The 121,896-nt window shown below is 50.4% G+C and overlaps 2 protein-coding genes across 5 annotated transcripts; both read left to right on the forward strand.

Moving 5' to 3' along the window:
- Positions 1–13,624: 13,624 nt before the first annotated feature.
- OAF (out at first homolog) lies at positions 13,625–31,054 on the forward strand. 4 transcript variants are annotated; one of them, XM_079929390.1, is made up of 4 exons: positions 13,625–14,339; positions 28,127–28,261; positions 29,149–29,329; positions 30,037–31,054. In XM_079929390.1, exons 1-4 carry the CDS (start codon positions 14,067–14,069, stop codon positions 30,300–30,302), a joined length of 855 nt encoding a protein of 284 aa, XP_079785516.1. In that variant the 5' UTR covers positions 13,625–14,066; the 3' UTR covers positions 30,303–31,054. The 4 variants fall into 4 exon arrangements, 3 of the variants coding, with proteins under 3 accessions (XP_079785516.1, XP_079785517.1, XP_079785515.1); XM_079929391.1 differs by lacking the exon at positions 13,625–14,339 and adding an exon at positions 20,723–21,593; XR_013829454.1 differs by lacking the exon at positions 13,625–14,339 and having other exon boundaries at positions 27,293–28,261; positions 29,149–29,501; positions 30,037–30,172.
- A 10,882-nt stretch (positions 31,055–41,936) lies between these two features.
- Positions 41,937–120,809, forward strand: POU2F3 (POU class 2 homeobox 3; the record flags this gene model as incomplete). The annotated part of the gene is made up of 13 exons (XM_079929392.1): positions 41,937–41,964; positions 48,568–48,636; positions 71,963–71,997; positions 102,439–102,543; positions 103,787–103,889; positions 106,132–106,214; positions 108,531–108,713; positions 109,118–109,259; positions 111,202–111,338; positions 112,904–113,065; positions 118,514–118,580; positions 119,651–119,786; positions 120,770–120,809. The coding sequence occupies 13 exons, from the start codon at positions 41,937–41,939 to the stop codon at positions 120,807–120,809; spliced, it is 1,290 nt and encodes a 429-aa protein (XP_079785518.1).
- Positions 120,810–121,896: the final 1,087 nt, after the last annotated feature.

Below are 121,896 nucleotides of genomic sequence, written 5' to 3' on the forward strand. Positions count from 1 at the left end.
ACAGGCCAACCATTAGCGCCACTGCCACCGGCACTGGAGAGCAAAGGGGGGTGGGGCCTCCCAGCAGAGTGTCTGAGGTTCCTGGTGTAGTGGTGAGGAGGGAGTCGAGGGGAAGGTTCTGGAATGCAGCCCAACATTCCTAGGGACCTGGAGACCTGGGCCATTCCACAGATCCCCAAGGCAGCACCATCCCCTCCCCGCCAGAGTCAACATCTTAAAACCCCTTCATTTCCCAGGAAACACCCGAAGTCTTGGAAAGTTAGGTCGCTTGCCCAAAGTCTTTCAGAAAGTTAGTGGCTGAACCCAAACTCAGGCAGAAGGAAAATTGATCTGAATGCTAATCCCAGCTTCTGAGGCTACAGGGATTTGTCAGTTCATTCAGTCATTCAACAAACAGCACCTACAGCCTGCCTGACTCGGTACAAGCTCATCTACACCCAAGCCTGTGTGGTAGAGGTGACCGTTTCCATTTTTCTGATGGAGGGAAATCGAGGCTTCCAAGGGCGAAGTTACTCTCCCAAGTTCCACAGCTTGGAAGCAAGCAGCAGAGTCAGATTAGAACCCCACGGCCAGCTACAAGCCCAGAGCTTGACCCATGACTGATCTTTCCCATGAAAAAAGTCCTAATGGCCAATGCCAACAGCTCCTCTTGTCCCTGAGAAAGCCCATGTCCCCAGCAGTTCTCCCGGGGACACAAGCCAGCTCTGTTCCCAGCGCCAGCCCGAGAATGGACAGAAAGGGCAGCGGAGAATCATTATGGGGAGGGGCTTTGGCTGCGCCCTTTAACTTCACTGAGACTGAGCCCCCGCCTCAGGACCCTCAGCCCTCCTCGGCCGGGGAGCCCCTCCCCACCCCCAGTTCAGCATGGCCTTGGGCAGGGCTCCACCATTAATTCCAGACACCATGTCTCCTCTATTTATGGGTTTTTTCTTTGCTCCTGCGGTTCTCCCTGGATGAGTGCCCCCTTTCCCTGGATTTACAGCATCCTCCTGCGGTGGGGTTGATGTCACTTTAATGAGAGTTACAGCCGCCTTCAACTGTGACTGCGGCATTCCAATTTATGGCCTGGCCTCCAGGAGTACAGCAGGACTTCTCCCTGGCAGGAGGGGTGGCCTGGGATGGGGGTGAAGGGTGGAGGACTGCAATCTCCTCCTCGTGCCTGGGGACAGCCGGCCCCAGCTTGGAACTAGGGCTCCAGGCTGGAACTGGGACGACAGGGAACATTAAGAATGGGGCCCGGGGAGGGCGTGCACTATAGGTTTGGGAAACAAGATCCCTCAGATTTTCTGGCCACTTCTCCCCCTTCCACGCCTGTGAGAACCATAGTTCTGAACTGGAGGACCCAGGGCAGAGGAAGGTAGAGGCATTCACAGAAAGCCTATTGTTCTCTAGTTGAATCCAGATGTGGATGGTGGGAGGGGGGAGGGAGAGGGGGGAGGGAGGAGGGGAAAGGCGGAGGGGAACTGGGAAAGCAGAACGCCAGGCAGGAGTGCCCGAGATGCCCTGGAATTATTTCTGGATTTCAGTGCCTTCTGATTGGGGTCTAAAAGTGTCACCCCAAATTGGCCTCCATTGTCTCCAGTTAATAGATAGGAGGCGACATTGCCAATGGCTAAGCACCTATGGAAAACCTGCTGCCGTGTGTAGAGGACTATCAGGTACCTCTTGCTACGCAGCCCAGACCTCCAGCTGTGTGGACTTGCCCTCTGCCCAGCACCTCTGCTACAGGCCCAAATGCAGAGGTGAATGCCTGGACATAGAATACAACACTTCCTTACATTATCACAACAACCCGGGACTTCCCTGGTGGTCCAGTGGTTAAGACTCTGCGCTCCCAATGCAGGGGGTCCGGGTTCGGTCCCTGGTCAGGGAGCTAGATCCCACGTGCCACAACTAAAGATCCTGCGTGCCGCAGCTAAAAGATCCCACACGTGGCAACGAACATCCCTCATGCTGCAACTAAGACTTGGCGCAGCCAAATAAATAAATAAATATTTTTAAAAATTATCACAACAACCCGATGAGATAGGAATGATTACTTTTGAGGCTCTCTGTCTCAGAGGCTTAGCTACACATCCAAGGCCGTACAGCTGGAAAGTGGCAGAACCACAGTTCAGACTTGCGGCTGTCTGATTCCACTGCCCATGCTCTACCACCCACTTTGGAACCACGGCATTTGCCCAAGACCCAACGTTTCTTAGAAATCTGAAGTTGGCTCAAAGTTGCCCCAAAGTCATGCTGAAGACAGGCTCCCTGGGGCAAGACCTTGGCCATGTGTTTATAATGCTCCAGCCCACTTCGCCCTCCCCCGTGCCCTCCTGGGAGGTGGAGTCTGCTCTCCAGTGGCCTTAGAGAGGGAAGTTGCACGGTCCAGGAAGGCCCAGGGTGTAGATTCCCCTAGAGGCCCTTGACCCTGGAGAGGGGAAGGACCTGTCCCCGCCCTCCCCCACTCCCTGTTGCCTCATCCTCCCCAGGAACAGGAAGTCCATGATCAGGTCCAAAGGCTCAGCTGGGAGTGGGAGCCAAGGGCTGCAGCAGCGGGGACATCACCCCTGCCCTCCCCATCTGGGGCCGAGCACACAGGGCACATCTGGCCCTGGGCAAGAGGCTACGGCTTGGGTGGGACCCAGGGCTGTGTAGCACAGAAGCCCCTGGAGAATCTAAGTGGGAGCCCAGACTTCGGAGTCAGATGGCCTGGGTGTGGCCCTAGTTCTGCTGCACTAACTGCGTGACCTTGGACAGAACACCGTGTCTCACTGTGACCCCCTACAAAGTGGGGGGCGTCGTAGTTTCTGCCACCTGGAGTGCAAGTGGGTATTGATGGGATGCTGTATTTAAAGCTTTTGTAGTGAGCTCCAGAAGTGTTACCTGGTACGTTTCTAGATTCCACTTCCCATGCCACTGCTGATTCCAGCTTCAGTTTCCTTACACTTATTATAGGTAGAAAGATCCTTTTAGATGAACCATTCAGTTTCCCCAGGTCTTCCCAAACCTTTCATCCCAGGGACCCAAGGGACCGTAGAGGTATTAATTAGCAAAGCCTCGGGACAGGCCCAGGCCGTGAGGGAGCCTTGCTGGCATTAACTGAGGCTATCAGGTCTTTGCCTAGTCAGGATGGAGTGGTGCAGGCTGCAACAGCCTCTCTGCCCTTGAGATTCACCATCTGCCCAAGACTCTACCCCCAGAGTGGCTGTGGTGGGTGGATGGGCGGGCAGCTTCTCCCCTCCCTCCTCTTCACAGGGCCCAGCATGGAGAAGGGCAGGGACGAGCCAGGGGAGAGGCAGGGATGGGACTACCTCTCCTATGAAAGGGTCGGGACCATGTTCTCAGGCCAGCTAACACACTTCGTGCTATGAACGCCAAGGGCTGTGAGAGACGCCAGTCTCTGGCGATGGCTCTCAACTAATTTAATGAGCCCGGGGAGCCTGTTTGAAATGCAGAGTCCCAGGCAATGCCCTCAGTAGTTGAGGTCCGGGGACCTGTTTTGTTGTTTGTTTGTTTTTTTTGCTATTGAGGGATATTCATTTTAATGACAATTATTTATGAAAAATAACATATTTATTTATTTTTAATCATTAGAAAAGATAAATTTTTAAAATCCGGAGATACTATGTAACATTATTATAGTAACAAAATTACGAGAACATAGCATCCAAAGCTGATAGTATTATAAGGCATCTGTATATACGAATAACACTTTTGGAAAGCATTTATGAGTAGTGCCACAAAAAGTTATTTCCTTTAATTTGTTAATCTCACTCCTGGAAGTTCACTCTTTTTTTTTTTTTTTTTTTTTCACACACGCACACTGTATTTTATTTTTACAAGAGATAAATCAACTGACACCAAGCATGGGACCTGTGTTTTTAACAAGCACCCAGGGGATTCTGATGAGGTTGGTCTGCAGCGCCACACTTTAGAGAACGCCGGTCTGATGTTTGTATGTCCAATATTACTTAGTGCAAAGCCAGGCACACAGTAGGCAACAATAATAAATGCTGATTGAAGAATAAAATGAATGAGTGAGTGAGTGAGTGGGCAGAATAGAAGGAGACTGAGTATCTGTAGGGTCTATAACCGAAGATCTGCCTTCCTCTAGGAATGCCCTCCCTCGCGGAAAAGTGGGCCCCTCCTCTCTGGCTCACTCCCTTTTGTGGGTGGGACCAGATTTCTTCCGCTGAAGTTGCAAGTGGCTGTCTAAGTTCTAAGGAAAGTTCTAGTCCATGCAGAAGAAACACACAGAGTCCTTTTCCCCACCTCCAATCTAACCAGAGAGGTCAGGGATCCCTGAAGATTCTATTTCCAGAAAAATGCAAATACATGCAAAGATTTGCCTGTAATATCCAGAGCTCTGGACCCTGAAGCTCTCGGTGGTTAAGGATCCCTGCTGGGGCATCCTTTGATCTGTGAGTCATTGTTAACTGCTGGGAGGTGGGCAAGCGGAGGGGAGGGCCCAGAGGAGTGTCTGGACAGAGGGAGAGGCATTCGGGGCTCTGCCCCCACCTGGGGAGAGGGGTGGGCAGGAAGCCAAGGTTTGGCCTGGGTTTCTTTGTTTCCTTCTCCATCTCTCCAGGAGAGCTGAGGGGCAGCTAGGGCAGCAGGGGCAGGGCTGGGGTTCTGACAGACATGGGGCAGGAAGCAGCTGAGATGACCCAAGAGTGTCCCAGGGAAGGCAGTAAAGGAAGGAGAGGAAAAGAGGTTTTTCTAAACTGCAGCTGGTGCAGGCGCCAGGCTAATTGTGCATCTCATCACATTTAGTCCTCCATATAACCACTAGCAGGAATTCCTATCCCCTTTTCACATGTGACAGAGGGCGCGGAGACTCACTGGGCGGGGGAGGGGTATCACTGGCTCAACCTCACACAGCCCGGAAAAGGCAGAGCCAAGATTTCAAAACCAGGCCTAACAAACACCAAAGCCGCGATCGTCCTTGAACGATGGGACTGGGACAGTCTCAAACTGCATACTCAAGGGACAGTTTTGCTCTGTCCTCCTCTGGTGCCACTGCCAGCCCTTTCTGAGCTTCCCTTCGGTTATTTGCAGGAAGTGAGAAGGAGGTTCCAAATAGACAGTGAGAAGGAGATTCCTTCCCCTCTGCCTTCACCCTGAGGGCCCTGACCAGGTCCCCCACCCCCACCCACGCAAGGTCTTGGGTTTGAAGGCTTGCTTGGTCTCCTCTGACTTGTTCAGGGGCAGCAGGGCAACCACATACACACAGAGGGACTTTCAGATCCCCTATTTCCAGGAAGAGGCAAAAAGTTACAAATAAAATGAAGAGCTAGACTCTGTGTAGATGAGAGAGATGCCGGGACATTTAGGAAGACAGTAGGCAGAGCCGGAAGCCCAAGACCTTGGAGCTGGACTTTGGTTCCAGGTCGAGTCCCATTCCTTTCTGGTGTGACCTTGGGCAAGTACATTCACTTCTCTGAGCTTCAATTTCCTCACCTATTAAATGAGTAATAATACCTGCCTCCCAGAGATATCATAAGAATTAAGTAAGAAAATGAATCCAAAGTTCCCAGGCTCACAGTAAGCAATCCATGAGTAGTCACAGGGCCTCTCACCACTTCGTTTTTAACAAGTTGGGTATTTGGGAGAAGTACATTGAAATTCCAAATGGGAGACATGTAAAATGAGAAATAATTTTTATTGATTTATTTTATTTTTTGCGGTACACGGGCCTCTCACTGTTGTGGCCTCTCCCGTTGCGGAGCACAGGCTGCGGACGTGCAGGCTCAGCGGCCATGGCTCACGGGCCCAGCCGCTCCGCGGCACGTGGGATCTTCCCGGACCGGGGCACGAACCCGCGTCCCCTGCATCCGCAGGTGGACTCTCAACCACTGTGCCACCAGGGAAGCCCCGAGACATAATTTTTTAAAGCTGGGAGTTGATTGAATCGTCTTTTTTCTCATCTGTAAAATGGAAATCATAATAGTACCTACCTCAAAGCATTGTTCAGGATTTGATGAAAATTCATGAAAAGCCTCTGCCATCCCCCAGCAGAATATTAGTCCATATAAGTGATTCCATAACTCATCAGACTCTTCCGATTTGCACAGGGATGCTATACGCAGGTCAGAGAAACTGTCCACACTGAGGAAGAGTAGAAAGCTTAAATCACGTCAAAGAGATTCGTGTTGTACATTAGAAAGAACATTCTAGTTGAAAGCTGGCTAAGATCCTGTATTTACACAGCAGTAAATGAGTCCCCTCAGGACATAATGGGATCTTTCCCTTCACAGACATTAAAACAGAGATGGAACACTCTGTTTCAGAGGCTGCTGTATATGCCCTGGCTGGAGGCATGATTTAATGCTTATGTCCAGGGGGTCAACCTTTGCAAAGAGCGCTGTTATTATTCATATTCTAGTGATGCATCTTACAATCATATTCACATCTCCTTTTAAATCTTTTCTGCAATATCACATAGGAGAAAAATGATAACAAATGATTAGTGAGAGCTACCAACTGTTTAGACACGGCATGCCCCATAACTATTAAGAATGACATGTGAACGGTGTCAATATATGGAAATACAGGTATGAAATTATGTTGAGAAAAGCAGAACAGGAAACACAAAGCTTGCCCTGATAGCTTCATAAAAGCCCTAAAGCTCAGAAGATACTTTGAAATAAATATTGATCAGGACCATTGTATGCATTTAAAAATATATAGACAAATATATATATATATATATATATAGGTGAATATATATATACATATATTCCCCTGGGTGATGAATCGGTGGAGCACAGAGGATTTTTAGGGCAGTGAAATACTCTGTATGATACATGATGATATCACCATTATGATACGTAATGGTGGATATATGTCATTACATATTTGTGCAAGCCCATAGGATGTACAACACCAAGAATGAACCCCAGTGTAAACTACAAACTTGAGGTGATAAAGATGTGTCAATGGAGGTTCATGGATTGTAAAAAAGGTACCACTCTGGAACAGAAGGCTGACAGTAAAGGAGACTGTGTGTATGGGGCGGGGAGAATACAGGAGCTCCATACTTTCTACTCGGTTTTGCTATGAACCTAAAATCGCTGGAAAAATAGTCTACTGGAAAGATGTTTTAAAGTCCTATTGAGATCATTGAAAGTGCACTAAATGTATGTATCGTTACCATATTGTTTGCCCTTGGTGTATTTTTCCATTTGTTCAGAAAAATAAAATAAACCTCTTTTAAAAAGTCATGACACAGGGCTCCCCTGGTGGCGCAGTGGTTGAGAGTCTGCCTGCTGATGCAGGAGACACGGGTTCGTGCCCCGGTCCGGGAAGATTCCACATGCCTCGGAGCGGTTGGACCCATGAGCCATGGCCGCTGGGCCTGCGCGTCCGGAGCCTGTGCTCCACAACAGGAGAGGCCACAACAGTAAGAGGCCCGCGTAGCACAAAAAAAAAAAAAAGTCATGACACTGATGGTGGTTCTGAGATCCCCAGTTTGGGGAAGGAGGATGTTCTTTTTTCCATTATGTAAGGAAGAGATGTGATCCTCCCCACCCTTCTGGCCCCAGCTAGGACCTGACCTTCCCTCTTTCAATCTAATCGGAGCCAGAGAAACAGATGCTAAAGACCCTTAGCAGCACCTGTGATGGGAAAGCTGATGACTCTGGTCAGATACGGCCCCTGTCCAGGCCCAACTCACTCATACTCAGCTCCCTGATGAGAAGCAGGATCTCACCCAAAGCCATAACAGGTACATTCATTTTGTAAAAGCAGTAAAAACCTGGCTAAAAATCTGATTTTTCTAATTTTTAAAAAATAAATGTATTTATTTTTGGCTGCGTTGGGTCTTTGTTGCTGTGCACGGGCTTTTTCTAGCTGCAGCAAGCGGGGGCTACTCTTCGTTGCGGTGCGCGGGCTTCTCATTGCGGCGGCTTCTCTTGTTGCGGAGCACGGGCTCTAGGCGCGCGGGCTTCAGTAGTTGTGGCACGCGGGCTCAGTAGTTGTGGCTCGCGGCTCTAGAGCTCAGGCTCAGTAGTTGTGCATGGGCTTAGTTGCTCCGCGGCATGTGGGGTCTTCCCAGACCAGAGATCGAACCCGTGTCCCCTGCATTGGCAGGCAGATTCTTAAACACCGCGCCACCAGGGAAGTCCCTCCAGTTTTTAGTAATAAACTTCCTCAGGGCTTTGCATAAAGAAAAGGATATGTACCCATGAAAAATGTAATAAACGCAAGGCATACACCCTGCCAGGTCCCCTCATTTTGCTGCAGGTTCATTGCTTAAGGTCTCTGCTGGAGCTGAAGGTGTGGCTCCGCAGAGCAGAAGCAAGGCCCCTCTTCTGCAAGGTCTCCAAGGGTGCCCCATGGTGATGGAGTTACTGGTGCGTGAGGGGCCAGGATGCCCTCAGGGACACACATCTGTATCTCCCTCCATCTGTGCTTTCCAGCAGTAGGGAGCAGTGCTGGCCTCTGCAGATGGCCTGAGGGCTTCCGTTTTGATGACGTGGCCCAGCCTGCTACCCGAGGGGGCCCTGTTCTCACATGACCAGTGAGATTCTTGAGAGCAAGGACTATGCCTCAGGTCCTCACTGCACGGCACAGTGCCAGGTACACAGGGCTGTAGGAAACCTCATTATTGAAACCCTCTGTGCACAGGGTGTTGTGCTGGGCTCAAGGGGAATACGAAGATGAGCCAGTACACCCTGCCCCAGCCATGAAAGGGAAACCCTGTGAGGCATCACAGAGGAGGCTAAAGCTGGCTTCTAATCTGAGCAGAGCCACTAATAGCGGGCCTCAGTTCTTTTATTTATTTAATTTATTTTGTTGGGGGGTGGGGCGCACTGCAGGGCATGCAGGATCTTAGTTCCCCAACCAGGGATCGAACCCGTGGCCCTGCAGTGGAAGCTCGGAGCCCTAACCACCAGGGAATTCCCCCTCAGTTCTTTTATACCTTCTGGTTCAAGAACAAATGCTGTGGAATCATTAAAACAAAAGGCAAAGGGTGAAAAGTACCAGAAAAGCTACCAAAAAAGTAATGTAAGGGCTTCTTCCCCAGGCTTCCCAATCCCCATGCGTGGTGCTGCCCAATGGCCCAAGCCAAATGTCCTTGACCCTCCCTCTCCACCCCAAGTCCAAAGACACATCAAATCCTATTTCCAAATCCTAGTTCCAAAATGCAGCTGAAGTCCAACACCTCTCTCACCTGCTGCCGCCACCGTGGTCCAAGCCACCATGACCTCTCCTCTGGACTGCTGCAATCCACTTCCACAGTGACCTTTTCAAAATACAAGTCTGCTCATGTCACTCCCTTATATAATACCTTTCAGTGACTGCCCCCCTGTTCTTAGGAAAACAAAACAAAACTATACTCACATCCTAACATTGCCTGCAAGGCCCCGCATTATTTCCAGCAGCTCTCCTCCCCTCATCTCACCTCAGGCACTTGGTGAAGTTTCTGGGAAGCCCACCAGGCTCAGGCCCATACCTAAGCCATTCCCTTTGCCTGGAATATCATCTTTGCGTATCAATCCTGATTCATCTTTTAAGTCAACCTAGACATTGTGGGTCTAAGCTAGAGTCTCCTCTAGTTCTCCACAGTACCAGTTACAATTATAATTTAAATATTTGTTTCTGCACTTCTTTTTTTAATGTCTAGTTGCCTTGCAGCTGGAGGTTCCATCTCAGGATAAGGAAATGCTGCATCTGCTTTGTTCCACCGCTGTGACCACAGCATCTAGCAGAGTATGTGACTAGATGACTGACGGGATGGATGGATGGATGGAGGGATGGATGGATGGATAAGTATCCAGGTAGGAGAGTAAGAAAGGCCCCCGGAAAGAACTAGCATGGAGAAGAAGATGGTTATGTTTGAGAACTTCAAGAGTCCCTGGTCTAGAATCGATGAGCTGAGATGTACCTTCTCTGGCAGTTCCGATCATTCAGGCTTCCTTTTCCTTCCTAAAGGTCACTGACTCAGCCCAACTTCATCTAAACTTCCCCTCAGCCCGATTTTCTGCCTGGGGAGAATGGCTGCTCACCCAGCAGTCCTGGCCCCTCTGCCCTTCCCGCTCTCTATCCTGGCCGCTGCCTCTCCAGTTCACTTTCCCACCACGCCCTTGGATTTATGTAACCAAGTAGCTGTGTGATGCTGTAAAACTAATTTGCACTTCTGCTTGGGCAGAGCAGTGACTGGAGCTTTGCAGTGACCTGGAGAGGTAGAGGCGAGCACCTCACCCCATCCCCAGGTCCCTCTCAGACTCAAAGCACGAATGACCAGTCCCATCGGCAAGTGCCCAGCACCGAGCAACTGTACCGTAACCCAACCCAGACGCCAGCCACAGAAAGAAATTAAAAGAAAAATCCTACCACTGTTGCAAAGTCAAGCTCCCTATCGCATTCTCCCCACCTCCAGATAGAGGTCACTGGTTCAGTTTCCCTTTCAGCCTTCCGCAGGGCTCCGTCAGCACCTGTTTTCTTGGACAGGGATCGGGAGATGGCATGGCATTTCTCTTCCTGCCAAATTGAGGCACCCTAAGATTGAAAAGCAAAGGGGAGGTGCTTGCCCAGGTGTTGCTGCCCACTTCCCAGTTTCAGTGGTCTCGGTAGCATAAACTGGAAGACCTAAAGAGAATAAATAGAAAAAGTGTTCCGGAGGGAGTTGTGTGTGTGCATGGAGTGTGGGCCGGGGAGGGGGGACCCCGTGTAGGTCAAACAGGGACTTAATAGTTGATATTAAAAGGAGTGGGTAAACAGTTTAAAGTAATAATAGCCACCATTTCTTGGGCCTCTACTATATGCCAAACACGTTGTGAAGTGTTTTGTACATAATGTTTCATTTAATTTTTAAAACAACCCAGTGAGGTAAGCATTTATGCACCCATTTTACAGATGAAGAAACAGGCTCCCTGAATCACACAGCTCCTGAGTGGCCAAGCTCCAGGATTGAGATGCTGATGCCCTTGTTTTGAACCACGACTCACAACTGCTTTCCTAGGACTAGGGATCAGAAAGGAAGGAAATTGGTTTATGGTGTGGCAGAGGGCTTGAGATTAGACATTAAGAATGTTCTGACAATGAGGGCTGTTTGGTTGTAGTCAGAGTAACTGGGCTTGTTAGAGCTCTTCTTCTGAGGGCCTTTACGTGTAAGATGAATAGATGCTTCTGTGCCTGGCTGGTTTAAGGGAAGCAGTCTCTGTTCCCAGCACAGAGCTGTCCTGTTTGAACTGACAGCCTCACTGGGGTACAAGATTGCCACACTTGGAACCATTAGATTACAGAAGAAGACAGCACAGGATGCATGTCCAAATGGGGTGGAAGAAAGCAAGGGCCACGGGCAGGCAGATGTTATTGTGGTTAAAAGCAAGGGGGTTGTGGTCAGGCGGCCTCGTGTTTGAATTCCTGCTGGCTCCCCTACTTGTGTGACTTCTGGAAGCCTCGGTTTCCTAGTCAGTAAAAGGCGGCTAAGAATAGAACATATTTTGGAGGGTTGCCACGAAAATTAAATAAGATGATACATGTAAAGTGCTTGCCACAGAACGTGGACATAATAAGAACACGGTGAATGGTAGCTGCTATGATAATTGTTATTGTTGGAGTTCAGAGCCAGGAGAGAATAGTGCAGAGCTGTAGGTCAGTAGCTGAGAAAGTCTTCCTGGGAAACTCAAGTTTTGTCCTGGATCTTGAAGAGTTGGTCAGGTAAAATCAAAAGGAAGGAGAGGGACAGAGGGAGGGCTTGCATAGTGGAGTGAGACTACAAATTCTCTATCCTAAAAGAAAAATTTAGTTTGATCTGTGGTTGAACTCAACAAGGACATTGATTATGGGTAAGAGGTGGTAGGAAGAGATGAGGTCTTCTACCCTTGTTTCCAAACCCAGAATTTGAATAGAGACAAAGACAGCCTACACCTAGAAAAGAAACCAAACACAGGGATTCTTTGTTTACTTCTTCTGGGATCTCATTGGGGCGAAGAGGAAGGGGCCTAGGAATATGGCTGGGGGCAGAGTTGATGATGGATGGGGGACAGGATCTGAAACAGAGGAAGTTAGGAAATGTGGGTGAGGCCCTAATGACTCACGTGAGAAGACCTATCTCTAAGGCTGGATTGCGATGAGTGTCCTGTCAGGCAGGAGGCCAGTTTTGAGACCCTGGGCACCTCTCCAGCCCTGCCAGCCCAGAGTGGGAAGCCCTAGGGGAGCAGTCTTTATGCTAATCCACTGTTCTCTGCCTGCCTGCCTTATCTCCATAATGGAGAGATAAACTCCTTTGGGACCAGGATGTTTCCCCAGGAAAGATGCTGTTTGTTTTAGATCCTCTAAGCTTAACCCTCTGTCAAGTACCAGCTATCCATCCCTGATATCAAGCATCGCTGAGCGTTTGTTTAAAATGCAAATTTTCAGTTCTTTTTCCTAAGGAGTCTGATGGACTAGATTTAGGAATCCAGCTATCTGTGTTTTTAACAAGCACCTAGGTGATTCTTTTGATAAGGCAAATTTGAAAAACATCAAGTTAGATAACCTCTTGAATCACTTTCAGTCTTAAATTTAGGCAGCAAAGTGTAGTAAGAAGAGCCCTGGGTTAGCAGTAAGGAGGTGGGTTCTGGGCCCCACCCTGCAGTTCAGGGGCATCTGGTCTGCTGGTGTCTTCAAGGTCCCTGGGTGCCGGAGTACCTGTTGTCATCTTCGGTACTAATAAGAACCCTGTGCTGGGGAAAACCTAGAAGGGAAGGCGGCTGCAGAGCAGAGGAGGGTGTTCACCATCTGTGATCAAGATCTTGGAAAGAATAGGGGGCCCTAGAATAAACAGAAGTGAAATGGACATCAAGGAACCCCAGGTTCAGAGCATCCCCCTGGGGTTGTCTCTTCCGGGATTGGCAGGACTTTGTATGTCTCAGCAACTCCCACTATACCCAGCGGGACACCTAGGCCCGAAGAATTTTTAAAATGTGTCGGAAGCACACAGTTAATGAGAGAAAGCAGGAATCCAGATCCCTCCTGCCTTCGCCCAGTTCATTGTTGGGGTGCATGGCAGGGCAGTCTTACTTTCTTGGGGCTTGTGGGACAGCCTCTGATGGTCAAGAGCATCTTGAATCCCCAGACATTCTCCAGAGTGGCCTGGAATGTAACATTTCCCTGAATCTGCTTGGCCTATTACTGGGAGAGAGAATGGGGGTCTGGGGAGGTGGGCAGGACTGGGGAAAGGTCGTGAATGGGGGAAGTGAGGGCAACGAGACAGAAAAGAAACTGCACAGGGGTTCACAGAATGCGGGCGCTTTCAGGGCCACCACGTCAGAGAGGTGCCCCGACTGATCAAGATTTCACACCTGACGGATGTCAACGCCAGCAGAACCCCAGCCCCTCTCTCCCGACCCAGGGCAGTCAAAAGGCTGAATGCGAGGCGAGGTCTGATTTTGCAGAAGCTTTGTAGAAATTCGCTGCGTCAGAGAAACTGAAAGACCAAACAAAACCCCTAAAACACCAAGCCCGATTCTCTCATCCACGTGGCACAAGAACAAGCCAAAAAAAGGGAGGCGGGGGAAGAGTCACCCGTCCCGCCCCTGCTGGGAGAGTCAACTCCTGGGCCAGCCCGGTCGCTGCCGGGCGCGGCGGGGAGGGAGGGCGATTGAGAAAGCCCTGTTCCCACAAGGCCGCCTTGCACCGGTCCCCTCGGCCCGCGCCGCCCCCGTCCGTGGCCGCCGCCGAGCGCGGGGAGCCTCCGCGGGCCCTTTAAGGGCCGAGAGGTGCGCGGTCTCTTTAAGGCAGGTCCTGGTGGTTTCTGTTTTCTGAAGGAAGTGACGGGTGGGATTGAATGAAAAGTGCAAAACAGAGTCTCGGAGCGCCGGAGTCGGGGGCCGTGGGAGCCAAGGCACTGGGCCGAGGGGGCAGACGGGCCCTGGGAGCGCGGTGTCCGCCTCGGAGCCGCCGGGGGACGCGCGACGGAGCGCAGCCCACGTGCGTCGGCGCCGCGTCGCGGGCGCCCCACGGCTGAGCCCCTAGGGGAGCCGCGCCCCGGCGCCGCGAACTAGCCTCCAAGTTAGGGCGAAGTTTGGCCGAGCCGTTCCCCGCCCGCCCGCGGCGCGCCGGGACCGCGAGGGCGGCGGCGGTCCCCGGGGATGCGCCCACCCGGCCGCGGCGGGGTCCCCCCGGCGTCCCCTGCGCTGCTGTTCCTGCTGCTGCCGGTGCTTATGCAGCTGCTGGGGGCGCCGCGCGGCGAGGGCGCAGGGACCGGGGCTGGCGCGCCGTCTGAGCTGCGGGTCCGCGTGCGGCTGCCCGACGGCCAGGTGACCGAGGAGAGCCTGCAGGCGGACAGCGACGCCGACAGCATCAGCCTGGAGCTGCGCAAGCCCGACGGCACCCTCATCTCCTTCACCGCCGACTTCAAGAAGGTGAGGCACCCTCGCTCGCCCCGGGGGGACCTGCGTGCCTGAGCGCTCCGGGGTCCCAGTTGCACCGAGGCCAGCAGACGGAAGACTGGGCCAGGAGAAGGACGCGACTTAGCCAAGGTCACGCCGGGCTCTTATCCACACCTCTTTGCCCTGTTCCCCAGCGCCTAGACCCGGCCCTTCATTCTCCCCCACGAACTGCTCTGCTGCCTTTCCGATTCTCCCCTCCAGCCTTTCACTTCTCTCTGGCTGCCCAGGCCACCAGACCAACTCCCCACTTCGTCTTTCAACTCTCCACTCTCCGAGAGCCCTCTAGGTGCAGACCTTACTTCAAGGGAGTCAATGTTAATAACCCCGTCTCCCTTTTTGGAGTCATTTTCTCAGGCTCTATCAGGGAAGAATCCTGGGCCAGGCATCAGAGGTCCTGGGTTCTCGCTGTGTGACCTAGGGCAAGTTCCTTTCCTTCTCCGGGCCTCCTTTCTCACCTCTGTACAGAGCAAGCCGGTGGCGCCAGGCCTCCCAGCCCTGACATCTTGGAGGCTGTGTACCACTTCTCCTTGTTTCACTTTCCTGGGCTGGGGGAGGGGGTTCCTGGGAAGAGCTGCTTGTCCCATGTCCCTCCCAAGCCACTTCTCCTCTTTGGTCCAAAAGTCTGGGAAACTTGTAGCGGAAGACCTGGGGAGAGGCCCCAGATGAGGTCCCCAGGCTATGGGAGAGGTGCCGCCTCTCACCCTGCTTGGCAGGAGGGCTGGCCAACCCCCAGTTTTGGCCTAGATTGTGGGGAAGTGGGTAGAGACAGCCTCTCCTGAGTGTGTGTGTGTGTGTGTGTGTGTGTGTGTGTGTGTGTGTGTGGTGGAGGGAACCAGTAGGTGGGCCTGGACCCCCAGGATTGGGGCTGGGGTAGAGAGTGGAGGTGCTGGGCTTATCAGGAAGTGGGCCTGGAAGGGCGGTGAGTGACTAACGGTGACCCAGCAGCAGGAATCCTGGAGGGGAGGAAAGTGGGTAAGGTGTAGGTACACAAAGGGAGTCTCCTGATCACCTAAAGTCCCCTCCCCAAGTCCCTCTCCTGGTAAAGAAGCCCTGTGAGGCTCTGTCTCTGGGGGAGTGGAGAGGTGAGGCCCATGACATAGGCAGCAGCTGGGGAAGCCCGGGGCGGTGGGACTGTTGCCTGAGCTATCTCTCTCTCCTTCCTCTTAGAGACTGGGAGCTGGGGTGGCGGGGAAAGGGTAGAGTTTGGAGTGTCAGCTAGGGACCCAGCAGAATCACCCGAAGATAGTACCAGGTGGGTGGGTGGGTGGTGATTCTGTGGACGGTGGAGGTGGGGCTTGACGGAGATCTGTCCCTGGACTACTGAGTTTTCACTGACAAGGGATGTAGGGAGACCAGTGGCGGGTGGCAGGTTGTGGGGGGAGGGGCGGTTGAGTGTCACAATGGGGAGGACTTTGCGACCCTTCCTCACTCAGCAGGCCCAAGCTAGGTTCTCAGTTCAGGTAGGGGCAGGTGAGTTTGTGTGCGGAGAGAGGAAGCTGACAGGGCCAGAACACCCCCAGAGTCCCCACTTAAACTCCAGGGGAATTTTGTCAAGTCTCTTCTTTTCCTTGAAAACCCAAATAGTGGCTGGACCCTCCCCAGGAGACAGGGATCTGATCTTCCCTTCTGACCTTCCACTGAAGCCCTTTGTCCTTGTGAGTGAGCGTCAGGCCAGCCTATGAGTCTCCCACCTTCCTGCCCACTGCACATTGTTCTACGGCTGTGCTGAAGCCCTAGAGAGACTTCCCCGACCCTGCCACCTCTCTGGCAGCCAAGGCTGTGGCTAGGACACTGGTTGAAAGAGTCAAGGGGTAGCGCTCAGCTTTTATAGCCTCTAGCTGCAGCATGAAAGATTTTATTGCTCTACCCTGAGGGTGAGGGGAGGGGAGAGGCGGGGTGGCAGTGGGGTGAAGGCCTGGGGATTGGGGCTGAGGGTGGAGTAGGGGGCTGACTGCCCAGTTAGAGAATCGATTCAGAGCTGATTGTAAGAGCCTCATTTTTGCTATTTTTTTATTATTTTATTTTTTCCTTGTTAGTTATTTTAAATATAGCAGTGTGTACATGTCAATCCCAAACTCCCTAACTATCCCTCCCCCCAAACCTTACCCCCTGGTAACCGTAAGTTCCTTCTCTAAGTCTGTGAGTCTGTTTCTGTTTTCTAAATAAGTTCACTTACAGCATTTTTTTTTTTTAGATTCCGCATACAAGCATTATTTCTCTTTCTCTGACTTACTTCACTCAGTCTGACAATCTGTAGGTCCATCCATGCCGCAAATGGCATTAAGAGCCACATTTTAATCCCCACAGCGGTCCAAACCACCACCCAGGTTTCCAGAGTGTGCTTTTCAGGTTAGCCTCTGACCCAGAAGCTGGCATTTCACACCCACCCCTGGCATCTCCAGTTTCATCAGCAAGGGAGGGAACTGGGAGTGGAAAGTATGGAAAGGGAACCAGCTTTCCAAGGTCCCCTCTAACTCTGGGTGTCTCAGATGGCCTGGAGCAGGGTGGAGTTGGGGAAGGCTGGGAGTGGGGTTTATCTCCACCCCAGTCCACTGTCTGCATTGGCCAGAGCAGCTTTTATACGGGATCCTTCTGGGGTGGGTCACCTCTCTTGTTGCCCGCCCAGTCCTCAAGATCTCTGGCAGCTTTCCACGAGAAGCTTCTATCTAGAAGTAATGATTTTCCTGTAGGAAAAAGTCCTGGATGTGGTGTTTCTTTTGTTTCATGTACCAAATCCATTTGGGGTGGTTTGGAAACAGTCCCTAGTCCACTTGGCAATAGTGACGTTGGCCATTTTGCACATTTGGGAGACAGTCCAGACTGAAATGAGACAGACCTGGTTTAACCCTGGGCAAGCTACCTGATCTGTCCAAGCCTTCATTTCTTCATCTGTAAAATGGGGATAATAATGGTACCGATCCCATGGCCATTGTGAGAACTAAACAGGGCAATGCATATGAAATACTCACTGTGTGTCAGCGGCTGTACTCAGTGCTCCAGAAGTAGAAGCCAGTAACTTTCATAATCATAGTTCACGTTGCATCTCAACATGGACCTTCCCTGCTAAGCCTGGGTGCAAAGGGGTTGAATGACCGACCCAAAGTCACACAGAAGGTCAGCACTGAGCCTGGGAGAGCCTTAATCCTTCATCGTAAGCTTCTCTTTGAAGCTCCATTTATTAGTCAGAGTTCTCCCGAAAAACAGAAATAATAGGGTAGAAATACAGATCTACAGAAAGAGATTTTATTATGAGGGGTTGGCTCATACGGTTACGGAGGCTGAGTCCCATGGTCTGCTGTCTGTAAGCTGGAGGTCCAGGAAAGCCCGTGTAGTCCCAGTCTAAGTCCACAGGCCTGGGAACCAAGCGCACTGATGTCTGAGGGAAGGAGAAGATGGATGTCCAGCTCACACAGAGAGAGCAAATTTGCCCTTCCTCCACCTTTGTTGTTCTATTCACACCCTCAACAGATTGAATGATGCCCACCCACCCTGGTGAGGGCCACCTTCTACTCAGCCTGCTACTTCAAATGCTCATATCTTTCCGAGACAGCCTCACAGACACACCCAGAAATAATATTTTGCCACCTATGTGGGCATCTCTTAGCCCAGTGAAGTGGAAACATAAAGTTAACCATCACACTCCAAAATTGCTGGCCAGCCCCCCAGCAGGGAGCAGCCATCCCTGTCCTGTCAGTCTACTCAGGGCAGCAGCGAGGCCCCTTGTGCTGGATGCCATGCAGCCCTCTGTCTGGATGATCTCACCACACACCCACACCCACACCCACACCCACACCCACACCCACACACCCCACCCCCCACCCCTTCCACCCTCCCTGTTTACGTCTGCCGGGATGGGTCTCTAACATGGCCTGGCCCTCCCCACACAGCCACACGACCTGAAGCCAGTAAAGCTGTAACAGTAGTCAACCTGCTCTAGGACACGTATGTAGCCTGGAGCCCGGGCAAGGATGAGGAACTCCACAAGCAGCCTGGAGCTACCGAATCACCATCGTGAGTTACTGTAAGCCCTGCCCACAGGCTGCTGCCCGTCAAGCAGATCAGGCTGCCGCTCTCAAAGAAGTGCTAGAGCTCAGCGACTCCCAGGCTTCGCTGCACATTTGAATCGCCTGGGGAGGGAGCTTTGGAAAACCCCGAAGCCAGACTAATTAAGTCCGACTATCTGAGGCTAGGAGCCAGGCAGCCAGAATTTTAAAGAGCCCCTGGTGATTCCAATGAGCAGCAAAGTTTGGGAAGCATTGGCATAGCTGCTCCAGGGAAGAAGGGGCTTGCAGGAGGTTTCAGGTTAGACTGGTAAATGAAGGTAGATCCCAAACTCGGTCACTTCGTTGAAACCTGTCATTCTACCCGCAATAGTCCCTAATGTGTTTCAACAGCATATCGAGGCTTAATTCTCCGTGTCCTCAGTGCAGGAACTAAAATTCATCACACACTGTCAACAGGCAGTGCTCTTCTTGAGAATCCAAAGCCCAGGTATGTAATTATACCCGGATGTACAGACTTACTGGGCATATTAATAGCGGGCGTGGCACCATCCCGGCTTTTGGTCTGACAGCCCTGTTGGTCCCCGTCCCCCAGGCTGCTGTGCCCGTCCAAGTATCTCTTTCCCCTCTGTCTCCCAGTGTGACTGTCTAAAAGCTGTGGGAGGGGATGAGTCATGCTCAAGCGGTTTGGTGCTGACTGGACGGGGAGGGTGGGGCTGAAAGATAAGAGAAAGTCATGAGCAGCTGCGTGGGGGTTGGGGGGGTCAAGGCTGCAATGGGAGGAAGGAGCCATATCCAATGTGTAGAGGGAGGGGGTCAAGAGGGGCCTCGGGCTGGCGCCAAGATAGGGGAAGCCGTATAACAGGGTGGGTGAGCTCGAGGTCACTCTGAGGGACCCAGAGAGATGGGAAACTTGCGCCCTGCTCTGGGCCCCGATGGTCCAGAGAGCACCAGCGTCCCTGCCCTGGGGCTCCCCGCCTTGGTGCGGGGAGCAGCTTCAGCCTGTGAGAGGTAGTCAGCAAAGATGTGGAATGTGCAAATGGCCATGTTGCTGCCGGAGGCTGTTTATTCTAACGGGATATCACATCACGGGACTGTCAGGCAGGACAAACTCTTAGAGTCCAGTCTCCCCCTACCCTGCAGTTTGGTGATTCGTAGTAGGGGTATTTGTTGGAGAGGATGTCTTTTGGGGGAACAGAGGGCAGTCGAGGTGCTTACAGGAGAGGCCCAGAGTTTTTTGGTATCCAGGGTATTTCCCCACCCTGGCGGTTCATGAGAAGTCACCAGAAAGAATGATCTGGCTTGTGTCCATGGAACCCTCTGGTCTAACAGCAGTCCCTCTGCCATGTCTGAGGAAGTCCTCCCCGCATCAGGGATCAGCAGCCCTGCCCCGAGGTTCAGCCCAGCTCCTGGCGTCTGGCAGGCATCTCCCATCCCCCGAATGCCTATGTCCAGATGGAGTCCTGGCAGAAGATCCCGGGTCAGGCAGTGAGGACTGCCACCTGGGACAAGTAAGTGGCCTGTTGGGATGACGGGGAGAGGCAGAAGTGAGGTTCTTCCTACGAGGCTTCCCAGGGTACACAGAGGTGGTGATGGTGGAGCAGCAGAGGCCAGCTTTGAGGTAAGAATCACATATGTCTGAGCTGTCAGGTCACACACTGACAGTTGCTTTCACACGCCTGGCCTCATTCGATCCTCACCACGACACCGTGCAGCAGGTATGGCTTCCATCTTGCAGACGTGCAGACTGAGGCTCAGAGCTATGAAGTGACTTGCACGAGATCAGTAGCTAATGACCCAAGGTTGGGACCCAGGGAGCCTTCCACTACATTCTGACCGCCTGTGCTACTGCGGCATATAAGCGGGCTCCTTCTAGAAGGCTGAAGAAACCTGAATAGGGGAGGGGGGAGGGAAGAAGGAGGCTGGAAAGAGCCTCGGTGCAGAGGAACAGATCTACAGAGAAAACCTCCTCTGTACAGATTTGGGCTGCACCCCTCCCCCAGGCTCATCGCAATTCCCCCACCCCACCCCTCCCACGAATTTTAAGTTTTGACCCCTTCACTGTGCCTGAGACACTCCCCGTTCCCCTCCCGCCATGGCCTCTGGAGAGATGGCGGGTGGGGGTGAGGGGACCATTTTTAAAACATCTCACAGATACTACTGAGCACTCACTAGACATTTTTCTGCCCTTTCCCAGCTGTGTGACTTGACAAATCACGTAACCTCTCTGAGCCCCAGGTTCAGACATGACACAAACACAGTGTGATGCTGGCAGGCGTGTTGTGAGAAGTGAGTAAGAGGCCTCAGCGAAGCAGAGGCCAGCGAGGGCACGTGAGAAGAGAAGTAGCAGTTCTAGCCGGGGCCCCAGCCCTGCTTCCTCAGGCCGTTAAGCAGATGGTTCCTGCTCTGGGGACCAGAGCATTATTAGGATTCCCGTCCTTTCAGCTGGCAAGCGCTGAAGTGGCTGCCACCGAGGTTCCCACGAAGGGCTGGGGGCGGGGCTGGGGCTGGGAATGCAGGTGAGAGGGAAGCGTGGCACCCGCCTCGGGAGCCCTGAGTCAGCAGGACATTGGGGCGCAGTTGATCCACATACAGCCACACGTTGTTCCAGGGGCAGTCGGGACACTGGCGGCCTCTGGGATTTGGCTGACAGAGCACTGGGGGCACTGGGAGGGGGCAGGCGGCACTGCCCCCAGCTGGTCGTGGCACCCGTAACAAGAAGCCTCTGTCCGGGCCTAGCCTTGAGGGTCTGCAGGCATCTCGTAATAGGGGCGGCCTACGTCCCGGGCACCAGCCAGGGAACGTGCTCGGCCTGGCTTTGGGTTGAGTCCATTCGCCTCTGTACCTGCTTGGAGAGACAGGGCAGAGGGGCCAAGGTGCCCCTGAGTGTGCCCCGGGGCAGCCAGCATGGGGAGAAGAGGGTGTTGGTTCCTGGCTGCCCCTCCAGGGCGACCCCTCACCTCCCCAGTGCAGTGAAGTTCGCTCCTCTCTAGCCATAAAGCAGCCCCAGCCAGGAGCAGCGCCATAAATACTTGGGTTGGCTCAGCCCGGGCCTCAGAATCACACAGTCCGGTGTGACGACGGGAAGGAGACCAAGATGGTAGAGGAAACTCCCAGGAGACAGCATCAGCCGTCCAAGGGCAAAGAGGAAAGGGGAGTTGGTGCTTTGTGGAGACCCTGGAGAGGTGGCCTTCAGCCTGGGCTGTGCAGCCGCCGTGGCACAGAGGTGGGCTGGGAGAGGGGCTTTGAGGGAAGGGCAGCTCCGCCGTCAGGCCCTCTTAGTTTTCAGGTCCCCTGTGGTGCAAGGCTGGGCTGACAGCAAGGTCTGAGATAGGACAGCCCCCCCCCCCCACTGCTCCCCACTGGGGGGCTGAGGAAGGCCCCTGGGAGGGTGACAGGAAGGCAGAGGAGGAGGGGAGGTCGGCCAGGCTGAGGCTGGGGCAGCGAACGAACGTAGGAGAGGATGCCCATGAGGGGGTATGCAAGGCAGGGGAGTGTAACAGCATGTGTGCAGAGGCTCGTGTGTGAGATGGGGTGTGAGACATGACGTGTGAGACTTTGGGGGAATTCAAGGAGGGAGGGAGGGTGTGGGAGAGACTGTCGGAAGGAGGTGGGCCTGTGAGACAATCTGTGAGGGCTGCCACGTGTGACTGAGAGAAAGGGGGAGGTGGGGAGTCTCCCGGGAGAGGCTGTGAGGGAGGAAACGTGCTCCCAGGAGCAACGGTGTGAGGGAGAAGGGGCCGTACAGCCGAGCCACGGCGTGGGCCCTGGCGGGAGGGGCCTGGGGGGCCTGGGTGCCGCTGGGTGAGGGGTGGGAGGTGGTGGGAGGATCAGCACGTCTGGGTGAAAGATTATGGCCGTGGGACCCATGAATGGGGGAAAGCAAGTGTCTGTGCGTCCAGTTACGATTCAACTTGGCTGTGAGTAACATAAAACCCCCCAGCAGCCGGAGCAAGAGAGAGGTTTGTTTCCCCCTTTCAGTCTCATCTAAGGCTGGAAGCCGGCAGCTGGGCTGATGTGACCGCATCACAGCCGTCAGCGCTCCGGTGGGCTCCGTCTGTGGGGTTGCCACCCATCCTCAACACTGAGGTTTCCCTGGAGCTTCTCCCCAGGAAGGCAGCAGCAGAGGCCTGGCATGGACTGTCTGCTCTGGGAAGTGCAGAGAGCTGCCCCCTGCTCTTCCCAGAACAGCCTTCTCTCTGTGAGATACAGCGTGGCAGGGAGTGGACGCAAAGAAGAATAGAATATTTGGGAAGGGGCTCGGGGCAGGGGGAGCTCGGAAGAGCAGAAGGATCACTGGATTGAGTCAGGAGATCTGGGCTCCTGGGCCTGGCTCTGCAGCTGTGTGACCTTGAAGGTCACGTCCCCTGCTGGAACCTCACTGGAGCATGAACTAAATGATCCCCTAAATCTTCTAGAGGCCCAAATTACAGCTGTAGGACGACCAGCCTGCAGAAGCCCAGTTACGAGGAAGCCCAAGAAGAGAGAGCCGTCTTCTTTTTGGAGGCGAGGGGGTTGATGGAGGCCCCGGAGCACCGGTCCATTCTCTCAGCTCCGTGCCAGACCCTGAGGACGCTGCATAAATAAGTGGAGCCCCGTCTGGGGCTGGGGCGCAACACGAAGGGCCCGGGGCACGTGTTACCCAGGCAGAAGACGCTACATGAGGACGGGGCCCTCTGCCAAGGCGTTTAGGTCAGATGCACACTGGCCCAGCACAGCTCGAGTTTCTGATTCAGCTCTAAGCCAGAGATCCATTCACGTCCTACCCTGGCTCAAAACCCAGAGGTGACGCCCAGTGATCTGCTAGATGAAGCTCAGACTTCTTTGGCTGGGCTCTCGGACACTGTGCCCTGCCCTCCTGCCGGCCAGCCTCCTCCTTCCACACCCAGCCCTCCCCTCCCCGGTACCCCCCTCCCTTTCCTCAGCACCCTGGCCTGCTCTTGTTTGCCCACTCAGCGCTTCATTTATTCATTTCCAGATAGGTACTGAGCGCCTGCTGTATTCAGGGGTCAGGGATACACTGCAAATAAGATACTCTCCCAGCCTCAAGGAGTTGAGTCTGGAAGGAAAGAGATCATTGCAGACACAGTGGGATTCGTGCTCTGGAGGCTAGGGGTTGGGCCTGGCCAACTCTGCTGGAGGGTTGGTGAGGGCAGGGGTGACGGATGCATTTGAACTGAGTCCTGAAGGATGATGGGCAGAAGGGGACAGCTCATCCCTGGCAGAGGCATCAGCTCATGGCCTCGCTCATTCTGGGAACCGCCATCTCTTTGGTTCAGCCTCTGGGGGGTACACTTTATGGTGAGGACAAAAGGAGCCTTGGAAGGGCACTGGGCCAGATTGTGTGACAGTAGCGTGGAGGGAGGGATGGGGTGGGGGCATTAAGAGGCCTTGGTACCTTCCCATCTTCTGTACATGCCTCTCTCTTTGCTAGAAAGCCACCCATCCTTTGACTGTCCAGAACCACTGAAATGTCCTCCGCTCTAGGAAGCCTTTCCTCCCTCCACCCCTCCCAGGCCCATCCCTAAGGGGACAGAAACGCTCCCTCCTCCATCCTTTGCCCTATAGCATTTTGCATAAACCTCACCCTAAGCCTTATCATAGTGCACGACATCAGTTGGAGGTCAGCCTCTCCTCTGAGCCCCTTAAGACAGGAGCCTTGGCCTTGGTCGTGCCCACTCCCCTGCCCCGCCCTGGCGCCCGTGAAGGCTCTGCCCTGTGTAATCAGTGCCCTCCCACAGATTACCTGCGAGATCCAGCAGCCACCTGACTTCTCTGGGCCTCAGGTACATCTCTGGGAGAAAAATTTTTTGTCCTGCCTCTGCAGGTCTGGAGTAGATCACAGCTGGAGCAAGGCCAGGGATTGCAGCAATAATAGAGAAACTTAAGGAATCCGGCCCACTCTGTTCTGAGACCTTTCACTCATTTTTCCTCACAGTAATCCCTTGAGGTGTAGGTATTGTTAGTTGTACTCATTTTACACATGTGGAAACTAAGATACAGAGAGGTTAAGTAAATCCCTCAGGGTTACAGGACTCATATCAGCAAAGCCAGGATTTGGACGCGGCCAGCACTGGCTCCAGAGCCTTTGCTCTTAACTACCGTGCTCTTTGGGAACCTTAAAACCACCCCCAAAGGACTTCAGCAAATGCTCTCTCCATGGCCATACGCTCTGTGTGGCCCAGTTTCAGCCCTAGTACTGGCCACTCCACTTCTTCCTGGTGGCCTGGCTCCTGGTGGGCTGGAGTTTCCTGGGAGCTCGTGGGAGAAGAAGCCTTATAGAAACTGCCCATCTTGGGAACCCTAGCCTGCGTCCTGGGCCTGGGGAGCCTGCCATGGGCTCTTCCCCAGCTGTGTGGTCTCGCCTTGGGGGTTAGGGCACCTCTGGGTGGACCATCCCAGGGGACTCTCGGGCGAGCAGGGAACCTGGGAGCCAGGCACCCATCTGGCCTGGGCTTAGCGTTTGGCCAGATGTTCCTTGGAGCAGGGAGACCTCTCCCCCTGCCCTGCCCTCTGTGCTGGAGGGAAAGGGGGCCCTGGAACCTTAGCAGTGAGTCTGAGGTGTGGGGAGTAGAAGGTAGGAGGGACACTGGTCATGATGACGGAGCCGGAGATCCAGATGCTTGGGCCGCTTGTCTCCCTCCCGGGGCTCAGCGCATGGAGTATGGTTTCCCGGAGACATAGGATTAAGAAGGCTGGAGAATTCAGGGTTTAAAGAGGCTCTGGGCAGGGCAGGCAGAGGGCTTAGAAGGGCGATCCTGCATCATCTTACCCTGATGTTTGCGTCGGATGCTGTTGTCTGCTAGTCACACAGAGCCCTGGATAGGAGCCGCCACGTTCCCAGGGCAGGTCTGCAGAGGACATACAGACCACCGCCGACGGGCACAGCTAGAAGAGGGCACTGCCTTCTCATCCTGGCTCTGCCGCTCGCCAGCTGTGTGGCTTAGGGCAGACCACACTTTCTCTCTGGGCCTGAGCTTTAGTTTCTTTAACTGGGCATCAAAGAAATCGAACTCGTTGATTTAGGACGCAGCTGTGCACTGTGGCTGTGAGAGCTTGGGTTTTGGAGTCAGACCGCCTGGGTTAAAATTCTGACTACATTTCCTCTTGGTCCCATGACCTTGAGCAAGTTATCCATTCCAAACTCGGTAATAATCATAGTTCCTATCTCCTCTTGCTATAAAGATTTTAAACCGGACGATACATCCTTTTTGACTCATGGTAACAATGACTTGTCCCTTCCAGTTATAAACTTCAATACAGCTTTGTCCTACACAAATAAATAGGAGATATAGAGGAAATCTATCTCAACAAAATAATTCTCATCCCCTCGCTTCACCCCCAGTCAAGTTCCCATTTTGGTAGCATTTTGTTGTTGTCGTTGACGTTGTTGTTTAATACAGAAGCAGGGAAAATACTCTAACAGATTTTGTTCGCCCCCTGGTCTGGTCTAAAAGTTCAAATTCTTTCTCCTGCTAATGGTAGACGGGTGATATCCAAGCAACGAGGCCACTTGGGGCATCCCTCAGACCACAGGCGGTGACACGTGCCTGTGGTATTGGAGAAGATGCTGTGAATATACCAGATGAGTTCTTTTAAAGGGTCATTGCTGAAATTACCCCGGAGGTGGAACTTGGATCCTGCCTGGGGGTCCTGCCAGGGACATCCGCCTGACTCAGCCCTGGGAGGGAAAGTCTGGTATCAAGTCTCACCTGGCAGGAACTGAGCCCAGAACAGAAAATGCACAAGTGTACCAGCCTCCAGTCTCTCCTCAAACGACCTGAGGGGGTGGAAGATTGGATGGCCCAGGCTGGCGGGGCAAGCAGATCCCAGCCTCGTGGCCCAAGAGTGGATTTCCTGTGGAGAGGAAGCTGAGGTTATCCGAGCTCTGATTCACCTTGCCTGCAAGTCTGGGACCATGAGGAACCTTATGGAACCTTTCTCACCAGCTGGGTCTCAGTTTCCCTTGCTGCAATCTTGGCGGAAAATCTCCCCGGACACTCCCACCCCTCAATGTTCCAGAGATCATTTACAGTGAAAAGAAGTAGGGAAATGTCCTTGTAGAGTCAGAGGACTTCCAAAGGGCATGGGGGTTTGTGTGAGGACAGCACTGACTAGTTTCAGATCACCTGGGACACTTGCTGGTCACCTGCAGTGATGACAGTGGCCCCGGTTAGCACCGCTGAGCACATACTCCGGGCGGACATTCTGCTGTGCTTTCCCTCCACACTAACTCATTTAGTCATCACCATAAAGCCTCCAGGTAAAAGTGGCATCATCCCCTTGGGCTTCCCTGGTGGCGCACTGGTTGAGAGTCCGCCCACCGATGCAGGGGACACGGGTTCGTGCCCCGGTCTGGGAAGATCCCACATCTCGCGGAGTGGCTGGGCCCGTGAGCCATAGCCGCTGAGCCTGCGCATCCGGAGCCTGTGCTCTGCAACGGGAGAGGCCACAGCAGTGAGAGGTCCGCGTACCACAAAAAAAAAAAAAAAAAAAAAAGTGGCATCATCCCCATTTCACAAACGAGGCTTAGAGAAGGTGGGAGATAGACCTGTATGCCGGCTAATACAGTGTAGACTTGGAGTGGAACCCTGGGCCCCTCGCTGCCTCTACTGGAATCCAAGGGGGACCCTCAGGCCCTGTTCTCAGAGCATCTCACTCTGGCACATGGACAGTAAGTGCTCAGTGAATGGGGGCTCTCAGTGGGCGAGGCCAGGGCACGGACACTGAAGGATGCATAGCTACACGGGGCTATATACCCTCCGTGCTGGTGCAGGGCCATTGGGGTTCCTGGAGGAGAGCCATCGTTGTGGCTTGGGTCTCTCGCAGGGGGGCTCTTGACGTATTCAGACCACTTCTGACTGGGACCTGCTGACTTCTCACCGCGAGCTGTTAGCCAAGGCACAGAGATGGGTGAGAGCAAGGGACACCTCAGGTACCCAGGGTTCCAGCAGCCAGATTGGGAAGGGGACCCGATCCCACCGCCCTTCTCCCTTCTCCTTCTGCCCCCCCTCCCCCAGCCTCTCTGATTCATGCAGTGAATCAGTGACAGGAAAGAGCCCTTGGCCTGCTGGTAATGCCATTAGTAACCCCGAGGGGAAAGGGGAAGTGGAGAGGGAAGGGGAAAGGTGAGCCAGCCCAGCTCCCTCAGGCCAGAAGGCCGCAATAGCTGCTGCTGTGTCTTGCCCTTAACCCCACCCTGACCCCACTACCTCCATCTGAGATGCAGGTGGCTAGGAGCCTGGCTGACCAGAAGCACCGGGGGCATTCTCCCCAAACCTACTGAATGGGAAAGTCAGCGAGAGAAACTCTAGAATCTGTACTTGTAAAAATGCAGCCCTCTCCCATGATGCCGTAGTCAGGTGGTTGTAGGGGCCCTGACTCACCCTGATCAGGGTGATATGGGGGTACCACCAAGGGGAAGCATCAGCTATGAATGAACCAGGAGCCGAAAAGGGTGCTGTTTCCTTTAAGGTGACGTTCTGTACTTTTAAACAATTTTGTTTTGGAAAGCTTTCCAGCAGTTCCCTGTGTGAATTTTCCAGGAGGCTTTGGAACATCTGGGGCATGTTCTTTCTTTTAAGTCACAGGTTTAAACGGGAAAGAGAAAATTTTCCATGCCGGCAAGAGGGAGGCGTCTATTGCAGGGCAGCGTCCAGGCCTGTGTCCTCTGCAGGGTCTGAGCTGAGCACTGGGTGGGCTGGTGAGGAGGCCCCGCCCCCTCTGGCCGGTTCCCATTCTTCTGCTCTTCTCCATCAGGATGTGAAGATCTTCCGGGCCCTGATCCTAGGGGAGCTGGAGAAGGGGCAGAGCCAGTTCCAGGCCCTCTGCTTTGCCACCCGGCTGCACCACAATGAGATCATTCCCAGCGAGGCCATGGCCAAGCTCCGACAGGTGAGTGCCCACCCTGGACCTGACCCAGAGCCCTCACCCCTGCAGCTGACTCCTGGCCTGGACCCTACCCCAGCCTCAGTCTCCCACCTGATTGCCGGCACCCCACTCTTACCCTCTAGTCCTGAACCCCTTAAATATGCCAAACCTGACCCCATAACCCCAGATCCCTAATCTGCCCTGAACCACCATCTCCCAGCTTCTGCCAGTCCCCTAATCTCAGCTCCTCCCCGTTTATGATGGAGGCAGGTCGGATCTGCCTCCAGGCCGAGGGCCACCACTCATCGTCCCGGTGACGCTGGACAAGTCACCTCGCCTTCAAAACCCCTGTTTTCTTACTGAGAGATGGGTTATGGTGAGAATTAAGTGGGAGAGTGCATGTTAAGTGTTCAGTGCGGCCTTTGAAACCCTCAGCCTGTTGCCCTTCTCCCGGTCCCTTCCTGGACCCCGGGCCTCTCCCCGGCCTCATTTAATTTCCCTGAACTACCCAGCAGGAGCTGTCCGAGGCCCCTCCCTTTTACCTGCCTTTCCCAGAGTGACTCAGTTGCCTGGATGTTGGAGAATACGGGGCCCCAGAGGTCACTGACCCTGGGACAGTTCGCCTCGCCTGCCCACCTCCAACACCACCCCCCAGCAACGGGTCAGAATTCTCCCTCAGGCCCCAGAGGTCAGCCCGGGCGGCCGCTGGCTGAAAAGGCTCGACTGTGCCCTGGGTATCAGTTTCTCCGCCAGTTGGAAGGGGAATGGGTGCCCCTTGACTGCCACCCTGCCGGTGGCCCCAAGGATCCGAAGACAGCCGGCGTGGGCTTGTCTGACTCTCAGCGACCAGGGAAAGAGTGGGCAGGGGGCCTTCTGAGGCCGGGTGGGAACAGCTCTTCTCCTCCACGCAGAAAAATCCACGGGCAGTGCGGCAGGCTGAGGAGGTGCGGGGCCTGGAGCAGATGCACATGGACGTCACCGTGAACTTCAGCCAGGGGGGCCTGCTGAGCCCCCATCTCCGCAACGTGTGTGCCGAGGCCGCGGATGCCATCTATACCCGCCAGGAGGACGTCCGGTTCTGGCTGGAGCAAGGTCAGCTGGGTGCTGCCCGCTGCCGTATCGTCTCAGATATGATGGGAAGCAATGACGAGATATGGGAGGTCTAAACCCAGCTGGGACTGGTCAGGGAAGGCTTCCTGGAGGAAGTGATGCCTGTGTGGCTCTTTACTGAGAGGAGTCAGCAGATGAAAGGAACCAATTCCAGGTAGGGACGTGGAGAACTGTGACTCTGCTAGGCCCCGGGGAGGGAATGCCCAGGCAAAGCCCCCATCAGCCCTGCCCTTAGTGAGAACACAGATGGAACCTTCTGTCGTGGGACACGGGAACAGGAACCAGGGTCTGGATGGGGCCCAAAGATGCCCATTCCCAGCTGCCACCTCTTCTGTCACCTCTCAGAGATCAGCTCCTCTCTTTCCCTTCACACCTTCCCAGGATCCTTGAGAACGCCTCCCATCTTTGCACGGTCCCTGCCTTTCCGGCCTATGGGACCTCACTGCTGGCCCATCTCTGGGTCAACTTCCCCAGGACTGTCCTGAAGTCAGACAGACCTGGGATTCAGTCCTGACTCCCCTACCTACTGTGTGACCTCAGCCAGATGGTTAAACCTCTCTGGGCCGGTTTTCCCATCTGTAAAACAGGGATGATAACACTTAGCCCATAGGGGTGCCGGGATGCCTGAAGGGGCCATGCCAGGAGGTCCCCTCCCCTCCCTCATCCCTGACCGCCGCCTTCTCCCCCAGGTGTGGACAGCTTCGTGTTCGAGGCCCTGCCCAAGGCCTCAGAGCCGATGTTGCTGCCTCGCTGTGGGCAGGTGGGGGACCGCGGGAAGCCGTGCGTCTGCCGCTACGGCCTGAGCCTGGCCTGGTACCCCTGCATGGTCAAGTATTGCCGCGGCCGTGACCGCCCAACGCCCTACAAGTGTGGCATCCGCAGTTGCCAGAAGAGCTACAGCTTCGACTTCTACGTGCCTCAGAGGCAGCTGTGCCTCTGGGATGAGGACCCCTAGCCGGCTCGGGATGAGGGCTGGTCCCGGAGGCAGCTGCGGGGGCCCACTGCTCCTCCCCCAGCCGCCAGAGGGCGTGGCCACCCCCAACCGAGGCCATATTGCTGTTCCTTCCCTCCTAATCCCGGAGCCTCTGGCCCCTGATTTGTCACTGTGAAAAGGGGTGTGGCACGGCAGGGGTTAACTCATGAAGGCAGCCCCCCACTCCCATGGGGACGGAGGGAGAAGGCGGTTCTCCAAGCTTGACCCCCGCATCTCCCCTGAAATGTTCGCTTTCAAGCAACCAAAATAGGACCGCGTGACTCTATTTAACTCTTTGCAGGTTTAGACCCTGGAAGGCGTCGATGCCTGTGACACCCGCCTCCCCACGCCCAGCCCCCTGCCCCACCCTCCAGAAGGAGCTGGCCCCTGTGCACCTTCCCGCTGCCCAACAGGGAGGGGATCCTTGCCCCAGGGAGGGGGCAGCGCCGACAGCGGATCTCAACACGTTCCTCTCACTACTGGCCTCTGAGGCTGCCCGGGGGCCAGCTGGGGGCCCCCCATCCCGAGACAGACCACAGGTGCCTTTCCGCAGACCTGGACTTTGCCGAGGGAGCTGGAGCCGGCTTGCACCCTCGAAGCAGAAATATTTTTGTAAGGTTTTGGGGCAGGGAGGGAGCATGAAGTATGAGGAAAACTTGAATCCCAGATTTTTAATGCAAAGTATTTATCGTTTGTACCAGAAATAAAAGTTTAAATTTTTACTTGGCTGATAGCTCTAGACTCGGAGTTCTGAGAGAACTTTTGGCCAATGCTGCCACCTGGCGTCAGGAGAAGTGTCCCTGTGCTCTTGGTGACCCATCTTGGGACAACAACTCCTAAAGCACCTACTGTGTGCTCAGCCTTGTGTTGGGGGGAGAGGATGTAGATGGGGATGGGTATTATTAGGAAAAGATATGACAAAATTTCTGCGCTTAAGAAGATGAGACATACATAGATGGGCAAGCCAGGCAGTAAAAGACCCCGTGACATAGACTGAGATGTGAGATATGGTGAAAACTCTGGAACCAGACTTCCAGGGGTCAAATCCTGGGCATGATTTTTTTTTTTAATTTATTTTATTGAGGTATAGTTGGTTTACAATGTTGTGTCAGTTTCTGATGTATAGCAAAGTGATTCAGTTATACATATATACAATAGTTTGCATTTGTTAGTCCCAAACTCCCAGTCCATCCTTCCCCCACCCCCTTCCTCCCCTCCCCCTTGGCAACCACAAGTCTGTTCTCTATGTGAGGCTGTTTCTGTATTGTAGATAAGTTCATTTGTGTCATATTTTAGATTCCACATGTAAGTGATATCGTATGGTATTTGTCTTTCTCTTTCTGACTTCACTTACCATGATAATCTCTAGGTCTGTCCATGTTGCTGCAAATGGCATTGTTTCATTCGTTTTTACGGCTGAGTAGTATTCCATTGTGTATATGCACCACATCTTTTTTTATCCATTCACCTGTCGGTGGACATTTAGGTTGTTTCCATGCCTTGGCTATTGTAAATAGTGCTGCTGTGAACATAAGGGTGCATGTAAATATCTTTTTGATTTGGAGTTTTGTCCAGATATATGCCCAGGAGTGGGGTTGCTGGATCATACGGCAACTCTAGTTTTTGGAGGAACCTCCATACAGTTCTCCATAGTGGCTGCACCAATTTGCATTCCCACCAACAGTGCAAGAGGGTTCCCTTTTCTCCACACTCTCTCCTGCATTTGTTACCTGTAGACTTTTTAATGATGGCCATTCTGACCAGAGCAAGGTGATACCTCATTGTAGTTTTGATCTGCATTTCTCTGTGAGCGAGGTTGAGCATCTTTTCATGGCCCTGTTGCTGGCCATGATTCTTATTTGCTGTGCAATCTTGAGTTACTTTACCTCTCTGTGCCTCAGCTCTCTCAGCTATAAAATGGGCTTAATTGTGAGACTGAAGTGAATTTATACGTGTCAAGTGCCCAGCACATAGTGAGTGCTCACTGTGTTAGCTGCTCTTAATATTGTTACCGTTAGTGAAAAGAGCAGACGTTTCCTCATTTATAAACCCGACACAATGGAGCCAGACATCCCGAAGGCCTCTTCGCTTCAAGAGTATCTTCTAGTATAAAGAGGCTGTAACATGAAGTGCTGGGCTGGGCACTGAGGACTTTCAAGAAGGAGGGATGTGCAGGCTGAGTTGATTGGGGAAGGTTTCCTGGACAAGATGGGACGTGGGTTGAGGCTGCAGGCTGGTAGGGATTTGGCAAGGTGGAGGGGACTGTGTGAGCACAGGGCAGAGACTGGAGTCTTTCAGGCGTTGGGCAAGTCCCAGGGGTCCCAACTCCTTAGGAGGGAGGAGGCTGGGAGTCAGAGCCTTCCTCACAGGCCTTGGAGAAGAAAAGGGGCTGGCAGGGCTGTCCCCCTTACTCTGCCCCCCAGCACCCCCAGAACAGGCTGCTGTTGCCCATGGAACTGTGCTGGGCTTGCCTGATGGTCGAGTTAGTGGTAGGGGAGTGGGGAGACATCCTTTTCAAGTGGGCTTGCCTCTCTCTGAACCTGTTTTCAAGAACCAGCTTCACCCGTGCTGGGGAGCAATTTGGGGAGGCCTTCCTCCCCAAGCGTTTTTCTCCTTCACCTCCTGCCCAGCCCCTGCTCCGGGTGAGGGAGGGAATTACTTGGAGAAGGCATCTCCCACCCCTCTTAACTCTGTGGGTGTGTCTTCATTGCTGGGGGTGGTGGTCCCCACACCATATGCCTTCCCTACTCACTTCCAAATAGCCAAGAATAATACTTTTGAAAAAAGTAATGTTTTCAAGACTTGGAGTATTTTTCTGATCTTCCTTGGGAAGGGGGGGATGAGCACCTCCAAGCCTGCCTGTGTCCTGCGGGGAGGGGCCTGCTGGACACTGTTACTACAGACCACCCTTGTCGGTCTCAGGGCATGGAGATGAGGATGAAGATTCCCTGTGACTTTGGCCCGACCCTATGCTCAGACGGAGTCCACGCCTCCCATCATTCCAAGGAACCCTCCCAACCTCCCCAGCCAAGCTCTGGCTCTGCGACGTGCCTCCAATTGGAAGTGTCGTGTTTGTGTTTATCAGACTCGGAGCTTGTTACCTAGATGTAGATGGTCCGCTATTCGAGAGATAAGGCTTTACTTTCCTCAGCAGTCCTTTGTGGATGTGAGAAAACACCTGCGAGAGGTCATATACCTACAATAGTTCTCATTTCTTCAGGGTTGACGAAGCGCCTTCTTACGAATGAGCTCACTTGGCCTCTTTCAGCGCTTCTGTGACATTTCATGAATGCGGCTCACCTATGAAACGATGGGACTTGCCCAAGGTCAGAGAGTAGTGAGGAATCCAAACCCAGCCTTCTTACGCCACGCACACTTACAACCCAAATGGGTTTATCGGATGGGCCCACCGGAACCTCAGCACGGCGCACCGGGGGAGGGTGAGCAGGGCCAGCCCTGCAGTAGCCATCACTGAGGACTGGGTGGGTGGGTGGGGGGGGGTTCCCAAAGCTCCCCTGGGACTGATGTTGGCAGGAACAGGCTTCTGATTGGTTCCCTTGGCCAAGGTAAGCAAGGCCCTCGGGTGGGAGCCCAGGAGACCAGATCTCAGCAGTGCCTCTTCAAGCCAGAGGAGCTACAAGTGGTACCAGGCCTCCCCGGCGGGATCCGCCGAGCGTGGCCGGGCCTGTACTTTCTGTGGGTTTTCTTCAGGCTCCTCTCCCTGCGGTCTTGTTAACCACTGGATGTCTTCGGTGGGGAAACTGTGGAGCCCTACAGTTGGAGCATCTCTGCCCAGGGCCTTCGTGGGACCTGGATAGGGTGCGTGGAGCTGTCAAGGAATCTGGCAAAAAGTGGGGCAGGGGCCACTCCCCAGGAGCAAAACTTGAGGCTAAAAATTCACGTGAGGAACGTGGGCACCGGCCTAGTCCCACCTCTGGGTGACCTTGGGTGGGTCACCTCCCCTTCCAAGCCCCCAATTCCATCATCCCCTAAGAGAGAGGGCTTGTCTAGACTGTCCTCCCCGACACTGGCACTCACCGTGTAACTGCTGCCTGGCATCCTACTGCAGGCTAGTAGCCATTTGGCTACTGATGGCAATGGACTGGCTCCTACGGCCAGTATTTGGTCGATACTGTCGACTCACCTCCAAATGGTGCTGTCCAAATTTACATTCTCACTAGCAGTGTGTGAGAGGCCCTGTTTCCACACATTCCTGCTGTATCAGTCAGGGTTCTCCAGAGAAACAGAACAGAATACACACACACACACACACACACACACATATATATACATACATACATACATATACACAACTGTATCCATACATATACAGTTGACCCTTGAACAAGGCAAGGACTAGGGGAGCAGGAATCAAACCTCTGACATGATCTATAGCTGGTCCTCCGTATCTGTGGTTCCTCAGCATCCGCACTTCTGCCTCCACAGATGCAACTGTGGATCGTGTAATACGATAGTATTTACTATTGAAAAAAATCCCCCGATACGTGAACCCAGGCAGTTCAAACCCATGTTGTTCAAGGGTCAACCACACACACACGCACACGCACGCGCACGCACACACACTGATTGATTTTAGCTCACGTGACTGGGGATCTGGGCAGCTAAGGGCTGGCAGCTGGCAGGCTAGGCAGAAGTTGATGTGGCAGCCTTAAGCCTGAAATCTGTAGGGCAGGTCAGCAGCTGGGAACTCAGATTCAATTTCTGTGTTAAGTCTTGAGGCAGAATTCCTTCTTCAGGAAGGCTGCTTTTGCTCTTAAGGCCTGCAGCTGATTGGATGAGCCCCACTCACATTAGCAAGGGTCATCTCCTTTACTTAAAGGCAACTGACTGTAGATGTTAATCATTTCTACAAAATACCTTCACAGCAACACCTAGTCTAGTGTTAGACCAGAAACTAGCATCATGGCCTAGCCAAGCTGACAGAGAACATTAACTACCACACCTGCCATCACTTTATATTATCACCAAGCGTTGGTCATCTTGACTGTGAGAAGCATCAACGCGTTCTAGGGTTTATCCTCCGATACGAACAAGTGACCATAGAGAGGTGACTGGCCGCGCTGTTTCCCTGTTTGCCCCTCGCCCCCTGCATTCTCCACCTCCCTCTGCCCTGCTCTGCGCCCCAGGACTCCGACCTCTGGATTGGTCTCCCCTGGGCTCTCTCACCTCTGGCTCAGCCAGGAAAAGCGCCAGACGTCAGAGGGCAGGATGAGAGAGACTCTGGGGCTTGGATTCCCCGCCCCTTACTTCCTCAGCACCACGGGTCTGGCCCTGGCTTCCTTCCTCCAAGGCTCCAGACCTCCTTGCACTCCTGGACAACTACTCATTCCTCTTCAGCCCTAGCTTCTCAATGTCCCGTAACCCTGCTGGCCCCTCTGTAAATAAGCAATACTTCATCAAAGGCCTTCTGAGTTCAGCTGATTGTTTTCCCGTAGAGATCCTGATGACGACAGCCGTCCCAGATGGGGACCCAGAAGGATGGACGGTGGACGGGAAGAGGGCCAAAGTGAGGTGGACAGAGGCCCACATGCTTCTCCCTGGGAGAAGGTCCAGACCTCAGGGGGCTTCCGGTCAAACAAAGGAGAGAGAAGGCGGGTCACAAGCTACCTCAGGACCCAGGCCTGCAGAGCCTCTCAGGGGTGGCGAATTAGTGGTCCTGGCTCCCGCTGTGGGTCTCCCGCTGGGAGAATGTCCTGACTCCTAGGGGAGCGGGGGGCGGGATGAAGGGACACTGCACCCACAGTGCCCTCCTTTCCTGCATGCCAGGAGCAGAAACCTCTCTACCCCCTGCATCCATACCTGCCTTTCAGGATTCCCGCCCGTCCTGATGGTGGGGAAGTGTCCCTTCTGCCCGACTCCAGGGCTTTGAATCCCAGCCCTTCCCCTTCCTCTCTGGAGAAGTGTTCTCCGCTCTTCCCCTGGCATCTCGCTCTTTCCTGCCTCCTGCCCATCTGTGCTGAGAGTGTTTAAATCTTTCCCATTTAAAAAGTGCAGTCAAACGCACCTCAAACCCAAGTCCCACTCCACCTCTGCCCTATTTCTCCTTGTGTCCTCACAGTCAAACCTCTTGCCAGACTCCCCCTCCTCTCTCCCCCTCCCCCATGCCATGGCACTCAAACCTATGCTGTGATGCAGTCAGGAAAAGTCACCTGCTCCTGAAACTGGTGAATCATTTCCACCTAAGTTAGGCCAGATTCAAGGTCCTCCCTGTGCAAATACCATCACCTTCACTCACTCGTGGTTTTCCACGTCTTGTACTCTGTGATCTAGCCGCCTTGTACTGTGTGGGCTCCCCCCAGTGTGCCACGCACCCTCCTGGCATAGGCCGTTCCCTTTGCTTGTACGGCTTAGGCTCCCTTCCTCCTACTACCTCTTCCCTGGGGATTTCTGCTTAGATGTCCCTGCCTCTAAGAAGCCTTTCCTGATGCCCACCCCCAGACTCAGGTAAGACGTGCCCTACTGTGGGCCCCCATAGTCCCCCCTATTTCCCTGGTACAGCACAGGCCCCAGGATGACGGACTTACTGTTCGCTGGTCCGCAAGCATTGCCAGCCTGTGAGCTTCCTGAGGGCAGGGACACTGCCTGGTCTCTGTTCCGTTCCCTGCCCCTAGCCCAATGCACAGCTCCGATGGGTACTCAATTCCCAGCTCCAGATGGATGAATGGACCGATGACACTGTCCTCCTATGTGTGCGGGTGTAGGATTGGCGTGGAGCTCAGAAGCTCCGGAGGGCAGTGTGGGATGTAGGACGTTTTAACCAGCAGAGCTGTCCGGCAACAGGACTGACAGCCCGTCAAGGCGGTGACTGGGTGACTCCAAAACTGGGCTTCCATGGTAAAGTCTGGCCTTGGATGGGGAGCACGGACCAGAAGACCCAACAGCAGCCTGAAACTAACACTCAATATCTCCAGCTGGCCTGGAACTGGGGCCCTTGCCTGGGGTTCCCCCAGACATGGACCGCCACTCACCACAGGAGACAGTGGCGGCGAGACCGCTTGGAAGGAGAGGTTGCGGGGCGGGGTGGAGGTGGGGGTGGGCGTGGGGACTCAAGCCAGGATCATACACGCCTATCACCACAAGAGGGCGCCCTGGGCTTAGACTTGCCCTGAGCGTGCAGGGGGACCAGGCGGGGAGAGGCTGGTCTTGAGGCAGGGCTCTGCCCCAAGGTGTGATTAGAGTGGCCGGACCCAGACCCAATGCTGGCCCCGAGGTCAAAAGAGTTCATCGGAGGACAGGATTGTTATGCTGTTTTAAAATTAAATACATATATTAGTATCTATTATTCAAAACCTTCAAGAGCAAAATGGGCAATGAGTTTGTGTGTACTCCCTCTAGATGGGTGGGGTGGGATGTCCATGGTTGAGGCTCAGCGTTAGGGATATCAGGGGCAGGAAACAGCTGTGTCCTCTCCCATCCACTTCCCTGGAAAGTTGCTTTATTCTGGTTCCCAGCGCACCTCTCACTCTGTCACCCTGACACGAACCCCCTCCACCCCCATCCTGCAATACTCCTCCTGGCAAATGTGCCATGAGATTGACTCTGAGGTGTGGTTTTAAAAGGCCTCTATCTTCCTTCCATCCGCTCTTTTAGGAAGCCTGAGCACGGATTCAGTCCCTGAGGTCACCCCAAGGCAGGGAGCTGACCCCCGCCCCACATCCCCCCGCCCTGGGCCCTACAGCCCATCTGGCAGACAGAAAGAGCTAGAAAGGACTTGCTACTTGGTGGCCTTCCAGGACACCTGGCTCTCCACCCTTCTCCCAATCCTGACAACTCACACCAGCTGACATGACAGGAAATGAGGGTGAGCAGAAAGGCCTGCGGCCAAGAAATCCACTTTGCTGAGGTAGGGAACAGGGTGCGGGCCCACCTAGCTCCCCGAGCACCTCCTCCAGGGCTACAGCCTGTTTCCAGCAATGTGTCTGGACGGGGAGGCTTAGCTCCTAGAGCCTTCCGTCCTTGAAGCAAAAGAAGCTGCTAGCATGCTCACATAGAAATGGGGCCGGGGTGGGGGGGGGGGGGGCTCGTAACTTCCTAGAGGTGCAGCCGAGGGGATCAGACGTAATCCCAGGAGGACCAGAAGGACCCCCAGGAGGGATCCACGTTGATCACAGTTTGGGGACAACAGGATCCTGGAGTTAGGCTTTGGCTGCTCTCTGAAAAAGCCCTCCAGCTGTTGAGAGGGTAGGGGGTAAAGGAGGAAGTGCTGGGTCATTTGCATATCATTTGTATGTGATTTGCATGGTGCTCTTTTGATGTCCAAAGGCACTGAAATTTCCTGTCTTTGCTTCTTTTTCCCTTTCTTTCCTCTGTTCCTTTCTAACCTCCAGGCAACTCCCTATCTCTCTCCTCTCCCCCACGGCTTTTTCTCTTCCTGGCTAAACAGAGAAATGGAGTATTAGGCCACAGAGGTGGCACCTTCCCCACCTCCCACCTGCCCAGAACTCAAAGAGCTGATTTCATGGAGACCATGAGTGTTCCACAGAAGCACTCATGGTCTCCACGAAGGAGGGAGGGACAAAGGAGTCTTGTGCACTCCTGTTCCAGTTCATCTAGTTGAAATGGTCATCAAGCAAGTCACAGAGGGAAGGAATAAAAATCATCGAACCCTGCCCCTTGCCCCACCCACCCTTCAAAGGCCCAGAAAGAACAGAAGAAGGAGGAGCAGAGAGAACAGAGGGTCTCTGCTCTGCCTTTGCTTGCTGTCGTGTGACCTTGGGCAAGTCCCACCCCCTGTGGACCTCTGGTCCCTCATATGATTATCTAGGTTCCTTCCACCTGGAGTTGTATGCGCATAGAAGGGAAGAGCAGAGAAGAGGAGACTCGGGCTCAGACACTGGAGGCCAGGATTAAAAGTACCAGCTTTGGAGTCAGGCAGGCCTGGTCTAAATTTCAACTCTGCCATCTACTAGCTGCATTAACCTCCCTGAACCTCAGTTTCCTCATCTATAAAAGGAACTTAAAAATTGTATGTTCCTCCTAAAGGTGTGATGACTGAATAAAAAGGTCCATGCCCAGCACGTAGCACTTTCTTGGCCTATAGAAAGCATTCAATCAATATGGATTGAATGAATGAGTAAGTGAATGAAGGTGAGGTCCTGTCTGCTACCTCTCCCCCACCCCTCTCACCTTCCCATCCTTCCCCCAATCACCCCCTCTCCTGGTCCGGAACCCAAAACTGTCCTTCCAACTCTGAAGCTATAACGCCCCATCTCTTCCCCAATGGGCCCCATCTCCAAGGGTTCCACCCCCACCCGCATCCCCAGGACCCCAGTATCCTAGGCTGCTAGAGCTGGAAGACCCTTAGAAATCATTAGGTACATGCTCCTCTGGCTTCTGGAAAACTAAAGCCCAGAAAAGAAATGTAACTTTGCACATGGAAAAGAGAAACAGGTTCCAGATACTGGTGGTCAGAGAATCAGACCCTTGGGGAACATGGCTACACAAATGCTATGTAAATAGAGATATGGAAATCACAAGCGCACAGGGGTATATAAACTATGTGCAGGCATTTTTCTAGGATGATGGTAGGTGAAGTGCAGTTGTAGATAAGAAATGGCCTCAGGCTTGGGGCCAAACCTGAAGTGGAGGAAGGGAGGGAAAGTAGAGGAAAGAGGAGGGAAGGAAGGGACAGTCTGGCAGTGTGCCAAGGTGTGGGGGGCGTGTCTCTGGGTTCACTAGGCCTCTGAAAAGCTACTGATCTCTTTCCTCAGCCAGAAGAAACAGGAAGAAAGTCTCCTCCCTTCTTGCCAAGAGTGGGAGGAAGAAAGGTTGGTGCGATTGGGGGAGAGTGGTTTGTGTGGACCCGAAGAAGCACTTGTTAAACACTTTCCCTCCAGGGCCACTGTGGCACCCACTGGGCCCTTTCTGACACCTGCTGTGTACCCTGCACGGTGTTTGGTGCTGTGGGGGCAGCCAATCAGTTAACGGCCAGGAGATAGGATAAGAAAAGTCCTGCAGAGCGAGCCACAGGGCTAGTAAGAACATTGAAACATTATGGTAATTTAATAACAGATCAGATCACTTCCAGCTTCAGAAGGAGGTGGCATTTGAATTGGGCACGAAGGGAGAAGAGTGCAGAGTTTTAGAATAGGAGCCCTGATACTTACTGGAAGGGTAACTGTGGGCACACTAAACTCTCTAAGCCTCATTTTTCCCATCTGTAAAATGGAAATAATAACAGTCCCGTCTTCGAGTTGTTATGAGGACTAAACAAGATCAGGTGCCTCTCAAGTGTTGGTTAGCACAGTGCCTAATGCACTGAAAGCTCAATAAATGCTGGATATTCTAATGGGGATTATTGGGGTGGATGGTGGGTGGACACACCAACTGGAAAGAACAGTGCAAACAAGGCATAGAGGCAGAAAAGCCCAGGACTTGTTCTGTAAGCAGGTTGACAGGGAGACCTGTCTGGAAAGAAAGGCGAGGTCTTGCCTGCTGTGGGCACACGGCTTTCAAGGCTTATACACAGGTGGTCTCTTCGCCTTGCCACCTCTTCCTGGGACCTGAAGAGTGGAGGAGAAGGGTGGGGGAAGCTCAGGTGACGAGTCTATGATGGGTGCTGCAGAGAGCACTGGAGTGGGAGTCCAGAGACCTGATCCCAGCCAGCTTCCTTCCACCACTAGGGAATTGTGTGCCTTTGGACAAGTCACTTCCCAGTTCTGTAAATGAGGAGGTGGCTGTTCCCACAGCCCCTGACACTAGTAAATAGCTTTCACATCATACTCTCATAGAGCCTCGCAGCAACCTGGGACCTGGTAGGGCAGGCAAGAGACACTATCTTCACCCAGAAAATGTGGTAATTAGCTGGGCCCCATCTAGGTCCCAGGTTGTGGTGAGGATGCACGGGGGGCCTAGGTGAGCTTGACCACCTGCTAACTTCAGATAGATAGATGCCAATTAAGATTAACACCTGCCCCCGTTTTACGGATGAGTAAACTGAGTTCAGGGAGGTGATGAGCCTTGTCTCATGTCACACAGCCCGGTAAGCGGCAGAGAGGTAGGATTCCAACACCAGATTCTTCCCAGCGCACTCCCGCGGCTTCTCCAAACACTTCCAGAGCTCCTCGCAGAGCTGGGGTGTCTGTCCAGAGGGAAGCTCAGCCCGTCCCCCCGCCGCCCCGCTGGTTAATCTGCCAGGGGTTCCTCAGTAGGGCAAGCTGTTGGGCCGGGCGCGGTGGGGAGAGGCCATTGGCGGGTCCGAGGTGGACAGGTGTTCCGCAGGGTCAGGACCCGCCCCGGCAGCACCGCCTGCCCCCTCCCCCGGCCCCCGGCTCCCCGAATGCAAATCGCTGCTTTGCCTGGGCCGGGGGCCAGGCGCGGGGGCCCTGCCAGGGGGCGTGGCCCGAGGCCCCCGCCCCGCCGCGCCGCGTGCTCACCTGGGGCGTGTGGCAATCCCGCCGCGCCGAGTGCTGCCCGGGTGGGCGGGAGGGAGCAGCGGAGCGCGCTACGGCTGCGGCGACGGCTCCGGCGGCGGCTCCCGCGGCGGCGGCGGCGGCCGGGGGCGGGAGGAAGGAGACCCTGGCTTCCCCGGAGGCCCGGCTGGGGCAGCCGCGAGGGGCCTGGGGGGAAGCTGGCTTTGGCCCCGCCTGGGGCAGGATGGTGAATCTGGAACCCATGCACCCAGGTGAGGGGCGGAGGGCGCGCGCTCTGACAGGTGTCACTGTGCTCGGGCAGGGGCGAATGACAGGGGCGCCGCTCTCGGGGGGTCTTGTTCCCCAGCGGCCAGGAGAGGGCAGTGTGGATAGCGGGTCGCCCCGAGCTGGCGGGCGCAGGGTCCGTCTGGGGGACTTTGGGGAAGAATGAAGGTAGGGACTGCGGTGGAGGGTGGGAGGGCTTCTGAAGCCTCGCATCCGGAGAGCGCTGGCATCTGGAGAGCGGCAGCCCTGTGGGACCTGGGCGTGCTGAGCTGTGGTAGTCTCGGGGAAGTTGCCCTGTTCACTGGTTGCAGAAGGGTGGCTCACTGGCTCAGCCAGGGGTGTGGACCTTGGAGTGCAGAAGTGAGAGAAATACGTGTATCCACATGTTGCGTGTTTGGTGTCCCAGGCATTTACGTGAAGTATGGGGAGAGTGGATATTGGTAAGGTCTAGGGGGTGCCTAGGAAAAGTGAGTGGAGCTGGGCATTTACAGAGGCACACCTGGGGCAGGTGCCACGGTGCACACGTATTGATCAGGGCCTAGGGAAGCATGTGTCCGTGTGTGTCAGAGGTGAGTCTACCTGTGCCCATGTGTGTTGGGAGAGGAGGTGGAGCAGACCCCACCCGTGAAGGTGTACCTGCTCCCCTGCTCCGTGAGCCTAGGCAGTGCCGTAGGCTGGTGCGCGGCGGGGCTGGGGAGTCCGCGTGCGGGGGCTGAGCCGGAGCTCTTTGGGACGCACAGGAGGAGAAGCCTGCACAGGACCCTGTGGGAAAGCGCTTCCATCTCTGTGTCTGGGGGGTGAGGGGGGCAGTGAGAGATACATCCTCTGTGTTCTATGTCCCATGGATTTAGATACCAAGCCCTCCTCTCCTCAGGGGTGGGAACCTAGGCCATGGAAATGCTTTTCTGGGAGTCAGTTTCCCCTGCGTGAAAGGTCTATGGGCATGGAGTGAACCAAGACCCCTCCATTCACCCTGCTGATCCCTCCTTCCACAGCCAGGCAAGGACTGGAGCTACTAATCCTGGAGGTCGGACTTGGTGTCGGGGTGGGCCTTCTGGAGGTCTGAGGGCCTGAGCAGAGACGGACTGACGTGGAGAAAGCTGAGCCTGATTTGGCCATTTCAAACCAGCAACTTGCCTCTTACAGGGAGCAACACCCAATGAATGACCTTCATTAAGGACTTCAGGGCTGTTGACGGGAATTTTGTTACCTGCTCTCCTTTCTGGAGGAAGAGTGAGGGAGTCAATTCTCATGACCTACCCCAAGGAGCAGGGCAGGCTGGAGGCTTTGGCCCTTCCTGGAGCCGCCAATCCTTGAAATCAAGCAGCAGTGGGTGCACGGGGGAAACCCAGTTTCCCAGACGCAGTCCTGGTGGGGCTGAGTGAAAACCAGCAGACGGTGAGGTGTTAGCTCTGAGTGGATCCCCAGGTGCCAGGACATGCCAGGGAGGGCTCGGTGTGGCGGAAAGAATCATCCAACTGGGTATCATCCAATGGTTGGGGAAAGTCCATTTTCAGACCTCGTAGCACCAGCATGGAGCTGGACATAGCTGGGGGCAGATCCCGGGTTCTCCTTTCTCCACTTTCCACCAAGAAGGCCTAGGTGTGCATGGGAGCAAAACCTGAAGGCACACCCCCCAGTGGGAAGTTGTTTAGGACCAAGATCAGAGACTTCCTGGGGGTTTTCCACCTCATTGTCTACTAGGGGCTCCTGCTCTGGGGGAAGTGGGAGGAGGGGGGGCAGCTGGGACCCAGCAGGGAGGCCGCCTGGGGGCTAAGAGGATCTAGCCCAGAGCAGGAAAGAGAGGGTGAGGTTGAGGTGAGGAGGCCAAGCCCTCCATGCCTGGCCTGGGAGGAAGCTCCAGGCTGACGCTTTTCAGAAGCCCGGGCACCTCCCCCAGCCCTGTCCCCTGCAGGCAGACACAAAGGGGGTGATTGAGCTAAACCCAGGGTGCGCTGACTCCTCAGGCGGGTTCTCCGTCCACCTGCTTACCTCGGGTGGGTGACCTGAGTCATCTCTCTACATTTGCTTGCCACTGCTCCCCAGCCCGCTTCTGTAGTCCATCTCCCCTCAGGGCTGCCTGGCCTCCCTGTGAGGTTTCCTGGCCTCTCTGTGGTGTCTGGTTCCCCTTTGGAGACCTCAAAGGGATCGCTCAATTTGGGACTTTCTGTGGGGCCTCTCTAACTAGGTCTCCATTTGAGGGCTCCCTTTGCTGGGTCTTCTCAGTGGGCTTTTTAGTCCGGGATCATCTTTGTAAGGTCTTTCATCGAGGGCCCTGCTGTGGGGTCTCTGAGGGAGGATCCGTCTATGGAGTGTCTCCCTGGGGGCCCCTCTCTAGGGTGTCTCAGTCCAGGATCCTCTCTGTGGAAATCTGGTCTCTTCTGAGCCCTACTTTTCCCCTCCCAGTGATCCTGTGTCCTGCGGATGCGTTATAAGCAGCACTTGCCCTGTAAATCCCCAGTCCTAGGCCCTTGGGGATTCCCCCTCCGTGGATCTACTGCAACAGTTTGGGGGGGGTTGGAGGGGGAGCAGGGGCACACAAAGTAATGCGTAAGGTCCCCCACTCAGCAGCTCCGCAAGCACTGCGGCCCCTGAGTCAGCCCATCTTTTTGCTCTGATAACCTGGGTACCAGCCGTGATTCAGGTTGGCCTGGGACCTCAGCACTTTGTATTTTGTAGCACACCTCTCACGTGGAACACAAACACCTGAGCAGGCATGACGTCACCAGACACAGGGGCACCCAGGCTAAGGAGGGGCTCCTCCCTCCCAGGCCCAATGCAGGTAGACAAGAGTCAGACAGAAAGCTCAGGAGGGAGAGAAGAGATGGAGGAAACAGTGGGAAACCAGCTGGAGGGGGACACCTGGTTAGTCCCAGAGCATCTCTTTTTTGCCCTTTTCCTCACAGTGAGCTGTTCTCTATCAGCGTTGGGAAAGGAGGATCGAGTCTCACAGACTGATACCAGTTCCAGCTCAGGACCATTGGGTTGGAAGGTCTCTTGAGAGGAAGTGCATTTCTCTTGAAGAAGAGGCGAGAAGCATCTCCTCCAGGGGAGAGTTGGAGCCCTGGCTCGCTCAGAAGTAGGACCGGTGGCCCCTTGAATTCCCTCTGGTAGAAGTGCCTGAAGCAGTGGGTGTGGGAGGGAGAAGTCAGGAGGGAGCTCCAGTTCCTTCCGAAGAGATGAAGATGGACAGTAGGAGAGAGAGGAGTGGGCCTTTTGTTTTCCTGGCGTAGCCTGGACCCAGGAGGTCCAGGACACCGTGGACACTCGGCCTGCAGCCTGGGGAAGTGCTGCCCCTTGGACTTTGCTCCTGCAGGTTCACACACACATCCTGGTTCACAGATGTGTAAGGAGGGGCTGCTGCTGGGTCATGCCAAGGCACAGGGAGGTCAAGGCCAGCGGCCAACATTTCGCTCCAGCTTCAGCGGGTGACAGCGCCGGTGAAGCAGATGAGGGGCTGCGTCTGGTATCTGGGTTCTTACACAGACCAGCTGAGCCTCCCCAGGGAAGGGAGTGATGGCAAGGAGCCTCCTCAGTTGCCAGCTGAGATTAGAACAGCAGAGAAGCCTGACCGCACCCCACACCTCTCTCACTCACCTCCGGCATGTGCTGTCCGACAGGCGAAGGGTTGTGGCGTCTCGGCGAGTTTCGGTGTTGGCCCATTTTTAGGCTGAGACCCACGAGTTCGTCGCACCCATCAGCCTCGGCCTCCTACCCAACAGGAACAGGTTCTCAGTGTCTTAACATCCTATGGGCATTAAGAGGTTTTACAGATCATCTCAGCCTGACCCTCCATTCAGACTCAAATCCCTGTCCAATCCCGAAGTGTCACAATGTTGCTCCCATAATGGGTACATCCAATGAGTAGATGTCCTGGAAGAGTGTGGAGCCTTTGACTCCTTCAAAAGTTAATTTTAGACATGATTAGGACTACCTTTTATGCTAATTTAAAAGATCAGAGAGATGGCTTTTGGGTAGAGTTAAAGGTGGTGCAGGGAATGGGTGTTGGAGGAGTGTTTGGGTTACAGGCATAGAATTACGGTTTAGCTAAAATGTCACCCTTCTTAAACGTCAGATGTTTGAAATAAGTTGATTCAGAATACCTGGTCATCATCCCACCCTCACTACCTCTTAAACTCTTCTTGTCCCCATGAGCGTTTTTCCCATGAAGTCAGAATTGGGAGAATGCAGATGGCTTCCCAGATAAAGGACAAATTACGATACTGCTTAGACAGAAAAACCAAAGCCGTTAACTGTAATGGAAGAAGGGGACTCCGATCGAAGCCTAAGTATCTGTTTAGTTAATTCATTTATCACGTGCTTCCTTTGTGCCAGGAACTGTGCCAGGCGGTTTTCATTCAGTATCTTATTTGCTCCTCACTATAACTCTGGGAAGTATCATTTTTCTCATTTTTTTTTTTTTTTAGCTGAGAAAACTGAGGTTCAAATATGTGGCCAGGGTCCCCCTGTGCTAGTTAGGATGGCACTGGGATTAAATCCAGGTCTGTCTGCTGTCAAAACCCATGCTCTGAATTCCCAGCGCCACTGAAGCAGGTTTAAAAGCCCACTGAGAGGGCTTCCCAGTGGTTGAGAGTCCTCCTGCCGATGCAGGGGACATGGGTTCGTGCCCCGGTCTCGGAGGATCCCACATGCCACGGAGTGGCTGGGCCCGTGAGCCATGGCCGCTGAGCCTGCGCTTCCAGAGCCTGTGCTCAGCAACGGGAGAGGTGGTGAGCACTCACCCCCTCCCGCCCCCTCCCAGCAGTCTCTGACGTTTTCTCTGCACTGTTGAAGGATCCCTATGGGGAAGTGTAACTGAGCCGATCTATAATAGGCAATGCCCAGCTCCAGCGTGGCCCTTCATGGGTGGGACGAAGCTAAGCCCATTTCCCCCCTGGAGCAGAAAGCGTGGAGTAGCAGAAGCCCTTTGCAGACCTGTCCGGGTGGCCCACACTAGTTACTCTGCATATTCATGCATGACAGACTGTACAAAAAGTTTCAAACTGCAGCAGGAAGGACTTTGGTTAGGCTGGAGAAATGCCTTCTTAAATGTAGTGCACTGAGAGGGGTGGCAAGTGTGGCTGCAGGGTTTCCCCTAGAGGTCTGTAACCACGCAGGACAGTGTGGATGTCTGGGGAGGGCTGTACGGAGCTCCAAGTGTTTACCTGGGAGTCATCACTTTGACCGGTCTCAAAACTATTCCTCAAACTACAGTGGCTCCCAAGGTTGCTTACTCCCTCCCCTGCTCCTGGGGTGTTCCAAGGGCTGTAGAACCTCGGGACTCCCCATCTCTGTCTTGCTTGGCATAACAGTCACCCCTCCTGCACTGCAGTCACTGCATCCCCTGGGACCACACTTTAAACCTCTGCCAGAGCCACACACATCATTGCCCTAAAAAAAAAAAAAAAAGTAGAAGAAGAAGAAGAAATAAAAGTCGGTTTCTTCCTGCTTTTCCTGGGGCGGAGGTCCACCCTTCTCCCTCGTCCTGGTCATCTCCAGACCTCAGACATCCAGACTGTCAACTGCCCAATTATGTGGCCCAAATTAAGACGGGCTGCTTACCCGGGATTGGCTGGGGGGCCGGGTATGCAAATTGGCTCACCAAGACTTTATCTGGTTTGAAAGAGTTAAAGTGCTGCCCCAGAGAAGGGGGGGGGGGTCAACATGATTTGAATAAAATATTCTTCTGTCTTTAACGGCTTCAGTATTGGGGTGGTTTCATAAGGAGAGGAGCTGAGAGTGAGTTAGCTCAAAGTTGTCTCTTTCCTTCTCTTTGCTGACCCTTGAGGAGACTTAGGGGCCTCTTAGGCAGCGGCAGCTGTCTGTTGTGGGTAAATGTTTAATTTACTGAAATGAAGCAGGGCAGAGAGGCCAGACCCGCAGCACTTGGGGGCTGAGACAGGGGGCCTTGTGTAGGTCTTCTCTCTCCGCGGGACGCTGACCCGCCTGCCATCCCTTTCTTACTGAGAACGTTGAAGGAGTAGGAGAGAAGGTAAGGGTTCCCAAGGAGGGCCACACAGGAACTAGGGTTTGATCACCAGACAGTGGGTTGACCTCTGAGAATCAGGCAGAGAATAGAGGCAGGATTGGCTAAAAAAGATGAGAAGGGCAAGCCTTGGTTCAAGGGTGCTCTTACCTCTCAAGGTAGAGTTATTATGAGGGGGAGGACGGGAGATGGATATTTCTTGTGCTACTTTAAAAAATAACAGACATCCCCCAAATCCCAAAGGAAATGAGGATGGAGAATGAGGAGCCTTCTCCCCCATTCCCCTCCCTCCGCTGTACCCTTCCCCTTGTTAAATTTTTACCAACTGAGCCTGGTGATAGAAGGAAGTGGCCGTGAATGATGCAAAGGGGAGAGACCCTGCAGTAGCACTGGAGAAAGGGGGAAAGGAGGCAAGCCTGGGACGAGGGGATATGTGCTCCAAGCTTATGAATATTCTAATAGTTGTATGTTTAGGAATCAGGAATTTGAAAGTCTGATGCTTGTTGTAATTACCCATTCATCTTCGCTGTTTAGTTAAAGCCACATATGTCATAGCGAGAAAAATTGTGACCTGTTACTAAAATCAGTTGTGTTCTCCCTGCAGATATCAAGATGAGTGGGGATGTAGCAGATTCTACAGTTGCTCGAAGTGCTCTCAGCCAGGTGGAGACAGGTAAGGGTCTTCTCTTCTGGGAAATGAAACAGAAAAGCAAGGGTAGGACAGAGTTACTGGAATTCATCGAATAATGGAATAACGTGGTACCTCTTCCGGCTTGGTCTTTCAGCCAATCAGACCCAAAGGCTGGGTCTTAGGAAATGAAGGGATTCCCTAGAGACAGGGGGTATGACCCTGGAGCCTTTGAACAGTAGACATCGGTATACAACGGAACAAAGCCTCTGAAACTAGGCTAGGAAAGGGCCAGATCCTTAGAAACAAACAAGAAGTCAGGGAGGAGATTCACTTTTTTTTTTTCATTTTTAAGTAACATTTGTTTTTTTGCTTTTAGCTTTTTTTACTATTTTTTTAATAGATCTTTATTGCAGTATAATTGCTTCACAATACCCTGTTAGTTTCTGTTGCACAACAAAGCGAATCAGCCATATGCGTACACGTCCCCATATCCCCACCCTCTTGAGCCTCCCTCCCGCCCTCCCTATCCCACCCCTCTAGGTCATCGCAAAGCACCGAGCTGATCTCCCTGTGCTATGCTGCTGCTTCCCACCAGCCAACTATTTTACATTCGATAGTGTATATATGTCGATGCTACTCTCACTTCGCCCTAGCTTCCCCCTCCCACCCCATGTCCTCAAGTCCATGCTCTATGACTACATCTTTATTCCTGCCCTGCAACAAGGTTCATCAGTACCATTTTTTTTTCAAGGCCCCTAGAAGCAGCAGGCTGTGTTCCCAGCTGCTACTGACTGACGGAAGTCAGAATGTGTCTCTGGTAGATGGGAACTAAGGCCTTTTAACCCCAGATTTCTCAATAATCCTACTCAAGGAACTAATCAAAGAGGCCCATGGACAAGTGTTCCTCTTCCAAATTACATGCATGTGGGTGGCAAACAGACCCAGAAAGGAGGGCTTGGTGCCTTTAGATGTCTTTGCTTTGTGAATAAAAGGAAAAGGAGAGGGAAGAGTTGAGAAGAAAGTTTCATAGCTCTCTCTCTCTCTCTCTTTTTTTTTTTTTTTTTTTGCGGTACGCGGGCCTCTCACTGTTGTGGCCTCTCCCATTGCGGAGCACAGGCTCCAGACGCGCAAGTTCAGTGGCCATGGCTCACGGGCCCAGCCGCTCCACGGCATGTGGGATCTTCCCGGACTGGGGCGCAAACCCGTGTCCCCTGCATCGGCAGGCGGACTCTCAACCACTGCGCCACCAGGGAAGCCCCTAGCTCTCTCTTTTAACTCCATAGTCCAAACCTTGCTTTGAAAACTCCATATAATTAAAAAGAACTTGAAGAAAGATGAGCATAAGTTGTAACACCACCAAATAACTTTAATAGTATCCCAACAAGACCTCAATTAGTCTTTCATCTGGATCATTAGAGGCATAGAAATTAGAAGTGGAAGAGAATCGATGTCCCCCAGAGCTGAAATCTTTTCCCAAGTCTTCAGGTGCAGTCTAGTTCCATTCTTGAAGCTAAAAGACTCAGGATCAGGGACACGATAATTGGGGGTCTTGTGGAGGCATCTGCAGCATACATTTACCATAAACGTTTCTGCCCCTCCGCCCTCAATTTAGTCTTGAAACTGTCTGTTTACACGGGTAGTGGTACATGTTTTATACTTTGCTTTGTGTCTGGGAACAGTTAAGCTTGGAGAGAGTGGGCCAATTGCAACCATTTGTCAGTTGATTTATTAGCTGAGTATGTTTAAAGGTCTGTAGAGTGGGGTATCTGTTCTCCCCAGTTGTGAAGAAAATTCCCTTTCATCTCCAGAACTCCAGCAAGGCTTTCATATCAGTTCACCTGATGAGTAGTAATAGGTACATCTCTGCTCTGAACTCTTCCCTAGAGAAAAACCAGAGTCCAGAAGCCTTGATTCAGAAGTTGAGTCACCCTTTCCCAGTAGCAGGCTGGCTAGAGCTGACCCTGTTCACCTGGGCCAGGTATATTGCCCCAGGTATGTGGTGACACAGCTAAGAGAGTGTCCATGAGGGTGGAAGTCCACACTTAACAGGATAGCTCTGGTGCTCTGTTATTAGTTACGGGACCAAGTCAAGACAACTGTGTCAGGAGTGAGAAGGACCTACATGAGACCCTGAAAAGCGATCCAGGAGACAGAGGGAGTTCAGAACCTGGGGATTAGGAAGGTTAAGGCGTTACAGGCAGTCTCAGCAAGCTCTGGCCTCCTGTCTGGGACTGTGGGAGCTTGAAGGAGAAAGGTTGAAGGAGAAAGAGTCTGAACATAAACTGGGACTTTCAGAATACGAGTGTCATCTCAGTGTCTGCCAGTTCAGAATGTGACCTTGGACCAGCCGCTTTGCTTCCCTAGGAGGCAGGAACAGATGACCTTTGAAGAGTGTGGGTTTAGAATCAAACAGACCTGGGGTAAGAATCACAGCTCTGCTGCTGACTGGTTTATGTGATCTGATGAGTTAGTTTAGCCTGATCTCTTCTAAAGAGGACAATTAATGTCCATCGTAGAGAGTGGGTTGAGGGTTAGCTGAGATATTTAAAGCCCTCAGCACAGTGCTTGGCACATTGACAGCTGCGGTCATCATTTCCTCTAATGGCATCATTAAGATTCTGTAATATACACAACGAGACTTGATGCTAAGTGTTCTGGGGCTGCAGGTAGCTGGGGTGCCCTTCTCCCCTTCACTCAGGCCAAGTGGATCAACCCTACAGGTTGATTTTGTTCCTTCCACCATTCAGGGAAAGAGTCTGTGTGGGTCCTCCTCAACTCCAAAGAGTCCCTTTAGTTCATCTGTCAGAACGCCTCCATTCCCAGATCCTTCACTTCTAGCGGCTCAGCTTGGTGGCTGGTAGCATCCTTACTTAGGTGACTGTCAAATTACTGCATGTTTTTAAGGGCAAGAAAAAAAGAGGCAGCTAATTAAAGTAACCAAGCTTCCTGGAAAGTCATTCTGACTCATTTTCTACAGAGGAAAACTTATCGTGAGTCACAGCGATTACCAACTTGGTTTAATGGCTTCCTTTGGATTTTTAAAAGGCAGATTCCCCTCCCCAACAGTGCCTGAATTAAGGGGTGGTTTGTCTCTGGGTTTTAAAGAAACTATAAACAAAGGTGACCTAGAAAGCCCCAGCTCCCTGAGAGCACCCTCTGTGTTGTGTGAAATCCCCAAGGTGCATGAGGTGGGAGCTGGGAAAGGGAAGTGAATTTCCCCTCCACACTGGCCAGGACTGCAAAGGAGAGCGATCTCTAGTCCAGACACAGACCTCCCGGTTGGTAGAGACGTGGCAGGGAAGCTAGCTCATCCTTTCCTTTCCTTCGGTCTATGAGGAAGCCGAGGCATGGGTGGACAGAGGAGAAATTCAGTGTCTTTGTGACAGCACTCGGGACCAGAGAAGACTCCCGATCCCCTGGCCAGTGTTGTTTCCACACCCTGCAGAAGACTGAGGCCAAGCTGTTTCTAGATTTCTGAACTATCAGCTTTTCTATCCTTCCTCTTACTTCCCGTTTTTACTTTTCCTTCCTTCTTGAGACTGACACCGATTTTTTTTTTTTTCCGGTTCTCAACTGAGTGGTTGATAAGAACATAGCCTTACCCACATTTCAAAAGCTCCCAGCTCCATAACTGACAATCCCCAAGCACCCAAGCAGATAACCCTATGACTTTTGACCACTCTGGTCACAGTGTAGCCTCCTACACAGGGGGAGGACAAATACGGTGGGCTTGAGAAGAAGAAGGGAAAGGCCAGTCACATCCACGGAGCCTCCTTCCCATACCCAGGCCCGTGGAGCCAACTGTACATGCATTACCTCATTTAATTCTTACAATTGCCATTTTTATCAATGAGGAAATTGTGGCTCAGAATGAGAAACTAACTAGCCCAGGATCACACAGCTTCTAACCAGTAATCAAACTCAGTCCTGACTGCAGTCTATTAACTCCCTGCAGATTATTGGGCAAATGTTTTCCCACCCAGACATTTATTTTGCTCCCCATTAAGGAGGGTTTGGGGCTGGATAGCCTCTAAGGGCTGAATTTTTAAAGATGTGTATGCAGTTCTGCTTTTCCATATTCTCTGCCATCAGTTCCCACACTGTGCATTTGTGTGGGGACTTCCTCAGCCCTGAGCTCTGCCCGTCTACCCCGTCACCTCCCTCAGCCCCTATATCCCCTCCTTCCACCACCCCTCTCAGCCCGCTCTCCTTCTGACACCTCCAGCTGCCTTGCTCTGTTCAGGCTCCGTCCTCTTCTCTGACCTCGCTGGCAGTCCTCGCTTGTGTCAGACCCTGGGCTCAGAAAGATGACGAAACAGTCCCTGTCTTCCAGGAGCTTTCCTCCAGGGCTTCATAGTGGAGTGGATCACAGGGCCAACCTGTGTTTGGAAGAGCACGTTCAAACAGTGCGTTTGGACTTTACAACAATTCTGTGAGGGTAGATGGCACCATCCCACTTTGCAGACGGGGAAGTTGAGGCTGGTTAGCTGATCTCCCCAGGGTTCTGTATCTAGCAAATGACAGAATTAAACTTGGGTCTTTCTAGTGACTATTTACCCAGAGATGGTGGTGGGAAGACTGGGGACCAGCACAGGAAACCAGGGACAGAGGACACAAGAGAGTGGCGGCATCAGGGAGATGCCGAAATTATGGCAGGCGGCTCCAGCCAAGGGGCTTGGCTCTCCTCCTTGGCCAGAGGACAGCCAAGCCCCTGCTGGGGGGTTGGTCTCATCCAAGAGGCAGAAGCCTTGTCTGGTGCCAAAATGTGCTTGCTGGGGAAGAGAGGGAAAGAGCTGGGGTCCACTTACTCCCTTTGGTGAACTGTGGAGAGGGAGAATCTGGCCTTGGAGAGAACTGTCTCCATCTCTTCTCTCATCCTGGGCCAGCCTCACTGACACACCAGCCCCGGCTCCCCGCATTCTGCAGGCTCAGTTGTCATGGGTGGAGTGGGGGTTTGCAGGCCCAGATGACAGTGGAGCAGATGCCTTAGGACCCTTGTGCTGCTCAGAGATCTGGGAAGGAAGGGCTCCACGAGGGGAGCCCAGGGGAGGAAAAGGGGAGCAAGAAGGAAGGGGGTGGGGACCGGACTCTGTTCAGTCATCCCTTCCTGCTGCCCTTCTTCTTTGCTTCAGTTGCCTATCTGAGAGGTGAAATGGCTCACCGTGTCCCACCGTCCGGAAGGACCATCCAGGGGAGCTAGCTGTGTGGGGACCCTTTGGAGAGAGTCTCCTCACTTAAATCTGGCAACTTTCTGCATGGTTTTAAGACGGAATGGACACGATTATATAGGGGAGCCCAGAGAGGTTAGTGATTCTCCTTAAGGCCCAAAGAAATAATGAGTAACTGACCCAAGAAGAGAAGCCCCGTCTTGGTCAGTTCATTCCTGGGACCTCGCCATCTCCACCCTAGTGAGTCCCCAAGAAAACAGCTAAGGATAAAGAAACTACGTCTCACTGCGACGAAGAGGTGCAGTTCCAGGCAGAAACAGGTGGAAGGCTCTAGAGACGTGTGTGGGTTTTAACCCAAATGTTTATGGAATAAAACTATTCTTTCAATGACAGAGAGGACGAGAGAAGTCTAGGAAGTACCTGGGGTGAGGTGAGACTTGGGGGAAGGTGCAGAACAGTCTCCTATTGACAGCTCTTTCTAAATGAGACACACAGGCGCACGCGTGTGCGTGTGCGCACACACACATACACACACCCTTTTATGATTAAATGACAGAGTGGGTGTGAAAGCACTTTGCAAAGTGAATGTCACCATACAAATACAGTCCATCATTAGGTTGATAATTATCAGAAACGTTCAGGAGACAAGACAAAGCTCTGTCACTGAGCAGTGTGGGACAAGTCTGCTTGTGCCTTAGACTCGAGTTTCCTTGTCATAATATGGCGGGAGAGAGGGCTTGAGGGAGTAAAGTGAAGAGAATGAGCTGGGTGGGCTCTAGGATTCAAGCCTGATGACTCTGGTCCTGTGCCTTGGTCTGTACCCACTCTCTCCCTTACCTCTCTGGAGGACAAAAAGGAAGCCACAGCCCCTCCAGATGTCCAGGGGGAACTGACATGAATCCCTGGATTCTGAGAGGATATCTTGTCCATACCTCTCTCTTCCTTTGAAGCCATTTCAAAACCATCCCTGGAAAATAAAGGAGCCTGTTCTTAGAGCTATTTTCCCCTCATTTATCTTCCATCCTTAAGAAAAGCTAACCCCACAATTTCTCTTGGCCACCTATTCTTGTAGGATACAATTCTCAGTGTCGGAAGTCCTTTCCTATCTCTTGTCTACAGCCCTCATGCTGCAGCCTAAGCCCCTTGCCCCTGGTTCTGGCCTTCTCAAACCAGAGTGGCTTCCATCTCACCACGTTTCCAGTTTCTGTGCAGGGGGATGAGGAGGTACTAATTCACCATCCAGGCTTCATCCTGTGGCTGTGTGCGCCAGAGGTCCCGGGGGAGCAGCCTGTGGCGTCAGGAGGTACCTGCCTGTAGCACACAGAGAACCTCTGCAAATAGAAGAATTACTACAGCAGCTCCCACCTGTGCCACACTTTCTCACCCATCTAGTCCCAAACCCAAGCCCACAGGGCAGGACCATGCTGCTCAGATGAAAGTGTTTTTAATAGCAGTGGTTTTTTATATGCTGCTTGAAATCAGGAGGTTTATAACACATTCGTGTCCAGAAATGAGTCAAGATACTTTAAAGTCTAAGCACACTATATATGAGTGTGTTAGGAGTGTGTATGTCACAATCTCAAGAGGGGTAATAGTCCATATGGACTAAATTAGTACTTGCCTCTGGGTAGCAGGTATGTTTGTAAATATAAAATTACGTTAAACCTTAGCACCAGTGCAGGTGGATGAGCCAAGTCCTGCCTGACACCCGTCCCTCTTCCTCTCGGAGATCTCTTTAAGGAAGGCCACCTTCCCCACCCCAGCTGCCATCTGCAGCCCCCAGAAGAACATGGACCTCCTTTTCTCTCCAGCCTAAGAGGGAACAAAGCGAGGGGGCCGGGTGGGGGGGCATCTGTGTGCTGGCTTTTACCATCTGGAGTTCCGCTTGGTTTCATCAGCAGTCATTCCTTAGGGCACCGCTTCAAACAACGCGGGCTGCAGGACCGGTCGTTTTACTTCCGGTCTGTCACAGAGCAGTCCACAGTCCCACCGTGCAGGACTGGTATGCAGCTCGTACCCACCACACACATTCAACAGGGCCCAGACTTGTCTCCACTGCGTCCACAGGGAGCGCTCACTAATGACGTACTTGGGGTGCTGTGAACATTTCTAAATTCTTACTCTCTGTGTTTGGATGCATCTGGTCTCCGACCTTAATGAACAGCTCAGACCAGCCTGGCTGTTGGACCACACTTGGAGGTGCCCTGCATTAGAGGATAAGACTGTGCATAAGAATGCCCCTTTCCTTTGGCATCCCATGGGCAATGGGTACATCTTATGACCTTCTTAGCATCCCTCCTACTCCCACTGTTGGTGCCGTGGGGGCAATGATGGGGAGATCCAGCAGGAGAGGTCAGTCCCAGGCTATCCTTTGCTGCCAAGGGTGAAATGACACCCACCCCCAACCTGCTACCAACACACACACACACACACACACACACACACACACACACGCCCTGAGCAGCGTCCAGAGACTCAACACTGTAGCTTCTGGGCCTTAGCCCTTCACTAAGGCACCCAAATTGCAGCCCCCCTCCCTCATAAGCTGTGAGTAAATGCTTTTGGTCTCTTGGGTCCACCCTCCTCCTTAAGAAACAGTTACAGCAATGAACACCTGGTGTGGAAAAATGCTGAACAAGTGGAAAAAGAATTTGAAAAGAAATGAGCAGCCAAATTAGGGTTACGTCTTCGGGCTTGAAGAGCAGCCCCGTCTGGAGCCTGTGCCCCGCAACGAGAGGCCGCGATAGTGAGAGGCCCGCGCACCGCGATGAAGAGTGGCCCCTGCTCGCCACAACTAGAGAAAGCCCTCGCACAGAAATGAAGACCCAACACAGCCCTAAATAAATAAATAAATTAAAAAAAAAAGAGTAAATCCTATTTAAAAAAAAAAAAAAGAGCAGCCCCAATCCGGACAACTGAAATGCAGTTACACTCCGTCCGCCCCACTCCCAAACACACAGACACACACACGCCCAACTCACACTCACGTGCAAACACACACGACTCACACAATCCCCACCTCAAAGCCCTCAGGGCAGGTTGGGCAGTCTGGTGGTGGGGTACACCCACTGGCAGTCTTCCTTTCTGGTCAAGGCTCTATCAAAGGCAGGCTGGGGTGGTGGTGGGGGGTGGTTTGTGAAACTACAGGAAGGGTAGGGGAGACGGAAGTTGGAGTCTCTGCCCGCATTTGCTAGTGGGTCCCCCTCGGGAAGGGAAGGGCTCTGCCAGGATGACCCATCCTTAGGAAGAGCTGCTGAGGGGAGAAGCAGGTGCAGCTCCCCTTGCCTCCTCTCACTCCCCACTCCCCACAGCCAAGGGGAAGAGGGGCAGACACGTCCTTAAAAGGGAAGCCCCTTGAGGTCATCCCAACTGGGGCTGCGTTCCTCTCATTGGAGCCTGAGGGTCTGGTAGGACAGGGCTGGGGAAGCTGAGCGAATGACCAGAGTCCTCAAAGGAGGCTGAATTTCATTTCTAGGGACTTCAGCCACAGACAGTTCAAAGTCCCCTCCTGGATTCTCCATGGGCTTAGAGCTGACTGTGGGGGAGCTCCTGGGTAACAGCAGGGCCCTGGGAGACTCAGGGACGGCAGGCCTTTGTGCCAAGCTCGGAGCACGGGAAACAGAGCTGCAGGCATCTCCCCAGAAAGCACTCGTGCTGTTGACTCAAAAAATAATAGGTGTTCATTTGCATGGCATTTTACATACAGGTTCCGTGCCTGCTTTCCATCTCCTATCACTGGCACCACCGAAGCCCTCTAGGTCTCTCCTCTCCTGTCACCCCCTCTAGGGGCATCGCTGTGTCCTCCAGACTCCAGAACTTCCTCACCACCATCCAGCCCATCCTCGGATTAGGCTAGCCTGAGGAAAAAACAGCGGCTGGTCTCGCTTGGCTGAGACCAAATCTGGGTCCAGATTTGCACTAGAGAAGCAGGCAGGAAGCCTGGTGGGTCTGGGCCCCGTTGGGCACCTCGGTGAGGGGTGCCCCCCCCCCCCCCCGCCTGCTGGGAAGAGGAACAAAAAATCTAAGCCAGAGAGCCCAGAGAGGGGCCAAAAGGAGAGGAAACCCAGTAGTTGCTATGACGATGGGGTCCTGGCGCCCAATTTGCATAGGGCAATGATTTCCATACTGCTGGGTGAATTTCCATATCCCTGCCTCAAAGCCTGTTGGGGCAGGGAGTGGGGAGAGGGGAGAGGTCATTTGAAATTCAAATGAGGATGATTAAGCTTTTCTTGAGAAGGGAAGCACGCACAAGAAGGGTTAAGCCTGCTGGGAAATGTCTGCTCTGGACTCCAAGGTATCAAAGGGAGGTAGCACTGGGCTGGCTGCTCCCACCCTGTCCCTGTCCCCTCCCCTCAGGCCCCTGGAGGCCTGAGGGTGGTTGGCTGGGTGGGGTATTTGTGACCTCTGCCTCTCGGGAGAACCAGCTGGGTCCCCGTCCCCGCCTAGCCCCAACTCAGTTTACCCCAGCGTCACAGGATGCTTGGGCTCTTAAGGACCATTGAGTGAGTTCTGGTCCTGGACTCAGGCCTGTCTCCCTCTGCTGACAACAGACTAGTCATCTCAGTTTTTCTACCAGTGAAACTGGAGAAACAGTCTGCACCTTCTCGTGTGGTTGAGGAGATGTGAGGAGAGATGGAATCTGGACTCATCTCTACCATGAACCTGTGTCAGCAAGTCACCTCCCGTCTTCAGGCCTGAGTTCGTGCATTGGACGGAGGGTCTGAACTTGAGAGTCTCTAAGATCACTTCCGGCTCTAAGATGCTGAGATCCGTGAGCACATGCTGACCCTTTGTGCTCACTGGTTATTATTTGAAAGGTGGGGGTTGCTGTACCTCTCAGTTCCTGTAACGTGTTAGGAAGGGCACTGCTGCCCCCAGCTTACCAAGGCGGAGGCATTAAGGGCATAGACTTTGGAGCCAGAGTCTGTATTTGAATCCCAGCTTTTCTACTTACTAGTTATATGACCTTGGGCTGGTTACTTAATGTCTCTGCTCGGTTTCCTAGACTGTAAAATGGAGGTAATAACAGGGATAGGCTCCTAGAGTTGCCGTGAGGATTTTTTTTGTTTGTTTTTCTTTTTTAATATTATGGAGAGTAAGGAATTTTTTTTTGATTTTTTTGGCTTTTTTTCTTTAATAAATTTATTTATTTATTCATTTATTTAGGGCTGCGTTGGGTCTTCGTTGCTGCACGCGGGTTTTCTTTAGTTGCGGCGAGCGGGGGCTACTCTTCGTTGCGGTGCACGGGCTTCTCATTGCGGTGGCTTCTCTTGCGGAGCATGGGCTCTAGGCGCACGGGCTTCAGTAGTTGTGGCACGTGGGCTCAGTAGTTGTGGGTCGTGGGCTCTAGAGCGCAGGCTCAGTAGTATGGCACACGGGCGTCGTTGCTCCGCGGCATGTGGGATCTTCCCGGACCAGGGCTCGAACCCATGTCCCCTGCATTGGCAGGCGGATTCTTAACTGCTGTGCAACCAGGGAAGCCCCTGCTGTGAGGACTGAATAAGCCAACGTGTGTAAGGCCCTTAGAGCAGAGCCTGCCATACAGTAATGCCATTTGCCAGTATTAGTATCAGAAGGACAGAGTGTCCACACGTGACCCAATGGCCAATCTAGGGGCCCTCTATTAGGAATATGGGCTGTCTCCTGAGTAGACCTACCTGTGAATTCGTTCACTCCTGGCCAACACACTGTCCTATCCACCTGCGCTTGGGAGTGGGAAGCGTGCTTTGGTGAAGGACCCTCAAACAAACTGACTCCAGGCAATCAGGAAATGGCCGGAAGAAGGGGAGGGAGTTGGTGGAAAGACCCCTCCTCCCAGGACCCAGTGTTTAGGGATGGTACAGATTCAAGGAGACTAGATGATGTTTATAGTTCTGGAAAAATCTTTTTTTCCCCCCTCAAGTTTCTGTGGCGACTCCATATGTGTTTTCGTTTGGAGATAGTATGTCAATATATACTGTGGTGTGGTCAGCCTTGGCTGGTGGACAGACGTGGGCTTGAGTTTCTACTCGGCAATTTACTAATCAGTAACGGTGGGCAAGTTGATTGACCTCTCTGAGCCTCAAGTTTCCTCATCTGTAAAATGGGGATAATAAGAGCACCTACTCACAGGGTGGTTGTGAGGATTAAATGCTCTCCTGTGTATAAAATTTAATACAAACCTTGGTGCATAGTAAATGCTCAATAAATGTCAACTATTAATTAATCCCTATTATTTGAAAATAGTGTTCTCCTGCCAAAATGTTTGAAAATTCTCTGATCTAGTCCCATTCTCCTATTTTATGGGGAAAGAGAGTGGGGTCAGAAAAGAGGAATGACTTTCTCAAGGTCACAGCAACGGGTTGAGATCCCTGTTTCTTTAAAAGCCCTTTCCCTACCCTAGAGGCAGTCCCCTGTCTTATGCTTTTGTTTCCTTGTTTTGTTGGACAAAGTCTCCCCCCTCCCCATCACCCTTCCCTCAGAAGTGGCCCCTCCAGCCCTAGGAACACAGGCCCCAGAAGGAGAGGAAGCTATGTTACCCCGCGTGAGGGAAAGGGCATGGCATGGTGTCTGGATGCGGAAGACGGCTGTGTGACATTAACCAGCCCCGCCCTCTCTGAGCCTCACTGTACTCACTGGTGAAACAGGAGTTCTGGAATCCCGGCTCTGTAGAACTCACAGGCAGGCGAGACTCTAATAAGGACTGGATACGAAAGTGCACTGCACAGAAAGGAACAAACCCAGTGCACGCCCCAAGACCCATGCGTGTTGGCCAGCGCACCAGCCCTGCAGCCAGAGCCCTGAGATCCAACTTCCTTTCCTCCAGCTCAGGCGCCACGGCCCAGCCTCAGTTTCCTTATCTGTAAAACAAGTTGTGAGGTATGAATGAAACAAGAGTGTATCTGTGGCAGCTCTCAGAAGTGAGAGTTGTTCTACAAATGTGAGATAGCATCTCCCATCTAAGCTTTCTTACCACACACGTGCCCCTCTGAGCTGCACAAAGGACATCTGTGTGCCCACGTGAGGACCAGCGCCCGGCTGCACGCCCCTCTCGGTAGCTATCCCTGCTCTTCCCACCCACCCTTCTCACCCCCACTTCACTCAGTCCCGGGAAGGGGGTGGCGAAGTGTCTCTTACCAACCTTAAACCTCTTTGAACCTCTTCCCCTCTCAGGGCTGGGCAAGGAGTAGAGAAGGGGCTGGTCTGGAGGTGACCTTTAGGGAACCCCTGGGCTATGGTGGAGAGACAAGTCTAGGCATCGGAGCTCGGGCTTTGTTCCTGCTTTGCCATGTGTTACCTGTGTGACCTTTAGCTCGTCACTCATCCTCTCTGGGACTTAGTTTCCCTACCTGTGAGTGGTGGGTGCTGCACTGGGAGTGTCTGTGTGGTCCCCTCGAGCACAAGAAAGTTCTGATAGAAAAGTAGCGACCAAGGTGCTTCTCTGACCTGCGCTTATTTAGGAGCGATGGGAACCCTGGGTTTCTTTAACAGAGTTTTTCCTTTAAAGTTGGATTTTTATTGTTTTCTAGGGTCAGCAGATCATGAATGGAGACTTTGCTGGGGAACCTGGCCCTTTGGCCCCATTCCAGGCGGGGGCCTGAGTCCCTGGCCTCTTCAGCATAGCCTCTGACCATGCTGCCCACTTTGGGCCTCAGTGTGAGGCCAGCAGGAGGTACAGGGGCAATGCAGGGGGCCCCAGAGAGCCCCATCTATAGCTCAGACTGAGAAGAAACAGGAATTTTATTTCCTAAAAAATTCGAAAACCTCGGCGAGGAGCCTTTCATTTATCAAAGAATGATGACAGATAATAAAGGGAAGTCGGAGGAGGCTGGGCTTCCCTTTTAGCAAAGGTGGGCAGTGAGTGCCTTCCTCAGCTCCACGCTCCTGACATCTGTGTTAAGGGCCTGCAGACCAAGGCTTCGGGGTTCAGCCTCATGACTGTGCAGGTGGAGAAACTCACTGGAACGCTCACACAGGCCGGGTTGCAAGGAAGCCCTGAGGTCAGTCGCGTTTACTCTGCCATTCTAGAGAGGAAGAAGCTTTAACCCATGAAAATCCCCAAAGCCACAGACGGTCAGAGGTGGAGGGACCCTGTAAGACCATCCTGTCCTGGGGTAGCAAGTGGGTTTCTTCAGGAGAGCTGTTTCTGATCATCAGTGGTGGTCACTATGCACTGAGTTTAGGAAAAGGAAGCAAGTGAGGTGGTCCATTAGTGATGTCTGCCCTAGGCATGGCTCACAAACTGCATCTTTGCATCTGCTATCCACAGCCGGGGACACTCAGCTGGTGGAGACCTGAAGCTCAGATCTCCCATCCCCTATGCCGGTGTTCTTCCCACAGCCCATCAAGGACATCCTGTGTCCTGTTCTGCAGGTGGCTTCAGGGGCCAGCCTCAGTTTCCTCCTGGGCATTTTCTTTGCTCCTACGAAGCAGGTGGCAGGAATATAGGCCGAATTTTTTGTTTTAACATGTAAGGAAAATTGAAGGCTATGGAGGTCAAGCAACTTGCCCAAGGTCCAGCATAAAACAGCCTTTGAAGTAACCCTCAAGCTCAGTTTACAGTGTGTTCTCTGTACAGAGCTCTGACCATTAGGCAACAGTGCCCAGTTCCTTGGAGGGATCTCAAGTAACAAAAAAGGTAGGCATAGTGTCTGTGGGGTCTTGGGGAAAAGTGTTTTGACTGGGTTGAATGACCTCACTGAGAAGTCTCGTGGTTTGCTCTGGCGGCTGCCTGCCCAGCAGTGCTTCCAAGGTCCTGGTTGCTTTAATCATTGCTATCCCAGGAAGTGGCAGCACATTTGCCAAGTGGTCATAAAATGACAGGGGAAGTCTTGCTGGGTTAACCTGGGAGCGGAGCTGGTGAGAAGAGAAGCAGCCCGGAAATGGGAGAGGTTCGGCCGCATTGCAGAATGCTCTCTGCATGTTTACCAGGCAGGAGTGAAAATCCTGCTGGAACAGGATTCCTGTGCTTCCACCTCCCTCACCCAGAGAATTGCTCCCCAGGCAAACTCACATCCCAGCGCTGCCAACGCATGCAAATCAGCGGGCCTGTGAGGCTGTGGCTCAGAGGTGGGAAAGCAGAGGGCTGGCGCCGGCTCCTCCTGTCTACTGTCGGACAGGGGTCCTTGCCAGGTGGCTCGGACTGCTGACCTGGTGCCCACCAGATGCCAGGGAAGGAGAGGCAGAGGCGGAAGCTGCCTTTGACCCCTGCGCACCTCCTACAGACTGATCCATGGCCTTTCTCATGGGGACTCCATTGGGTATTACGGCCATCCTGGCCTAAGGAAATTCTATCCAGAATCCCGGGCCTCCCCACCAATTCAAGGTGCCTTTTACCCTCTTTTGGTCACTAAATCCCATTTTCTATGAACTGGAATGTTGTCTTCATAATTAACCCAAATCCCTCGAACTGTATTCTCGGCCTCTTCCTTTGTCTGGAGCTCTTTGGTATAGATGAACAGTTCTGGGTACCGTGTGGGACCAGGGAGATTCAGGAGTTGGGCCATTTAGCTGGAGCTTGGATGGAGTCCTCAGACGTTGTCTGAGTTTTAGAGATGCTAGCAGTGGCGTTAACGCTAGCGTGGGAAGGATGTACCACGTTGGGACTGGAGACATGGGTTTTTGTCTTCCCCTGAGGATCATTCCCAACACATGCCCATACTTTAAAAGCTCTGTTACTTCGTACATATTATCACTTAACCTTGTTGAGACTCAGTTTTCTCACTGTAAAATGGGGGTGAGTAATAAGGCTTCATTTTCCCAAAGGCAGAGCGCTCGCCCTGATCATCTCTTCAGGTTCCTCCCAGCCCCGTGAGCCATAGTTCCAAGGTGTTTGCGCTCTGGCTTTCTTGCTAGAAGCTTCATGGTCCAGAGATTCCCAGGAGACCATGAGAACCGAAAGAGGCTTGGCGAGACCTTAGCTGGTGTCCCTTCCAGCTTGGCACAGTTCTTACCCATCTGCCCCAAGACATCCAAAGAGAGGATTCTGAAGCTTCCTTTGTGAGCCCTTTCTGCCCCATCTCTGCCCTCTGTGTTCATATCTTTTAGTTGTGGGCAGAACAAACAGGACAGAGGGAAACGGTGGGGAGAGTTCTTTGGTCCTTCCTTGCCTCCCTCTGCAAATGCTACACAGTGACCAGCTTCTGGGAAGGGAAGAAAAAGCCCTGGTACATTTCAATCCACTGCATTGAATCCTAGGACTTTAGAGATGGGAGGAATTTTCAGTCCCCTGAGATCACCCGAGAGCCTCCTCTTGATATTATCAAATTGCCCCTCAATTCAAATACCACTTCTATAACATCCCTGAAATAAGCAACCTCTGCCTGAATATTCCTAGCAATGGGGAGCCCTGTTGATGTGAAACTGTGGGTTTCACTGCTGGACAATTCCATGTTTTACAAAATTCTTCCCTATACTGAGGTGAAGCCTGCTTCCCAGGAACCTCTACCAATGACCTTTGTGGAGCTGGGTCTTTGCAGCTGCAGACTAAGCCTGTTTCACATCCATGCCAATATTGGGGGAGGAAGGAAGAGTACACTGACATTTACTGAAGCACTTACTATGCACCAGGCACTATGCCAAGAAGATCTTACAAATGTTCCCTCATTGAATTACTTAAGAATTTTTTATTTTGAAAAACTTCAGATACATAGAAAAGAGAAGAAACAGCCGTAACAGCTGTTAATGAACAGCCGTATACCCATCACCTGGATTTAATAGTTGTTAACATCTTGCCATGTTGGTTTCATCCTTTTGGGGGGGAAATATTTTATTTTTAACTTTTTATTTCAAACACACGCAAAGGTAGACACTGAAATGATGAGCCCCATATACTCATTGCCTACTCTCAACAACCATCACATTTCTGCCATTCCCGTCACTGGAATATTTTCTTGTAAATTATAGACGTTATAACATTTCAATCCTAAATATGGCAGCATGTGTGTCTAAAATGTAAAAGACATCTAAGGGTAAGTGTTCTCCTCTCTAGGCTAAATGTCCTTTCCTCATTTGGTGTGACATCTAAGCCCCTTACCGTCTTGGTCCTCATGTTGCGCAGCCCAGTTCATCAGGGTCCCTTTAAAAAATGTTGCCCTGAACTGGACGTGATGCTCTCAGCAGAGATGTGCAACGGTCTGCATGCCTGCTGATGCACAGGATAGCATTAGCTCTTTAAGCAGCTACACCACACCTGTGCAGTACACTCAGGCCAATACTGGCTTCAGTCAACTGAAATTCTCCCTTTTTGGGTTTCTTTTTCACATGCGCTTTTTCACTAGCGCCAGCCTCCTCTCTCTTCCCCTCCCCACAAGGAACTGCAGTTTGTTTATTTCCAGATACTGTCTGCCAATAAACAGAAATGGGAATCACTTTTTTGTTTTTGTTTGGGAGGGAGAGTTATATTATATTTCTTTAGGAGATTTAACCTCTTTGAAAATGTAAAATACAGAGTATAGATATTTTGATGGTCAAGTATCTTAAATTATGCACACTTGAAGTTTTAATCACCATATGTATCTGCTGTGTTATTCCATTGCTCTAGTTTGAGGTTGGTTATTGGTATTGTTGAAAAAACTCTTTATCAGGTTTCACATTGTAGCCCAGAGTCTTTTGTTTAAGCTTTATTGAGGTGTAACTGGTAAATAAAATTGTAAGATTTTTACAATGTACATCATGTGATTTGATACGTGTATACATTGTGAAAGGATTCCCACCATCTAGTTAATTAACACATCCATCACCTGTATATTTATCTTTATATGTGTGAGAGAGAACATTTAAGTTCCACTCTTAATTAATCTTAATTAATTTTAATTAATTTTAATTAATTTTAATTACTTTTAATTATACAGTACAGTGTTGTCAACTATAGTCCCCATGTAATACATTAGATCTTCAGACATGATTCATCTTATAGCTGAAAGTTTGTACCCTTTTACCAACTTCTCCCTATTTCGGAACCCTTCCAGCATCTGGCAACCACTTTTCCACTCTCTGTTTCTATGAGTTTGACTCTTTTTCATTTTTATTTTTTGGATTCCACGTATGTGATACCTTGCAGTATTTGTCTTTCTCGGTCTGGTTTATTTCACTTAGCGTAATGCCCCCAAGGTCAATCCATGTTGTCGCAAACGGCAGGATTTCCTTCTTTCTCATGACTGAATGTAACCATGTAACAAGTTATATATACATAACATTTTCTTTATCCATGTACCCACTGAGGAACACTTAGGTTGGCTATAGTGAATAATGCTGCAGTGAACAGAGGAGTGAAGCTATCTCTTTGATACCCTGTTTTCATTTCCTGTGGATATACACCCAGAGTAGGATTGCCAGATCGTATGTAGCAGATAGGCTAAAGGTAGGGCATACTTTTGAGCAATTTGACTTCTTTAGTTGCCTACCCAGTATGAGGTAGAAAATTAGCTTTCTGGGTTAGAGTAGTTGTCAAAACATAATTCTCTAAGTGTAAAAAACTCTTTACTTTTTTCTCCTTTTTTTGGGTGGTAAAAAACATACAATATTAAATTTAAACATAAAACGTAAAATTTAAACATAAAATTTACCACCTTAATCATTTCTAATTTCAGCCTCCTCTGTCTTTTATGTATACAATTGACCTTTTTTAACCTAAATGTAGGGCTTAGATGTATTCCTGTTACATTCTATGTTGTTGGTTTTGGCCTCTTATTAGAATCGACCAAAATATTTTCTAATCCTGATTTCATCATCCAGTTGTCTGAATTAATCTCGCTCTCTGCCTTAAATCACTTCCAGATTTGATTGGCATCAATACTGCTTATTTGCCTAAACTGTTGATTACAGTCTAGTACTTGGTCTTCTCTGTGTTGGACTTGGGATGCAGTGGGTTTATTGCGAAAATTGTGTGAGTATGGGAGTTGCAAAATCCAAGCTTTGGTCCGAAATCAAGGTCTCTGAGGCTGTGTGACCACCGCAAGGTGCTCCCCTCTGAGGTTGGACTTCAGTATCTTTCCAATGCTGAAAATAATGCTCCGGCCCCTCTGTGTGTCTGTCCTGCTTTGTTTGTTTTCTGCAAGTGGCTGCCATCTGTCAAAGCCAGAACTTGGATAATAGAATATGATCAGGTTTCTGCAGCTGGTGGCACCTGTGATGTCTTAGATCTGAATAGAAGATTCGTTTCTGTAGCAGTTTCTTAGTGATTTGGATCAATTAAACACATAGTCATTCAGTTCCTACTATGTGTTAAACACTGTTTTAGGCTCTTGGGGTACAAAAATGAATAAGATGTATTAACCCTGGCCTCTAGGAGCTCCCAGTTTCATGAGGGAAACAGACACACAAAACACTGACGTTTAAAAAATGTGGTAGGTGCTGGAAGAGGTATAAGTAGGAGAGGTGGAAACGTAGAGGAGGAAATCCCTCATTTTGCTTTGGATAAGTTTCATGGAGGACGTGACATCTGAGTTGGGTCTTGGAGGGTGAATGTGTATATTCTAGGGAGAGAGGGCATTCTAGTCAGAGGGAACAGCGTGTGCAAAGTCCCTGACAAAGGAGCAGGCTCAGCCTGATGGAGGAGTGGCCCGGGACGTGTGGAGCCCAGCCCGCAACTGGAGAGTGCTTCCCAGCATATAGTTGAGCTTTACTGTATTCCTGGGAAGTGGGTGGAATTGAAACTATGACCTTATTTTGCCATCAAGATGCCTGACGCTCTGGAGCTTCCTGTCTTGACCAAGGTCACACAGCTTGGGAGCGATGGAGCCAGGACTTGAGCCCTAATTCTCAGACTTCAAGTCCAGGACTGTTTCAAGTATGCCCTACTACTCCTGCACACCACAGCTTAAAGGGGTAGAAAACAAGTTTCTGGTGATTGTGGACCAGTATTTCCCACAATATGGTGATTGCATCCCTTTCTTTCTCTAGGAAAGAGGGGTGCCCTCCTCGCTGTTTCAAAAATGAATAAATTGGGTCCTGGGAATGGCTTGTCGGTCACCTCTCAACCTAGAGCATTAGGGCAGCAGCAGAACCCCAGTGAGCTTGATCTTGTCCCAGAGTTGCCAGGCACCGCCTCCCAGGCCTTTCCTGTAGGCTGGGTGGGGAGAGGTGCCAGGTGGAACAAGGTCCATGAACATGGGAGAGAAGCAGGAAGAAGCAGCATTAAAATGAGGGCTGAGGCCGTTTCCCCTCAGCCAGATCTGGAGAGAGAATCAACAGTGTCATCAGAAATGAACTAGCGCCTGTATTAGACTACGTCATGGTGTCTCCACCTAGGCCCCCAGATGCTCTGAGTTCCTTCTCCCCAGCCGGGGGAAGCCATGTCTCCTGAGAATACTCTGACCTGCTTAGCAGTGGAATCAGAATCGGAGGTGAAGTCACTTTGGGGGACTGAACCTTTATTCAGTTCCCAGTGCTGAGCTAGTGCCACTCTCTGCTGCCCCAGAGTAAAGGGGTCTGTCTCCTGGGAGGCCTGGCTGGCCTGGGTCCCTCCAGTCCAGCCATTCAGTCAGCCTGGGACTCCAGGAGGACTAGGTCATGATACCGATGCAGGCCAGGATGAGTTTGATGAGAAGGGGAGACTCCATGTTCAGGCTCCAGGCGCAGCAGGTGCGTCCTCAAGGGGAGAGACCTCTGGAGAAAGACCCTGGAGAAACTCCTGGACAAGAGAAATTGTTCTCTTGTTGGCTGGTGGGTTTTAAAATTAATCTCCGCGCGCTGTTTGCTTATCTTTTGCGTTTTGTGGATCTCACAAAAAACACTCTGACGGCATCCGCAGATATCGAAAGTAAAGACTTCTTAATTGTTCACAATCCCGATGACCTCTCCAGGATAGACTGTTTTGGCCCTCAAGGTTTCTCCCCCTTTCTAGGTCTCATTCACATGTATGTTATTACCTCTTCTGGAGGTAATGATATTACACCTTCTCTTGCCTTCCAGACGCCATACCTGCCTGGTCTTCCTCCTACCTGAGTGCCCACTCTTTCTTAGTCTCCTTTGCTGGCCCTTCCCCATCATTCCCAACCTTGACCCTTTTACTCTCCTTCATCTGGACTCAGTTCCTTTGTAAACTCATCAAGTCCTATGGCTTTAAATACCACCGATAAGCTGAAAACTACCCACCCTGTACTTCTGACCTGACACCTAGCCTGAGTCCAAACTCCTTTCCCTGTCTCTCCTGGGATCTTTAACTGGCATCTCAAAGTTAACACGTCCCAGAACATAGCTTTTGATTTTATACCGCCAGCCAGCTCCTCCCTGAGTCACCCCCATCTTGGGGAATGACTCCACCACTCACTCCATGGAGAAAGCCCAACCCTAGGAATCATCCTGTCTCTCCTTCCCTTGCACCACTCCTTGCAGCCATCAGCTGGCCCTGTCAGCTATCAATTCAAAATCCAGGTCCTTCTCACTACCTGCACGGCTGCCCTTCTATCCTGCACACTGCTCCCTCTCATCTGACCCACTGCGATAGCCTCCTGGTTGTTCTCCCTTCCTCCTTGCTCATCCCTACAGCTGATCACCGCAGGTGTAAACACTTAAGTCAAATCATGTCACTCCTCTGCTCAAAACCCTCTGATCACTTCCCAACGTCCTTGGCATGAAAGCTGAAGTCTTCAGCACAACCCGCCTGCCAGACCCACGGCATCTTTCCCCTGGTCACACCCATCCACATGTCTCCAGCCTTGCTGGCCTCGTCACTGTTCCTCAGCAGGCAAGCCTGTTCTTGCCTCCCTCAGGTCCCGATCCCTCTGTCTGGAGTGATCTTCCCCAGACCACCCTGCTTATGGACAGCCTCTGACACACTCTTCCCCTGACCATGTATTATTGCTCTTCATAGTAACTCTCTCTAAATGAAATTATATATTTGTTTTCTTATTCCTTTCATGTCTCCTCAACTAGAAAAGAAGCTCCGTGTGGTCAAGGACTTCTGTCTATCTTTTCCAGTATTATATTTCCAGTGCCTAGAACAGTGCCTGGTATAGAGAGTGTATTTAGCAAATACTTGTGGAATGAATGAATTTGCTTTTTGGTCCAATTTTAAAATCACTCCTTACTAGGCCACCTTTACAATGTCATGAAATAATTTTTAATATAAAAGCAATTTTATCTTTAAGTCTACACACACACACACACACACACACACACACACACACACACACACACACACACACACGCTATTTTCAGTCTGTGGGCCCTTCCCATCTTAACTCCCCTCACAGATTATCTATTTAGTCTTTGTTAGTCTCAAAATCAGGCTGCTATTCAAAGATGACTTCCCGTCTCACGAATTTCCTCTTTCTCGGAATCCTGGAGCCCTCAACTTCTGCTGTCATCTTGCTGGCCCAGCTGCTCTCGGAGACGCTTCACAACCAATCATACAGGCAAGGGCTTCACTTACCCGTTGTTTAGAACAGAGCAGAGGGAAGGGGCCTTAGGTTAAGGCTCCAGAGGATTCTCCTGGACCCCATTCACTCATCTGTCAGGTGTTTCTTGAGCCTCTGCCCCATGTTAGGAACTGTGGTGGCCATCGAGGAGAAAAATGAATGTCATCCTCCTAGTTTTCAGGGAATTCAGAGACTAGAGGGAGAGAGAAGCATGCAGACAAATAAAGAGTTACATGACATGTGCCATGCGGCTGGTAGAGAAGCCTGAAGGACCAGAGAGAAGGGGGACCAACTCTGTGGAAGGGAACAGTGCGTGGAGGTGTGGAAACGGGAGAGGTGTGGCGCGTGTGGACATGAGCGAGCTTTCCATGAGTCTGGAGCACAGGGTACATGGGAGGGAGGGAGGTGAGATCATGAGAGGCAGCAGACAAAGCAGGGAAGGTAGGCAGAAACCAGGTCATACAGGGAATTATATGTTATACTAAGAAATTTGGACTTCATTCCAAAGCTATTGAAGAACCGATGGAAAGCAGAAGAATTCTCTGATTGAAAGTTCTGAATTCATTCACATGTTCATTTATTCATTCATTCAACCAATATAACTTGAGCTCCTATTATATACTAAGCCTAGTGCTAGGCTCTGGGTGGTATTTAATATCATTTTCTTGCCATTATAGAGCCAATAATCCATGGGGCACAAAGGAAGATTGTTTGGCAGCTCCTGCCCTGAAGAGCTGTATGAATAGGAAATATAATTATAGCAAAGAATGGAAGCAATTTCCCTAATAACAGGTATATGTTTAAGCAGATTTTGGTATCTCCATAAATGGAATATTATGGAGCCATTAAAAATGATCTTTGCAAACATAGGAGAAAGATTTATGACGTTCCTTAATAGTGTAGGAGAAAGATTATGACGCTCACTGGAAAATGCAGGGTAAAAAATCTATACAGGGCTTCCCTGGTGGCGCAGTAGTTGAGAGTCCGCCTGCCGATGCAGGGGACACGGGTTCGTGCCCCGGTCCGGGAAGATCCCACATGCCGCGGAGCGGCTGGGCCCGTGAGCCATGGCTGCCGAGCCTGCGCGTCCGGAGCCTGTGCTCCGCAACGGGAGAGGCCACAACAGTGAGAGGCCCACGTACAGCAAAAAAAAAAAAAATTGAGTAAAAAAAAAAAATCTATACAGAGCGATATATGTCAATGAGGAAAAACAAGCATAAAAAAGACCATAAAATATACAAAAATATTAATTGCAGCTGCCTCTCTGCAGATGGATTTTTCTGCTACTTTTTACTTTTTCTGTATCAAAAAGTTTTCTCTATTAAGCACACATTTACTTTTTCAACCCAACATTTATTATAAAGGGAAAAAGATGAATAAAACCAAGAATGAAAGTTGGGGGTGGGTGGAAACGGGGGTGACACTCATCTACCTGACATGATTTAGGTGTCATCAATGCTGGAGGGCTGGGATAGCGGGAGGCCTTCCTGCCTTCGGGCAATTCCTTTAGGATTTGTGGCCGGCCATTCCTTGCTTTTCCATTACAGCATGTATCACAGCTTCTGTCTGAGGGCATTTGGCAGAAGCAATCTGGTGTGGCAAGTTCTAATCTCAGTTAGACCCTATGTGACCTTGGACAAGTCAATCTCCCCTTTCCCTGGTTACCTACCTTCCTGAAGGAGATTTTCCAAAGACTTTTCCAGGAAACAGGATAAGCAAGAAGATTCTGGCCATAGGGCAGGCATTTTGTTCTTTTTCAAAATAAAGATAAGCCCATCCCAACATCCTATTTTCCACTAACTTTCAGTCTCTTCCAATCCTGCTAGCTATTAATGTTTTTTATTTTTTAATCTCTTCCAGGAAATGATCGAAACGGCTTAGATTTCAACAGGCAGGTAAGGACATTCAGAAGAAAACCTTTATTCTATAAATTTTGGGGGTCATTCATACTATGTTAGGTGTGGGGACACAAAGAAGATTAAGGGAAGTTTGAGGGTGTTTATTCATAGACTCATAGGTCTCAGAATTGAAAGGTGTCTTTCAAGGGCTTTTGCATCCAACCTCTCCCCCAATCCACAATCCAACATTGGGGTCACCTCTTCATGATGTCCTCAAAAGAGTACTGACAGCGCAGCCCTATTTAGGATTATCTGTAGGCTGGATGTGGTCTGGAATCTAAGACCACAACTCTTTTCCCATCAAAGCTCAGCTTGAGTTGCCTCTTGGGCAAGTCTGTTTGCATGGCCTGACTATGTGTAGAGGAATTTGTGGAGGTGCAAAAGATGGAGGGTTGGGTTCCTCAGGGAACTCCTGATTTATTTATTTATTCATTTACTTCTAACATTTTTATTGAAGTATAATTGCTTTACAATCGTGTGTCAGTTTCTGCTTTACAACAAAGATAATCAGTTATACATATACATATGTCCCCATATCTCTTCCCTCTTGCGTCTCCCTCTCTCCCACCCTCCCTATCCCACCCCTCTAGGTGGTCACAAAGCACCAAGCTGATCTCCCTGTGCTATGCGGCTGCTTCCCACTAGCTATCTACCTTACATTTGGTAGTGTATATACATCCATGCCACTCTCTCACTTTGTCCCAGCTTACCCTTCCCCCTCCCCGTGTCCTCAAGTCCATTTTCGGTAGGTCTACGTCTTTATTCCCATCTTGCCCCTAGGTTCTTCATGACCATTTTTTTTTTTTTTAGATTCCATATATATGTGTTAGCATACGATATTTGTTTTTCTCTTTCTGATTTACTTCACTCTGTATGACAGACTCTAGGTCCATCCACCTCACTACAAATAACTCAGTTTCATTTCTTTTTATGGCTGAGTAGTATTCCATTGTATATATGTGCCACATCTTCTTTATCCATTCATCTGTCGATGGACACTTAGGTTTCTTCCAAGTCCTGGCTATTGTAAATAGCCAAAGGAACTCCCGATTTAAAAGAAGATAGAGGACAAAACAGGGGAGCCAGGACAAAAAGAGCTCTAGAAGGAGGGTGTAACCCAGCTCAGTGGGACAATGGAGATACAAGGTGGGCGCCTTTAAAGGAACAAGCTGGGTGGAGTTCAAGTTAGTCGGGGAGGGTTTCAGGCAGGGGAAGGTGGTGTTGGATGGATTGAAGGATGGATAGATCTGGATGTGTAAAGAGGAGGGTGAATGAAGAGAGGACCTTCCCATTGAAGTTAGAGGCTGATGGGAAGATTGGGGGCTGAGGGCGAAGACAAGGTGTGATGTCAGAGGCAGATGGTGGGAGGGTTCATTGGGGGGACAAAGTCTAAACTGGAGACAAGCAGGAAGCAACACTGGGCCCTAGAGTGAGGCAGAGACGTGAGAATTAGAAACAAAGTCAGAAAGCCTGGGTTTGGGTCCTGTTTGGGCCACCAGCTAGCTGTATAAGTTTGGTCAAGTCACTTAATAATTTTAGTATGAGTTTTCTCAGCTGAAAAATTAATTTATTTCATAAATTTGGGGTGGGGGAGGGAACATGTACTGTGCCAGATGTGGGAATACAAAGAAAATTAAGACATGATCTCTTCCCTGGAGGAGCTCACAGTCTAGATTGAGGAGTGGGGGAGATAGAGATAGAGGGAGAGGGAGAGGGGAGGGGAGAGAGAAACTCTTGAGTGGATAATTATAATAAAATCTCATTCATGCTTTATTGAAGGCGTGTAAAAAGCATGGTGTCAAACAGAAATGAGAATACTTCCTTCTTCCCGGTAGCTCAGGGCAGGCTTCACGGAGGAGGTGATATTTGATTCTAGCTCTGAAGAGTCAGTAGAGTTTGTCAAGCCGAGAAGAATGGGCTAGAGAAGGAGACAGCCAGGGGGAAGGAAAGACAGCCCCAATTTGGGGATACATTTGATACTCACTAGGGGTCCTTCCCACTCATATCCAGAGTCCAAGTTTAGAAGCAAGTCAGGGGTGGAGGTCAAACTCAGACATATGTTCTTCTCCTCCTTTATCTGTAGAGTGATTTGAAGTCCCTACCAACATTTCCTGAAAGGCTTTTAACTCTGGGTACATCCTTCACGGTTGGAGAGGAACAATCTGGAGTCCTAACCCAAAACCTCTTAGGCAACTTCTGCAATTGTGTCCATTGGGGAAGTTTGCTAACACGTGGAGGCCAGCTACTCTCCCTCTTCCCTCAAGACCTAAGACAGAGGTAGGCTTCAGTTAAAGACACATCTAGGTGAGCTACGAGGAAGGACTTGCAGCCAATGTGGCTTATCACACAATGGAAAAGCTACCAAGGGAGGGAGACTGTGGCATCAGCTTCTCTCTCAGGGTCTTTAAAGATGAGACAGATTCTCAGCTAAGGGATAGTTTGGCCAGGTTTGTTTCCAGGGCAGGAGGATGGAGGACATTCCCGAGGACTGAGTGACCCTGAAGGAGCCCTCGGCAGGTTGGGACGTGGCCTGTTGCCTGTGCTTTCCGAGGGTCCCAGCCCAGGGTCCGCCTCTCATAGTCCCTTGGACGAGATGCACGTGGAGGAGCCCATCCCACACCAAGACGTGGTGGCACCAGCCCAGCCCGGAGGTGGCCCGCTCCACAGGCCCGGTGGGTTTGGCTGCCTGTGTGATCTTTCTAGAGCTTGGGAAACCCTCGTGCTTAGGACAAGGCTAGGGACAGCCCCTCTGGCCCCAGCAGCCTACAGAGAGGCCCCGGCCCTTTGAACATCCTTTGGGGTATGGTTTCCCCACCAGTTGGGAGAAAGTTTCCTGGCTTCTGTCAGGGGAGGGCCTCACTAGCGTTCACTTCCCTTCGATGAGCCTCGTGGGAAGGGGGGAGTTCCACCCTCCCCTGGGAAGGGTTTTTGGATTTCTCATTACTGACGAGAACAGACACAAAGATCTTTTCTTTAAAGAGGTTGGAATTTGGGAGGAAGAGAGGCTCAGCTGGTCACGCTCATTTACACACTTAGACTGGAGCTCTTCTCTGTGCACAAGCACACATGTCCACGCCCTCCCCAAGGCCCTCCTCGCTCCCTCTCACTGTCTCTCGGATGCCTCAGATACCAAGGCCCACACCCTCACATTCTCACCAGTTCACTTGTGGGCCTGCAGGTGGGCGCCAGGATTTCTCAGGCCCTTGCACTGACAATGATACCCTCGTGCTTCATAACAAGGGAAGTAAACCAAAGTTGGCGACCCCGAGCCCCTGGGCAAAGTGCTGTTGTCACTTTATCTCATCTGATTCTCACTGTATACCAAGTGTTACTATCCCCCTTAGACAGGTAAGGAAACTGCCTCCCAGGCAGCCCCACCTGATTAGGCAAAGGATTTGAGAGGTTAAGCAATCTGCTGAAGGTCACTCCGATTGGTCAGCTGGCAGAGCCAGGACTTGAACCCACATCTCTTTGACTCCAGAGCTCATTTTTCCCATGATGCCTTGCAGCCTCCTCCTCTGCAGTCTCTCAACCCCCCTCTTCCTGAACATACACATCGTCCTTAGAGAGAGGCCTGGGAGCCAGCGGCTGGGTGTGACCTCACCATGACTAACTGGGAGGAAGTGGGAGGTGCAGGGAGCGGGGAGGGGAAGAAGGAGTGTTGTGTAGGCGCGGCCTCTGTGTCTGATACAGAGACGGGGTGGCAGACGCAGGAGAGCAAAGGATGAGTCGCTGCCCTTGGTGAGGCTCACATTGGAAGGCCCCAAGCCAGGCGGTGCAGCTGGGAATTGCAGCCAGGCTCTGGGCGCACTGCTGTCCTAAGGTTGCATGAGCGAAGGACGCTGCCTCATCATGAGGTTTCATGATGAGCCTCTTAACTTCCTGGTCCCAGGAAAGCAGCCTGAGCCTGTTTGGGAGATAATTGTGAGCTGACCCAGAGACCCAGAAACAGGGCCAGCCCTCAGTCCCCAGGAAAGCTTAAGACAGAGTTGGGAGGCAACCGAACAAGGCCAGATCCCTGGACAGGGAATCAGAGGTCCTGGGTGCCGGTGCTGTTTCCACCCTGCACAGTCTTCTTCCTCTTTCTGGGCCTTAGTGTCCTCGTGAATAAAAGGAAGACGTTTGCTTGAGATGATTGCTAAGGCCCCGGCAGTCTGTACGTTATGGTCCCATCAATATTCTCATGCCATATTCTGTTTGGTTTTGCTTCCACTTTCCTTTCATGTTTTTCTTTGAAGAGAAATGGGGAAGAGAGTGTCCATTTCTTCACCCTGAGCTGTAGAGAGTGAGGAGAAATATGTCACATGGAATCTTTCCAGCCTTTATGATCTTGTGTGATCCAGCGAAAAGAATCTTTTGAAATTCAAGGGGCAGAGACAGGAGGACCCAGCAGGTTGGATCTAGGGCCAAACATTCACTCTTTGAATATTTAGTCTTTCCTAAGAGCTGGAGAGAGTGTGTCACTGGTAAGAAAATAAATGGCAATGAACTCTGCAGTGCATTCTGTAAGAGACGTAAGAGTACTGAGCTTTGAGATAGTGCCCAAGGATGTCACCAAAGAGATGGTGTTGAAGCGGTTGACAAGGGAAGAGAAGGGGGTTTGACTGACGGGCAGAGAGGGGAGGCAAGAATATTCCAGGCATAGGAGACAGTAAGGGTGAAGCCTCACTATGTAAAAGGGAACTGTGAGAAGGTCAGCATGGGATGTGATGGTGGAAGATGAGGCTGGGCCGGATTGTGCAGACTTTTGAACACCCAGCAAAGAAGTTTATTTATTTATTTGTTAATTTGGCTGTGCTGTATGGCTTGTGGCATCTTAGTTCCCCGATCAGGAATTGAACCCGGGCCCTCGGCAGGGAAAGCGCAAAGCCCTAACCACTGGACCGCCAGGGAATTCCCAAGAAGTTTAGATTTATCCTGTGGGCATTTTCAAGCATAACTAGTTTGATTTAATGGAAGAGCCTTAGAAGGTGGTGTGGGTGCGGAGGGAAGGAAGGATGAATGATGCACTGATGCAAGAGAGGCCTGATGGGATGCCATTGTGGTAGGAGGAGTTGGCAATGCCAAAGAGAGGGATTAAGCACACAGACTTAGAGCCAGATGACCTGGGTTTGACTCCTGGGCTTGGCACTACCTGGCGGTGTGACCTTGGGCAAGTTCTTCAACTTCTGTGTTCCTCGGTCTCCTCATCTTACAGGTGGGGATAATAATGGTACCTATCTCACAGGGCTGTTGTTAGCATGTGTGTGTATGTGTGCGTGTGCGCGTGCGCGTGTATATCTCTTAGACAATGTCTAGAACGTGTAAACTGTATAGGTATTTGCTATTATTATTCCTGTGTCAGGAAAGCATGGAGAGACTCAGATTTGAGAGAGATTTGGGGTATAAAATCAGGAGGATTTTGTCAACAGTTTGGATATGGACAGCTAAGGAAGGGGAAGGGTCCAGCAGGATTCTTAGGTTTCTAGCTTGGGATACTGAGCGTTAGTGGGACTGTAACCAGAGATCAAGAGAACGGGAGGTCCAGCCAGTTTGTCCAGATGATGGGAAGAGGACGAAGGGCAGATAATGGACAACAGGCGCTCAATACGTGATGAGAAATTTGGACCTGGAGCCCAGCAGTCAGGTCAGGATGCATACTGAGGAGTCACCATCGAATCGTGTTAACCGAAGTGATGGGAGGGAGTGAGGTCACCTATAGGGAAGGTGCGCAGACTGGGATGAGAACCCAGGGCAGACCTGGAGACAAGGAACATGTAGGGGACAGGCTGAGGAATGGGCACCCATAGATGAGACCAAGAAGGAGTGGTTAAAGGGATGGGAGGAGAACCACACCCACAAAGGAGAGACTTTCATATGAAGGTGGGATAGCAGACAGCATCACAGCACGCAGAGATATTGTAGAGCCCCAGCCTGGAAGTGGCCACGGTTTGGCAGTGAGGTGAACACTGGTGGCCTCATCATAGCATCTCTAGCATCTGTGGTGAGAGCAGAAGCCAGATTGCTGTTGTCGAGAGGTAAGGAGAAGTTAGGAAATGATGGAGACGAGGACTGCAGAATTCCGTTTCAAGGAGTGGGATGATAAAGGGATGCAGATGTTGGCTGAAAATGGAGACAGTGTGAAGGGAAGGTTTTGGGGATGAGGGAGACTTTGGTGGGTTGTGGGCCTGGGGAGAGATAGGAGATGCCATAGAGGAGACAGAAAAGAGAGAACATGGGTGCAGGGTTTAGCCTAGAAGAAAAGAAGGGCTCTTCTGGGAGGAAGGGAGGGAGGAAAGGCTGAGTGCTCTGTGGGTGAAGTCAGGAGCCTGAGGGACAGCCTCCTGTTCACAGAGTTTCTCCACTTCCATTTCCTGCTCTTTTTTTTTTTGGCTGCATTGGGTCTTCGTTGCTGAGCTCAGGCTTTCTCTAGCTCTGGTGAGCGGGGGCTACTCTCTTTGTTGTGGTGCGCTGGCTTCTCATTGTGGTGGCTTCTCTTGTTGCAGATCATGGGCTCTAGGCATGTGGGCTTCAGTAGTTGTGGCCTGCGGGCTCAGTAGTTGTGGCTCACAGGCTCCAGAGCGCAGGCTCAGTAGTTGTGGTGCACAGGCTTAGTTGCTCCATGGCATGTGGGATCTTCCCAGATCAGGGATCGAACCCATGTCCCCTGAGTTGGCAGGCAGACTCTGAACCACTGCACCACCAGGGAAGTCCCCATTTCCTGCTCTTTCAACCAACAGCTAACTTCAGAAGAACACTAGGAAGTATCATTGGCTTAAAGGGGCTTGGAGAGTCCACAGTGACAGATGCACACCTGGGGAGCCTTGCCCTGCTCTGTGCCGGTGACTTCTGGGCTCCTCGTCATCCAGGGCTGTGGATGTCCACCAGACCCATCAGAGCGATGTCTCCACCTATGCTGTTGAAAGCTAAGTCTTGCTAGAAGTCTTCACAAAAGTTCTCTGAGGCCAGAAGAGAGTCTGAAGCAAGCTGGCAGGTGTCTCTCTCCCTGAGCTTCCTACCCCCAAAACTGAGACCCAGTGGCCTGGGATTCTATCTCAGCCCCAGGCCTGGCAGCATTCTCAGCTCTCCTGCGGCCGCAACATTCAGCCCTCCAGTCCCTCTCTCGGGAACCCGTCCAGCTAGTCCAGAGCAGTGGTCCCACTGTGCTCCCATAGAGCGTTTGGTTTTGAATCAAATGGGATTTTCCTTCGCCGTTTTCATGACTGTGAGCTACCACGGATTCTTTTGTGTTTTTTTTGAATTTTATTTTATTTATTTTTTATACAGCAAGTTCTTATTAGTTATCTATTTTATACATATTAGTGTATATATGTCAGTCCCACGGATTCTGGCTGCTCCCGGCATGCGTTGATTGTAGTGTTTAATCAGCTCAGTGGGACATCTTCTCTAAAATCAACAAAATTCAGACTAAGGAAAGGTCTCTGAGGATTCTGAACGATAGAGAGGCTTCTCCGGGGAGGCGCGTGATGGAGACACAGGGGAGGCAGGACCAGACTCTCAAGTGAAGGTCTGCAGTGAAGACATAGTGAGCCCCTCCCCCAGGCACCCAGGGAGCAGCCCCAGGAGGGCCGGCACCACAGTAGCTGAGCGCCAGAGGACAAGGGAGGGAATTAATTGACCACATTTGACCGTTTAGTTGCACAAACCTGTGTCTAGCTGTGAGGGGTCAGAGGGGAGTAGAACGTGGTCCCTGCCCACGGGAGCTCCCAGCTGGTGGGAAGAAAATGCAGCAGAGGCTGCGGAGGGGAGGGAGGGCCCCTGCACTGTAACAGTCCTGATGGGGCTGGTTCAGTGAGTCTAGGAAAGCCAGGCAGGCGTGTAGAGCCAGGGGTAGTTGGCCCCATAAGCTGGCGGGAGACTCTGAGACCTCCCTGTGAAAGACCTTGGAGGATGAGAATTAAGGATGGCGAAACTCTTGATCCTCTGAGGCTTGTTTCCCTCTGCTGCAAGATCCTTCTTCTGGTCCTGTACTTCCGGGTTGAGGCAGGATTATTGAGGGTGGATGGGAAGACTAAGAGAAGAGGGTGCAGAGCCAGCAAGCCACATTTTGCTCAACCCTAAGCAGTAGGGTTGGGTTTTAGAGTGTTGATGTATAACATCCTTCTTCCTTCCCCCTCCAAGGTACCAAAGCAGTTGAAAAAAATAGATACAGGAGCCTGACAGATAGAGCTGCAGGGGGGACTGGGTTGGTTTTTGTTTGTTTGTTTTTAGAGTGTTTTTATCGCCAAAAAGAAAGTGACACGGCTACCCTAGGAAACATTGCTATAAAAATCATTTAACAATAAAATTATAGAGACAAAGTAATGACAAAGATAGTGGATAATTCTACCAGAAAGCCTAGATGGACAAAAAATGTAGAGTGGACATCAAAACATAGCTCTTATATCTTTGTCAAACAAGAGGAGAGGAGCGCAATAAAATATTGCTTTTAGGAGATACCCTTTAAAAAATGTACAATTTATTCTAAAAGGCTGCACTTGAACAACAGGCCAGAACTTATATTCACTTAACTTGTTGGGGGACACGGCTCTGATGTGTAGCCACAACGGACTTTCAAAGGCCTTGCTCCGGAATTAAATACATCCACCTGGCACAGATAAAGCTGGTGGAGAACAGACCATAAAGTACCCTCCTAGCCAACAGGCAGGTCTCAGAAGGAGGCAAGTCGCACACACCCACTTCCTTCTAAACCTGTGTTCTTAGCCTTATCAGACCGAATGTTCCTTGTAACAAGGATGCTATAAAGCCCCTTCAATATCCTAGAATGAAATTTATAGAAAACATACATAAAAATCGGTAAGATACTCTCATTTGAATAAGGATTCAAAGGAGAATGAAAAAAATTAAAATGATATAATATGTATTTCAGCAAGTAAATGCTTGGGCACATTCCTCTGGAAGGTTTGATGAGCTAGTAGGATGCTTGAGCCTATATGAAGGTGACAGACACAAGTACAGACTGATATTGGTATGCTCTGCTGGCAGCTGAAAAGCCATGATTTTCCAAAATGTTAAACAACTCTTGGTAAACTTCCAAACAAAATAAAATATAATCTTTCCTCAATTTATACAGAAAATGGCATCCCGGAAAAAGTCAGTGCATATCAGAAGTGTGCCAAAGATACGTTGCGCCTGCAGAAAAACTGGAACTGGGCTCTAGGCTCGTGTGATACAGGCAGGCTTTTTACTGACACGAGTGTCCAGTGGGGCGTTTGAAAGTCGGATGCGAGTTGTACAGGACACGAACAAGAGTTTCTTGTCTGGTACTGTCTCCTGCGTCGCAGGATGTCTAGAATGCCTGTCCTCTGCCTGGTAAATGCAAATTTACCTAATTATCAAGACAGAAAAGCCACCACATAGATTTCAGAGAATGACCTTCAGGTTTGCTGTCATCCCCAGTGAGGACAGCTGACCTAGACTCACCAGGGACATAGGTCGCTTCTACCAGGAGGCAGAGGGCGAGATGCTCCTCTAGCTGTGATCCTTCCACACAGAAAGACAAGGCAGTGGAAAATGGAGGCTCCCCAGCACTGGGAAGAGGCACCCCCAAATAATACACACAGACCTGCCCTCAGAGAACTTACTTGCTATCCAATGAAGGAGACAGGTCTGAAAAGTTCCTTAAAATGTCAGAACGAGGGATACGTAAACCAGTGCAGCTTCAACAGGGAATAAGCTGGGCTTATTGAGTAACAAGGTTGATGGAGAACAGAATTTTCAGGCAGGAGATCATTGGTGAGAAGAAATGATTCCTTTCTCCAAAGTGATTTCCCCATTGTAGTCAAGATAATATAACAATAGAAATCGTTATTGGATCCTGCCTGTGTGCAGGCGCTGAGCGCCAAACGCTTCGTGTTTATTGTTCCATTTATTACTTAGAGCGACACTGTGAGGTCATTGGGATTATTCCAATTCTATAGATGAGAAAGCTGAGACTCTGAGAGGTTAAGGAATTTTCCCACAATCACTCCATCCATAAGTGGGGAATTTAAAGCCAGGCTGGCCAGACTCCAGACTCCATGGCTCTCCTGCTCCATGGCCCTGCTCGTCTTGGAGGAGGCGGTTCCACGTAGCAGCTGAGCCGATTGTCTGTGTTGGCCAACCTCTCCGCGTCTCCCAGTCTCATCCAAAAGTGAGAACAGTCATAGAGCCTACTTTCCAGTCATGTTGTAAGGGTTAATTATAGGTAAGATACACAACTTAGAATAGGCTCTGACATACAGTCATCGACCAATAAACATTAGCTGCTATTACTTCTGATGAATGAGAACCCATCATTTTCTCTTCCCCTTCTCTCCCTGGATGGCTGCTGCACTGGGCTTGCACCAGTTTAGATGGGCTGCATCTAAACTGGTGTTTAGATGTTATCAGAAAGGAAATTTTTTTCTGAGATCCACGATCTCTCCATCTAAGCTTCCCCCACCTACCCCAAGTTTGGGTGGGATGCAAATGATGAGTGTCTTTGCATTTGGGGAGGTGGAAATTTGTCCTCCTTTGCCAATCATGCTCTGCTCTTTGGCCTGAGGCTCAGCTGTCAACTGTGTCCTGTTTGTGGCCTGGGCAGCAGCCTTGGCATTCGATGGACTGAGCCTTGTTGAGAGCAGCACGGTGTGGAGCAGGTAGGAATGGGAGTGGCCGGGGTTTTCGGGAGCCCTGCCCCTAGAACACCCTGGTTGACCCAGCTACCCACAACACCAGCACAAAGCCTCTCTGGGGTACTGGGTGTCGGGCCAGCTCATTCAGGCTGCAGCACGGGCACAAGCCCACAGTGCATCTCGATGGCGAGTGGAGACCAAATGTTCCTCTCCGCTCAGGTGTGGGGTGCAGAGTGGTGAGGCACAAGAGGAGGAGGGAAGTGTCAGAACCCTCTCCCTGATTCTGCAGGGATCCAAAAGGGGGGTTTCTTTGGAGATTTGAACGAGTTGCCTTTGGTGGGTATAGATTCTGGTAAAGCAGGGCCAGTTCATCCCCCTCTCACTTAGGAGTCTTTTTGGAGCAGGGGTCTTGAAAAGGAAGCTGGAGTTGGCCCCAGTGGCAGAAGAAGTTAATACCACCCTGAGTTGAAAGGCACTGGGCCATGCCCTTCATAAGCAGTATCTCCTTGAAACCTTACAGCAACCTAGAGCAATAGCTTTTAGAACTCCCATTTTACAGATGAGGAAACTGAGTCTCAGAAAGGTCAAGAGACTTGCTTGGAACCAGGATTCAAACCAAGGATGATGGGATGTGCGAGGCACTTTACCTAAAGTTATATCTTACTGGATATTACTTCATCCTTACGACAGCCCGGTGAGGTAAGCATGATTATTCCCATTATATAGCTGGGGTAACTAGAGCTCAGAGAGGTTAAGTAATTTTTACCCAAGGTGGAGCTCAGATATACGACAGGCCTGTCTGACTCTACACCGTGTCAGGCTGCTTTTGCGAGAGACAGAGAGATCCTGCAAATCGACAAGCCCTAATGTTGCCCAGAGCCCCTCATCTGATATCTGCACAGTACTTTTCCACAGGTCCCAAGCCCTCATGCTCACACCGCAGACCTCTCGCGGCCGGGGCTTGCCAGCTCGCACGGCAGAGATGCTATCTGCAGGCTCAGGGAAGGCTGCCAGGGGAAGGGCGGGGCGAAGAAGGGTTCCTACCCAGAGGGTTCCCCTACCCCAAGTGCAGGAGCACCTCCCTGGGCCTGTGCGTGAGAAGGGTGCAGGGAGGAGAGGGGCGTTTTCTTGTGTGTGTGCCTGCAGGGCAGGGGGTGGGACCTGCCCTTCTCGTTGCCCCCCTGTCAGAGGGCTGTCGAGGCAGCTCTAGTACCTGGGAGATTCTCCTTCTCCCAGAATCACAGCTGCGGCAGAAAATAAACTTTTCCCCCTCAAACTTCCCTCTCCTAGTCCAGCCTGAGAATGGCTTTGGAGGCAGCGCTTAGGGCTCAGGAGCTGTTTCCTTGTAGCTGCTCAGTTCCCTACCAGGCCACATCCCATCTCACAGCCCCCTCTGCTTGACAACTTACCGAGGACCCCATTAAGCCAATAAGTTTTAACTCACAATAGCTATTAAACAAGTGTTATCATTCTCATTTGACAAGGGAACTGAGACTCAGAATGATAAAGTGACTTCAATTAAGTGGCAGAGCCAGGACTTACTCAATGTACCTTTATTCAGTGTCTACTTGATAATAGGCGCTGTGTCCAGTGCTGGTCTGCTGTCTCCAAATCCAGCTTATTCTACTAATCGGCTGACCCCATCGCCCCCATCGCCGCCTGGGCCTCTGCTGCTTTTGTTCAGATCCAGTGTCAGGACTCCCTTCCCTCTCCCCTGCGAGGCCACTAAAATACCCTTGGCTCCCAACCCCCAAGGATCCTTGGTTCACACCCTGTTTCGTTTTTCTGTCTTGGCAGCCCCTCCCCTGAGCTGGCATCTTCTAACATTTTCTCCACAGACTTCGCTGGCATGGACTGTTGCAGGGTGTCTGGTTTTAGACTTGCACATGGCAGTGTAGTAGTGGTCAGAGGTCCAGCTCTGGCGTCACACAGACCTGGATTTGAATCTCAGCTCTACCAACAGAAGCTGTGGAACCCGGTCACTCACCCTCCCCAAGCCTCAGTTTCTGCCTTTGTAAAAAAGGGGTAAATCATAGCGTCAACCTAATAGTATTGTTAGGAGGAGGATTACAAGCAATCTTGAGTATAAACTGTCCGGGACATAGTAAGTGCTCAATAAACTGGGCTATTGTTGCTCTTGCAACAGGATTGGTTCTAGATGCCCCGTTTCACATCAGCCTGGCTCCAGCTTGCGCTTCCTCTTAGCTCTGCCCTTGGGATCCTCTGAAGGCCGGAGGTTCACCGTTTTCCAGATGGCAGTTCTGCTCATTTTCCCCTCAACTGCTGGCATCCCTCTGAGTGCTCTTACTTGTGCCCTTGTACCTGACTCAGCCTGTTACTAGAGGAATAATAAGAAAAATATGCCAGACTCAGTTGGTGCCGGGTAAATACAGGCATGTCTCACCATACCTAAAAGGGTGGTTCCTGAAATACTGTACCTAAGTCAAAGTTTTATCAACTAAATTCTTTTTTTTTTTCCCACCAAGAGCCTGCTATTTAAAGAAATGTTACACTGGATCTTTTCAGAGAATAAAGCATGCCCTTTTACAGGCAGTTGGAGCCAAGCATCATTTATAGGGTTTGCTTAAAGTGAGCTACATATCAATTTGGCTTTCCCTCGATGACATCTTCTCAAAGAAAGTGTGTGATCCTAACGAGGAAAATTTTAAACTTTACCCCATCACTGTGGACTGGCTCACTTGAGGGCTTGGAAGTGGGTTTGCAGGCCAGTTGGGTAGCTGGTAAACTGAGGCCCAGAAAGATTTGGACACCCAGTCCCTGGGGATAGATGTTGATTCGTGCCGGGACCAGTGGTGGAGTGTTTCTGTGCCCCGTGTCCCGGGCTGGGACTCTCAGAGGTGAGGCTGCTAGGGTAAGAGCCCCCAGGCCAGAAAGGGTTAACAGCACTCTGGAGGAGAAAGCAGTGCAGCCACCCAAAGGCAAGGGGTCCCTTCCTCTCTGCAGTGAACCAGAGCCGACTTCCTTTCTGAGGGTTTGGTGCTTCCCCTTACACTGGGCCTGGCGGGGCAGAGAACAACCTCCTGGCTATCAGGGCACTCCCCAGCCTGGCCTGGCCCGAGGCCTGGAAGAGAAAGACACTCTTCTGCAATAAAGCAGGGTGGGGAATGGCAGGACCTGGGGTTTGGGACTTTGCCCAGAATCTGGCCACTCAGCAAGGGCCCAGCACTCTTAGTGTGAGCTGCCCCATCCTGCGTGGGCGGGAGAAGGATCGGGGTGGTCTAACCTCACAAGGGAACCCCAGGCCCCCTTCTTCCCCCGTCCTAAGGACTTCCAAGTACCGCCGGGAAATGAGCCTCTTTGAAATGATGGAAGTGTCCTGAAAGTAGAGAGGAATAAAGGAAGAGGCAGCACCTTTACAATGGCGTGTTAGTTTCTGCTTTATAACAAAGTGAATCAGTTATACATATACATATGTTCCCATATCTCTTCCCTCTTGCGTCTCCCTCCCTCCCACCCTCCCTATCCCACCCCTCCAGGCGGTCACAAAGCACCGAGCTCCAGCTCAACTCTGTTTTGAATGAGCCCTAGGACTGGCCTCTCTACCCGCACACACCCCCGCCCCCGCCCCGCCCCCTCACTCCCCATCGCCCTGCCAGCCCCTCGTTCATCTTTCCAAACTCAGCTCAAATGTCTTCTTCTCCAGGTAGCCCTCCAGAAGATGGGAAATATTTGAGGAAACAGCCTGTATTGTATTGATTACGGTAGAGCAGTGCCTGGTGCAGAGCAGACGTTCAATAAGTGTTTCCTGAGTAGATGGATTGATGGATAGCTGGAATGAACCTATCCGCCCATCCCTCCATCCTGGGTGCCAGGAACTCCCATCTCTCTGCTTTTCAGGGCCTTCCGCTCCTCATGCTGCTCTGCCCCCTGTCGTCTTTCAGCCAGCGATCCGCAGAAACGCACCCCTTTTCCCAGGGAGGTGAGCTTGCTGGGTGTCTGCAGGTAGCGTGTGTGGTGGGCTCCATCCAGTCAGCTCTGGGAAATATTTCCCAACTTCGCCACTTGCTGACTGGGCCCCAGGAGTTGTTGGATGAGGCGTCTTAGCTTGTTTGCTCAGTGGGCGCTGGGTGCCAAGGCCTACCCTCCAGGGATCCATCTGCACATAGGACTCTGGCTAACCTAGTTTTTTTAAAGTCTTTGAGGTTGAGAGTTCAGTACCAAGCTATATATCTCAAGCCAGAATAGGCCCTTTACAAATGCCCCTTAGGGAAGACAGGACTGAGGTTCTCCTGGGACTGCCTTCTCCTGGCCACTTCAATGGAGAGTGTGGTTGGGGATATCCAGTGACATCTGATATCACTGTGACTTTATTTTTCGTCAACTGTGGAGTCAAATATGGGTTGAGCTTCTAACTCTGGAGTGAGTTAGAGACACATAAACCCTTAGGGCTAAAGGGTCCCTTAGCACCTGTCCCCCTGTTCCCAGAAGGGTTCCACAGACCTCTGCAGTCTGGCTTTCTTCTTCCTTCCTTCTTCCTCTCTCCTATCCTGTCTGTCGATACACTTATTTATTCATAATATTACATCTTATGGCTAAATTTTCACCATCCACAGTGACATCTTAAAAGAAGAAAACAGCAAATTTTTATAAAGCTCAATGTATTCAATTTTAACAGTCTGAGATTTTGCATTTTTTTGGTATTAAAATATTAATGGTATGTAATGAAATGATGACCTGAGTAGGTGATACTGGTTACTTTAATATTATTTGGCAAAATAAAAGAGTATTCTCTGAAGTCTGAAAAAAAAAAAAAAGATTTACTTGTCAGGAGCCTCAAAAGCTTAGGAACCAGTGTGATTCCAGCCTAACCTACCTCCTGGGGCACATGTTCCACTGCTGACACCCCTGACAGATGGACGCCGGCTCCACACCTCTGCCAAAGCTCTCCCAGGAATTTGGGGCTCACCACCCAGAAGACAGCCCCCTCCAGGGTTGAGCGGGTTGCAATGCTTGGCCATTCTTCCTCCTGATAGACCCCATCAACCTCCCTGTGATGGTCCCCCCGTGGTCATCACTCTGCCTGCCTCAGCTCCAAGGCCCGAGTCCATCCCCTTCACTTGACAGCCGTTCAGTATCTGAGAAGAGTTCTCATGCCTAAGTCTTCCCCTTTCCGTGTAAACATCCAGAATTCCTTCAATAGTTTCACGTATCAGGTTTCTGATTGCCTTGTTTAAAGCAATTACACACATAGTACGTGAACGCTATGTATACTTGCTTGTGAAAATATTTAATAATAGAGATAAACAAGAAGAATTTTGTTCCCTGTTCAGCCTCAGCCCTCTTCCCAGAGGAAACGCCTCTTATCGGTGTGGTGTGTATGTGTTTAGAAGAATCTTCTTTCTGCACGTACATGGATATGAATACAAACGGAAATGTATAAATATACGTGGAGTTTTAAAAATGCATATATAGGTACATATGTAGGTAGGTATAAATTATACAGTGTGTATTCTTTTGAGACTTTCTTTTGAAATTTAAAAATAAGATTTAGAGATTGTTTCGTGGCAGTACGTATAGGATTGATTATGATCGTTGTTAATGACCACATACTGTTCTACTGTTTCCATGTAATTTTACTGTTCCATTGCCCTATCAACGGGCATTAGGTTGCTTCAAATATTTTTGTACCATGCTATACAAACTCTTTGAACTTGTTTGCGCCTTGATGCCTTTATATGTATAGGTTTCGGTCTTCCAATCACCCTCTTTAAGTGTAGTATCCACAAGCGTACAACTTTCAATACCCAGATGACATCTGGCTAGGCCAGAGCACAGTGGGACCCTCGGTTCATTCATTCATCCATTTATTCATTCAACAAAACTTGGTGGAGCGGGTACCATATCTTTATCATGCCCTGATTTCTTTCCAAGCCCAGGTAAGACAGTGGCAGGCCTTGTTCCGCCTGAACTTGCATGGTTAAGTAGGGGAACCTCCCTCCATACTCTACTGTACTAGGATGGTACAGCCTACCCTACAGATGTTTTAAAAGATAATTGTATCACACTTTCAACTTACATGCTCTTAGGGTCAGTTAACACCTCTCAAGTCTTTTTTTAAAAAATCTGCACTGTTGCCTCAACTTGTACAGTTAATTTTCATATTCATAGTAAAAGATTTTTACAGTTCCTCTTATGTTTTATCTTATTACTTTCTTCCCTTCCTTGCACAATTTCAGGATTTTTTTTTAACCTTGATGTCTTTGTGCAAGGTACTAGCTAGCCCTGCTCGTCATACAGAGATGTATGCAGGGCACATACATCATCATACTCTAAGGTACTGATAACACTCTTAACAAGACTGGACGATGAAGAGAGTCCCATGACATGCCATTGGAGACATCCCTCCTGGATGGCATTGATTCATTAACTAACACTGTCTCAGCTCTTATGACCCCACCTTGACCTCCAGGGACATGTATATATGTATACATACAATAATCGCAGCATTCACCTGATCCTCATCTCTAAGAACCCTGTATAAAAGGAAATGAGCCTAGTTCGGCATGCCTTTTTAAGTCAGTGTGATACAATAGAAATAGGGTTGATTCTGGATCTGGTCAGACGTAGGTTCAAATTCCAGCTCTGCCGCTTTCTAGCTGTATGGCTTTTGGAAAATCCTTTGACTTCTCTGAGACCCAGTTTCCTAAATTCAAGGATTATTGAAAGTATTTATACATCAATTCTGCATCTATTTAATTAAGCACTTACTAAGTGACAGACAAGCAATATAGGTGTCCCAGCTAGTAAATGTGCAGAATCATTAACTTCATATCGTTTTGGTGACAAAAGCAGGGAAAGCTCTTCCTAGAATAGGTTTTATAGACATTTAGCCCTAACTCTTGAGACCTGGGTAAGACTCAGAGATGATTTTCCTTTTGTAAGTAGGGAAACAGATACACTGTCAGAGAGTCCCTTGGCTCAAGTTTACTCCGCCTTTTGGCAATAAATTTGGTAACTGTTCCTCAGCCTTAGAGAATTTATCTTACACTGTCAGTTGTGTGGGTTCAGCCAACCATTGTGCCTGGAGCCCTGTCGCAGGCTAATAAGGGTAACAGGATTGATACGTAGTCAGTAAAAATTGAGCCAAAGGGCGAGCCCCATGTCAAACAGCTACACAGAGCCACTGCAGTGCCTCACTTATCCAGAGAGCCAGCAGCCTCACCAATTTAGAATCCAGCTGAGAATAAGAAGGAAGCAAATGAGACCTGGAGCCAAACCCTTTCTCAGAGCCTCTAACTTTTATTTTAGAAACAGTTATAACAAACTTAACTATCTGTTTTTTCTAGCCCTTAGCAAATAGAAGTTGCGAAGTTGAGCTGAACTAGGGGCTGCTAGAAGCAAGGATACCAACAGTAGGATAAAAACCCGGTTGTGAGAAAGGAGGCAGAAAACCTGGAAAAAAGCAGAGCTGCGAAAACAAAAAGAGGCAATTCAGGGCCATTTAGTGCTACTGCCAACAGAGAGGCCAAGCACTTCAGTGTCCCCGAGGGCACGATTGCTTCTAAAAAGAGTTCACAATTAAGATTGAGTCATTGACTAAGTTATCTTTCAGGTGCTATTCAAGGGAAAGAAGAGATGTATATAATACATTAATAAATATCAAAAACAAACCCAATAAATATCTATCCAAAACTGAAATAAAGACTTGGAGCTACAAGAGATCGATTTCAGCGATTGAAAATCCATTTATTTGGGGAGGCTTCCTCAGGAAATCCTAGGAATTTGAAAGATGTGTTGAATGATTTTTTATTGAGGCACAGTTGATTTATAATATTATATTAGTTTCAGCATACAACACAGTGATTCAAAAATTTTATACATTATACTTCATTTGTTATTATAAAATATTGGCTATTTCCCTGTGCTGTACAATATATCCTTGTAGCTTGATTATTTTATACATAGTAGTTTGTACCTCTTAATCCTCTACCCCTATCTTGTCCCTCCCACCTTCCCTCTCCCCACTGGTAACCACTAGTTTGTTCTCTTTGTCTGTGAGTCTGTTTCTGTTTTGTTATATTCATTCGTTTTATTTTTTAGATTCTAAATATAAAAGATAACATGCAGTATTCATCTTCCTCTGTCTGACTTATTTCACTAAGCATAATACCCTCCAGGCCCATCCATGTTGTTGCAAATGACAAAATTTCATTCTTTTTTATGGCTAATATTCCATTGTATACATATACCACTTCTTCTTTATCCGTTCATCTGTTGATGGACATTTAGGTTGCTTCCATATCATGGCAATTGTAAATAATGCTGCTATGAACATTGGGGAATTTGAATGAACATTGGAGAATTTTTGAATTAGTGTTTTCATTTTCTTTGGATATATACCTAGTGGTGGAATTGCTGGATCATATGGTAGTTCTATTTGTAGTTTTTGGAGGAATCTCCATACTGTTGTCCACAGTGGCTGCACCAATTTACATTCCCACCAACAGCATACAAGGGTTCCCTTTTCTCTACATCCTCACCAAAATTTGTTATTTATGGTCTTTGATGATAGCCATTCTGACAGGCATGAGGTAATATCTCATCGTGGTTTTGATTTGCATTTCTCTAATGATTAGCAATGTCAAGCATCCTTTTCATGTGCCTGTTGGCCATCTTTATGTCTTCTTTGGAAAAATGTCTATTCAGTACTTCTTCCCAGGTTTTAATTGAGTTGCTTGATTTCTTTTTATATTGAGTTGTATGAGCTGTTTATATATTTTGGATATTGACCCCTTATTGGTCATATCATTTGCAAATATCTTCTCCCATAGGAGAAGATATTCTCTGTAGGCTGTCTTTTTGTTTTGTCGATGGTTTTGTTTGCTGCACAAAAGCTTTTTAAGTTAATTAGGTCTTGTTTATTTTATTTAATTTAATTTTTTTAAATTTTATTTTGCCTTATGAGACAGATCCATCCAAAAACCATTGCTACAATTTATGTTAAAGAGTGTTCTTCCTATGTTTTCTTCTAGGAGTTTTATGGTTTCTGGGCTTACATTTAGGTCTTTAATCCATTTTGAATTTATTTTTGTATATGGTGTGAAAAAAAATGTTCTAATTTCATTCTTTTACAAGTAGCTGTCCAGCTTTTCCAGTACCACTTATTGAAGAGACTGCCTTTTACCCATTGTATATTCGTGCCTCTTTTTTGTAAATTAATTGACCATAGTGTGTGCATTTATTTCTGGGTTCTATATTCAGTTCCATTGATCTATGTGTCTGTTTTTGTACCATTACCATACTGTTTTGATTACTGTATCTTTGTAATATAGTCTGAAGTCAGGGAGCATGATACCTTCAGCTCTGTTCTTTCTCTCAAGATTGTTTTGGCTATTCGGGTCTTTTGTGTTTCCGTACAAATTTCCATACAACAAATAATTTTATTTCTTCTAGTCCTGTGAATAATGCCATTGGTATTTTGATAGTGATTGCATTGAGTCTAGAGATTGCCTTGGTCATTTTAGCAATATTAATTCTTCTAACCCATGAACATGGTGTGTCTTTCCATCTGTTTGTGTCATCTTCAGTTTCCTTCATCAGTTCTGAGTACATGTCTTTTACCTCCTTAGTTAGATTATTCCGAGGTATTTTATTCTTTTTGATGTGATTTTAAATGGGATTGTTTTAATTTCTCCTTCTGATAGTTCATTGTTAGTGTATAGAAGTGCAACAGATTTCTGTATATTAATTTTGTATCCTGAAACTTTACTGAATTCATGGATGAGCTCTAGTAGTTTCTTGGTAGTGTGTTTAGGATGTTCTATGTATGGTATAATGTCATCTGCAAACAGTGACGACAGTTTTCCTTCTTCTTTTCTGATTTGGATAGCTCTTATTTCTTTCTTGTCTGGTAGCTGTGGCTAGAACTTCCCATACTGTGTTGCATAAAAGTGGGCATCCTTGTCTTGTTCCTAATCTTAGAGGAAACGCCTTCAGTTTTTCACCATTGAGTATGATGTTAGCTGTAGACTTGTTATATATGGCATTTATTATGTTGAGGTATGTTCCCTCTATATTCACTTTGTGGAGAGTCTTTGTAGAAGGATGTTGTTGACTTTTGTCAAAAGCCTTTTCTGCATCTATTGAGATGGTCATATAATTTTTTATTCTTTAATTTGTTAATGTGGTATATCACACAGATTGATTGGTAAATACTGAACCATCCTTGCAGCCCTGGAATAAATCCCACTTGATCACGGTACATGATATTTTTAATGTATTGTTGGATTCAGTTTGCTAATATTTTGTTGAGGATTTTTGCATCTATGTTCATCAGTAATGCTGGCCTGTAATTTTCTTTATTTGTGATATCTTTGTCAAGTACTCTTTAAGGGCAAGTAGAGATGTATAAAATACAAGATCTCTATTCAAAAATGAAACCAATAAGTATCTATCCAAAACTGAAATAAAGGGTTTGGAGATGTAAGAAATATATTTCAGTGACTGAAAATCCACTTATTTGGGAAACTTCCTCAGAAAATCCTAGAAATTTGAAAGAAGTGTTGAATTTTAAATCAGATAACTTGAGTTCAAATCAGAGCTTTCCTGCTAGCCAGCCATGTACCTTGGATACACCATTTACCTTTCATGAACCTTGTTTTCCTCAACACTAAAACAGGAATAGCATCACTTGCCTTTTCAATCTCATGGGAATATTCTGAAAATAGACCAAACTGATATGTTTGAAAGTACTTTGTAAGCTGTAGAACATCATGGAAAGGTATAAGTGAGGTCTGTAGGCCACAGACCTACAGGTGTTGCCTGCTGGTAGACAATGACTCAAGATGCGGCAGAAGAAGGAGATGGATTCCCAGTTACTGCTAAAAAAAATACACACACATACACAACACACACACACACAGAATACACATATCTGCATATATGTGTGTTTATTTAGAAAATGTGCCCCTAAACCTCTCAAGACTTCCCTTTCACCAGGTAAAGGAGGGAACTGTAACTAACTTGAATACCTCATAAACTAAGAACTTCCATACAGACTAATGAAATTTTGAGTGCTTACTATTTTTAATATTAATTTTAAATTAAGATTAATCTTAATTTTTTCTAATTTAAAATGAATAATTACCTTTAAAAATTTGAACACTGCGGAAATATTTGACTTAGAAAGTGAATACCTTCTGAAACCCCAAATACCCTCCACTCTATCTCTTATTAGCAGTTGGATTATGTCCTTTCAGAATTTTTTCTGTGTTAGTTCTTTCAGTCCTGCAGGCATTCAACAGAGAATTCCTGAAATAGTCCTTTGGTATAAAGGATAAACCTTTAGGGGTGGAAATACATTTTCTATCCTAAAAACTTCCCATTCTGTCTCCTCTTCTCCGTTCTTACTGTTTTGGCCTTAGGCATGTCCTCGTCAGTTCTTTACCTAGACTATTGCAATAAACAGCTTTTGTAACTAGCTGTCCCACTTACAGTTGTCCTCTCTTGAAATCCATATTCCACACAGCTGTTAACATAATCGAACTAAACAAAACTCTCGCGTGTCCCTGCCCTTTACTTGAGTTACACTTTGCCCCCGAGTCCAGCCTTGACTCCTTTGTGTGACCCACAGGACCTCTGTCATCAGGCCCTGGCTGTTTGCCCAGGCCTCTCCCACCCCACGCTGCTGTGACGCTGAATAGCTTGTCGCTCCTGAACATGAAGCCCTGTTTCACCATCTGTGACTGTGTACCAGCTGCTCCCATTTCCTGGCATGCCCTGCTTTATCTTCTCCTGGTGAAACTGTCTTTGTCCTTCAGGGCTCCTCAGAGGCTTCACTTCTCTTCCGTGGAGACTTCCTACCTCATTCCCCTTTCTCTAGCTATCCTCTGCCCTGACAAAGCAAATCACAACCTTTCCATGTGACCACTGTACCGCCTTCCCATTGCTGTAAGTACTGCACTCTAGGTAATTGCTTTTTTACTTGCTGTCTCCTAATTAATCTGGAAGGTCCTATTCACCTTTGTGTCCCAGTTCCTCTTGGTATACAATGGGTGTATACCAAATATTTATTGAGCTAAACTGGGAAGGGGACCTTTATGGGGCAGGAAAACCTCTGTTTAAAGCATGCCACATGGAGGACTGTCTACTCCAACTGCTGTTGGAGCAGACACGGTGTCAGAGGGCCACAGAGGTGCCTCGTTTTATTCGGGGTACAAGAAGAATACAAGAGATAAGGGCCTCAGCCTTACTTAGAAGACTGTTCTCAAATATGAATCTTACCAGGGAAAAGCCTTTTACGTGCATTTATAGCCAACACTCAGGCTTTCAGAGACAGGCTTCCAGGTCACAGGCAGTTCCCCAGGGGATGCCGAAGAGAATCTCATTCAGACTTGTTGAAAGTTTGCTTCCGATAACTATGTCGGCCTCACATCCATGTAAAAGTCCCAGGCTACACTTGCGTATGGAAATGTTGACACCAACTGTGCACCACACGTGCAAACAGCATGGCACATGGGGAGGCAGAGGTCAACAAGCTCATTTTTACGTGGGAAATTCTGGGTGGCAACCTAGTGGGGCCGCCTTACAGAGTGGTATAGGCAAAAGAGGGCCTGGAAGCCAAAGACCCAAATAGAGAGTCAGGCTCTGCTTTTCCTGGCTGTGTGATGGACATATTAATTCCTCCTACTCTTGGTTCCTACATCTGTATAAATGGTTGGATAAGATTTTTTCCCTCGTTGAATCATCATGAAGAATAAATGATGATACTTTTGAAAGTGCTTTTTAATTTCTAAAATGCTTTAAAAATATTCCTTTTTCCCTTTCTCGAACTGATGCTCTTGGAGCTAATCTGTATAGTGCTTCATAGTCACAGGTTGGTGTATATGCATGCATGTGTGTGCATGTGTGCCTGTGTGTCCGGGACGAGCAAGGCATCTGTCCGTCCTTTCATTAGTCTCCTTTGGGCCCCAGAGTAAAATGTACACTGGCGTGAGGATTTCATGGCATGGCTGAGCCTTGCCTTTCCCCTCTCTACCTCTCTTCCTCATGATGAGGGAGGAAGAAAGCAAATATCAACCCCCTGGAGTTAATTCATCCATGTGAGAGTCAAGGGAATACAGAATGCTCGTTCTCAAACCAAGTGTATTAAGTTACACATCAAGTAGATGTGTGCTTTATCTGTGCCTAAACCTTACCCTGTGTAGTAATGGAGAACTCTGAATCGGGACTGAGATTAAATCTTATTAGAGCAATGGGATTAGGGTTACTACTGAGTTACTTGAGGAGCCAGAATAGGCAACAGCATCAGAGTGATAGAGATAGAAGATAGAGCCATGCTGCAGTGCAGTGGAATGGACCAAATACTGGGTGGAGCGTTAGGAGACCAGTCCTCAGGGGCCCTGCCTTAGTCTCCAGGCCTGGCTTGCCTGCAGCTCTAGCTGTGTTGCCCTGAGCAGGTGATTTCTCCTCTCTGGACATCAGGAGTCACAGCTGTAAAATGAGCCAGTTGAACCGGGTGATAGCTACATTTCCTTCCAGTTCTGATGGAGAAGGAAGGGAACCAACACTTGTTGAATGTCTTGCATGCACCCGACACAGTCCGCGCTAAGCTACCTTGAAGAGTCTATGATTCTATCACACATGGTAGTCAGGTTTATGTAGAAGAACTATGGAATCAAATAGATGTGGATTGACATCCCAGATCTATTATTTACCAGCAGTGTAACTTTCAGCCAGTTTCTTAACTTTTCCAAGCCTCAGTCTTTTCATCTGCAAAATGGGTCTAATGACACAATAAACACATTTGTAGGCTCACAAGTCAATGCTTACTCTCTCTTCTATACATTCCAAATTTCTTAAGTAGGTTCCATCTCATCTATTTTCCTCCTTTTGTGGAGGCATAATCTAGGCCTACATGGATGAGTGCAGTAAATAAATATTAGATCATGCAGGTTTTTAGAGGCAGGGACAGAGCCCGAAGTCCGGTCTCCTGAGCCTTGTACTTGTTTCCTGGATGTCTTTTTCTTTTTTTTTTTTCCATTCCCTGCTCTAAAAAGGATTACAGAGTCTTCCCATGATAGGCAACCCAATGTATGCAAAAGAACCCAGTGTGATGACAGCCAGCACTCACACACAAGATGATTCCCAAGAAGAGCCACTGGCAAACAGTTCTCAGAGTCTGATTCTGAGACCGTGCTCAGCATTTCTTACCCCACCCCACCTCCTGCCGTTCCACTTCTTGCGGGGCAGAGCAGCCATCTATGTGGGCGAATCAACAGTTCTGTGTGGCGCTCCTTCCCAGCCAAAGAACCAGAGAAGGTAGCTCTGTGCCCTTGTCCAACAGGTAGGAAACCAGGAAAACCAGAAGACTCTGACTCAAGACAGATCAGGGTTGGGAATTCCCTGGCTGTCCAGTGGTTAGGACTCGGTGCTTTCACAGCTGGGGCCCGGGGTTCAATCCCTGGTCAGGGAAGTAAGATCCTGCAAGCTGCGTGGCGTGGCCAAAAAAAAAAAGATCTGGGTCAAAAAAGAGAACTTGCATCAATCCAGCTCCTCACTGGAAGCAGACGCTGCTGGCATCTCCCGAGGGCTGGGAAGTGGTACAATGGTTAAAGTTGTTCAAGTCCTGGGCACCAAAAGTATCTGAGAGGATGTGTCCTCAAAGAGAACACAGCTCCTTCCTAGAGTTTTAAAACTTGAATGCACGGACCTATATGCCAGAGGGAGAAGAAAATGTTTATGGGCTTAAAATGACGGGGTTTTTTCAGATATGTGTCAGCACTAGCAGTGCTGTGCCCTAAGAACTGAAGCCAAACCATTAAACAACATGACTGATAAGCTTTTTGCCTTTCCAGCGGAGGTACAAGCAGGAAAAACAAGGATACCTCCTTGGAAAGCTTCTTTTCGGGAGGGAACAACTCTAAGTGGCTCCAGCCTCCTAAGAAACCGTATGTTTATTAAAGGGCCCCATGTCTCCTCACTTCCATCACTCTTTTGTCTAGAAGTTCGATGCTTTCCAGAAGATCCCAATGTGCATGGGCAAAGGTGTGCCTAGGCTGGTCTGTCGTAGGTCTGACTAGAGACCAGGGACTGGATGAGGCCATCTCCCCAGGTAATTCAGGGTAGCATCCAAAGAGGCAGGAGCCTTGGACTCATAGGGAGCGGCCAGGAGCCATGGAGAAAGGAGAGTCCCCCAAGCAAAAATACAGCCAGCATCTCTTAGGGGGCTCTCAGCCTTGTTCATCTGAGATAAGTTACCAGCCTGCCCTACTCTACCGCTTGGAATATATTTTTAGGATCTTTTCATGAGCAAAACGTTTGTCAACCCTTTTATAGATCAGTTACGAAACAGAAACTCTTCCTCACTGCTAGGGAGACGTATAGAAGGGGGGAAGAAAGAAAAAAATCTTGCCTGTAATTGAAGGCAGGTTGGGAGATGTTCACGCTTTGAAATTCTCCTTCTTGTGAAATGTTTATGAAACACTTTCCACAAACGAGTTATGCAACTGGCACTACAGCTTTGATCATTTTCATCACCAGTGATATATTCATTAATGTTGAGTTGTTTCCCCCCCAGAGAGAGCCACGTGAAATGTCCCGGGGAGGGGGCTAAGGCTAAGTACTCCAGCCCCATTGCATGACCCCAAACAGATGGTTAATAAGGAGGTCCAAGTGTAGGTCTGGGCCAGAACATCACCTATGGTCTGTTCTCTCTCCCATCCCTGAGATGTTTGTAGTATTGTTTTGTAGATAGAGTGCCTGGGGAGGGTCAGAGGACCATTGTCTTGTAGCGTTTAGCCAGTGTCTTGTCGTGTAACTTTACACGCATCTCTGAAGCACTCCTGGTCTCTGTGAGATGGGAAGATAAACGCTCATCCCCACACTTCCTGGCTGGGCGGTGAAGCCAAGTAAGGAATGTATGAAGGGTTTCCAGTTCCTCAGAAGGGGCTCTCTCTTCCCAGAATGAGGCTATTTCTTTCTAAGGCAGGTGATGTCGGGGAGTTCGCTGGGATTAGAAAAGATAGTCACCCACGATACCTTTCTACCTCCCGGGTCACTGCCCAAGACTCAGTGTAACACCTTTGCACAGCTCCGTGGGTGGAGAAGATCCTGAACTAACAAGCCATGTCTAACATCTGGACGGGATGACCGATGGCTGTGACCAGGCAGAGGCCTCTGTGGTGGCCCACATCCCCAGGGATTAGTCCATCCCAAACAGGGCCTGGAGAAATATTTCACTTGCGTGAGAAGAAGCTCCAAAGGGACCCTGGAGACAATCTTCACGGTTCCAGACAGGCTGTGGGTTTGGTTGGGTTTTCACAAGTACGGGGGAAATTGGGTCTTCATCCAATTTGCCTCCGGTTCTCACATTAGAAGTCAATGAGATCCAACAGAAGTCTGTCTCGTTTTCCCAATCCACGGCCAACACCCAGTTGCCTGGAAAGGCTCCAATCTTTTCCATTCGACAGCTGTGAAAGGGCTTTTTGGATTTGGAAGGGACTTGATTTCTTATTGTCTTAGCTAGCCCCTGAACTCTCAGAGAATCGTCGGAGAAGTGTGCCGGGGTCGGGAGGGCAGGCAGGGTTGCCGCTGTATCTTCTTCTCCTCCTGGTACAGCTCTGCTCTTTCCGAGACCCACCGACCAAAGTGGACATTTTAGAATTTGTCACAGGAGAAGCAGTCTGCTTTACTGCCTTTCAGATTGGTTTGTTTAGGATTGTCTCCTTTGGGGTTTACCGTCAGCAGCTCACACACAAGGGGTAATGAATTATGAAAAATGAAAGAGTAAGAGGTTAATAAAGCAAGAACTGAGAAGAGGAACACACAGAGTTGTCAAAACGCCCCAGGCTAACACCCAGAGGGATTTATTTTTGCTATCAGACACTTCATTTTCAGAACTGGGAGGTCGGCAGTGCCCCTAAAAGAGTTTGGAGGGCAATTGATCCAGGAAGCAGATGAAAGAGTGAGTTTTCTTTCATGATGGTGCTGGTTTCTGAAATTAAGTGTTGCAGGAAGACCTGGCACTGATTCTAACAGATAGCACCCAGGTTGGAGGCAAAGCACATGTTTTCAAGCTGTGTCATAGCTGCACCCCCTTATCTCCCCGTTGCGCATAATGAGTCTATAAAGGAACCCTGCCACTTGCCTCTGAGCTGGAGCCGCGCCAAGCTGCCTGCGGTGGTTCCACCAGTGTGCTTTGAGCTCCAATTTTCCATGTTCTCCCTCCGTCCCCCTCCATCCTGCCTCACCTATCCCCACTCGGGATGAGGGACGTCCAGGAGAAGGAGGGGGTTGCAGAAGGGAGATGTGGGGAAGGGAGGCTTCCCTTAAGTAAAATCTCCCCTCTGAGCAAAGCTTAAGATTGGTGGTGGTTTGAAATAAGTAGTTTACCATCTATTTTGAGCTTTTTAAAACCTGCTAACAAATGTTTCCCCGGAATCTAGGATGTGAAAACTCTAATTTCTGGGGGAAGAACTAGGACAGCAAGCTTCTTAGATGGAGATACCAAGTGTGGGTGGGGAGAGCTGAAGGGCACTGGGGGTAGGGATGGCGGCTGTCCTGGGGATCACTCCAGGGGGGCAATGCCTTTGGAGTTTTCCTGATGTCTAACTCTCTGCCCCCATTGTGCTACTTCCTGACACTCTCCCTTCCTCTTCTTTGCTTCCAAGACTCCAGAATAGCCTCCTTAGGTGAGAGAAGAGAGGAGTGATTTGTAAAGACTGTCCCTAAAAGAAGCATCCTCTTACCAATTTGGGCGCAACTAGGACTTCCTAGTGCTGTTTAGATCTGCTTTATCTAAGAACACTACAGCAACGTGGACTAGCCAGATTCTGCCAAATACACCACGGAATTGGAATTTTATAATTCCATTCTAGGACTGAAAGAAAAATGATGTAGAATCATACAACTGATGGGGAAACCAAGTCTCATAGATATGAAATGATTGCTCAAGGTTATATCATCAGTTAGAGTCAGAGTTAGGACTGGAAACAAGTTCTGGCTCCCTGTTTGATGTCTTCCTCGCTGTATCCCGCTGAAGGATGGAGAGGTGGATTCTGATTATGTCTTTGATTCAGTTAGCATGCATTCAGTTCCCACTCTGTACAAGGCACCATATTTAGGACGTGAGCTCCCTCCTCAGTCTCTGTCACTCAACAAGGTCTTCCTAACTCTCCAACCAAAGGGAACTCTTGGTTGAGTAATCCAGAGCACCACTCTTCCACAGCGATTAAACACAAGTAGAGCCGTTAGTCTGAACCTTTACCTTGGGTTAAACTAATACAGAAAAGGTTCCAGGATGTCAGTGATATTCCCTGTATAGACCATGAAAATGCTTTAAGCCAGGGTCGCTCTGGCCAGGAGGTTCCATCAGAGGGTCGCCCAATGTCTTTTATAAGGTATGGTCTAGATCCCAAGCTCCAAGCTTATATGAATCCAAAGTCACTTGCATACTCCCTACCCAACGCCCCCATCCCCACGATGGACTTCCTGAAATGCTGCAAGAGGGTACAGTAAGTCCCCTACATACACATGAGTTCCGTTCTGAGAGCGTATTCTTAAGTCCAATTTGTTCACAAATCCAGCAAAGAGAGCCGAGGTGCCCAACTAACACAATCGGCTATATAGTACTATACTGTAATAGGTTTATAATACTTTTCACACAAATAATACATAACAAACAAACACAAAAAATAAAGCAAACATTTTTAATCTTACAGTACAGTACCTTGAAAAGTACAGTAGTACAGTACAACCGCTGGCATACAGGGGTTGGCATTGAGTGAACAGGCAAGAAGAGTTACTGACTGGAGGAGGGAGAGGAGGTGGGAGACTGTAGAGCTGACGGATCGTCAGCAATAAGAGACGGAGGACAAGCTGCAATGTCACTCACGCCAGACAGTGATGGCACAGGTTCTGGTTCCTTGCTGGAACCAGATGGATGTTCGCATCTCTGAAAGTCTGCAACTTGAAGGTTCGTATGTAGGGGACCTACTGTAGTTGTTCTCAGGGTGGGAAGAGGGGTGGGCACAAGTAGTGCTTCCTGCCCTGCCCTTGGACACCTGGAAAGCCCACGGGTGGGTGGTTGGCGCTGCCACCGAAGGGTGGTGGAGGCTGGAGAGAGTTTGCACACCACCACAGTCCCCTCAGGCTGCAACTACAGCAGTGATTGTGAAGGAGACGTGTCCCCGCCTGTAGGGAGACAGGCAAGGACTGTCACCTAAGCCACATGGGTGAAGAGGCCAGCTGCAAAGGTAGCTCAGCAGGCAGAGGGCAGACAACTGTGGAAAACAAGGGGGGACGGAGGGGAAACTGGCTCCCAGACTTTGGGATTTCGTGGACCAGGAAAATAAAAAAACATAATATAAAGGAGATTGGTAAAGGGTTGCCAATTTTTTTTTTTTTTAATTTGTGAAAGTGGGGAGTTTTTAAAATACCATCTAGGATCACCATCATTTCCTAAAAGAAATTCTAACATACCACCCCCCAAGAAAAAAGAACATCACCTTGGAATCTAAAAGAAATGTCTAAAGTCACTACAAAAATTCCTCGTCTTTTGGCGTTTCAGTGAGGAAGAGCATATATTGCACTATGTACCAGCACATGCCCCGGAATGGTGTTCGGGAACGATCAATCCAGGTGGATTCCCCATCTCGAGGATGGTTACTCCAGAGAGACTCTCACCTCTGTCCCTTACCAGCTGCCCCGGCCCAAAGGGCTCACGCAGGCAGGAAAGTCAAGCTGCAGCCCAGTAGACGCTGAGCTAGTTCTTTGACTCTCCAGGCTTGTCACTTATCTCCTGCCTCGGTCTTCTCTAAGTTTCTACTTCTGTCTGCCTGGGGAGGCCCAGAACTGATGCTCTCCCCGCTGCCTCCACTTACAGATTAAAACCGAGGACCTCAGTGACTCCCTGCAGCAGACCCTCTCTCATCGGCCATGCCACCTGAGTCAAGGACCTGCCATGATACCTGGAAACCAAATGTCTGGGGTAAATGGCAGCCCGAGTCGGGAAGCCCTGATACTCTCAGAGGGCCAGTGAGTTTAAGTCAAGCCTCCTGCAAAATGCTTCACCTCTAGATCTGACTCTCAGTGAATGCAGATTGGGCTAAAAAAAATCCCCTGCAGGGAAACTTGGAGGCCTGCATTGGGAGGGGGGCTGGGCTACAGAAAAATCCTCTGAAAGATGAAGCCTGGCTAGTTATGGGAAGAAGGAGGTCTCCACCTCTCGGGAAGAAATAGGAGTCAATCTTGCCAAAACAATGGAGCTAACCCCTACAATGGGGTTAGCTAGCCCCTAACAATGGGGCTGGGGTCTGCCAGCCATGTTCAGGGGAGCCCCATGATGACAGCTGCTGCTGTGGTTACAGAGCATCTCCGTCCCCAGTAAGCCCATTCTCCTCCCCCAAGGTTTTGTCATACTAGAAGGAATAAAGAGGCACCTGAAATAGTAACGACAAATGTCTGAGAAGGCGGGTGTCCACGCGGCAAGCCCCTTTCTCGATCTGGATACCCAGGGGAGGAAAGAGCCGACCCTTCCCTGGAAATATTTAAGACTAGAGCGTGCATTTATTCCGTCACTTCTTTATTCAGCAAGGGTTTACCAAGTCTTTCGTTTGTGCACAGACCTAAGCTCAGTCCTGTGGGGTCACAGAACCCTGGGGGTCTAGGTCACAGAGGACTCCCAGATCCCCCAGGTATTGGGAAGTAGTATTTCCCTTTTGGGGGCTATTGGGAGGAACCCAGGGGAAATGGACTTTCTGTTTAATCGAAGTGGTTTTATTAAGAACGAATAACGTGCCTCTTCCTCCAGGAAAGGTTCAGGACCAGGAAATGGCCAAGACAAAAGCGGCTTTTAGCATATCAAGTGGCGTGAGGTTTTTTTTAAAAAAATTAGAAAGTTGGGATTGCATGTCATTTCTAGGATAAACCTCTGAGAGATGGGTAATACCCACAGTCTGTGCCCTCGGGGCATTACCAGTCTAGCTGGGAGACCTTTCTGATACACAAAAAAGTTAAATAACAAGGCAAGGTTTAAGCAAGGCACAGCTCGGCTCAGTGCAGGAGGTGTAACAACACCATCATTAATGGGGTAGCTGCTATGTGTCAGACACAGGGATACAGAGGCATAGGGCAAGGTCCCTACGGAGACCCACAGGACAGATGGGCGGCGGGCAGATGGAGCCCACACTTGCAGCTTGTAAATTCTGTGATGCCTGTATCTCCCTGCACAGGACATGGCTTCCCTCCACCCGCTCCAGCAGCTGGTGCTGGTTCCCGGACACCTACAGTCTGTCTCCCAGTTCCTGCTATCTCAGTCCCAGCCTGGGCAGCAAGGTGAGAAACCCTGGGGGCTTCTACATAGATGAGTGTGCTAAGGATCTGCTTCTGCCTGCTGGGACCCAAGTGTGGGGCGTGGCTGACTGGCTCACCCTCTAGTATTAAGAGCGGCTTGTCCACCTCAGGGCCCGAGGGCGACCTGCTGTGGCCCTCCAGGTTGAGTCTCCTTTTCTGCTTCCCCCTCCCAACGTCCTCAATTTCATGGCCAGTTGAGACCGAAGGCGCAAGGGTGGCAGGAGCTGGGGCAGAACAAGGAAGGAGGAGCCCCTTGGGAATCACAGTCCAGATAAGTCCCGGATCCTTGGAAATCTCCCCAGGTTGTGGCCGTGGACTCAGACTTCCACCCTTGGGAGGCTGGAATTCCATTTGGGTAGAGCGGCAGTGCCGCCCACAGGCTGTGGAGAGCGTTTTCAGGTTTTCTTTGGCAGGGAAGTTACTCACAGGCAACTTCTCCTTGGCCAAGAACAAACAGATTAGAATATTCACAATAATAGCTAACATTTCTTGAGCATGATATGCCAGGAGCTCTGCGGAGTGATTTTCCTGACATCTTTCAAAATAACCTTGTGTTATGTCACCGGTGACCTACTAGAAAGTTCCATAAAAGTCTGCCGGAAACCCACGTTCTTGGCATTGCACTGTACTGCCTCTCCCTCTCCCATCTCCACCAACTAGGGCTGAAAGTGATGAAGTATAAGCTTCCCTCCATTGTACAAATCACGAGGAGAGGCTTTGGAAACCCAGAACCCAAAGAAAACGTAACTCTGCCTTCTGTCCTTAGCACCTGCCCAAGTTATAGTTATCCTTAGTTACCAAGTCATCTCAGAGTGTTATTATGATGATGAATGAGAACATATGTGAACCTGTGAGTATTTATCTTAGCTAAACAGTACATATCATACTTCTGGAATAGGAAAGGGAAGGTAACAGTTCACTCTGTTTCTTTTTGAAAGGCGGTGTTGTGAAACTGGCTCAGGCATGTAACCAATGAGGTCAGTGTGTGACCCAGGGGGAAAGAAACAGCTTAGTATTTGGAATCAGAAAAACTCACTGGTTAAAAAAAAGTCCCCTGCTAGCTGTGTCTCCTTGAGAAACTTACCTAACCTCTCTGAGGTTCCATTTTCTCCTCCCTAAAACTGGAATCATAGTAAAACTCTGCCTCACAAGCTTATTGAGAGTTACTTGAAATAATGCATGTGAGAAGGCTTTGTACATTTCAAAAGGCAACGTAAGTGTCAGATTACTATTAGCACTCAAGCTTCCGACTCCCAGTCCAGGGCTCCTTACAAGAGCTTTTTTGCCTATGTACTTTAATAACGAAAAATTAAGCCCTGGTTGTTTTAGACTGAGGAGCAAAACGGTCAGCATCAGTAGATCTACACATCAGTGACCCAGAACAGCTTAGAGACGACAGAGAGCCCAAAGTTCTGCTGTGTGCTGAGTGCTTGGGGTGACCTGCCTCATCGTGGGCTTCGGTAATTTGATGGCCCCATTCCCACAGTGAGAGTGAGAGTTCCTGGCTGTGGCTCTTCTTAGAGGGAGGCCACTGTCACGACCACCATCCAGGCAGAGCCCTTCATGGACAGTTTTCCTGGAGAAAGCGATCCTCAGGCCGTGCAATGAGCAGGTAGAGTCCATACCACCAGGTAGAGTTGCCCCCGGCTCTTCCCTTCTCTCTCAGCCTTTCCTCCCAAGTGTTCAATGTCTGGGTCCTGCCGAGAGCCTCTGCCAATTGGCTGCTGCCCTTTGGAGCTGTACGGTACCATTCCCTTGATCTGGCATCTTTGCAGATCAGACTAGGCCTTTGTAGCCATCCCAGGTGCTTCTGCAGGCAAAACGGAAACCCTCAGCTCCAGCTTGAATTCTTAGTAGTCATCCCCACATCTCCTTCCCCCGTGGGTTTCTCCAGGCCTGGTTCTCAAATCCCAGAGCAGGTTGCCTTGACCCTCCTCAGCCTTTGCACCACTCCAGACAGGCGGGCAGGCAGAAGGACTGGTTTGGGGACTGCTGTTTACATCTGTGTATCCCTGTGTCTGATTCGCCTCCACCTGTGTGTGGCAATCCTGACAGTGCCCATGGGGGCCTCTCCACAAGGCTGGAGGCAGGGTGGATGGACATGATTAGGTAGTGGGCCGGGGTGGGGGGCGGGGACAGTTATCATGGTTCCAAACCTGTAGAGCATGTCTTTTCAGCCTGGATTTGATTCGTTTGCTCCTTTGTTCCTCCCCCTTTCACCCAGGTCTGCAGTCAAATCTTCTCTCCTTTCCACAGCAGCAAAGCTCTCTCCTCCTCCCACAGACGGGGCTTGGCCTGGCGTCCCAGGTAAACACCCACGTTCTTCCTGTCCCAGCTCCTGACAGAGTTAAGCTCCTAGGCTTCCCCCACCCACTATACGGTACACTTACCCCTCTGGGAAGAGGGAATCGCGAGGGATTATCCCAGTCGGCACGGGGGCAAATTCAAGCCACAGCCAGAGGAGATGAGGGACCCAGTATCACTGGTGGAGCCAGAATTAGAAGCCAGAGATTTCAGCTCCCGGGCTAGCCTGCTCTGTGTGCAGGCATTCCACTCCCGCCCCAGTCAGGCCCTGGCATCACTCCTCTGAGAACCTGGGATCAGCCAACTTTCCAGGGACGCCAAGGTGACTGCCAGCCCTGCCCAGGTGCTCTCAAGCGCCGAGGGGGAGACCAGAAGCCCAGAGACCTGATGTTCTGAGAGCACCAAGCCAGGGCCTCTCATCTCTGGGCCTCTCTTAAGAACTGCTCTTCTAGACTGCTTCCTGGAGGGGACAAAGCGAGGGTCAGGAGGACGGAGGCCTGCGAGAGGGCCCTTTGCAGAGCTGCCGTGGTGTCACACAGCACCTGTTTTCCAGGGAGAAAAAAGGCACCTCTTCCTCTGGCCAGACGCGGCCTCACGCCAGGGAGTGTGGCTTGGCGAGGGCAACAGGAGCTACACTGGAGCTGCCACCCCCCCCCTTATCTGGGTGACCCGGTGCAGTTAACGGCTGCACTGCTGCATGAGGCGCCTCTGCAGAGACGGACGTGTGGAATAGTTGGGAATGACTGCAGAGCCCCTAATGTCCCTTCTCGGGGCTAAGATCCCCGTGGCTCGATCACTCAGGGCCCTGGCTTTACAGGGCTAGAGTCCAGTGGAGGCCCCTGGAAGGGGGTGGGTGCCCCCTAGTGGCTAGTAGAAATGGGGACACCAAGAGTCCTGAGCTCTTGGACCTTCTCCTGACTGCTCTCCGAATCGCATCATCACAGACTTAGATCTGGAAGAGATCTGAGAGAGGGTTCAAGATCACCTCTCGTGTCTTATAACACGAGAGCCGGGCGAGACCAGAAGCAGAGAGACTGTTTGGAAGGTTATTAAGATCATCCTGGAGCAGCGGCAAAGGGACTGGCTTTGGGTGGTGGCAATAAGGGTAGAGAGGAGGGGCTGACAGGGGATGTTGGGGAAGTTGACTCAGTGCCATTCGGCCGCTGATCGGATGTGAAGGGAGTAGGGGGAAGGTCTAGCAGAGAGCTCAAGACACGTTTGTGGGATGAAAGAACAAATGAGTTCATGAAAAGGAAGGCTGAGAGAGGACCGAGGCCTTGTCCTGAGGGTCTGGTCCACGCCACCTTCTCTCCCACAGAACAGGATCAAAGCTTAATGGTTTCAAACCATTCTGTTCTAAAAGACCCTCCCTCGGGGGAAAAGAGTCCTTAACTTCTCTCTGGTCATCACAAGGCGGCCCGTCTGAATGGGAAGCCTGAATATCTTGGAAGAAAGGAGTAAAGTTAACCCCAGTCTCGGAAAAGAGTAAACTGGAAAGGAGTGAGAAGAGGGTGGACTTAGGCCATGCCATCCACATCGGTAGCAGCCCCTGCCCTGGACACAAGCCCATGAGGACCCCAAGCCTGATGGGTTTCTGCTTCTTCTCTGTGGACGGGTTGGATTTATTCCTGACCCCAAATGGGTACAACATGGATTCTAGGTATAAGGGTCTGTTCTCCTATGAAAATAAACTAAAGAAAGAATATCTCCTGACAACGACAAATGAGATCAAGGTGTGCTTAGACAGCACTGGAATACCTCTGATTAAAAAAAACAAAAAACAAAATACTCTCCGGAAAGAAGATGATTGTTTAGAAAATAAAATGGCAGTCATAAGAGTTTGGAATTTTGTGGAAATTCCATTAATGCAGTGAATTTCAGATGCCCTCTGTTATCTTCAGTTAATGCCTGTTGAACACCTCAGCTACTTTGCTTTGTGGAAAAGAACAGGCAAGGCAAACAAACTTTTCCTTGTCCCATTCTGAGATCTGTTTCAGGGATCTTTGTAAACGAGTCTGCTAGCTCCTTTTATGGTAGAAATCTGAAAGGAGGAAGTTACCTGCTCAGACTCAAATAGTGAGTCATAGACTAAAACCCAGAAAGGCCACCTCCCTGTCCCGCACTCCTACTGTTTCTACCCCAGCTACTGCAGCTATTTGCCAGTCCCTTCATGGAGACTCCAATTTCCACTTGCACACCATCGAAATCATAGGAATCCAATCTGTCATCCTCTAAGTGGACCTGTTCGTACAAAATATCAGGAAATGCGTTTGATCTGTTGACTGTTTGTGCGTTGGCTTGGTGTGTGTCTGTTCTTAGGCAGTTGGGTGCCCTGGGGTGCCAGGATCCTCTTTAGAACCGCATCTGGAAGCATCCCAGCATCTCCCAGTCCCCAAGCATCTCCCCAGCTCTGGAGGAGCCGATGAGCCCAGTGACCTGGAGGAGCTGGAGAAGTTTGCCAAGACCTTCAAGCAGAGGCGCATTAAGCTGGGCTTCACACAGGTTCGGTTTGGGGCAAGGAGGTGGAAGAACTTGGGTCAAGTGAGTAGAGACTGGGGTTCCCGAGTGGAGGTTTTAAGAGCTCATTGTGTTTGGGGCAAACCCACCGTGTTCCTGCGTCCCCTGAGAATGGGGCACAGTTGCCGTTGGTAGGGAAAATGGGAACACCACTGGTGGAGGGGAGAGGAATGAGAGCCAGGCAAGGAGCTAGGCCCGAGGGCACAGCGCTCTCAGAGTCCAGGGAGAGAAATAACCAAGTCTCCATCTTGGAGGGAAGAAACTGGAAGGGAGCCACGGTGAGCAAAGGTTCGCTGGGTGTGGATAGGCGCTAGGATGGTGAGGGTTGTGGACAAAGGAGAGAAGGGGCCTACCTCTCAAAGTTCTTCCCTCTCCATCCCCGCGTGCAGGGAGACGTGGGTCTGGCGATGGGAAAGCTGTATGGCAACGACTTCAGCCAGACTACCATCTCCAGATTTGAGGCTCTAAATCTGAGCTTCAAGAACATGTGCAAGCTCAAGCCACTGCTGGAGAAGTGGCTGAATGATGCAGGTGGGCCTCAGGGACACGAGGACGGATGGAGCCTTAGGAGGTCTGCAGGGAAGGGGGTGGTGACTGGTCCGGGTTGGGGCTTGCTTGCTTTCTTTCTTTCTTTTTTAAACAACATTTTAAAATTATTATTTATTTATTTTTGGCTGCGCTGGGTCTTAGTTGCAGCATGCGGGATATATTTTTTAGTTGCAACATGGACCCTTAGTTGCGGCACGCGAGGTTCTTACTTGCAGCACGCAGACTATTAGTCGCGGCATGCATGCGGGATCTAGTTCCCCGACCAGGGATGGAACCCGGGCCCCGTGCACTGGGAGCGTGGAGTCTTACCCACTGGACCACCGGCGAAGTCCTCTGTGTTGGGGCTTTTGGCAGTCAATACATAGCACCCTTTCCTCTCCTCCTGAGTCTGGGACCAATTGAGAAATAAGACACAGGAGACAGCCAAGTAGAGATGAAAATGTCAGCTTCACTACTGATAAAGCGCATGGAAGACATAGCTTTAGGTCTGTGGCCACGAAGACTGCCCCATTTTATTCCCTACCCCAGACACACCCAGCCTAGACCGTAGGACAGCTCGCCAGAGACAAAGGTCGGGTCTGCAGAGCAAACGCACTTACCCAGAATGCTGTCTGGACTAGGTCTAGGTCAGGGGGTTAGGGAAGTAGGTTCTCTAGGGTCTCGTGGCTGGGAGGAGGAGGCGGTAGGCACAACGCAAGATCTTCACCTGGCGAATTCTTGAGTAGGTTTTCAGAGGGAAGGGAGTTACTCCAAGCTAGACTGGTTGGGAAAGGCTTACAGCAAGAGTGGGGCTTGCAGGAGGATTCAGTCAGGCGTGGGCGGCCAGGAGGTCCGGGTTGTAGGCCAAGGGCAAAACCTTTGCAATAATGAATGGAAGAGTTTGGTGTCGTGGCATAGCATGGGACAGGGTTTCTCAACCAAGGCACTAGCAACAGCTTGAGCCAGATACTGATCTGTGGCGGAGGCGGTCCTAGGAACTGTAGGCTATTCAGCGGCATCCCTGGTCTCTACCCACTAGATGCCAGGAGCACCCGCCCCCTGTTGACAGGTGTAAAAATGTCTCCAGATACTGCCGAATGTCCCCTGGGGGAGTGAGGGTGGTACAGAATCTCGCCCCAGGTTGAGAACCACTGGTCTAGGAGCAGAGCCAGTGTCAGGGCTGGGCTCTCGTCTGTAGTTAATGTGGGTCAGTGGTTACTATGGAGAGAGAGGAAAGTGGGGTATGGGCAGCCAAGGGTGTGACCCTCTCGGAAGGTGCTCCACGTGGAAACAAGGGAGGGGGTGAGGAAGCTCCCCAGCCCGCCCCGCCCCACCCCCACCCATGGAAGGCTGATCCTTCGGCGGTTTTACTGGAGCGCCGAAGTGAAAGAGGTGATCAGAAGGTCTTATCTTCGGGAAGAGATCTTGCGGATCATTTCTTGTGCGATTCCCTGGCTGCGCCTGAATCCTTCCTAGGGGACATCCCCGCCGACCCCTCATACAGCCTCAACCCCAACACTCACACGGAAAAGGAAGTGGCTTCCACACCAACATTCCGCCACCAAGTGCCACTGCCTTTAGCTCAAAACACCAGTCCTCATTTTCCTCGGGATTCACATCCAGGCCTGCTTATAAAAGACAGGCTCATGGGCGTCAGTCGTAGGAGCTCTGCCTGCCCCCACTCACACCCACACGTGCCGCGGATGTCTGGACGTCCCCGAACCATGACCGCAAACGCTGGAGGCACGGCAGTGAGAGGCATAGAGGACCTTTTGCCCAGAGCAACGAGGGGAAGCAGGATTCTTGGTCTGTCTGGTTCCCCTGTGTCGGGGAGGGGGCTGCAGAACCTGCCGGGAAGGGTCATTTGACCCCAAGTCCATCGAGCCAGAGCCTGAACCAGCTGCTTTCCCTTCCCTGAGCCTCCTCTGCTCTCCCCTCCCCACAGAATCCTCTCCATCAGACCCCTCCGTGAGCACCCCCAGCTCTTACCCCACCCTCAGTGAAGTGTTCGGGAGGAAGAGGAAGAAGCGGACCAGCATCGAGACCAGCATCCGCCTGACTCTGGAGAAGAGATTTCAAGATGTGAGCGGGCCCTTTGGGTGGCGACGGGTGGGCCGACTTGCACAGAGGTTGAGCAGACGCACACAACCCCCCCGGCGCCACCCCTGAGCCCCCATGCACCTGCCTTGGGAAAGGGTCGGGACACATAGACACGCTCCCTTTCCGGGTGCCCCGGTGTTTGAATGAGAGGCTGGGTTCCAGAAACTTCCTCCCCCACTGACCCTTCTCACCCTGACCTCTGTTTGGTGCCCATTGTCCCTCGAGCCGGGAGATTTAAAGACAGGGGTATAGAATCCCAGAGGAGAGTGTATCTCTGTATCCAGTTGAGATAAAGGGAGCAAAGCCAGGGCATTGTATATAAATTCTTTATTTTCTTTGCATTGTTCTGTATTTTTCAAATTATATATATAATAAATGCTTGTTGTAAACAATTTGGAAAATGCAGGGAGGCAGGAAAAAAATCCACCACCCAATGCCATCTAAATGCACGTCCTTCTATTTCTCTCTTCTACGTATATTTCAATATTTGTAGTCATATTACGTAGACACCTTTTTAAACTTGCAGCAAAAGTATATTCTTGAGCCAATATGTGGACACTGATAATACCAGTTATGTGCTCCGGGGGAGCTGGGGAAGAGAAGAGGGATAAACAGGTGTGGTCTAAACAGCCTCTAATCAGGACCCCTTAGGTACCAGCCTCCAGAGCTTCCATCCACACCACACGGTCCCTACAGGGCTCGCCTGTGGCCTAGTTCCACCTTGCAGGCCCCAGACCTCCAGGACTCCTGTCTCTCCAGCAGACTCTCCAGCACATATGACTCAGGACTTGATGGCTGCATCCTGCTGGCAGGATGACAAGACCTGGCTTTTCCTTCTGATTAAGTTTCTGACAGCAGCAAGAGTAAGGGAGGGTGCAGAAGAGAGAGAAGGGAGCTAAGATCAAAGACTGGGTGGGGGTGGGAGGGGTCAGAACAAAGGAGTGATGGATGTGTATTGGAACGTGTGTGTGTGTGTGTGTGTGTGTGTGTGTGTGTGTGTGTATTTATTTATTTATATACACACATGTCTCCTTTATAGTCTTGATGGGTCCTCATGTTTTAACTTTATCATTTCCTATTTTGAGGTAGGCAGCAAGAAATGACGCAAGAGAAGGGTATCAGATTCTGAGGAAAGAACAGAAGGGAGCGTGTGTTCTGGGGATTCTGCCTGCCCTACCTAACTCATCAGTGGGCTCCTCTTTTCAGAACTTCTGAAGAAGGAGCGAGAGAAGAGCCTCCACCCTGTGTCAGGCCCTGTGCTTGGCAGTTTATACACATTTTCTCATTTAATCTTCATAATCATCCTATACGGTAGGCATTATTTCTCTCATTTCATAGATGATAAGACTGAGGCTCAGAGAGGTTCAGAAAGTTTCCTAAGGCCACAGAGTAAGTGCTCAAGCCACTATTCCATCGTAGGTCCAATTCTAAAGCTTTTGCTCCATCTATTGTTCTATCCTGCTTCTTCGGAACATCTGTTCCCCACGCACAATTCTTGATCCTATTCCCTTCTCCTCCTGACTACTCTATCTCTTTGGTTTCTGTAGAACCCCAAACCCAGCTCAGAGGAGATCTCCATGATCGCAGAGCAGTTGTCCATGGAGAAGGAGGTGGTGAGGGTCTGGTTCTGCAACCGCCGTCAAAAGGAGAAGCGAATCAACTGCCCTGTGGCCACACCCATCAAATCACCCACGTACAGTTCCCGGCTGGTGAGTGGCCAGGAGCCAAGCTGCCCACCAAGCGCTGGGGGAGATAAAGCCTGGAGGGCAAAGAGTCCTCCCCGTCCTAAAGAAGACGGGGGTTGAGGAGCAAGGAATAACTATATAAACAAAGAGAGGCTGTATACAAAATATATATAATATAAAGAAGAATAAAGAAGGATAAGGAGATAGAAAGTGATTACGGGGAGATGCTTTTATAGTAGAGGGGTAAGAAAAGACCTCTCTGATAGGGTGACATTTGAGCAGGGATCTAAGTATTGAAAGGGAATGAAATATCTGAGGGATAGAGTGTTCCAGGTAGAGAAACCAGAAAATGAGAAGACCTGACATGTTTGAGGAACAGCAAGGAAGCCAGTGTCGCCAGGGCAGGGTGAGGAAGGAGGTGAGAAGTGGGAGGTGAAGTCCGAGAAGTAACGGGGAAGTAACAGGAAGCCATTCACCGCGGTCTCGCAGGCCATCGAAAGGACCTTAGCTTTTAGTTTGAGTGAAATAAGAAGACACTGGAGAACTGACATGGGCTGCTATGTGGAGATTAATTTGTGTAGAGGCAGGATACCAGCCTGAGAATTACAACAATCAGGCTGAGAGTGGTGGAGGCTTGGGCTAGGGTGGAGATCATGGGGGTGAGGAGACGTGGCTGGATTCTGAATGAATTTCAACCATGAGCCAACAAGATGAGCTGTTAGCTCAGATATGGAGCGTGAGAAATGAGGCCAGGATGAGCAGCTGGTTGGACGGTGCTACCATTTTGGGAGATGATGAAGACTGCAGGAGGAACAGGTTTGAGGGGGAAAAAAGACTAAGTATTCAGAGCTGGTCCTATTAAGTTAGACTTACCTCCTAGGCATCCAAGAGGAAGGGTCATGCAGACAGTTATATCTGTGATTCTGGGGTTCAAGGGGAGAAGTCAGGGCTGGCAATAAGTTGAAGTTCAGGCAGAATGGGAAGTTTGGAGGATACGCAATGTCTTCTCCATCTAGGAGAGAGATGGTGCCTGGAGGGTGCGGGGGGGAAGGTTCTTCTTCAACCCTAGGGATGGTGATGGTTGAAGGTTAAGGGAATTGGGGATAATGGTGTTGTCCTCTGTCTTTTAGTACTCAAGGATGGGTGAAATTCAGCCTCGTTCTGGGTGGGACATAGCGACTTCATAAAACTATACTCTTGTTTATTCTTTCACCAAACATTTATAGACCATCTACTATGTTTTGGTCCTTGTGCTGAGTGCTGGGGATGCACAAAGAAGTAATATTTGTTCCCTGTCCCAGAGGACCTCACTGCCTAGCAGAGGAGACAGACAAATAAACAAATGATAAACAACACAATGATTTCTCTTGGAGAACTTAGGAGTAGCAGCTAACAAAGCCTTGGGAGGTGGTGGTTAGGGAAGGCTTCCCCAAGGAGATAATTAATACCTGAGCTGAGTCTAAAAAGACAAGGAGGAGTGAAGAGGCAAATAAGTGAGGGGTGGAATTCCCCCAGGGGGATAGTATGAGAACAGTGGTATGGAGGAGGGAGAAGAGAGCACATGCACGGAATGGCCGGTGGTTCCACGTGGAGGAATGTTGAAAGATGAGGCTGGATAGATCAGCAAGGGCCAGACACAAGGGGCTGTGAGCGAGGCTAAGGAACTTGAAGCCCTGGGGAGTTGCCGAAGGACGTGAAGGAGGGCATTAGTGTGATCTGATTGCTTTTTAGAACGATCACTTTGACTGTAGTTATAAAGGGTGGTTTGAGAGGCATCACATCTGGTTTCAGAGAGACCAGTTAGATGTGACTGCAGTTATCCAGCAGTGACCTTATAAGGGCTGAAGCAAACCCATTTGGTAAGAATGAAGGGGATGGGAGAGATTCAGGAGATAATTAGAAGGTAGAATTATTAGGTCTTGGTTAATAAATGGAAAACTGGGTGGGGCAGGGAGAGCGAGAAAGGAAAGAGAATACTCTGAGATGACTCTCAGCAGTCAGGCTGGGCTGATTGGGTAGAAGCTGGTGCTGTAGACGGAACAATGAAACACGGGGGGAGGAGCTGGCTTAGGAGCAGGAAAAAATGATGATTTCAATCCTTTACATCATTACGATATACAGAGAGGCCTGTGGGACACCCAAGTGGGAATGCCCCGGGCACTTGGAATAATGGGTCTGGGGGTCAGGAGGAAAGGCTAAGGTAGAGAAATGGGCTGGGAGTCGTAAGCACACAGGTGGTAGTTGGAATCCTGGGTAAGGAGGAGCTCACCTGTGGAGTTTGTACAGAGGAAGCAAAGAGGAAAGTTGAGGTTTCAACCCTGGGGAACACTAGCTTTTGAGGGATGGGCAAAGGGAGAGCACCAAGGAAAGAAACTGAGAAGGAGGAACCAGAAAATGCAAAAAATTGCAATGAAGTAGATGGAGGGGTGATGCAGATGCGAAGAGCCCTGCAAGAGTGCTTTGGGAACACAGATAAAAGACCCCCAAATCAGAATGGGGTGTGGGAGGGCTAACCCCCTGATTTGTTTGGAGAACAGATTAGGAGTTAGCAAAAAGAACAGCATAGCTGGCAGAAGGAACAGTGTGTGAGAGGCATGGAATTATAAAACAACGTGATGCATTTGGGGAATCACAAGCCTTTTGGTCTGGCTGGAGCTAAGGGTTTAGGACTAAGAGAGGTTGATGAGAGCTAGATCATGGTGGGTCGTGGATGCTAAATTACTCTCAAAGATATGAAGAACCGTTGACCGTTTTAGGTTGGGGACAATGTGATATTCATTCACCATTCCTGTCTTAAATACTTACTGAGCACCCACCATCTGTTTGGCACTGGGATATGGTGGTGCACAGGATACTTATTGGTGATCTCTGCTGAGAGTCTAGCAAGGAAAACAGACATTAAACAAATGCAATTTGTGATGAAGCCTCCAGATAAGATGTGTGGGTATCTGAGGGACCTAACTTAGCCCAGATGTCAGGGGCTTCTCCAGGAATGATGCTCAAATTGACAGCAGAAGAAAGAGTAGACTTGAATGGGGAAAAGGTCTGAGTTGCAGTGGGAGACAGGATGGAAGGGTGGAGATAGTGTCAGGAAGGACGTTCTATGCAGAGGAAACTGTGTGTACAAAGGTTCTGAGGCTGGGGTGGGTGGGGAGAGGAAGAAAGAAGGTTGGAATGGAACCCGAGGAGTGAGAGAGAGTGTGTGAAAGAGGAAGCTGCAGTGGTAGGCGGGGGAATCATGTAGGGCGTTGTAGACCATGTTAAGGAACCTGAACCATGTCATAAGAGAGTCAGAATCTTTAAAGATGGGGCTTTGTTTAGAATAGATGGGAGGCAGTTATCACTTTGGTTCAGTCCCAGCCTGGGACACCAACGTGGAGGAAAGTGGTGGGAGGCATGGAGGTGCCGTAAAGGAGTGTCATGGGTTCTCATCGTGCATTCAACACATATTGACTTAACACCCGCAAAGTTCCAGGCACTGCAGTAGACACTGAGGACACAGCAGGGGACCACGCAGGCATCATCCTGCCCTCATGAATTCCCCAGCCTAGTGGGGGAGAAAGATGTTAAATAAATAATCACATTAATACTTGTGGCATCCTGAAGGAAGACTAGAGAAAATGTTCTAATCCTGTCTTCTCCTCAGGTCTCATTGGGACACTGTCCGTGGGACTAAGACATAGTTCCTTCTGCTTCTGATGTGAAATGATCGCTAAGATACACAGTTAAGGGGAAAAAAAAGAATGAGACAGAGAGAGAAGGAAGGAAAAGAAAAAGGCAAAATATATTTCAGACCAGTGTGCACAGAATGCTTCCATTTATATACAAAATGTTAAAGGAACCACATCTATGTCTGCTTGCATATGTATAGTCCATCTCCGGAAGGAAGCAGAAGAAGCTGGTCGCAGTGACTAAATCATTATTTATTTAAAAACAACAACAAATGTCTGGGGGTGTGGCAGCAGGGAGGGGCGGAGGAGAAGAGAGAGGGAGATTATCAATAACATCTCTTACCTCTTACCACGCTGCTCCACACCTGTCTCCACCCTTGGTGGGCCCCAGCCGACTGAGGACGCTCCTTGTAAAAGGGCAGGTAAACGAAAGCAGCAGAACCATTGCTGATTAATTAGGAAATGAGTACATGCTGCATCCTGTCGGGATGGGATGTTCCAAACTGGGGAGGGGAGGATGGCCAATCCCAGCTCCCTGAGCAGAACTTCCTTGCAAGGTCCTTTGTAAAGGTCGATCTGAGCGTCCCAGGTCAGCATGAGAAGAATAAGGGGGAGGAAAAGTATGCAGGGTTCAGCTCAAATGAAGAAATAAACAGTTTCTAGCTGGAAACACACGACAGTTGACAGCTTCCTGCTGGAAGGAAGGGAGCTAACAGCCGTGCGCCGTTTGCCAGGCATTGAGTTGGAAGCTTTACGGACATTATCTCATTAAATCTTAATTAAAAGAAAATATGAGGGAGGTATTACTGCTCTTTTACGGATGAGCAAACCAAATCTCAGTGGGGTTAAGTGACTTGCCCAAATCACACAGACAGTGGTGGAGCCAGGGCTCCCCCCAGATCTGTTGGGCCACATGTCTGTTCTTTTTATTATATCTTGTTCCAGGTTGTGCTAGGACAGTCATGCTGAGGGAGGGGATCCCTGAACTGTGTGGGAGGTTAAGCCAAGTCATCTTAGGTCCCTTCCAGACTCAGAGCTGATGATGCTGTGAGGCATCCAGGGCGAGATGAAAGGCTTCAGAGACCGCAGTTCATCTCGTCCAGTTACCTCGGGAGAGTGGATGGTCTACTCACGTGTCAAGAGGGGAAGCCTGAAACAGGGTGGTGAGGGCTGGGGGCTCTGCTGCCCTGAGCAAGTGCAGGGGTCTTTTAAGAAAGAAGAAGAGGGACTTCCCTGGTCCTCCAGAGGATAAGACTCCACACTCCCGATGCAGGGGGCCCGGGGTTCGATCGCTGGTCGGGGAACTAGATCCCACACGCATGCCGCAACTAAGAAGTCCGCAAATAAGACCCGGTGCAGCCGAAATAGATAAATAATAAATAAAATAAATACTTTTTTAAAAAGGAAGAAGAAGGGACTGGAAGACAGGCAGCCATCCAGCAGTGTCAGCCACAGCGGGGTCCAGGAGGCATGCTCCTCTCATCACCGGAGCACTTGAGCAGGGCAGCTTCAGCCTGGCAGTGCCCAAGAGACCTTGCCAGGGGACACGCAGCAGGGAGGGCAGGGCCTGGTGTCAGCAGCAGGGAGACGCGGGAGCAGGGCAGAGCCAGAGCTGGGTGCTGTACGTGGTCCAGAGACCTTCCTGTGAAACAAGGCACAGAGTGCAGGTTTGGGATTAGGAAATCATCCGGGAAGCTGAGCCCTGTCTCTGCAGAGTCTGGGGCCCAGCATCCTGGGAGAAGTGCGAGAGGTGGGAGAAGGAAGCAGAAGTGGACATTTATAAGCTTCTGTTGCCTTTCAGGTGTCTCCCTCTGGGTCTCTGGGGCCCCTCTCTGTCCCTCCTGTCCACAGCAGCATGCCTGGAACAGGTGAGCTCTAAACATGAGGTTTCTGAATAGTACCAGAATTCTTTTAAATAATGGGATATGAGAACTGAGAGGTACCTACATAAGTCAGCATTCCCAAAACGTATTTCAAAAGATGTTAAAATCTGTGCTAGGAAGAAAAGGCTTCTGTGATCAAGTAAGTTTGGGAAATGCTGGGTAGGCAACGTTTGAACAAGTGTTTGTTTTTGTTTTAATTGTCACAGTTTCTCCATACAAATGAGCTGTATGGAAGGCAGGGTTTTCCAAACCAATTTTCTACAGAACTCTATTTTTCAAAGAGTATTCCAAAGCATTTCAAAGAGCTAGAGAGGATGACCATATGACAGTCCCTTGTCCTGACATAATTATCGATAGCAGTGCCTTCGACCCTTCAAAGCATCTTAGCTTGTAGGGTGAAATATATGTCACCTTCTCCACGGAATGCTGTTTGGGAAACTCAAATACAGTTTAATCCAAATCTGCCATATTACAGAGGTCGAAAAGGGGATGCAAGGGGATGCAGGGAAGTGAAACAAGTTGCCACAGGCCACAGAGCTGCTTAGTGAATGGCCCAGGACTCCTCACTCCTGGTTGTGTTCTTTCTGGAAGACCACGAACCATCTGGAGATGGCAACATCAGAGAGGCTGGCCGTCTTTACCTGTGCTCTCGGCTTCTCTTTTCCTCCCCGAGCACTTTGCTTTCTTTCCTCCTCTCTTCCTTTCCAAGGCTTCTGGTTCTTTTGCTCATCCTGCCCCGTGGTCCGGGGCTGCGTATGCCCAGCCCAGGGCGTGTCCTGGAGTAGGATGATTTTGGCATCTGTCTCTCCTGCGTTCGGCTAGTCTGGGACTCGCAGAACCAGCCACGCCGCTCTCCAGGGCCCGGGCAGAGGAGAGCGTGTATGAGGAGGGCCCCTTTGGGGCCGGGTGTCGATGCTAACATGGTAGGAGTTGGGCAGATGGGTGGCGGGTAGGGACAGGGTGAGCCCCCTTGGAGGATACGTGTCTGAATGTCACGAGGTCCCCAGACCCAGCCTCATTGTTTCCCCCTTGTTTTTGCCTCTCCTTGTTCTCAGTAACGTCATCCTGCCCCTCTGGGAACAACAGCAGGCCTTCGTCTCCTGGCCCAGGACTCCACGCCAGCAGCCCTACTGCATCTCAAAATAACTCCAAAGCGGCTGTGAACTCCTCCACCAGTTTTAACTCTTCAGGGTGAGGCAGAGGGGCGAGCCCAGAGATACCTCAGCGGGGCCGAGGGACATGTGAGAAGCTGCGTCTGGGTCAACACCTTGGGAAGGAAAGCTTGTCACCGGGCTGGACAAGGGGAATGGGGGGGCAGGGAGGGGGCAGGGTGGAGCGCCAGACTGGACTCTCTCCCTAGGGAGTGGGATTTAAAAGAGAAGCCTTAGCCAGTGAGCAGTCCTGGCAAGGAGCTGATGTCAACAAAGCCAACATTTCCCTCCTCACTGGGAGGGTGGAAATTTCCAAACCCTCCTGTCAGAAAGGGCCAGGTCCTTCACTGGGCTGAGGAGAGTTACCCTCCAGGCCAGCCCCTCCGCTCTGGGGTGTTCTGCCCCGAGCCTGAGCTTCCAGCGTGGCTGACACCGTGAGAGCAGGAGAGTGCTACCCCGTAACCTCATGCTCCCACCCGGGATGCAGCGGGAAAAGCAGCCTCCCATCTTTGATTAATGAAGCAAAGAATCTACTCTAAGAGGTGCTCTCAGCGGATGCCTCGAGAGATCCTTCCCCGATTCAGAACAAAACAGAGATTTGCAAGTTAGGCGATTGGTTGAAGACCTGAGCTTGTCGGAAGAAGTGAACCCGCTGGTCCACACCCAGACTGTTCAGCAAGGCAGCCACCCCTTATGGGCCAATTGTTGCACAGCCCTAAAGGTTGGAGCTCCTCAGCTGTCTCCACCGAAAAAGAAAAAGAGAGAGAGAGAAAAACATATAATGTACATTTTAAAGAATTGTCTTGAGATATAATTCACTTTCCATAAAATTTACCATTTTGAAGTATACAAGTCACTGCTTTTTAGTTTATTCACAAGGTTGTGCAATTGTCACCACGATCTGATTCCAGAACATTTTCATTACCCCCCACCCCATACCTACCTGCTAACACTCACTGCTCATTCCCATCTTCCCTCCTCATTAGAAGCTGTCCAACTGACTTGTTTCTTCCTTCCTTCTAGATCTTGGTACCGATGGAATCATCCCACCTACCTCCACTGAGACCAAAAAAGTTTCTCCTATGCCACCTGGCCCTGTATTCCCCACTGGAAGGAAGGGAGTCACGCCTTTTCTGTATGGACAGATTACTTTCAGGACAGTAGAAGAGAACCTCCACTATCAATGAACCCAAACTCTTGCCTTGTTCAGGAGCAAGGGCCTCTGGAGATCCAAACTGCAACTGAACCGTGTGCTGGCTCCCTAGTGCTCTTGAAACGCACAGCCCGCCTAGGAGTTGACCATTTTTACCTTCCTTGCCTGTGCCCTTCTCCTCTCGTTCCAAATATGTCAGATGGCTTCACTGCGACAGTGGTCTTTCAGAAAGGACCTCTTGGGCTTCCCTGGTGGCGCAGTGGTTGAGAGTCCGCCTGCTGATGCAGGGGACACGGGTTCGTGTCCCGGTCCGGGAAGATCCCACGTGCTGCAGAGAGGCTGGGCCCATGAGCCATGGCCGCTGAGCCTGCGCGTCCGGAGCCTGTGCTCCACAACGGGAGAGTCCACAACAGTGAGAGGCCCGCGTACCGCAAAAAAAAAAAAAAAAAAAAAGGACCATTCTGGGCACAGCCATTTGCCTGGTGCCAAACCACCAGAGGGGTGAGAAGGTTTTGACTCTGAACTTAGCCACAATCTCCGAACTGATTCTAGAATCTATGAAAAGATTTGAATCTGATATCTCCACCAAAGCTCTGATGTCTTCTCTGTTCAGCAAAGCCTTCTGACTGAGTCTTCAGGTCACCCTATTTTCTCTTTAGCCCCGCCCCTTTTCCAGAACCACATCCATTCATGATTGTGTTCTCAGAATTCCCTCCTCTTTACAGAACGCTGAGCCACACTCAGCCCCCTGGGCACATGCTCTGCCCACAGGTGTTCTTCTGTCTGCTCCGTCTGCCCCAGAGTTCAGAAACGCTTGTTCTTTCTCTCCTTTCCTGTATTTCTCCTTATCTCGTCCTCTCTCCCTTCTCCTGGTGCAGAAGGAAGAACACAAAAGCACACATGCAACAATTACGCTGGTAAATACCTGTATATAGCCCTTTCCTTTTTTTGCATTATGTTCTTCTCTCTTTAGTGTGGAATTTTCCAGCAAAATATT

The sequence above is a fragment of the Stenella coeruleoalba genome (genome assembly GCF_951394435.1).
Source record: "Stenella coeruleoalba genome assembly, chromosome: 8".
Lineage (NCBI taxonomy): Eukaryota > Metazoa > Chordata > Mammalia > Artiodactyla > Delphinidae > Stenella > Stenella coeruleoalba.

Excerpts from the sequence above, each read along its gene's own strand:
- OAF (XM_079929389.1), top strand. The coding sequence starts at position 27,800 with ATGAATGAACCAGGAGCCGAAAAGGGTGCTGTTTCCTTTAAGGTGACG. Across the intron at positions 28,262-29,148 it reads CCATGGCCAAGCTCCGACAG|AAAAATCCACGGGCAGTGCG; the intron begins GTGAGTGCCCAC and ends TCCTCCACGCAG. Across the intron at positions 29,330-30,036 it reads CCGGTTCTGGCTGGAGCAAG|GTGTGGACAGCTTCGTGTTC; the intron begins GTCAGCTGGGTG and ends CTTCTCCCCCAG.